Raw genomic sequence first — 144179 nt, 5'->3', positions numbered from 1 at the left:
TGGATCAAATAATCGATGTGCATGCAGAAACATAGATATTAAAACAAACTGTTCTAAAAATCAACCTGCAACAAAGCATGCTGGGAAATATAATAATGAGGACCCTCCCACGGAAATAAACTCAACACAGTTGAGTAACAACACAGGCAAGCGGTGCTGATTCCCCTGTGATTCAAATGACTCTTCATCTACTCACTGCAGGCGGCGTCAATTTCAATCCCACTGGTGTTGACCCCACTGGAATCAACACTCAGGTATAACACTCAACACTTTTCACCTCAACACCGAGGTGCTGAGGTTGCTTCGTAGGTGGCCTCATACATGCCTGCGGAAGTGTGTGTATATCTATGCATGCGCCTGTGTGTGTGTCAACACAACCTCAGCTTCAGCCTATAACTCCCATAATATCTGTTATCGTTCTCGTCATCAACCACAGTAAGTGATGGGCGCCGCAGCAAATTCATTAATTCATTAACAGTAGAGACCGCTGAGGGGAGTCTATTTGAGGGGAAGCAGTCTTGTCCTTTCCACAGTGTTAGCCCGAGTCCCAAGTGGCCCCCTATTCCCTTCATAGTATAATCTCTGGTCAAAAGTAGTGAATAGGGGGCCATTTGGAACGCAGCCTTAGACTGGGCCCCTCAAAGACACTGTGTTATCTTCACATAGCAGCACTGCCTTGGTCCAGGGAGGGCGGCGGGCAAATCCCTGTCCGTGTGTGTTCAAATCCCCCCTCTGTTCACCTCCACCACAACATTAGCTACAGCTCACGTCACTGTTGTTGTGAGGATCAAGGAGGTGACATTTCGCTTCACTCACACCTATTTCAATAAAGCCAGTCAGTAGAGCAGCGAGTGAAAGGCGGAAAACGGAATCAACAGACAAAACCTGTTCCACCATGTCCATCTGTCTGCAATTCTAGTTGTCCTGTGTGTGCGCTTGTGTGTGTGTCTTTTTTACTTTAGACAGACAGTGAAGGGATCTAGAGAGTATCTTTAGCCTGTCCCATGTGTATACAGTGAATAAGCAGAGTAGGGATTTCAGGCTCACTCTTATCATTTTCAGTGTGCGGTGTGTGGCTGCCTGGGCTAGTCTCTCTATCCCTCCTACCCTCGTTGCCTCTCTCTCTCAGAATCACGCCGGATGGAGAGAGAGAGAGAGGACAGAGAGAGAGAGGACAAAGAGAGAGAGAGAGGACAGAGAGAGAGAGAGGACAGAGAGAGAGAGAGGACAGAGAGAGAGAGGACAGAGAGAGAAAGGACAGAGAGAGAGACGACAGAGAGAGAGGATAGAGAAAGAGACGACAGAGAGAGAGAGAGAGAGAGAGAGAGAGAGAGGACAGGGCGAAAGAGGACAGAGTGAGAGAGAGGACCGAGCGAGAGAGAGAGAGGACAGAGCAAGAGAACAGAGAGAGGAGAGGGAGAAGAAAAAGAGAAAGAACGAGAGAAAGAATCGATACTGACCTTTCGCTGAGGCTAGAAGACTAGTTGATGAGCCTGAGATGAGGAGTTCTGCCGACAAGGTCTGACACTGTTCATTCATATACACACACACACACACACACACACACACACACACACACACCAGGGTGAAAGGGCAGATGGGTAGAAAGCGTACACCACCATAAAAGCACTCTGTAATGGCTGCTAACTCAATTGAATATGTCCTGATTAGCTGTAATGTAGCTCTAACCATGTTAACCATGCTGGTTAGGAGGAGTAGAGTACAGGAGAAGGGGTCAGCAAGCACTGCCAGGAGACAGCTAACATGTGTCCAGTCATCACAATGTCAATAACAAGGGGCAGTGGTATAGGGACAGGATTTCTTCCTGATCACGACTAGGGCTAGTTATACCCAATTAGCCAGAGATATTTCCTGTTCAGGTTTATAGTCAAGAAAAAGCTAACAGAAAAACTGTCTCCAGGCATTACGACAATTGAGTACTTTTCCACCACGAAAGGAAAACTCCACTCAGTGGTCATCTTTCTGGTACTTGTTTCATTAGTCCATTGTTGATATAGTCCCAAAATGTATTGCATGTCAGAAATCAAGTTTTGCATCATCCGATGCTGCGTTTTGCATCAAATGATGCAAAAATGCATCATACAGGCCAGATTTCTGTATTTTGAAAGTTACATATCTTGAAAACTTGATTGCTGACATGGCAAAATAAACTGGGGCTATATCAACAATGGACTAATGAAACAAATACCAAAAGATCGTTTTTGGATGGAGTTTCCCTTGAAGTGCAGGTCGACAGATTTTTCACCTAGTCAGCTTGGGATTTGAACTTGCGACCCTTTGGTTACTGGACCAACGCTCTTAACTGCTAGGCTACCTGCCGCTTGTTGTCTAGTGCACCACAGGCTGATAAAGACACCATTCGCACTGTCCATAAAGAAAACACACGGTCACACTGTCTCTTAGCGAGGGAGGGAGGACAGACAGACAGACACATGCAAAGAAAAGCTAAATATTGATGTATCATTAGTTGAGTCACTACAGTATGTTGCCTTATCTCCTAGTGCTGTGCTGTGTTTCTGTTGCTCAGTAATTAGTGTCATAGTGTAATTGTGTATACAGCCAGAACGGAAGCAGGTGAGCTGGGTCGCATTAGGAGCTGTGTCTGTGTGTTTTGATGCCAGGTGTGTCTCAGCCTTCCGCTCTGCCTCTGTGCTCTGTGACATTTCCATCGCTGCAGGCATCTCTCTCCCTCGACTCCCACCTGTCTGCTTTGTGTTCTCTCTCCCCCTCTTCTTTTCTCTGCATATCCCACCACATCGACTCCCCGTCTCTTCCCCCGCTCTCCCTCCCTCTCTGTATCCCACCAGCCACCACATTGTCTCCCCATCTCCAGCCCACGCACTTTCCACTCTCTCTCTCCTCTGTTTTGTCAGGCCCTGAGCGGATCACTTCCTAATAACCCAGTCCACACTGCTAAAAGGTTACTGGGTAATGGAGTTTCCGTTCTTTAGTTCCTCTCCTCCACCCTCCTCTCCCACTCCTTGCCCCACCCCAGCCATGGCTGAGTTAATTAACACAGTGACTCCTCTCCCCGTCTTCCCCTCCTCACCCCCACCGCCTGTAAACCCACCCCCAGCCCTGTAGTTAACACTCCTCCCCCTGTCTCCCCTCTCCATAACCCCGGCAGCCCTGTAGCCTGGGGGTCACCCGGTTACTTAACTCTGTAATTACCTCATTAGGCTCGTTAGTATTGGCCGGGGCCTCTGTCTATTCTCTCCTCCTCTGATGGCTTTGTCTACCCCTCCTCTCCCTCATCATCTCCCATCTGCTCCCGAATTTTAGTCTCATTGGCTTCCTCTCCCCTGCCCTCCTCTACTGTCCTCTCCTCTGAAATGAAAACGTTCCCAGACCCCCTACAGTTTCCCCAGTTCCCTGTATCCATGCCTTTCAATGTCTTCCTACAGTTCTTGTTCCCTCCATCTCCTCTCCATCTCCTCTCCTCCCTCTTCTTGCTTTCCTCTCCTCCGCCTTCTTCTCCTCTCCTCTGCCATCTTCTCCTCTCCTCTCCTCTCCTCACACTGCATTCCCTCCAGTATACAGTTACCTTTTCACCTTGCTACAGTTCAGGAGTGAGTGAGTGGACTACAAATCTAGACTGTCTCTCCACTTAAGTGAGACGGCATCATCCAGGCATTACCCCAGCTCCTTGCTTCCTCGTAACGTTTGTCAAACAAGAGTTACTTCTTAGCCAAAAGTTTGCACACAAATATGAAGTCCAGTTATCGTTCCTTCCCGCTGCATGATGAAGTTTGATGTTGATATAAACAGACAGTTTAATAGGTGACTACACACACAGCAGTGGTGGCAAGGGTACGGGACACACACACCCACAGCTTCATAGGAGGATACACACTGCCTCATTATTTCAGCTTCAGCACTGTTTCTTACTTCTACACGCCCAATTGAACTCGCTCTCATCCTTCAGTCTGAAGGCTCTGCAATGCACACACACACACACACACACACACACACACACACACACACACACACACACACACACACACACACACACACAACCCCGCTGACCCCAGGTAGCAGTGCAGCCTGAGGTACTGTATGGTAGCTATCTGACCTCATTCACTCTGGCATTTACTGTACAGTAAATGAAGCAGGAGAAGACGAGAGAGAAGCAATATAAACGATCCCTGTTAGGAGTGCATTACATAAATTCAAATGCAGTGCACTTGCCTGGCATGTTATAGACGTAATGCACAGTGCTCAAAGTGCTCAGTTGGCATGCTATAATTAACTGGATAATGTATGTCTATATTGCGGTGAACATGGCATGTTGGAGTGTATTACATAAACTGCACTTGGGATGCTCTAGACCTAGGATGGAGTTACACACACACACACACACACACACACACACACACACACACACACACACACACACTTTTCCAGTGGTTGTAAAGGGAAGTGGAGGTAGGATAGGATAGTTGTCCATAGTTAAGGTGGGTGGTCCGATACGGCCCAGTGTACACCAGCAGCCACTACCTATAGCATTAGAAATGAACCACCGTAGTTCCACGCATGTCAAACTATAGTGGACGCAAAATATATTCAACCGTCTCTGTCTCCGTCTCCAGAATGACAGCTGAAGAGGCTGACTGACTAACTTACTGCAAGCTTTCCATCTCCACCTCTCCTCCACCCTCGCTCTCCATCTCCTCTCCTCTCTCTCTCAACTCAAAAGACAGCGGGACAAGCACCAGAATGCACGAGCAGCCTTTCAGTCGCAAAACAAAGACAAACTGTACGACCTGTTGTATCAACAGGAAACGTTTCAACGTCAAATAGAACAGACATGACTGTTGTCATTCTCTCCCCCTCTGCTCCCCTCTCTTTCGTCTCGTCGTGCGCTACCCCCCCGTGCGCTACCCCCCGTGCGGTATTCGGGGGTGGGTGGGATAGATGTAAGAGCGTTTTATCAACATGGAATTTTTAACAGTACTGTCAAATGGAATAGATGCCGAGGTTGCCGTTCTCTGTCTCGCTCTCTCTCTCTTTCATCATTATCTCATATATGTATATATATATATTTATCTCCCCCCCGGTCCTGTGTCACCCCCGTCCCCCTCTGTCTCCTCCTGGGTGGCTGGTATAATGGGACTGGCACAGTAGGTGAGATTAAATTAGCACCCGCGTATAGGGATTATGCACACTATACAACTGATCCCCTCCTCCGCCACCTAATCCAAGCCTAATGAATATATCATGGCTGACATGCACACAGACAGACACTTGGAAGGAACATATTATGGCTCTCACACACACACACTGACAGGAGCAAAGTGGCCCTCTTACCCTCCTCCTGTAGTCATAGGATACAGACAGAGACGCTAGGGTGTACTGTGCGTACTACATTCACAAGACTGGACGTTACGCGCTTATTTATGGAGTTACATTTTCTAATTCAATGAGAATGTGAGCTATATCCATTTCACTTGTTCCTACTTTTAGGTTCAATGGAATGTGAGACGAGAAAGTCTGGCAACGTGAGACTCCAGTAGGTTCAATAAAACAAGAGACGACAAGCTACTTAACTTCAATTGAAATTCATGATGATTCGACACCGTGGCATTCAATGATCCTTTGAACGAGAATCATTTGTGTCAGTCACTTGACAGGTCAGTCATTCAATGATTCTTTTGAACGAGAATCATTTGTGCTAGTCATTTCATAGGTCAGTCATTCAATGCCAAGCAGTCATGTTCCATAAATTCCACTGTTCCAATCTCCCAGTGAGCTCCAGACAGCCAAGTCCCCTAACTCGTCTCCCAGAGCCTCAGCACGACCCACAGATCTGGGATCAGTATTGTATTTTAGATTAGAATGAATACGAGGGGGTACCTGATCCTAGAACAGCTCTGCCACTGAAACTTTTACAACCCACTACTGTACAATCAAACACATTCATTGATAAAGCCCTATTTTACATCAGCAGAAGCGTCAGCGAAATGCTTATACACTTCCCTTCTTCACATCACTTGAATCATCGACATGACAATAGGAACATCCTTCATCTCTGCCTGCCAGCAGCAGTAGTAATATATTCTGGTAGTCAGTATTATGCATAGTACAGTATACTTGTATAGAGTACAAGATGTGTTGGCGTCAGACAGACACAGTGGAGGATTGAGGAGTTGTGTAAATACCAATAGGACGGAAGTCATTTATTACGTACTGGCATGTAGTCATGAGACCCATACACTCACACACACACACACACTTCTAAAACTTCTTTACTTTGACAATGTGACACACACACACACACACACTCTCTCTCACACGCTTACACACGCATGCACAAACACAGACACACACTTCCGCAACAGTTAACAGACCTCTTCATCCACCCACAGTGCAGACTGTCCAGGACAGAGGGGCGATTTAGGCTAATTTTAGTCAGAGATGTGCCCATAAAGCCTCTTTGATTGGAGTGGCATGTGGTGAAAGGGATGGGAGGATGAGGGTAGGAAGAGGGGAATTCTTACGATGACTCATAGACAAAGACATAATTTTCTCGGAGTGACAGAGCAAGAGAGAGAGGGATGAAGGGTCAGGGTCTCAGAAAGACAGAGAGAAGGGCAGACGGGGGAAGACAGTTTCTCTTCACTTCTCCCCTCTTTTTATCTTTCTCGTCTCTACTTCTCTTCTGCCATCTCCTCTCTTATCTCTGTGGTTTTCTCTCTCCGTTACGCATTCTGTCTGTTTCTTGTTTTCCTCTTTTTGTTCTGAAACCATTTCCTTTTCTAAGGTTACAGGAACTCTATGTTTATGGGAGATTCCAATTCTAATCTTGTTATGGGTTGGTTTGAGCTTGTGCCTTCCGAAAGCCTTGATTTTTTCCACAATTTGCTGTGTTTCAACATGAATTTAAAACGGATTAAATTGAGATTGTGTCACTGGCCTACACACACACACACACACACACACACACACAATAATGTCATAGTGGAATTATGCTTCATCTCTGTGCCTCACACATACAATGATCTGTAGGATCCCTCACTCGAGCAGTGAATTTCAAGCACAGAACTGAGGATGGATCAACAACATTGTAGTTACTCCACAATACTAACCTAATTGACAGAGTGAAAAGAAGAAAGCCTGTACAGAATACAAATATTCAAACACATGCATCCTGTTTGCAATAAGGCACTAAAGTAAAACTTCAAAAAATGTGTTAAAGAAGTGAACTTTATGTCCTGAATATAGTGTTAAGTGTTGTGTTTGGGGCAAATCCAACACAACACATCACTGAGTACCACTCTTCATATTTTCAAGCATTTTGGTGGCTGCATCATGTTCTGGGTATGCTTGTCATCGGCAAGGACTGGGGAGTTTTTTAGATTAAAAATAAATGGAATAGAGCTAAGCACAGGCAAAATCATAGAGGAAAATCTGGTTCAGTCTGCTTTCCAACAGACACTGGGTGTCACGTCCTGACCATAGAGAGCCCTTGGTTCTCTATGGTGTAGTAGGTCAGGGGGTGACTAGGGGGTGATCTAGTATGTTTATTTCTATGTTGGTGCTAATATGGTTCCCAATTAGAGGCAGCTGTTTATCGTTGCCTCTGATTGGGGATCATATTAAGGTAGTTATTTCCCCACCTGTGTTTTGTGGGATACTGATTGATTGTTAGTGTGTTTGGGCACTACGTCCTCTGTAAGTTTTGTTATTTTGTTTTGTTAGTTTCACTTAAATAAATATGTGGAACTATACTCACGCCTTGGTCTGATCATTTTCAAGAACGTGACACTGGGAGATAAATTCTCCTTTCAGCAAGACAATAACCTAAAACACAAGTCCAAATATACACTGGGGATGCTTACCAAGATGACATTGAAATGTTCCCGAGTGGCCTAGTTACAGATTTGAATAAAATAGGATTTAAAATTTATGCAAAGACATGAAAATGTCTGTCTAGCAATGAGCAATAACCAACTTACCCTGATTAAGACAGCTTGTTTGTCGAAACGTTGGTTATTAGGTTAAATTATTGCATCTGAGCTCCTAGAGTGTGCAGCTCTCCATTCATTTTTCAAGTGTTCTACTCCGCTAGCCAGCACCTCTCCTAAACAGGTGTTCTACTCCGCTAGCCAGCACCTCTCCTAAACAGGTGTTCTACTCCGCTAGCCAGCACCTCTCCTAAACAGGTGTTCTACTCCGCTAGCCAGCACCTCGCCTAAACAGGTGTTCTACTCCGCTAGCCAGCACCTCTCCTAAACAGGTGTTCTACTCCGCTAGCCAGCACCTCTCCTAAACAGGTGTTCTACTCCGCTAGCCAGCACCTCGCCTAAACAGGTGTTCTACTCCGCTAGCCAGCACCTCTCCTAAACAGGTGTTCTACTCCGCTAGCCAGCACCTCGCCTAAACAGGTGTTCTACTCCGCTAGCCAGCACCTCTCCTAAACAGGTGTTCTACTCCGCTAGCCAGCACCTCTCCTAAACAGGTGTTCTACTCCGCTAGCCAGCACCTCGCCTGAACAGGTGTTCTACTCCTCTAGCCAGCACCTCGCCTGAACAGGTGTTCTACTCCGCTAGCCAGCACCTCGCCTAAACAGGTGTTCTACTCCGCTAGCCAGCACCTCGCCTAAACAGGTGTTCTACTCCGCTAGCCAGCACCTCTCCTAAACAGGTGTTCTACTCCGCTAGCCAGCACCTCTCCTAAACAGGTGTTCTACTCCGCTAGCCAGCACCTCTCCTAAACAGGTGTTCTACTCCGCTAGCCAGCACCTCGCCTAAACAGGTGTTCTACTCCGCTAGCCAGCACCTCGCCTAAACAGGTGTTCTACTCCGCTAGCCAGCACCTCGCCTAACAGGTGTTCTACTCCGCTAGCCAGCACCTCGCCTGAACAGGTGTTCTACTCCGCTAGCCAGCACCTCGCCTGAACAGGTGTTCTACTCCGCTAGCCAGCACCTCGCCTAAACAGGTGTTCTACTCCGCTAGCCAGCACCTCGCCTAAACAGGTGTTCTACTCCGCTAGCCAGCACCTCTCCTAAACAGGTATTCTACTCCGCTAGCCAGCACCTCGCCTAAACAGGTGTTCTACTCCGCTAGCCAGCACCTCGCCTAAACAGGTGTTCTACTCCGCTAGCCAGCACCTCGCCTAAACAGGTGTTCTACTCCGCTAGCCAGCACCTCGCCTAAACAGGTGTTCTACTCCGCTAGCCAGCACCTCGCCTAAACAGGTGTTCTACTCCGCTAGCCAGCACCTCTCCTAAACAGGTGTTCTACTCCGCTAGCCAGCACCTCGCCTAAACAGGTGTTCTACTCCGCTAGCCAGCACCTCTCCTAAACAGGTGTTCTACTCCGCTAGCCAGCACCTCTCCTAAACAGGTGTTCTACTCCGCTAGCCAGCACCTCGCCTAAACAGGTGTTCTACTCCGCTAGCCAGCACCTCGCCTAAACAGGTGTTCTACTCCGCTAGCCAGCACCTCGCCTAAACAGGTGTTCTACTCCGCTAGCCAGCACCTCACCTAAACAGGTGTTCTACTCCGCTAGCCAGCACCTCGCCTAAACAGGTGTTCTACTCCGCTAGCCAGCACCTCGCCTGAACAGGTGTTCTACTCCGCTAGCCAGCACCTCGCCTAAACAGGTGTTCTACTCCGCTAGCCAGCACCTCTCCTAAACAGGTGTTCTACTCCGCTAGCCAGCACCTCTCCTAAACAGGTGTTCTACTCCGCTAGCCAGCACCTCTCCTAAACAGGTGTTCTACTCCGCTAGCCAGCACCTCTCCTAAACAGGTGTTCTACTCCGCTAGCCAGCACCTCTCCTAAACAGGTGTTATCCTAGCCAGCACCTCTCCCAAACAGGTGTTCTACTCCGCTAGCCAGCACCTCTTCCAAACAGGTGTTCTACTCCGCTAGCCAGCACCTCTCCTAAACAGGTGTTCTACTCCGCTAGCCAGCACCTCGCCTAAACAGGTGTTCTACTCCGCTAGCCAGCACCTCGCCTAAACAGGTGTTCTACTCCGCTAGCCAGCACCTCGCCTGAACAGGTGTTCTACTCCGCTAGCCAGCACCTCGCCTGAACAGGTGTTCTACTCCGCTAGCCAGCACCTCGCCTAAACAGGTGTTCTACTCCGCTAGCCAGCACCTCTCCTAAACAGGTGTTCTACTCCGCTAGCCAGCACCTCTCCTAAACAGGTGTTCTACTCCGCTAGCCAGCACCTCTCCTAAACAGGTGTTCTACTCTGCTAGCCAGCACCTCTCCTAAACAGGTGTTCTTCTCCGCTAGCCAGCACCTCTCCTAAACAGGTGTTCTACTCAGCTAGCCAGCACCTCGCCTAAACAGGTGTTCTACTCTGCTAGCCAGCACCTCTCCTAAACAGGTTTTCTACTCCGCTAGCCAGCACCTCGCCTAAACAGGTGTTCTACTCCGCTAGCCAGCACCTCTCCTAAACAGGTGTTCTACTCCGCTAGCCAGCACCTCTCCTAAACAGGTGTTCTACTCCGCTAGCCAGCACCTCTCCTAAACAGGTGTTCTACTCCGCTAGCCAGCACCTCGCCTAAACAGGTGTTCTACTCCGCTAGCCAGCACCTCGCCTAAACAGGTGTTCTACTCCGCTAGCCAGCACCTCTCCTAAACAGGTGTTCTACTCCGCTAGCCAGCACCTCTCCTAAACAGGTGTTCTACTCCGCTAGCCAGCACCTCTCCTAAACAGGTGTTCTACTCCGCTAGCCAGCACCTCTCCTAAACAGGTGTTCTACTCCGCAAGCCAGCACCTCTCCTAAACAGGTGTTCTACTCCGCTAGCCAGCACCTCGCATAAACAGGTGTTCTACTCCGCTAGCCAGCACCTCTCCTAAACAGGTGTTCTACTCCGCTAGCCAGCACCTCGCCTAAACAGGTGTTCTACTCCGCTAGCCAGCACCTCGCCTAAACAGGTGTTCTACTCCGCTAGCCAGCACCTCTCCTGAACAGGTGTTCTACTCCGCTAGCCAGCACCTCTCCTAAACAGGTGTTCTACTCTGCTAGCCAGCACCTCTCCTGAACAGGTGTTCTACTCTGCTAGCCAGCACCTCTCCTGAACAGGTGTTCTACTCCGCTAGCCAGCACCTCACCTAAACAGGTGTTCTACTCCGCTAGCCAGCACCTCTCCTAAACAGGTGTTCTACTCCGCTAGCCAGCACCTCTCCTAAACAAATGTTCTACTCCGCTAGCCAGCACCTCGCCTAAACAGGTGTTCTACTCCGCTAGCCAGCACCTCGCCTAAACAGGTGTTCTACTCTGCTAGCCAGCACCTCGCCTAAACAGGTGTTCTACTCCGCTAGCCAGCACCTCTCCTAAACAGGTGTTCTACTCCGCTAGCCAGCACCTCGCCTAAACAGGTGTTCTACTTTGCTAGCCAGCACCTCTCCTAAACAGGTGTTCTACTCCGCTAGCCAGCACCTCTCCTAAACAGGTGTTCTACTCTGCTAGCCAACACCTCTCCTAAACAGGTGTTCTACTCTGCTAGCCAGCACCTCTCCTAAACAGGTGTTCTACTCCGCTAGCCAGCACCTCTCCTAAACAGGTGTTCTACTCCGCTAGCCAGCACCTCGCCTAAACAGGTGTTCAACTCCGCTAGCCAGCACCTCACCTAAACAGGTGTTCTGCTCCGCTAGCCAGCACCTCGCCTAAACAGGTGTTCTACTCCGCTAGCCAGCACCTCTCCTAAACAGGTGTTCTACTCCACTAGCCAGCACCTCTCCTAAACAGGTGTTCTACTCCGCTAACCAGCACCTCTCCTAAACAGGTGTTCTACTCCGCTAGCCAGCACCTCTCCTAAACAGGTGTTCTACTCCGCTAACCAGCACCTCTCCTAAACAGGTGTTCTACTCTGCTAGCCAGCACCTCTCCTAAACAGGTGTTCTACTCTGCTAGCCAGCACCTCACCTAAACAGGTGTTCTACTCCGCTAGCCAGCACCTCTCCTAAACAGGTGTTCTACTCCGCTAGCCAGCACCTCTCCTAAACAGGTGTTCTACTCCGCTAGCCAGCACTTCTCCTAAACAGGTGTTCTACTCCGCTAGCCAGCACCTCGCCTAAACAGTTGTTCTACTCCGCTAGCCAGCACCTCTCCTAAACAGGTGTTCTACTCCGCTAGCCAGCACCTCTCCTAAACAGGTGTTCTACTCCGCTAGCCAGCACCTCTCCTAAACAGGTGTTCTACTCCGCTAGCCAGCACTTCTCCTAAACAGGTGTTCTACTCCGCTAGCCAGCACCTCGCCTAAACAGGTGTTCTACTCCGCTAGCCAGCACCTCGCCTAAACAGGTGTTCTACTCCGCTAGCCAGCACCTCGCCTAAACAGGTGTTCTACTCCGCTAGCCATCACCTCTCCTAAACAGGTGTTCTACTCCGCTAGCCAGCACCTCTCCTAAACAGGTGTTCTACTCCGCTAGCCAGCACCTCTCCTAAACAGGTGTTCTACTCCGCTAGCCAGCACCTCGCCTAAACAGGTGTTCTACTCCGCTAGCCAGCACCTCGCCTGAACAGGTGTTCTACTCCGCTAGCCAGCACCTCTCCTAAACAGGTGTTCTACTCCGCTAGCCAGCACCTCTCCTAAACAGGTGTTCTACTCCGCTAGCCAGCACCTCTCCTAAACAGGTGTTCTACTCCGCTAGCCAGCACCTCGCCTAAACAGGTGTTCTACTCCGCTAGCCAGCACCTCGCCTAAACAGGTGTTCTACTCCGCTAGCCAGCACCTCTCCTAAACAGGTGTTCTACTCCGCTAGCCAGCACCTCTCCTAAACAGGTGTTCTACTCCGCTAGCCAGCACCTCTCCTAAACAGGTGTTCTACTCTGCTAGCCAGCACCTCTCCTAAACAGGTGTTCTACTCCGCTAGCCAGCACCTCTCCTAAACAGGTGTTCTACTCCGCTAGCCAGCACCTCGCCTAAACAGGTGTTCTACTCCGCTAGCCAGCACCTCTCCTAAACAGGTGTTCTACTCCGCTAGCCAGCACCTCGCCTGAACAGGTGTTCTACTCCGCTAGCCAGCACCTCAGCTAAACAGGTGTTCTACTCTGCTAGCCAGCACCTCTCCTAAACAGGTGTTCTACTCCGCTAGCCAGCACCTCGCCTAAACAGGTGTTCTACTCCGCTAGCCAGCACCTCTCCTAAACAGGTGTTCTACTCCGCTAGCCAGCACCTCTCCTAAACAGGTGTTCTACTCCGCTAGCCAGCACCTCGCCTAAACAGGTGTTCTACTCCGCTAGCCAGCACCTCTCCTAAACAGGTGTTCTACTCCGCTAGCCAGCACCTCTCCTAAACAGGTGTTCTACTCCGCTAGCCAGCACCTCTCCTAAACAGGTGTTCTACTCCGCTAGCCAGCACCTCTCCTAAACAGGTGTTCTACTCCGCTTGCCAGTACCTCTCCTAAACAGGTATTCTACTCCACTAGCCAGCACCTCGCCTAAACAGGTGTTCTACTCCGCTTGCCAGTACCTCTCCTAAACAGGTGTTCTACTACACTAGCCAGCACCTCTCCTAAACAGGTGTTCTACTCTGCTAGCCAGCACCTCTCCTAAACAGGTGTTCTACTCCGCTAGCCAGCACCTCGCCTAAACAGTTGTTCTACTCCGCTAGCCAGCACCTCTCCTAAACAGGTGTTCTACTCCGCTAGCCAGCACCTCTCCTAAACAGGTGTTCTACTCCGCTAGCCAGCACCTCTCCTAAACAGGTGTTCTACTCCGCTAGCCAGCACTTCTCCTAAACAGGTGTTCTACTCCGCTAGCCAGCACCTCGCCTAAACAGGTGTTCTACTCCGCTAGCCAGCACCTCGCCTAAACAGGTGTTCTACTCCGCTAGCCAGCACCTCTCCTAAACAGGTGTTCTCCTCCGCTAGCCAGCACCTCTCCTAAACAGGTGTTCTACTCCGCTAGCCAGCACCTCTCCTAAACAGGTGTTCTACTCCGCTAGCCAGCACCTCGCCTAAACAGGTGTTCTACTCCGCTAGCCATCACCTCGCTAAACAGGTGTTCTACTCCGCTAGCCAGCACCTCTCCTAAACAGGTGTTCTACTCCGCTAGCCAGCACCTCTCCTAAACAGGTGTTCTACTCCGCTAGCCAGCACCTCTCCTAAACAGGTGTTCTACTCCGCTAGCCAGCACCTCGCCTGAAACAGGTGTTCTACTCCGCTAGCCAGCACCTCGCCTAAACAGGTGTTCTACTCCGCTAGCCAGCACCTCTCCTAAACAGGTGTTCTACTCCGCTAGCCAGCCCTCTCCTAAACAGGTGTTCTACTCCGCTAGCCAGCACCTCGCCTAAACAGGTGTTCTACTCCGCTAGCCAGCACCTCGCCTAACAGTGTTCTACTCCGCTAGCCAGCACCCTCTCCTAAACAGGGTTCTACTCCGCTAGCCAGCACCTCGCCTAAAACAGGTGTTCTACTCTGCTAGCCAGCACCTCTCCTAAACAGGTGTTCTACTCCGCTAGCCAGCACCTCTCCTAAACAGGTGTTCTACTCCGCTAGCCAGCACCTCTCCTAAACAGGTGTTCTACCTCCGCTAGCCAGCACCTCTCCTAAACAGGTGTTCTACTCCGCTAGCCAGCACCTCGCCTAAACAGGTGTTCTACTCCGCTAGCCAGCACCTCTCCTAAACAGGTGTTCTACTCCGCTAGCCAGCACCTCTCCTAAACAGGTGTTCTACTCCACTAGCCAGCACCTCTCCTAAACAGGTGTTCTACTCTGCTAGCCAGCACCTCTCCTAAACAGGTGTTCTACTCCGCTTGCCAGTACCTCTCCTAAACAGGTGTTCTACTCCACTAGCCAGCACCTCGCCTAAACAGGTGTTCTACTCCGCTTGCCAGTACCTCTCCTAAACAGGTGTTCTACTCCACTAGCCAGCACCTCTCCTAAACAGGTGTTCTACTCTGCTAGCCAGCACCTCTCCTAAACAGGTGTTCTACTCCGCTAGCCAGCACCTCTCCTAAACAGGTGTTCTACTCCGCTTGCCAGTACCTCTCCTAAACAGGTGTTCTACTCCACTAGCCAGCACCTCGCCTAAACAGGTGTTCTACTCCGCTTGCCAGTACCTCTCCTAAACAGGTGTTCTACTCCACTAGCCAGCACCTCTCCTAAACAGGTGTTCTACTCTGCTAGCCAGCACCTCTCCTAAACAGGTGTTCTACTCCGCTAGCCAGCACCTCTCCTAAACAGGTGTTCTACTCCGCTAGCCAGCACCTCGCCTAAACAGGTGTTCTACTCCGCTAGCCAGCACCTCGCCTAAACAGGTGTTCTACTCCGCTAGCCAGCACCTCGCCTGAACAGGTGTTCTACTCCGCTAGCCAGCACCTCGCCTAAACAGGTGTTCTACTCCGCTAGCCAGCACCTCTCCTAAACAGGTGTTCTACTCCGCTAGCCAGCACCTCTCCTAAACAGGTGTTCTACTCCGCTAGCCAGCACCTCTCCTAAACAGGTGTTCTACTCTGCTAGCCAGCACCTCTCCTAAACAGGTGTTCTTCTCCGCTAGCCAGCACCTCTCCTAAACAGGTGTTCTACTCAGCTAGCCAGCACCTCGCCTAAACAGGTGTTCTACTCTGCTAGCCAGCACCTCTCCTAAACAGGTTTTCTACTCCGCTAGCCAGCACCTCGCCTAAACAGGTGTTCTACTCCGCTAGCCAGCACCTCTCCTAAACAGGTGTTCTACTCCGCTAGCCAGCACCTCTCCTAAACAGGTGTTCTACTCCGCTAGCCAGCACCTCTCCCTAAACAGGTGTTCTACTCCGCTAGCCAGCACCTCTCCTAAACAGGTGTTCTACTCCGCTAGCCAGCACCTCGCCTAAACAGGTGTTCTACTCCGCTAGCCAGCACCTCTCCTAAACAGGTGTTCTACTCCGCTAGCCAGCACCTCTCCTAAACAGGTGTTCTACTCCGCTAGCCAGCACCTCTCCTGAACAGGTGTTCTACTCCGCTAGCCAGCACCTCTCCTAAACAGGTGTTCTACTCCGCTAGCCAGCACCTCTCCTAAACAGGTGTTCTACTCCGCAAGCCAGCACCTCTCCTAAACAGGTGTTCTACTCCGCTAGCCAGCACCTCGCATAAACAGGTGTTCTACTCCGCTAGCCAGCACCTCTCCTAAACAGGTGTTCTACTCCGCTAGCCAGCACCTCGCCTAAACAGGTGTTCTACTCCGCTAGCCAGCACCTCGCCTAAACAGGTGTTCTACTCCGCTAGCCAGCACCTCTCCTGAACAGGTGTTCTACTCCGCTAGCCAGCACCTCTCCTAAACAGGTGTTCTACTCTGCTAGCCAGCACCTCTCCTGAACAGGTGTTCTACTCTGCTAGCCAGCACCTCTCCTAAACAGGTGTTCTACTCCGCTAGCCAGCACCTCTCCTAAACAGGTGTTCTACTCCGCTAGCCAGCACCTCTCCTAAACAGGTGTTCTACTCTGCTAGCCAGCACCTCTCCTAAACAGGTGTTCTACTCCGCTAGCCAGCACCTCTCCTAAACAGGTGTTCTACTCCGCTAGCCAGCATCTCTCCTAAACAGGTGTTCTACTCCGCCAGCCAGCACCTCGCCTAAACAGGTGTTCTACTCCGCTAGCCAGCACCTCTCCTAAACAGGTGTTCTACTCCGCTAGCCAGCACCTCTCCTAAACAGGTGTTCTACTCCGCTAGCCAGCACCTCTCCTAAACAGGTGTTCTACTCCGCTAGCCAGCACCTCTCCTAAACAGGTGTTCTACTCCGCTAGCCAGCACCTCTCCTAAACAGGTGTTCTACTCCGCTAGCCAGCACCTCTCCTAAACAGGTGTTCTACTCCGCTAGCCAGCACCTCTCCTAAACAGGTGTTCTACTCTGCTAGCCAGCACCTCTCCTAAACAGGTGTTCTACTCCGCTAGCCAGCACCTCTCCTAAACAGGTGTTCTACTCCGCTAGCCAGCACCTCTCCTAAACAGGTGTTCTACTCTGCTAGCCAGCACCTCTCCTAAACAGGTGTTCTACTCCGCTAGCCAGCACCTCTCCTAAACAGGTGTTCTACTCCGCTAGCCAGCACCTCTCCTAAACAGGTGTTCTACTCCGCTAGCCAGCACCTCGCCTAAACAGGTGTTCTACTCCGCTAGCCAGCACCTCGCCTAAACAGGTGTTCTACTCCGCTAGCCAGCACCTCTCCTAAACAGGTGTTCTACTCCGCTAGCCAGCACCTCTCCTAAACAGGTGTTCTACTCCGCTAGCCAGCACCTCTCCTAAACAGGTGTTCTACTCCGCTAGCCAGCACCTCGCCTAAACAGGTGTGTGTTTCTTTCGCCTCTAGATCAATAACCAACTCGACATGGCTTGAAGAATTTAAAAAAGAATGTGCAAATATTGTGCAATCCAGTTGTGCAAAGCCCTTAGAGACTTACCCAGAAAGGTTCACAGCTGTAATCACTGCCCTTAGAGACTTACCCAGAAAGGTTCACAGCTGTAATCACTGCCCTTAGAGACTTACCCAGAAAGGTTCACAGCTGTAATCACTGCCCTTAGAGACTTACCCAGAAAGGTTCACAGCTGTAATCACTGCCCTTAGAGACTTACCCAGAAAGGTTCACAGCTGTAATCACTGCCCTTAGAGACTTACCCAGAAAGGTTCACAGCTGTAAACACTGCCAAAAGGTCATTCTAACAATGAGATGTTTCTGTATAACGTTTTCAATACATTTGCAAAAATGTCTAAAAACATGTTTTGACTTTGTCATTATGGGGTATTGTGTGGAGATGGGTCAGGAAAACAATCAATGTAATCCATTTTGAATTCGGGCTGTAACACAACAAAACGTGGAATAAGTCGAGGGTATTGAATACTTTCTGAAGGTGCTGTATATGCAATTGTCAATTACAGAAGGAGACTCTGACTTCTAGTATGATCCTAGAAGGGTTGGATAGGAGCCATCTGTCTGGAGTTGGAACGGGTTCTGCAGAATAGGATAGAATCTCTCTGGGTCATGGTTTAGGTACCGTCCAACAGTCTCGTTTCTGTGGGAACCGAGGAGGTTGTCTTCAATGTCAAAGTTGGGGAGCGGCGTGAGAATAACAGAATGCAGTAGGAAGAACAGAGCCAGACAGTCATCCGGCCCCTCATTTGGTCCATACGCTGTATTTAAAGAAGTGTGTGAGTTTTCACTATGCTATTCAGCTGAAGCATCCAGTTGGGTGAATACATCTGGTTTGTGCTTTCTCTGTCTCCGTCTGGGTCTGTAGCTGAGAAGAACCTAACGATATCATTTGGTAGAATAAATACAGGATTCGTGCATTTCCCAGCTTTAATCGAACACAAGGCTCTCTCATTGACACCCACTGTGCTCTGTAAATTACTTGATTGTTTGAGGTAAGGCATACTAGGCATTCATTTCTCTTATGACTTCAATTTAGTAGTCATAACACTTGATGAGGTTCCTGTTGAATGATTAAACAGGTCCATTTCCTGTGTTTTTCAAGGGTTATTACCCTCTTTCACACACACACACACACACACACACACACACACGGACACATGCGAGCGAAAGGTCTGCCACTGACAGAGATTTAATAAAGTAATCCACTCAAATGAATTCCATAAAATCTCCATATTTGCCAGCAGTGTTAATCTTGAACCCCATCTCTAAATCAGTTTTCCAGATGGCACCCTTCCCAATTTAGTGCACTACTTTTGAGCAAGGTCCTACCCTATGGGCTCTGGTCAAAAGTAGTGCACTAAACAGGGAATAAGGTGCCATTTGGGACCTTGCCTATGGTTCAATTGTATAATTGGGTTCATTTTATTGGCCTTTGTGTCAGCGTTTCTGTAATGTCCAATAATAATCTCAAGTAGACATTATTCTGATTAAGGCCTGGAGTGGAAGGCTTTGGTTTGGTTGCTACCCGACTATGCATGAATCCAGACATGACATATGAAACCACACTTTGCGCAGAAACGAAGGGAGAAAGATATGGAAGGAGGGAGGTGAGAAAACCCGGTAAAAAGGGGAATGGATTCCAAATTTGGCAGGTCTCCTCTAGATGTGTAAGGATAGAGAACAGGGTTGGTAAGTGATGACTGGCGTTTGGTGGTGGTGTTGAAGTAGAGGTAGTAGTGGCAGTAGAGGTAGTAGTAGTAGTGGCAGTAGAGGTAGTAGTAGAGGTGATAGAGGTAGTAGTCTTGGCAGTAGAGGTAGTAGTGGTAGTAGTGGCAGTAGTGGTAGTAATAGTTGAGGCAGTAGTGGTAGTAGTAGTAGTGGCAGTAGTAGTGGTAATAGTAGTAGTGGCAGTAGCAGTAGTAGTGGCAGTAGTAATAGTAGTGGTAGTAATAGTAGTAGTAGTAGCAGAGGTAGTAATAGTAGAGGTAGTAGTAGTGGCAGTAGTGGTAGTAGTAGAGGCAGTAGTGGTAGTAGTAGAGGCAGTAGTGGTAGTAGTAGAGGCAGTAGTGGTAGTAGTAGTAGAGGTAGTAGTGGTAGTAGTAGTAGTAGTAGAGGCAGTAGTGGTAGTAGTAGTAGAGGTAGTAGTGGTAGTAGTAGTAGTAGTAGAGGCAGTAGTGGTAGTAGTAGAGGCAGTAGTGGTAGTAGTAGAGGCAGTAGTGGTAGTGGTAGTAGTGGTAGTGGTAGAGGTGGTAGTGGTAGAGGTAGTAGTGGTAGTAGTAGAGGCAGTAGTGGTAGTGGTAGTAGTGGTAGTGGTAGAGGTGGTAGTGGTAGAGGTAGTAGTGGTAGTGGTAGAGGTAGTAGTAGTGCTTCATAGAGTACTTGTCTAAACCCAGACCTACAATCTACACTGTCTTGTTTCATCACTGGGAACTGAACTGATGTTGACAACAGGCCCAGATCTCTCCCCTTCTTAAAACCACCCATTATCTTTCAAATAACGCTAATCTTTCCTCTCTCTTTTTTGTCCATTATTATATATTCATGCATTATTATTTCCATTTCTCAATAAAGTATCTATAGTGTGCTATTCTATTTCATTGTAAAATGCCCCACTTCTCTCTCTCTCTATAGATTCAGGCGCCCTTTTCCCTCCCTTCTCCTCTTCTCTCTCTCCCTCCCTTCCACCTTCCCCTTCCCTCCCAGCAGGTTTCGTAATCATGTCCCCTGCCTTTCAATCACTCCTTGCCTGACCCTTCACTCCTTAAATCATAGTAACATATTCTAGACTCCACCCCGACACGTCTGCCTGATCCCCCACTTGACACACACCCTGTCAGTTAGTCTAGCTCCATCTGCAGAATCTAAATCAAACAGGCTTCCTTCATCACACAGACACACACACCACAGGGCAACCAGGGAGAAACCATCACGTCAACCATCAACCCTTACAGCAGCCTCTCTTTAGCTCAGCAGTGTGCTAAAACGACAAACACAGAGGACCAGACTCACTAAGAGTGAACCTGTCTGTGCATAGTTTACACCTGTAAGTCCCAGTGGGGAATACACTAAAAGACTAAGAAAAAAGCTGTACAATTAACAGAGAAGCTAAAATATGAAACAGAAATGACTTCGCCACAAATGGCCCACTTTTCCTCATGGGCCCTGGTCAAAAGTGTTGCACTAAATAGGAATAGGGTAGCATTTGGGATGCAGACTTTATTTACACCTTACCTTGAGATCTCTTTTCATCTCTTAACCCGTGTTGTATCTTTAATGTTGTATTCCTTTGGAAAACAGCGGGTAAAGACTTTGAGCAGTGGCGAACCTTTATTCAAGGCAGGTGGAGCTGATGTGTCTAGTCGTGTATTTGGGGCAGCTGATGTGTGTAGTCGTGTATTTGGGGCAGCTCATGTGTCTAGTCATGTATTTGGGGCAGCTGATGTGTGTAGTCGTGTATTTGGGGCAGCTGATGTGTGTAGTTGTGTATTTGGGGCAGCTGATGTGTGTAGTCGTGTATTTGGGGCAGCTGATGTGTGTAGTCGTGTATTTGGGGCAGCTCATGTGTGTAGTCGTGTATTTGGGGCAGCTCATGTGTGTAGTCGTGTGTTTGGGGCAGCTGATGTGTGTAGTCGTGTATTTGGGGCAGCTGATGTGTGTAGTCGTGTATTTGGGGCAGCTGATGTGTGTAGCCGTGTATTTGGGGCAGCTGATGTGTGTAGTCGTGTATTTGGGGCAGCTGATGTGTGTAGTCGTGTATTTGGGTGGCTGCAGTGACTGGCAGTAGGGCCTGAGGCAAAATAACAGGTGCCTTTGGAGCATCTAGCTAGCGCAAAACTGTAGAGCATTTAGCTAGCGTAAAAACACCAGTGTGGAGAATCTAAATTAGCTAGGATAACACTAACGCTGCACAACACTGCACTTCAATAGCTAGCATAAATAACACTGCTCTCCCCAGTGAGCTCTCCTGCTTGGCAGATTGCGAGCACACAGCCCACCTTCCCTAACACAATGACATCTCTCCGGTTTAACGAGAGAAGAGCATGGTTCAGTATCATGAATATGGCCAACACCATTGTCATTACAAAAAAACAGAATAGTGCACAGAAATACATGTAAACAAGGCAATAACGTGAACAAACGATGCTCCCCGGGACTCGCCTCTCTAGTTCTCTAACATATTGATCTATACGTCATTGTGCATATCATCTGTTTTTCTATCCCTCTCTCTATCCCTTTTTTCCCTATTTTTTCCTTGCTGCCATCTTTACAACCAATCCTCCCTGTGACCTTGTCCCCTTTCTCTCTCCTCCTGTTGATCCCTCCTTCTCGCTCTCTTTTCCCTCTCGTCAGACAATCCCCCCTTCCCTCCCTCCCTCGCTTCATCCATCACCACCTCTCTCTTACCTCTCTCGTTCTCTCGCTCTCCCCCGTTCCTCCCTCCTCCCCCCCACCTCTATGTCTCCCTGCCCTCTCTTAAATCACTCTATCCATCCATCCCTCTGTTAGAACAGCTCAATTAAATCCTGGCTGGCATCAGAGAGAAGGAGATTACATTCTGCTCCGGTATAGCTAGCCCAGGTTAATCATACACTGTACTATACAGCAGTCTGTGTGTGTGTGTGTGTGTGTGTGTGTGTGTGTGTGTGTGTGTGTGTGTGTGTGTGTGTGTGTGTGTGTGTGTGTGTGTGTGTGTGTGTGTGTGTGTGTGTGTGTGTGTGTGTGTGTGTGTGTGTGTGTGTGTGTGTGTGTGTGTGTGTGTGTGTGTGTGTGTGTGTGTGTGTGGTTGTTACAGCAGCTAGGTCTAGGAGTGCCAAACTGCCAGCAGTAGCAATACACTGACTATTGCATTAAACAGTTTGATAATACAACCAGTGGCTGCAGGAGCATGGAGCAGTCTCCTGGGCATTTCGCCTCAGAGCACACACACACACACACACACACACACACACACACCTGCCTATATCTTGATCCATATTGTGTGCTGTCCCGATGGTAACAAGTCATTGTCAGCCGCCGAGCAGTGTCCCCAGTACTGTACTGTCCTCATCTCATCTGGGACAAGCTGGAGGTTACTGAGGCATGGCGCGAGGGAGGAGATTGAGGAGGGTGGAGAGAGAGAGAGAGGGGAGAACGAAAGAGGGGGAAGAAGGGGAGAGAGAGAGGCGAGATGGAGGGGGAGAGAGGAGGAGAGGGGGAAGAGAGTGAAGGCAGAGAGAGGGAGTGTTTTCTCTCACACGACATGACAGCGCTCACACCCCAGGAGACTAAAGAAGACACAGCATTTAGTATAGACTGCCTGTTATGTGTTCTATGCCCTCTCATCTGCCTAATGGAGATGTGAGAGCTGGTTGCCATATTTGGCACATCGCCAGATGTTTGCATCCGTTCACGGGCACACCTGGACAGACTGTTGTATGGGGAGAGATGCCCGACTGCCACACCCATATTTTCCTTTTCAATGTCTCTCTCTCTCTCTCCTTCCCCTCCCTCCATCTCTGTCCCATCAGACAGTACTGTAGTTAGTTGAAGGTAGCAAAAGGGAAGGATACAGGAGCTCCCCAGAGGAGCTCCACCCCAGATAACATCCTCTTCCCAGAGAAAGAGAGCGAGGGAGAGGAGAGAGAGAGAGAGAGGAGAGAGAGTCTCTGCAGTAAGACAGCCAGGACAGGAGAGCCTGTATTCACAAAGTAGGAGTGCTGATTGATCAGGTCCTTCCTGTCAATATGATATTATTTATGGAAGTGAAAAACGGATCCTAGATCAGGAGAGCTACCCGCCACGGATTAGACCTCCATCCGACCACTAGCCCGGTCCCAGATCTATTTGTTCTGTGTAGCCAACTCTTATGGTCATTGTCATGCCATGAACTAGACTGGTCCCAGATGTGTTAGTGCTGTATAACTCCCATATGAACACACACAGATCTGGGACCAGCATGCTACCAGACGAGTGAAAATACCATTACAGCACAACGCAATCACAGCCATGCTTAACACCATCAAACCAGTGAGATATAGGAGAGGCTGGGGGAGGGGAGGACAACAGTGGGGGGGATAGTGGGAAAATATGGCCAAAGTAGCAAGGTAGAGAATGATCGAAGCCAAAAACAGCAGGGTTGACTGGAAAATTGCTAAAAATACTAATTAATTCGAATAAATGTGTAGAGATATGCACTGTCAAAAGTGCAGGACACAAGTGAAAATAACTGCTAAAATGCCTCACATAGCAAATACTGAAAAATAGAATTGTGAAGAAATCAAATGTTTACGTTACATATTTTTGAAAATTGCTAAGTGAGCAAAAATAACCCACACTCATTTTCAATGTAACATTTTTAAAAAACGTGCAATCACTTATTTTGAATTTGTATCGTTTCACACAATCATCCAAATGTAAAATAAAATCTAGATTTACGCAGATTATGGAAGCATCCGACGATAATATGATTTCCTCCAACGAGGCTCCCCAACAGCATTGCATTCCATTTTAATACCTGAGCCAGACCCTGTTGCATGCTACATGCTATCTGAGTGTGTACCCAGCAAAAGGTACTAATGACATGCAATAATACTCTTTCCCTATAACATCCATTCAAACTATTCAACGAGATGTCTTCTTCTCTACACTTGCATTTTCTCAATTACCCATCATCATTTTCCAATCCATTAAAAGTCAACTATAAAAGGAGATACTACAGTACAAAACCTACAACCACTTCTACTTCAGCATTGAGAGAAATTATGATAAGCACATTTGCCCATTTTAACAATAATCTCAACAGAAATCTTGAAATATGAATACTTTGATAGTTTTATCCAATGACATCACCACTAATATTGCCCTCCAGACACTACTAATATAGTCACAACAACACATGACATTACTCTTCCAGAAATCTGACTCAAATTCATCTCTCCACAGCCACCTCAGACAGGCTAGTAAGGCTACCATCTTGTAAAGCTGTGATTGTAATTGCAGATGTGACCAAGGTGTGATGAAGATATCATCCGGCCACCTCTCCTCCACCCAGCCAGTGTTCTAATTAACCCCTCTCTCATCTTGTATTGTTAACGGCTGTGTTCTTCTCTTACCTCCACAGGTTTAAACGATGGCCTCGGGGATGTTGATCCTTCTTTTCCTCTGGCAACTCCTTGTCCTCCCTTTTTTCTTCCTAGTTCTTCCTTTTCTTCTTCTCTATCAAATTGATTGTGCCCTCTCCTCTCTCTGTTCTGATGCTGCAGTGATTCAAAAACACACCCTCTCTCCCTCTCGCTCAGCCGCTCTCCCTGCCTCCCTCGCGCTCATTGGCTGCCTGCTAGAGGTGAGGTGACATCACCCTTCTTCTGCTCTGCCTCTCCCCTCATCCCTCCCTCTTCTTCTCCTGCCTCGCTCTATTCGCTCACTCTTGTTGGATTCTGACCATTCCTTTATTGTCTTCTTCCCCCCATCGTTCCCTCCCTTCCTCTTTCCATTCCCTCGGTGTACCCCTCCTCCTCCCTACATCCATCCTCTCCTCCCTTCTCTTCTCCGCTGCTGGCCTTATGCATGCAGTCTTTCCAGCTGGATTAGTCTTGCCAGGTTCCAGCAGCCTGCCAATCTGCTCTGCTGCCAGATAGCAGCTCTCTCTCCTTTTCCTATATGCAGCCATGCAGATCAGCTCTAGCAGGCATAACAATACACTTATTAGCATAGTGGTTATAGCCTATGGCCCTACCCACTCTGCTCTACATCTCATTCCCTGTTCACGTCTAAAATGGTACACTATTTCCTACATAGTGCCCTACTTTTGGCCATAACCCATACAGAATAGGGTACCATTTGAGACGCATTCTGTGTCTGTAGGATACGCTCCCTAATTGCAGACTGACACACCCATATGGCCCTGGTCAAAAGTAGTGCACTACATAGGGAATTGTGTGCCATTTTGGACTCATCCAGCATCTCTCTCTCTCTCTCTGTCTCGCTTCTTCACCATGCTCTGTCTAATAGCCCTATACAGGTGCTTTAAAGGGACAGCCAAATTACCCTTTATATTAATAACGTCTAATGGATTCTGGTTTCTGTCGCTACTAAAAATGAATCTATTGCAAACTCCTGGTTCAGGAGAATCATTCTACAGCGTGTAGGAAGTCTAGCTCAGACAGATCAATATGGATAATGTCTCTCTTATCTCTGCTCATTTCACTGATAAACAGAGTACTTCTCTTCTTCCTACTGGACGTATGGCTCTAGATGTAATCAGGAAAGACCCCTCTCTGTCTCTCTTCCTCACCATGCTCTGTCTAATAGCCCTATGCAGGTGCTTTAATGGGACAGCCAAATTACCCTCTTCTGTTGATAAAGCAATCAAAAGGAAACGTAGTCAGTGTCAGACAACGTTGTTGTGTTATGTAACGTAATTCTATATGTGGAGAAAAATGTGTTGTCTGTGATCTGTGACTGGGAAGTGTGGCTGAGGGGCGGAGCTGGGAAATGCCATAATTAAAAAAATTTTTTATTATCAATTATTTATTTATTACCTTTATTTAACTAGGCAAGTCAGTTAAGAACATATTCTTATTTTCAATGACGGCCTAGGAGCAGAATGTTGATTGGAGGATAATAACTCTGAGAACTGCTGATTGGTGGATAATGAGGAAGTGGCTCAGGAAACCTATCTGTGTTGTGACGTGATAACAGACAGGCAGATGGGTGATAACAGTAATACAACCCCGGTGGAATATGGTACTCAATGTCTTAGGGTGGTCTAGAAGGACTGTACATAACTCATCCTCATTTTCACTGATCCTGAAAACTGTGAAGGGAGAGAGCGAGTTGGCTGTATTCTCTGATAAGGGTCTTTGTGACCAAAATCTAAGTTGATCTAAGTGGGCAAAGACGCATTTCTATAGTTTCTTTCTGCAGCCGTCAGGAGATACCAGTGATACAACACCAGGGGACTAAAGAGTCTGACTCTGATACTCGCTGTGATCTGGAGTCTGGGCTGATCAGGACTGGGCAGAACAAACTGGCTTTCACTGATCCTCGCACTTATCTTTTCTGATGGTCTCGTGAATTGTGTCTGCACCTGAACTTTCTCTGAAGGACTGTCTACTCCCCTCCTTCATTGGTCCTGAAAACTGTGAAGAGAGAGGTGGAGACAGAGAGCAAGAGAGAGAGAGAGACAGAAAGAGACAATGCCATCCGAGTGCAATATTCACGTAACCACACAGAGATTTGAGGATGCCGATATTGTCCAGTCCCATTGAGCTCCATGTTATTCCACTGTGGCACTGATGCCAGTCCAGCCTGAGTGCCAGGCTTCCCATCTGCCAATAGACCCAGTCCCATAGGAAGTGGCAGACAAAGGAGGAAGCAGACAACGGACACAGCGGCGGAGCATGGCAGAGGTGATTGATTACAGTGAGAACACAGATCATGTACGACAGAATCCCAGAGGTTACACAGCCATATTTAGAGACCTGAGGGGAGGCTGGGATTACGATAGCCTGGAGATACAGTAGGCCTGAGGCAAGACATGAGGATGGGACAAAGGCTAAGGCTGAAACCTTACAGAATAGAATTGTAGAATTACGGGATACAAATGTATTATACGTCGAAATGGTTTCTGTTTTTTATTTCTAAAACCCTGGCAGACACCTAGCTGCAGAGCAGGGGTGGAATTAAGTTTGTGATAGATTAGGCACTAAGGATATTGAGGGAAATGACCTAGCACTATTTGCTGGCACAAATGTGAAACTTCCGTCAGCAGCGAGAGTTGAGATAAGAGTTTTTTGTTGTTGTACAGTTCATTTACACAGACGTTTAATCTGAACATTCTCTGTTAAGACCCTGTTGTAAAAATACACAAATATTTAATAATGGACCGTTAGTAACGTTTAGAGAGGCAACCCAGCGGTTCATTCAGAGTGGTTCAAGGAGAATCATTCTACAGCGTGTAGGAAGTCTAGCTCAGACAGATCAATATGGATAATGTCTCTCTTGTCTCTCTGCTCATTTCACTGATAAACAGAATACTTCTCTTCTTCCTACTGGACGTATGGCTCTAGATTTAATCAGGAAAGACCTTTGAGGTCCATTTCCAGCACAACTCAACCGATAGAGGAGTGAGAAAGCTAATCGAGAAAACACCAAGAGTAATACCTTTTCGTTATCAGATTTTTACTTTGCCTATTATCAAGCTGTGGCCTACTTTCACGGTTCTTATCTACACTGAACAAAAATATTGTAAAGTGTTGATCCCATGTTTCATGAGCTGAAATAAATGTTCCATACGCACAAAAACGTATCTCTCAAATGTTGTGCACAAATTTGTTTACATCCCTGTTAGTGAGCATTTGTCCTTTACCAAGATAATTCATCATCCTGACATCCTGATCAAGTAGCCGATTAAACAGCATGATCATTACACATGTGCACCTTGTGCTGGGGAAAATAAAATGCCACTAAAATGTGCAGACTGACACAAGACAATGCCATAGATGTCTCAAGTTTTGAGGGAACGTGCAATTGGCGTGCTGACTGCTGGAATGTCCACCAGAGCTGTTGCCAGAGAATTTAATGCTCAGTTCTCTACCATAAGCCACCTCCAACGTCGTTTTAGAGAATTTGGCAGTACATCCAACCAGCCTCACAACCGAAGACCACGTGTAACAATGCCAGCCCAGGACCTTCAAATCTGTTTTTTTCACCTGCAGGATCGTCTGAGACCAGCCACTGCAACTGTGGATTTGCACAACCGAAGGATTCCTGCTCAAACTGTCAGAAACCGTCTCATCTGCACGCTCGTCATCCTCACCAGGGTCTTGACCTGACTGCAGTTCGGCGTCGTAACCGACTTCAGTAGGCAATACTCACCTTCAATGGCCACTGCCACGCTGGAGAAATGTGCTCTTCACGGATGAATGCCGGTTTCAACTGTACCGGGCATACGGCAGACAGTGTGTATGGCGTCGTGGGGTCGAGCGGTTTGCTGATGTAAATGTTGTGAACAGAGTGCCCCATGGTGGCGGTGGCGTTATGGTATGGGCAGACAAGCTACGGACAATGAATACAATTGCATTTTATCAATGGCAATTTGAATGCACAGCAATACTGTGACAAGATCCTGAGGCCCATTGTCGTGCCATTCATCCGCCGCCATCACCTCATGTTTCAGCGTGATCATGCACGGTCCCATGTCGCAAGGATCCGTAGACAATTCCTGGAAGCTGAAAATGTCCCAGTTCTTCCGTGACCTACATACTCATGTCCCCAATTGAGCATGTTTGGGAAGCTCTGGATCGACGTGTACGATAGCATGTTCCAGTTCCCGCCAATATCCAGCAACTTTGCACAGCCATTGAAGTGGAATAGGAAAACATTCCACAGGCCACAATCAACAGCCTGATCAACTCTATGTACAGGAGATATGTCGCTCTGCATGAGGCAAATGGTGGTCACACCAGATACTGACTGGTTTTCTGATCCACGCCCATAGCTTTTTTTTTTAAAAGGTATCTGTGACCAACAGATACACATCTCTATTTCCAGTCATGTGAAATCCTTAGATTAGGGCCTAATTAATTTATTTCAATTGACTGATTTCCTTATATGAATTGTAACCCAGTAAAAAATGTGAAATTGTTGCATGTTGTGTTTGTATTTGTGTTCAGTGTACATAGTGCCCGTTACTCCACTTGGCTGTCACACAATGCCTCTCATACTATTTTGGCGAGCTAATTTTCTTCTGTTTTAATCCATATATCTGATTATCTTCACCTGACCTCATATACCCCTTCTTTCCTACTCTCTTTCTTACCCTCCGTCTCTCTTCCTCCTGTACAGTCAGGATGAGTCAGCTAGCAGAAGAAGGGAAATGTTGATGAAAGAAAGATGAGAAGGGAGGAACGTAGGGAGAGAAGGAAAGAGGGAGTGGGGAAGCAGTATGAATGAACAACTTTCAGTCGAGGGTTGCATGAAAAAGGGACACGCTGTCAGCAGAAAAGAGAGCGAATTCCATCAGCTTAAAGAGCAAATGAGACCAACAAAGGTATTGACTAAAACAGAAAGGATACGTGGGCATTGAGAGACAGGAAGAGACAGTAAGAGATAGAGAGGAAGTTTGATCGACAAAGTGATTGAGAAAAGGAGTAGAGGGAGAGAGTATTATGGAAAGTGTGATGGAGGGAGTGTGTGTGTGTGTGTGTGTGTGTGTGTGTGTGTGTGTGTGTGTGTGTGTGTGTGTGTGTGTGTGTGTGTGTGTGTGTGTGTGTGTGTGTGTGTGTGTGTGTGTGTGTGTGTGTGTGTGTGTGTGTGTGTGTGTGTGTGTGTGTGGTTTTAGAGAGAGAGCAAGACAAGCCAAAATCATAACTTTAGATGTTTGTACTTAACTCAATTCTAACTTGAGATGTTGGTGCTTAACTCATGACATCCGTCGATCATGCACTGAGATCAATCAGAGATTTGTATGAAAAGCAGTTCATCAAGTTAGGATTCCAGCCAGAGAAAAATAGAAAGAGTGTAAGAGTGCCATGAGGGAGAAAAGGAGAGAGAGGCAGAGAGAGGGGGAGAGAGAGAGTGTTATACTGCTTTCACATAGGATTTACAGTATTTTGCCTGCAATGTTTTTTTAAATATATGACACCTTTACAAACAGGCTGGTGGTACTAGTGGTGTTCATATGTGGGTGGGCGTCTATTTTAATACATCCATTGAAAATATACTCCATAAAAAATAAAACCATTGTTCATTCATTTAGGCAGGTCCTAAGAAACATTATAAGACTAATAAAATGTATTGTCAAAAGAATAGAATAGCACATTTTGAGTTTAGTTAGGCCTATGTTAAGGTCTGTGCAGCCATGGCTGCGCCATCCAAATGAAATCAATAGTTTGTTATTGATTTAAACAGACGACACCTATCCAGTATCAGTCAACACACATATATATTCTATTGGCTAGTAGGAATACAATGTAATATTACAGAATAAAATAAAACAAATATTTCCCCCACGCAACTTTTTTTCCCCACATGGCAATGTGTTGAACAGCTGTCATTTTAAATAAAGTTATATTTTGAAACAGGCCCATGTTTTTTTATCCACGTTTCATCTCTTTCCAACCCTCACTCTGCTTAGTTAGGGAACAGGTGTGGGGTCTTACCTTCATATTTCACAACCTCTGCAGGCATTTGGAGTTGCCTATCGGCGATTGAGCAAAATAAATAGCCTCACACTTGATTTAGGCTACATTACTGCATGCAAAAATGTTTCTGATCACAAATAGATGAGCTATAGCCTACAGACGGTGATTCAGTGAAACAAAATCACATTGATTGATTAGGCAATTTCACAGGCTTTTTTGTCAGGAGTAGGCCTAGGCTACTAAGTGAGTGCAAGTGAAGAGCAAAATAGCCTAATCCACTTGTTAAACTACATAACATGGCAAAATGTTCTAATGGCCTACATGAGCCAACTTGGTAAGATGATTATGGGCAGCACTGACCTCAATTTCCCAGCCTATTTGTAGCCTAACCAATATGGTATCCAAATGGAGATTTGGTGAAAACAAACATCTGACATATATTGATTTATCAAGACCCCATACTTGTTAGGGAGGTGACCAAGAACCCAATGGTCACTCTGACAGAGCTCCAAAGTTCTTCTGTGGAGATGGGAGAACCTTCCAGAAGGACAACCGTCTCTGCAGCGCTCCACCAATCAGGCCTTTATGGTAGAGTGGCCAGACGGAAGCCACTCCTCAGTAAAAGGCACATGACAGCCCGCTTGGCGTTTACCAAAAGGCACCTAAAGACTCTCAGACCAGGAGAAACAAGATTCTCTGGTCTGATGAAATCAAGATTGAACACTTTGGCCTGAATGCCAAGCTTCATGTCTGGAGGAAACCTGGCACCATCCCTACGGTGAAGCATGGTGGAGGCAGCATCGTGCTGTGGGAATCTTTTTCAGTGGCAGGGACTGGGAGACTAGTCAGGATCGAGGGAAAGATGAACGGAGCAAAGTACAGAGAGATCCTTGATGAAAATCTGCTCCAGAGCGCTCAGGACCTCAGACTGGGGCGAAGGTTCACCTTCTAACAGGACAACGACCCTAAGTACACAGCCAAGACAACGCAGGAGTGGCTTGGGGACAAGTCTCTGAATGTCCTTGAGTGGCCCAGCCAGAGCCCGGACTTCAACCCGATCAAACATCTCGAGAGACCTGAAAATAGCTGTGCAGCTATCCAACCTGACAGAGCTTTAGAGGATCCATAGAGAAGAATGGGAGAAACTCCCCAAATACATGTGTGCTAAGCTTGTAGCGACATACCCAAGAAGACTCAAGGCTGTAACTGTTGCCAAAGGTCCTTCAACAAAGTACTGAGTAAAGGGTCTGAATACTTATGTAAATGTGATCATTTTATTTTTTTATACATTTGCAAGCATTTCTTAAAACCTGTTTTTGCTTTGTCATTATGGGGTATTGTTTGTAGATTGATGAGGGAAAAAACTATTTTAATCGATTTTAGAACAAGGCTGTAACGTAACAAAATGTGTTAAAGGTCAAGGGGTCTGAATAGTTTCCGAATGCACTGCATGCGTCTAATAAATTGGTCTGCACCGCACCACTCCTAGTGATTCAGGGCTAATCTCTATCGCCATCCAGCTAATTACAAGTGACTGGCTAAACGAAAAGACAAAACCTTTTACCACTGAGATGTTAGAGTCCATTTCCCGGTGCTTGACATAAGAGCTCAGCCAAGATAGCATGAAGTAAAAAGACAGCACCGTTTTCCCACCCGAATCTCCTCATTGCCCCCAGCAAAATTAGCCTACATTTAGGCTATTGTTTATATATTTGTATTACACACTATGTTGAGGTAAAAATCGGAGTATAATGCTGTATGGATGTCAACCCCAATACATGTCCATGCCATAATTACCAATCAGCTGCATTACAGTTAAAAACTCCTTTCCCTACCACCGTCAATTTCTGTATGCTAGCTATGCAACCAGCTTAAAAAAGACTCAATCTGACATCTGCAGTGACCCTACAGCAATCACTGTAATCCGGCCTCTGTAGAACTCAGGACGTGAATTCTTCTTGCACTTCGTGGAGCAGAGCAGAGCTGTTGTGAAGGAAGTTGTGAAGGAAGTGAGTTTGTGTTTATACAGGACCTCCCGTCCCCACCTATCGTCAACCAATCATGTCAATGCAGAGCATTACAGAGCCATCCGCATTGTTACACAATTTGGGAGGCACACGGCTATCTGGGATGGTTGGGCATGGAGCTCCATTTGGCCTCTGCAAACCTCCGGAGGCTCCGTAATTGCGTCACACCCTCCATATGGAGCCTCCGGACAGCACTGATATCTCTACTCAAGGTATCATAAAGATGTATTTTATTTGGGAACTTGCTCTGATTGATGAAAGTCTAAGTTCCCCATGTTTGTTGTCAAGGAAGTGAGTTTGTGTCTATACAGGATGTACCGCGCCAATTTAGCCCTCCGCATTGTTACAAAATTTGGGAGGCACACGGCGATGTGGTACAGAGCTTGATTTGGCCTTCGCAAGCCTCCGCAATTGCATCACATCCTCTGTATGGAGCCTCCGGATCGCATTACCAGATCAAGCATAAATTGCCTTTAACAATGCAGAGGGCTCTGCATAGACATGATTGGTTGTCCGGTGCAGACAAATGTCTTGGATGCGTATGACAGCTCCCTGAAGCACCAGATGTATGAATGCTCTGACTTCTGCCGAAGCCACATCACAGTAAATTCTGTGCAGCCACTGCAGACATCGGATTGACAATGCAGAGCCTTTTAAAGCCATTGATTGCCATGAGGAAGAAAATGTCTTTTGGCAGAAATAAAAGTTTAGGCTTTGATACCGCCAATACCTTCTAGATATAAAGAAAAGGCTGAAAAAGGTTGGCAGTATGATAAAGTTGGCGGATAAACTTCTTAGTATGAAAGGGATTAAAGAAAGAAAGAAGTCGAGAGAAATAGAGTGTTCGAGAGAGAAACTGAAAGAGACAGTGCTACAGATGTAACACTCTTTCGAGAGTCAGTCAGTTCCAAGAGAGGGTGTCTGAACTTAGCTGAGCTGTTTTAGCTGTTGTGTTTCTGCTGCTGTGGCTCAGTGCTCTCTCCATTGATTGGGTTAAGGTCATTATGTGGCTGTAAGGTCGCCCAGCTGTCTCGACCCGGCGTTAATCACTCACTAATCGAAGGGAAATGACTGATTTAGTTCTCTCTTACGACCTGGAGTGCTACCCTGTCTGTCTGTCAGATATGATGTCTACATTCCAAATGGCACCCTAACCCCTACATAGTGCACTACTCTAGGGTAGTGCATAGGGCCAGTTTTTTTTTTAAATATTGAACTCTGAATTCCATCAGCTAAATCATATAGCTATCTTTTGGTATACACACTGTCAATCAATTTCGCCAATGCCATGGTTGCCACTGCTAGACTGATAGCTGCCTTCAGCAGAGTAAACATGTTTGTTTGCTCGTTCTATCTTTGACTGACGTTAGCTAACCTTACCAAATAAAGAGTGTCTCAATTTGGTAGCCATCTATTCCCGCCCTTGTCTGGAAAACACTCCGTAACTAAAAATAGAATTGTCAATATACAGTAGGTAACTCACTCTGTCGGTCCCATTCGGTTGATACCTTTACCAACAAAGGCATGTTGCCCTACATCCCTTCCAGAAAAAGTAGAAAACCACAACTCTGTCTTTCCAGGAGATGTGCAGTACCAGCAAATCTTCTGCAAGAGGACCAAACAGTTGGTGGTTAAGAAGCCCTACAGCACTTTTGACAGAGTCTTATACAGCTGGCCGTTCACCGCAGACAGGACAAGCCCATCGGCGTAAGCACAACGAGTCTCAGCTTCCCCAGCCCATCATTGCCAGTGTACTGAAGCCGGATAAAGGAATATGGCTGGGTTTACGCAGGCAGCCCAATTCAGACCCGATTGGTCTTTTGACCAATCAGATCAGTTCTGAAAAAGAGCTGATGTGATTAAGACGAATTAGTGGAAAAAAGATCAGAATTGGGTTGTCTGTGTAAACACAGCTAGTTATTAGAATCCGGATGTGCTACATTATGGTTGGAGGGAAAACCTACAGGGCGGTAGCTCTCCAGGTACAGGGTTGGAGAGCCCTGATGTAGAACCAGCATAAAATAAATGTGGATCTTTTCTATCAATCTTCTAAATGTTTCTGCCCTCATGGATTCACAATATGTATTTATAAAAGCTGTACATGGCTCTGTGGCATAAAAAAGATGCTAGACATTCAGATAAAATAACGTTTATTTGTCAACATCTAAAATACAGGAGAATGTACACTATGTAATGCTAACTCAAGAGAACTGGGTATTCAACAATGTTATATGGTAAAAGTAACATTCAAAAAAAATATATATATAGTATGAACAGCATAGTACAGTTCAGTGAATCCGAGTGTGTCTCAGGTGTAGAGACACACAAGTGCTGAGAACTGTAGTTACATACTGCTACACCAGATAATGAGAGTTATCCAAATATTTTAGCAGACATCTCAACTATTTCAAGTCTTATCCCATTGATTGAGACAAGTGGGTGTCCACCCCAAAGTTCTGCGTGTCATGATGACAGAGACCTGTCTCTATCAATGAGAGAGAAGACTTGAAAGACACAATGGTGGCACACCATCTTTATGGAGCAAAAAAAGTATTTATTTTAATAACGGAGCATTTTCTGACATTTTATGAGACTCCAGTTTCCCCTGAATCGAAGACATTGCTAAGGTAGGTCAAAAATTCTCTGTGCTACACCAACCATCCTGTAATTCCCAGTAATGGATACCAGAAAATCTTTAGTTAATTCACATTATCTGGTGTAACAATCTGTAGCTAAGAGAAATGGTGATCAGCAGATGGGAGAGGTGGTCATGATAAAATTGCAATTCCAAAAGAAACATACAGAAAGTTCAGGGAATACTTGTAAAGCTGTGGGAGGAGTGTTGTCATGATCAAAATGTCATTCAGCTCCCCATCTGCTTGAAATCCATTATAATGTCTAATCCCTCAAGGGAGATACAGTTCACGGGATACAGTTCTGCTACAATGACACATGCAGACAACAGAATTCTGTTTCTGTATCTAGAATCCACTCCAGGAAGAAGCCCAGGCACTAAATGTTATTGTCTGGGAGACAAAGAAAAGCATATATACTCATTGTACAGTTTGAACAGTTGAACCGTGCCAGCATAACATCAACATTAGGGTAGACTAGTTGGACATGTGCACACGTACAGAGACTACATTTACAACAATATTTAGCCAAATAGAAAGAAATATGGCATAACCCTCAACCTTTGCACAGCGACCAGACCGTACAAATGAGCCTAGGTACAGTGGGGGGGAAAAGTATTTGATCCCCTGCTGATTTTGTATGTTTGCCCACTTACAAAGAAATGATCAGTCTATAATTTTAATGGTAGGTTTATATGAACAGTGAGAGACAGAATAACAACAACAAAAAATCCAGAAAAACACATGTCAAAAATGTTATAAAATGATTTCCATTTTAATGAGGGAAATAAGTATTTGACCACTCATTAAACATGACTTAGTACTTGGTGGCAAAACCCTTGTTGGCAATCACAGAGGTCAGAGGTTTCTTGTAGTTGGCCACCAGGTTTGCACACATCTCAGGAGGGATTTTGCCCCACTCCTCTTTGCAGATCTTCTCCAAGTCATTAAGGTTTCGAGGCTGACGTTTGGCAACTCGAACCTTCAGCTCCCTCCACAGATTTTCTATGGGATTAAGGTCTGGAGACTGGCTAGGCCACTCCAGGACCTTAATGTGCTTCTTCTTGAGCTACTCCTTTGTTGCCTTGTCTGTGTGTTTTGGGTCATTGTCATGCTGGAATACCCATCCATGACCCATTTCAATGCCCTGGCTGAGGGAAGGAGGTTCTCACCCAAGATTTGACAGTACATGGCCCCGTCAAATGATGCGGTGAAGTTGTCCTGTCCCCTTAGCAGAAAAACACCCCAAAGCATAATGTTTCCACCTCCATGTTTGACGGTGGAGATGGTGTTCTTGGGGTCATAGGCAGCATTCCTCCTCCTCCAAACATGGCGAGTTGAGTTGATGCCAAAGAGCTCCATTTTGGTCTCATCTAACCACAACACTTTCACCAGTTGTCCTCTGAATCATTCCGATGTTCATTGGCAAACTTCTGACGGGCATGTATATGTATTCTTGAGCAGGGGGACCTTGCGGGCGCTGCAGGATTTCAGTCCTTCACGGCGTAGTGTGTTACCAATTGTTTTCTTGGTGACAATGGTCCCAGATGCCTTGAGATCATTAACAAGATCCTCCCGTGTAGTTCTGGGCTGATTCCTCACCTTTCTCATGATCATTGCAACCCCACGAGGTGAGATCTTGCATGGAGCCCCAAGCCGAGGGAGATTGACAGTTCTTTTGTGTTTGTTCCATTTGCGAATAATCGCACCAAATGTTGTCCCCTTCTCACCAAGCTGCTTGGCGATGGTCTTGTAGCCCATTCCAGCCTTGTGTAGGTCTACAATCTTGTCCCTGACATCCTTGGAGAGCTCTTTGGTCTTGGCCATGGTGGAGAGTTTGGAATCTGATTGATTGATTGCTTCTGTGGACATGTGTCTTTTTTACAGGTAACAAGCTGCGGTTAGGAGCACTCCCTTTAAGAGTGTGCTCCTAATCTCAGCTCGTTACCTGTATAAAAGACACCTGGGAGCCAGAAATCTTTCTGATTGAGAGGGGGTCAAATACTTATTTCCCTCATTAAAATGCAAATCAATTTATAACATTTTTGACATGCGTTTTTCTGGATATTTTTGTTGTTATTCTGTCTCTCACTGTTCAAATAAACCTACCATTAAAATTATAGACTGATCACTTCTTTATCAGTGGGCAAACGTACAAAATCAGCAGGGGATCAAATTCTTTTTTCCCCCACTGTAGGTAGGCAGACAGCATCTATTTTTAGAGATGTACAATAGTAAATTGTTGTATTATTGTTTCTCCTCACTGTTCGGTAGTAAACTTACAGTGCATTCGGAAAGTATTCAGACCCCTCGACTTTTCCCCACTTTGTTACGTTACAGCCTTATTCTAAAATTGATTAATAAAAATCCCTAATCAATCTACACACCATAAAGCAAAAACAGGTTTTTAGAAATGTTTGCAAATTCATAAAAACATAAACAGGAATATCACATTTACATAAGTATTCAGACCCCTCGACTTTTCCCCACTTTGTTACGTTACAGCCTTATTCTAAAATTGATTAATAAAAATCCCTAATCAATCTACACACCATAAAGCAAAAACAGGTTTTTAGAAATGTTTGCAAATTCATAAAAACATAAACAGGAATATGACATTTACATAAGTATTCAGACCCTTTACTCAGCACTTGTTCTTCATTAAACATTTTTATTAACCTATCCACCACCTTCCCTCTTCAAAGGACACTTATTTTCTTTTACAGCTTTCCTGCTACACATACATACACATTTTAAATGCATGGTACTTTTATATACAGCAATCACATAACAATAAAACATTACTAAACAAACTCTTTAATCCCACCCCTCAGCCACTCTCAGCCCATCCCACCTAACACCATAGACCACCCTCGTTTGGTTTCCATGTGTCATATATTTTTCAGTTGTGCTGTGATGTTTTACATAGATTTTGAACCTTTTCTAATCATAATAGTATCCACAGATTGTGAGCTAAAGATGAAAACCTTTCCTACAATTATTATATTATTTATTGACTGACTATGGCATTCCAAATCACCCAACACTGCTATTTGTAAGGTTAATTTGAAGTGAATGTTGTAATTGTTTAACCATTCGTGAACCTGTGACCAGAAACAAGCTACATAGGGGCAATACCAGAATAAGTGATCTAGTGATTCGGTCTCTTCACAGAAAACTCTACAGAGCTGAGATTGTTGTATGCCCCATATATATAGCATTCTGATGGTGGCATGAATTTTGTATAATAATTGAAAATGAAAAATTTGAAGTGTTGAATCAAGTGTAGTTTATTGTACCAGTTCATAAACCATGTGCCATGGAATCGGTACATCGAAAATCTCTTTTCATTTATTTTGCAACCTGTATGGTGCAGCAGACAACATTTTTGTCCTCAAACGATACTGGTATATTTTTCTACTTATGCCAATTCCTTTCAGCCAATTTGTATCTTTAATATATGGCAGACAAACAAATTCCCTACCTTCTCCCTTTTCCACTTACCTCCTCCATTTTTGTGCTAACACTGCAATCAGTTGGTTTTAAGTTTGGATTGAGCAGACATTCCCATATATTTTCGATAGCTGTATATGTGACATAACTCCACCGTTTCTAATCATAATATCATTAATAAATATAATACAATAAAAAATATACATAATTGTTTTATTTGTATTAAATCAGTATATTTTAGTTTAACCATAATAGTAATATTTGTTCTATCTTTTCTGGAGGATAAAGATAAGCCTTTCTTAATAATCTACTGGAGACCATTTTGGGTTTAAGTATAATTTATGTATGAGTGAAGCTTTTCATGAGAGGTTTAAAGCTTTAATATTGAATAATTTTAGCCCCCCAAACTAATATTTATTATATAAATAGGCACGTTTAATTTTGTCTGGCTTAGCATTCCAAATAAAATGAATTTTTTTTCTCATATGATTTTTAAAAAACGAGTCGTCTGGAGTAGGCAGCGCCATTAGTAAGTAAGTAAACTGTGATAGGACCAAAGAGTTAATCAATGTTTTTTTTCCATGAATAGACAAGTATTTACCTCTCTGTCGTTGCAGAATCCTACCTATTTTTGCAAACTTTGTATTGAAATTGATTGTAGCAAGATCATTTATATTTTTGGAGATGTGAATACCAAGTATGTCTACTTCACCATCTGTCCATTTTATTGGTAAACTACAAGGTAGTGTAAACACTGTCTTTTAACGATCCAATACGTAATATGGTACACTTGCCATAATTCGTTTATAGTCAAGATGCTAGAAAAGTGATCAAGATCTTCAATGAGACTGTGCAGGGATCCAGATTGCGGACTTAAGAAAAAAAGTCATCAGCATACCTTGACATTTGTTTTTAACCCTGGACTTCTAACCCCTTTATGTTCTTGTTGGATCTAATTTTAATAGCTAGCATTTCAAATGGCCATAATAAATAGATATGGAGTTAACGAACAGCCTTGTTTCACTCCTCTTAAAAGCTCAATACTTTCTGAGAAGTAACAATTATTTACTATTTTACATCTGGGGCTGCTGTACATAAGAGATTCAATGAAATGAAAGTAATCCAGGCATTTATATATACATTCTAGTCGTACTTTATCAAAAGCCTTTTCAAAATCTGCTATGAAGACCAGGCCTGGTATCTGTGATGTTTCATAATGTTCAGTACTTTGTTGAAGCACCTTTGGCATCCTCAAGTCTTCTTGGGTATGACTTGGCACAACTGTATCTGGGGAGTTTCTCTCGTTCTTCTCTGCAGATCCTCTCAAGCGCTGTCAGGTTGGATGGGGAGCGTCACTGCACAGCTATTTTCAGGTTTCACCAGAGATGTTCGACGGGTTCAAGTCTGGGATCTTGCTGGGCCAATCGAGGACATTCAGAGACTTGTCCCCAAGCCACTCCTGCGTTGTCTTGACTGTGTGCTTGGGGTCGTTGTCCTGATGGAAGGTGAACCTTCACCCCAGTCTGAGGTACTGAGCGCTCTGGAGCAGGTTTTCATCAAGGATCTTTCTGTACTTTGCTCCATTCATCTTTCCCTCAATCCTGACTAGTCTCCCAGTCCCTGTCACTGAAAACCATCCCCAAAGCATGATGCTGCCACCACCATGCTACACCGTAGGGATGGTGCCAGATTTCCTCCAGATGTGACGCTTGGCATTCAGGCCAAAGTGTTCAATGTTGGTTTCATCAGACCAGAGAATCTTGTTTCTCATGGTCTGAAAGTCCTTTAAGTGCCTTTTGGCAAACTCAGCCCTACAATGCCCAACAAGTTCTAGTCTTTCACACTGGAAAAAATGGGTCTGCTTGTATATTTGATACTGAATCCACCTATAGGAACATTGCTGAAAGATGTCCAATGGCTCTATCGAACAAGGACAACCATATTTACACCCAAAAAACGCAATGTGCGATCAGTATAACATTGAGCCTTCGAAATGCCACAAAGCAAGAATAGGTGTATTTTTTGATCTTCTGGGCAATTATGTGTGAAACACACCTCACTGTCCTAGAAATGCCTCAGACATTATGAAAACAAGCCCAGATTCCCCCAGGGTGAAAATCCCCTTTAACATGACAGGAGACATTAGCTGAATCTTTTTTTAATTCCACAATGAACAAAATGAGATGCTACTCTGACAAACTGAGATCAATTTGGTCCTGAATTCAAACAAACAATAGCCCAGGCCAATGAAGCGACACAGATCGTACAATATTAGGAAGAAATATATTCAGTATTCACTACTGTTCAAAGGTTTGGGGTCACTTAGAAATGTCCTTGTTTTTGAAAGAAAAGCACATTTTTGTCCATTAAAATAACATCAAATTGTTAGTTGTGTTAGTTAATCCAAGTTTATCATTTTAAAAAGGCTAATTGATCATTAGAAAACCTTTTGCAATTATATTAGCACAGCTGATGTTGTTCTGATTAAAGAAGCAATAAAACTGCCCTTCTTAAGACTAGTTGAGTATCTGGAGCATCAGCATTTGTGGGTTCGATTACAGGCTCAAAATGGCCAGAAACAAAGAACTTTCTTCTGAAACTCATCAATCTATTCTTGTTCTGAGAAATGAAGGCTAATTAATGCGAGAAATTGCCAAGAAACTGAAGATCTCGGACAACGCTGTATACTACACCCTTCACAGAACAGCGTAAACTGGCTCTAACCAGAACAGAAAGAGGAGTGGGAGGCCCCAGTGCACAACTGAGCAAGAGGACAAGCACATTAGAGTGTCTAGTTTGACAAACAGACGCCTCACAAGTCCTCAAATGGCACCTTCATTAAATAGTACCTGCAAAACAGTCTCAACGTCAATAGTGAAGAAGCGACTCCGGGATGCTGGCCTTCTAGGCAGAGTTCCCCTGTCCAGTGTCTGTTCTTTTGCCCATCTTAATCTTTTCTTTTTATTGGCCAATCTCAGAAATGGCTTTTTCTTTGCAACTCTGCCTAGAAGGCCAGCATCCCGGAGCTTGGCACACCTGTATTTGGGGAGTTTTTCCTATTCTTCTCTGCAGATCCTCTCAAGCTTTGTCAGGTTGGAGGATGGGGAGCGTCGCTAGACAGCTATTTTCAGGTCTCAAGAGTTCGAAGTTTGGGCTCTGTCTGGGCCACTCAAGGACATTCAGAGACTTGTCCCGAAGCCACTCCTGCTTTGTCTTGGCTGTGTGCTTAGGTTCGTTGTCCTGTTGGAAGGTGAACCTTAGCCCCAGTCTGAGGTCCTGAGCACTCTGGAGCAGGTTTTCATCAAGGATTTCTCTGTACTTTGCTCCGTTCATCTTTGCCTCGATCCTGACTAGTCTCCCAGTCCCTGCCGCTGAAAAATATCCCCACAGCATGATGCCGCCCTCACCATGCTACACCGTAGGGATGGTGCCAGGTTTCCTCCAGAAACGCTTGGCATTCAGGCCAAAGATTTCAATGTTGGTTTCATCAGACAAGAGAATCTTGTTTCTCATGGTCTGAGTCCTTTAGGTGCCTTTTGGCAAACTCCTTGCGGCTGTCATGTGCCTTTTACTGAGGAGTAACTTCCGTCTGGCCACTCTACCATGAAGGCCTGATTGGTGGAGTGCTGTAGAGATGGTTGTCCATCTGGAAGTTTCGCCCATCTCCACAGAGGAGCACTGGAGTTCTGTCAGAGTGACCATCGGGTTCTTGGTCACCTCCCTGCTTCCTCTTGAGCCCCCCACAGGCCAGGGCCCAGGGGCTTCAGCCCCCGCATTAATCGGGCCCGGTAGTGCACTATATTGATATGCAAAGCAGGGAGGTTTTGCATAGAATTTGTCATTGAACTTGGGCCAATAGGGCAAACTTGGCTTCACAAAAGAGCCGGTTCACAACCCACTGGGCAAAAACTGGTTGAATCAATGTTGTTTCCACGTCATTTCAACAACAAAATTGAATGTGATGACGTTGAATCAATGTGAAAAACTCATTGGATTTGCAAAAAGTAATCAACGTAAAGCAATTTCCTTTTTTTAACCTAACTTTTAACCTAAATCCAATGGCAGGGTGATATTTTGTTGTTGATTTCACATTGAATTCACGTTGACAACTCAACCAAAACTAGCCATTAAACTGATGTCTATGCCCATTAGGAAGGCCTTTAAAAACACAGGAATTAACTTTTTACAAATGATCTGATGACTAAGAAATTATCTAACCAGTGATTTAGGCAATTTCTTGTCAGAACATATTGGCTTCAAGGGTCTCACTTACTAAGGGTTTGCTGTTGCACCTTTGAACATCTTGCATATGTTCTTTTGAGACATAAAACAAAGTATCTAAAACATGAAACTGTCTTTATTCAGGCACATCTTTCAATATCTCATCTTTCTCTTAATCTATCTCTACTTTTATGTTGAATTCCCTCTGGGAAAATAACAGGTTGGAAAACATATCTTTCAAAGGTTTACCATAGCCATTCAACAACCTTTCATAGCTTTCTGAAGAGCAGAGAGAATACCTCTAGGGTATAAATGTTCCAAATTCACTGCATAGCATGTGGAATAATGACGGTCCAAAAGTATGAGGGCTGAAATGTGGTGGTTGCCACCTCACTCACCTTCACTAGCTCCTTGGAGAGTGGATATTAGGCTCTCCGTGCCATCCAGTTCCCGGGCCAGGTCCCAGGCTGATGTGGTGTTGAGTCCCAGGATGTGTAGGTTGTCTTCCAGCTGGTCGGACCATCTGGCTCTAGGCCTTCCTTCCTCTTGGGCGTGGTAAGTTAGGGGATGCCTTGAGAGGATGAGGACAGGCTCCAGATGTGGGTTCAATCTGGCCAGGTGACCAAACAGTCAGAGTCAGGTAGCCACCTGACTTCTCTGAAATGCCACAGAGTGCTGGGCCAGGTAGGTGCCAGATGGAAGGAAGGGGAGAGACAGATAGAAAGAGGCTGGGTTGAGAGGGCTAGGTGAATGAGGGAGGGTTAGGGGGTCTAGGGGACTATGGGTACAGTAAAGAGGTGGACAGCAGGGATGATGTCACAGTGAGAAGGCACGGAGACTCAGGGTGCATCCCAAATGGCACCCTATTCCCAATATAGTGTACTACTTTGACCGTGGCCCATAGAGAATAGGGTGTCATTTGGGATGCACTTTCAAACCTGAAAGGTGAAAGACTATTCAGCTTCAGACACATCCTGACCTTTATAGTAGACAGAGTGTCACTACCCTTCTTTGTCAGAAAAGTATGGTCCAACTGTGTTAGCGTGTATTTGTGTGTGTGTGTGTACTGTAACCAAAGGTCATCTCATGAAGATCAGCTGAGCCCAGTGAGTCCAGCGATCAAGACATCTACATCTATCTCCTGAGAAGAAAACCCCCCAACAGCATCCCAGTTCATATTGAATCACCGGAGAAGGAATATTTCAAGAACTGAATGTGGAGAGAGACTGGCTCCATCCTGGGTTGTGTTCAGTAGGGCACACAGGATTATTTTATTTTCAAAAACAAACATTTCTTATTGGACATACTGTATATGGATTGCATTCTACCTGGCAGGCTGCTCCTACCAGGTGACGTGGAGAGGATCTGTGTCCACACCACATACTCTCACTACTGGTGTCCCCCAGGGCTTGGTCCTAGGCCCTCTCCTCTTCTTTCTATACACCAAGTCACTTGGCTCTGTCATATCCTCACATGGTCTCTCCTATCATTGCTATGTGGATGACACTCTACTTTTCGCCTTTCCCCTTCTGACACCCAGGTGGCGACACGCATCTCTGCGTGCCTGGCAGATATCACAACTTGGATGTCAGCCCACCACCTCAAGCTCAACAAGCTGGAGCTGCTCTTCCTCCCGGGGAAGGCCAGCCCTTGTCACGCCCTGATGGGTTTCACCTGTCTTTGTGATTGTCTCCACACACCTCCAGGTGTCACCTGTTTTCCTCATTAGTCCCCAGGTTCCTGTGTTCCCTGCTTGTCTGTTGCCAGTTCGTCTTGTTTGTCAAGTCAACTAGCGTGTTTTTTCCCCGTTCTCCTGCTTTTTCCTTCTCTCTGTTTTGCTAGTCCTTCCGGTTGTGACCCTTGCCTGTCTGGATTCTGAACCCGCCTGCCTGACCATTCTGCCTGCCCTCGAGCCTGCCTGCCACTCTGTACCTCCTGGACTCTGACCTGGTTTTGATCTTTGCCTGTCCACGACCATTCTCTTGCCTACCCCTTGGATTATAATAAATATCAGAGACTCAAACCATCTGCCTCCCGTGTCTGCATCTGGGTCTCGCCTTGTGCCCTTATAGCCCTCTCAAAGACCTCGCCATCACAGTGTCACGTCCTGACCATAGTAAGATGTTATTTTCTATGGTAGAGTTGGTCAGTGCATGACAGGGGGTGTTTTGTGTTTTTCTATGTTTTGTATATCTATGTTTAGGTTCTAGTTGTTCTATTTCAATGTTGTTTTTTGGGATGATCTCCAATTAGAGGCAACTGGTCCTCGCTGTCTCTAATTGGAGATCATACTTAAGTAGGGTTTTTTTTTCCACCTGTGTTTGTGGGTAGTTGTCTTCTGTTTAGTTTATGTACCTGACAGAATTGTGCGCTTTCGTTTTAAAAAAAAATATTCATCATGAGCAATCGACACGCTGCGCTTTGGTCCCCTCTCTACGACAGCCTCTCTACGACAGCCGTTACCCACCACCAAAAGACCAAGCAGAGTGATCAGGAATGGACCTGGGAAGAAATTCTGGACGGGAAAGGACCCAGGAGTCAGGCTGGGGAGTATTGCCGCCCGAGGGAGGAGATTGAGGCAGCAAAAGCAGAGTGGCGTTATTATGAGGCGCTATACCAACCACGAGGCAAGTGCGAGAGACAGCCCCCCCCCCCCAAAAAAATGGGGGGGGGGGGGGCACATGGGGAAATTGGCAGAGTCAGGTTGGAGACCTGAGCCAACTCCCCGTGCTTACCGTGGGGGGCGAGTGATCGAGCAAGCACCGTGTTATGCGGGGATGCGCACTGTGTCGCCAGTGCGCAGCTACAGCCCAGTGCGCTCGGTGCAAGCTTCCCACAGTTGCTGTGCTAGAGTTGGCATTCATCCAGGAAGGATTGTGCCTGCTCAGCGTTCCTGGTCTCCAGTGCGTCTCTTCGGCCCAGGTTATCCTGCGCCAGCTCTACGCACGGTACCCCCAGTTCGCCAGCACAAACCTGTGCAACCTGTTACAACGCCCCGCGCTTGCCGGGCTATGGGGGTTATCCATCCAGGACGGGTTGTGCCAGCCATAAGCTTCAGACCTCCAGTGCACCTCCATGGCCCAGTATACCCTGTGCCTGCTCTGCGCACCCGGCCTCCAGCGGTGTTCCCTAGTCCAGAACTCTCAGCGACATTTCCCAGTTCGGAGCCTCCAGCGACGTTCCCTAGTCCGGTGAGACCTATTCCAGCTCCACGAAAGAAGCCTCCAGTGACGATCCATGGTGCGGAGCCTCTAGTGACGATCCATGGCGCGGAGCCTGAAGCGACGATCCATGGTGCGGAACCTGAAGCGACGATCCATGGCGCGGAACCTGAAGCGACGCTCCCCGGTCCGGAGCCTCCAGCGACGCTCCCCGGCCCGGAACCTCCTGAGGCGGCGGCCCGCGGCCCAGTCTTCAGCGGCGGCCCGCGGCCCGGAGTCTTCAGCGGCGGCCTGCGGCCCAGAACCTCCAGCGGCGGCCTGCAGCCCAGAACCTCCAGCGATGATCTACAGTCCGGTTCCTTCGACGACGATCCACGGTCCGATGGTCCTAAAGCAGAGGGATCAGCGGGTGGAGCGGGGGTTACGCCCTGAACCGGAGCCGCCTCCTCTGCTAGAGGATAAGGTTATGTGGACCGCACTAGAGCCGCCATAGACAGGAGTTACCCACCCTACCCTCCCTTTTTAGTTTTTTTAGTGACATTCAGGCTCTGCACCTTTTGGGGGGGGGGAGTACTGTCACGTCCTGACCATAGTAAGATGTTATTTTCTATGGTAGAGTAGGTCAGGGCGTGACAGGGGGTGTTTTGTGTTTTCTATGTTTTGTATATCTATGTTTAGGTTCTAGTTTTTCTATTTCTGTTGTTGTTTTTTGGGATGATCTCCAATTAGAGGCAGCTGGTCCTTGTTGTCTCTAATTGGAGATCATACTTAAGTAGGGTTTTTTTCCACCTGTGTTTGTGGGTAGTTTTCTCTTTGTTATTTTTTCTTTAGTGTTCTGAGTTAAAAATAAATATTCATCATGAGCAATCAACACGCTGCGCTTTGGTCCCCTCTCTACGACAGCCGTTACACACAGTTGACAACTCCAGTGTCGCCCTCCCAGAGTGCAAAGAACATTGGTGTGACACTGGACAACACCCTGTCGTTTTCTGCAAACATCAAAGCTGTGACTCGCTGCTGCAGGTTCATGCTCTACAACATCCATAGAATACGACCCTACCTCATACAGGAAGCAGCACAGTTTCCAAAACGCATCAGCCCGCACGGTTTTCAACCTTCCCAAGTTCTCTCATGTCACCCCCTCCTCTGCACTCTCCACTGGCTTCCAGCCGAAGCTCGCATCCACTACAACACCATGCTGCTTACCTACGGAGACAGCAAGAGGAACTGCCCCTCCCTACCTTCAGGCTATGTGAAACAGTGTTGTTTGATGAAGGCATTGTCTGTATAGTTTGTTTGGCCTTTTCCCCCAGCATCGTCCCAGCCATATCCGCGGCAGCAGGAAGAATTAAGTCCTCCACAATAGTATGGGGCTTGCCTGTCCTAGCCACTCGGTAGCTCACCATAAGACGCTTCTATCCCTTCTTATGAATGGTATCTGTTGCTTTTATACATGTCTTAATTCTCACTCAAACTCCCGTCGATTATTTTTCAAATTGGCATGTTTTGTTTCTAAATGTCTGCGCAAGAGTGAAGGTTTCATTGAGTTGTGAGAGTACTTTTGCACATATAACACACTGTGGCTGAGGAAAGGCACTACTCCCAATATAAATGAACCCAAAAATCTATGTAGTTCTCATCATACTTGCGCCTCTTCGTTGGTCCAACGTCCCTGTCTGTTGTTCGGTGCTTTCCCGGGTAAGGGGGCAGTAGCTCTTCGGCTGCATCAGATTCACAACTCTCAGTGTCCATGCTAGTTGGGCTAACAACAAATGTAGAATTACTGATGCTAGCATTGGATGTGCTCGTGGAAGCAGAACAACTTGTGTTGTCGCCAGGTGCAGTGCCGCTGGTCGTAGCAGTACTACCAATAGAGCTGGTATGTGTGTCTCTATGGACACAGGCCTTTTTTTAAAACATTTATCCATTTTTGAGCAAACGGAATGAGCAGCAGCTACGTTTGGCTACATACGGACCGTTAGTGGAATTCCCGCAAGAGAGTAATGGTCAATGTGATTGGATGTTAATTATTAGACTAGGCTACTTGTATTTGACATTGTGTTGTATTTCGCTGAACACTAGATGGTTTAATTGTATTTATGGCAGTGAAACGAAGCTACTCAGGTGAGAAAAGAAACCATATAAATGGACTGTTTGAAAATGTGAAGATTTTTTTATTTTTTATAAACACTTTAAAAATATATATTTTTAATGTGAATCACATTTTTATTTGGCATACCCCCGACCCCAGTTTTGGAATACCAGTTCTAGAGGATACAGAAAATGTGTACAAAACCTGTTTAAACTGTATGATTATGACAATATTATATAGTTTGACAGTAATTCTAAAACAACTTGATACATTACATGCCTTAATTTATTCTTTTTATATTCATTCCAATTAGACTGATTTGGATTTCTCCCTGACCAATATGGTTTCACCCCATTCTGGAACTAGAGTTCATGACATAGCCCCTATACTAAATTAAAATCTCTATGGTCCCCCCCCCCCCCCCCCACCCCCACCCCACCCCAGATGGTTTATGTCATGTTCAGTGCGGTACGCCACTGGCAACACACCAGCATATTGCAATTTTCAGACTGTACCGCTCTTCTCATCCAGAGTGGTATATTCCTCACAAACAGAAAACAAATAGCATCCTAATCATACCAGCCAGACAGAAACAAACACAGACTTCGTCCAAAATGCCCTATATAGTGCAATACTTTTGACAAGAGCCCAATGTGACTCTGGTCAAAAGTAGTACACTATGGAATAGGTTGCTAATTGGTGATACAGTAACATAACACCCCTCCAAACATTTGATGTACCGTCAGTGCTGGTGGGGGCCTTTCTCTGAACAGACTCTCTCTACCATGGAGACATAGGATACAATACATGATGAAACTGTATTTTACTGTAAGCCTAAAATGTATTTCATAAAGGAATTATTCTTTTACTGTCAATGTACACCGAGGGCTTTTCGCTGTTCATCATCATCTATTCTCTGAACCATATACAGTGTATGTACGCACGCACGCACGCACGCACGCACGCACGCACGCACGCACGCGTTCAAAAGTTTCAGGTCACTTGGAAAACAAGGACATTTCCAAGGAAACATACATGAAATGAGTTGCAAAATGAATAGGAAATATAGTCAAGACGTTGACAACTTTATACATAATGATTTTTAATTGAAATAATAATTATGTCCTTCAAAAACTTTGCTTTCGTCAAAGAATCCTCCATTTGCAGGAATTACAGCCTTGCAGACATTTGGCAATCTAGTTGTCAATTTGTTGAGGTAATCTGAAGAGATTTCATCCCATGCTTCCTGAAGCACCTCCCACAAGTTGGATTGGATTGATGGGCACTTCTTACGTACCATACGGTCAAGCTGCTCCCACAACAGCTCAATACGGTTGAGATCCAGTGACTGTGCTGGCCATTCCATTATAGACAGAATACCAGCTGACTGCTTCTTCCCTAAATAGTTATTGCATAGTTTGGAGCTGTGCTTTGGGTCATTGTCTTGTTGTAGGAGGAAATTAGCTCCAATTAAGCGCCATCCACAGGGTATGGAATGGCATTGCAAAATGGAGTGAGCCTTCCTTCTTCAAGATCCCTTTTACCCTGTACATATCTCCCACTTCACCACTACCAAACCACCCCCAGACCATCACATTGCCTCCACCATGCATGACAGATGGTGTCAAGCACTCCTCCAGCATCTTTTCATTTTTTCTACGTCTCACGAATGTTCTTCTTTGTGATCCGAACACTTCAAAAATGTAGATTCGTCTGTCCATAACACTTTTTCCAATCTTTCTCTGTCCAGTGTCTGTGTTCTTTAGCCCATATTAATCTTTTCTTTCTATTGGCCAGTCTGAGATATGGTTCTTTGCAACTCTGCCTAGAAGGCCAGCATCCTAGAGTCGCCTCTTCACTGTTGATGTTGAGACTGATGTTTTGCGGATACTATATAATGAAGCTGCCAGTTGAGGACTTGTGAGGCGTCTGTTTCTCAAACTAGACACTAATGTACTTGTCCTCTTGCTCAGTTGTGCACCGGGGCCTCCCACTCTTTCTATTCCGGATAGAGCCAGTTTGCGCTGTTCTGTGAAGGGAGTAGGACACAGCGTTGTGAGAAATTGCCAAGAATCTCGTACATGGAACAAGAATAGACTGACGAGTTTCAGAAGAAACGAAGGCCAGAAGAAAAGAAGGCCAGAAGCAAAGACCAGTTTTATTGCTTCAATATATACTGTACCAGTCAAAAGTTTGGACACACATACTCATTCCAAGGTTTTTATTTGTACTATTTTCTACATTGTAGTATTATAGTGAAGACATCAAAAATATGAAATAACACATATGGAATCATGTAGTAACCAAAAAAAAGTGTTAAACAAATCAAAATATATTTTAGATTTTAGATTCTTCAAAGTAGCCACCCTTTGATATGATGACAGCTTTGCACACTCTTGGCATTCTCTCAACCAGCTTCATGAGGAATGCTTTTCCAACAGTCTTGAAGTAGTTCCCACATATTCTGAGTACTTGTTGGCTGCTTTTCCTTCACTCTGCAGTCCAACTCATCTCAATTGGGTTGAGGTTGGGTGATTGTGGATGCCTGGTCATCTGATGCAGCACTCCACCACTCTCCTTGGTAAAATAGCCCTTACACAGCCTGGAGGTGTGTTGGGTCATTGTCCTGTTGAAAAATGAATTATAGTCCCACTAAGCACAAACCAGATGGGATATCGATGCAGAATGCTGTGGTAGCCAAGCTGGTTAAGTGTGCCTTGAATTCTAAACAAATCACTGACAGTGTCACCAACAAAGCACCCCCACACCATCACCCCTCTTCCTCCATGCATGCATGCGGAGATCATCCGTTCACCTGCTCTGCGTCTCACAAAGACACGGCAATCGGAACCAAAAATCTCAAATTTGGACTCATCAGACCAAAGGACAGATTTCCACCGGTCTAATGTCCATTGCTCGTGTTTCTTGGCCCAAGCAAGTCTCTTCTTATTGGTGTCCTTTAGTAGTGGTTTCTTTGCAGAAAGTCGACCATGAAGGCCTGATTCACACAGTCTCCTCTGAACAGTTGATGTTGAGATGTGTCTGTTACTTGAACTCTGTGAAGCATTTATTTGGGCTGCAGTTTGAGGCTGGTAACTCTAATGAACTTATCCTCTGCAGCAGAGGTAACTCTGGGTCTTCCTTTCCTGTGGTGGTCCTCATGAGAGCCAGTTTCATCATAGCGCTTGATGGTTTGTGTGACTGCACTTGAAGAAACTTCATGTTCTTGAAATGTTCCGGATTGACTGACCTTCATGTCTTAAAGTAATGATGGTCTGTTGTTTCCCTTTGCTTATTTGAGCTGTTCTTACCATAATATGGACTTAGTCTTTTACCAAATAGGGCTATCTTCTGTATACCAACCTTACCACAACACAACTGATTGGCTCAAACGCATTAAGCTGGTTGAGAGAATGCCAAGAGTGTGCAAAGCTATCATCAAGGCAAAGGGTGGCTACTTTGAAGAACTTCAAATATATTTTGATTTGTTTAACACTTTTTTGGTTAATACATGATTCCATATGTGTTATTTCATAATTGTGATGTCTTCACTATTATTCTACAATGTAGAAAATAGTAAAAACAAAAACCCTGGAATGAGTATGTGTGTCCAACATTTTGACTGGTACAGTATATATTGAAGCAATAAGGCACAAGGAGGTGTGGTATATGGCCAATATACCACGGCTAAGGGATGTTCTTAGGCACGAAGCATTGCGTGTTATATTGGCCATATATAACAAACCCCCGAGGTGCCTTATTGCTATTATAAACTGGTTACCAATGTAATTAGAGCAGTAAAATCGATGTTTTGTCATACCCGTGGTATACGGTCTGATATACCACGGCTGTCAGCCAATATATATATATATATATATATATATATATATTGGCTGATATATATATACACATACAGTATCTCACAAAAGTGAGTACACCCCTCACATTTTTGTAAATATTTGAGTATACCTTTTCATGTGACAACACTGAAGAAATGACACTTTGCTACAATGTAAAGTAGTGAGTGTACAGCTTGTATAAAACAGTGTAAATTTGCTGTCCCCTCATTAATGTCTAAACCGCTGGCAACAAAAGTGAGTACACCCCTAAGTGAAAATGTCCAAAATGGGCCCAATTAGCCATTTTCCCTCCCCGGTGTCATGTGACTCGTTAGTGTTACAAGGTCTCAGGTGTGAATGGGGAGCAGGTGTGTTAAATTTGGTGTCATCGCTCTCACACTCCCTCATACTGACTGGTCACTGGAAGTTCAACATGGCACCTCATGGCAAAGAACTCTCTGAGGATCTGAAAAAAAGAATTGTTGCTCTACATAAAGATGGCCTGGGCTATAAGAAGATTGCCAAGACCCTGAAACTGAGCTGCAGCACGGTGGCTAAGACCATACAACGGTTTAACAGGACAGGTTCCACTCAGAACAGGCCTCGCCATGGTCGAGTGCACGTGCTCAGCGTCATATCCAGAGGTTGTCTTTGGGAAATAGACGTACGAGTGCTGCCAGCATAGCTGCAGAGGTTGAAGGGGTGGGGGGTCAGCCTGTCAGTGCCCAGACCAATTTGATGCACACTGCATCAAATTGGTCTGCATGGCTGTTGTCCCAGAAGGAAGCCTCTTCTAAAGATGATGCACAAGAAAGCACGCAAACAGTTTGCTGAAGACAAGCAGACTAAGGACATGGATTACTGGAACCATGTCCTGTGGTCTGATGAGACCAAGATAAACTTATTTGGTTCAGATGGTGTCAAGCGTGTGTGGCGGCAACCAGGTGAGGAGTACAAAGACAAGTGTGTCTTGCCTACAGTCAAGCATGGTGGTGAGAGTGTCATGGTCTGGGGCTGCATGAGTGCTGCCGGCACTGGGGAGCTACAGTTCATTGAGGGAACCATGAATGCCAACATGTACTGTGACATACTGAAGCAGAGCATGATCCCCTCCCTTCGGAGACTGGGCCGTAGGGCAGTATTCCAACATGATCACGACCCCAAACACACCTCCAAGACGACCACTGCCTTGCTAAAGAAGCTGAGGGTAAAGGTGATGGACTGGCCAAGCATGTCTCCAGACCTAAACCATATTGAGCATCTGTGGGGCATCCTCAAACGGAAGGTGGAGGAGTGCAAGGTCTCTAACATCCACCAGCTCCATGATGTCGTCATGGAGGAGTGGAAGAGGACTCCAGTGGCAACCTGTGAAGCTCTGGTGAACTCCATGCCCAAGAGGGTTAAGGCAGTGCTGGAAAATGGTGGCCACCCAAAATATTGACACTGGGCCCAATTTGGATATTTTCACTTAGGGGTGTACTCACTTTTGTTGCCAGCGGTTTAGACATTAATGGCTGTGTGTTGTGTTATTTTGAGGGGACAGCAAATTTACACTGTTATACAAGCTGTACACTCACTACTTTACATTGTAGCAAAGTGTCATTTATTCAGTGTTGTCACATGAAAAGATATACTCAAATACTTACAAAAATGTGAGGAGTGTACTCACTTTTGTGAAATACTGTGTGTATATGTATATATATATATATATATATATATATAAACCCTTAGATAAGGGCTTGTTTTCCCAGACCTAGATTAAGCCTAGTCTAAAAACTGCAATCAATGGAAAATCTGTCTGGGCCCCTAAATGTTGTATTAATAATTTCATGAGCTGTATTGTCTACTAATCTATAAAAAACTGTCAGAATAGTTTCTCAACTCAGAGCTCCACAGGGATGACGCCGTTAACAAATAAGTCTGGAACGTAACCATGAAATCCAAGATCAAGACAATTAATTAGGCAAAAATATGATTAATTAAAGGAGAAAAAGTATACAACTGTCATGACTAGACTCAAGGGTAGTAAATAACGTCCATGTTAACTGGTCTCTGATGTACACAGATCAAATGTTTGAGATAATGACTGAATAATCTATGGTTTTCCTCCTAATACCCACGTACTTACTAAATAGTGTCTCGAGTGTTCCCCTCCCTTGAGTAGACCCTGTTCCCTACACATGGTTCTAATGACAGGGGGGCCTGGGTAACCCCATAACCAATCAGGGCCCCCATTAGACATATCAAAGGGACCCCCCTTCAACAACAAAAAATATTGACATCAGTACGCCTAAGAGACGTTGGCACCACCAGAATACATGTGGAGTTCAGGCAGCGTGAATGAATAGAAGTCCCAGGCCAATCTGTACCACTCGGTGCCAAAGGAAATGGTTAATCACCGTCATCAATTCCCCAGCAGAAAAATACACTATAGCCCAATCTGCCATTAAGAAAAATATAGCCCAATCTGTCAATTAGGAACATTATACAAATTACAGTAATGAACTCACTCTGTGGCCCCCTTTCATTTAATTCTCAGCTTCCCTGCTTCCCCTGCTTTTATCATTTCTGTGGGGGGGCAGTAATATTGTGATTTATGTGGGAGGACAGCAGCAGAACTGTATTAGTCTGAGAGCTGAGAGCATTTTGGCTCGAAACACACAGTTGTCTCTTTATTAATGAGCTGCTCTATAGCAGTCATTTCCTCCCCCTTCATCTGTATTGTTCTAAAACCACCGAGAGAGAGAAGACAGTTGAAGGCGGCTTTACACTCTGTAGTAGCCCATTATTGAACGAGATATTAAAATGCTTTCGGATTTGTCTACTTTCAGCAATTACTGGATACTGGGCTGTCAATACTTATAAGACGATAATATATTCCAATTCCTCAACCCTTGTTGAAACATGGAAGAACACAGAACACACAATTGTTCGGAATACACAGGACGACTGAGTGACTTGGTTAGAAACCAGGGTTGGGTCAACTATTTCTATTCCGGTCCATTCAGAAAGTAAACTACATTCCAATTTGAAAATCATTTGAGGAATTTAACTGAAATTGACCACAACACTGCTAGAAACCAACCACACTGAAATAGTGAAATCCAATCCTTCCCTCAGTTCAACATCATGATCTACAGTAGTTCAGGGGTTCCAAAACATTTTCACTCAGGTCAGCCCCAATCCAATGATCACCACCTACTGGAAACATTAATATAGTGCAGCTCATGTCAATAGGCAGCCTCCCATTTACCCCATATCTACGGAAGAGTATTAGGGCCAAGTGAAGAGTAAAAATAACTAAAGAGTGATGGGTGGTGGTACTTGGATAATTTGGGATGGGGGATGTGACAATATTTCTTGAATAAAGTGACAATATTTCTTGAATAACCTCCAAATGTTATTTCGAGAATAAAAGTAGGAAAAAACAAACAAATGGCCGTCAATCGAATTGTCTAATAACTCAACAGGCGTCACTGCACAGGCAAACACACGCGACATTTCTACCTGGGAACTTCAGACTATACGGAGGCATATACACGCTAACGGCCACGGTGAGTTATGAGCACAAACAAACCACTCTCTTGGCACTGTCACCAGCCTCAGCCACTGACTGCGAAGAGATCTGGGGTTGAGTCCCTGCCAGTCTGCCCTCCGTATTCGCTACAACGTTCTGCCGCATAATTGCAACTATTAGCGACCTTATCCATGGTGCTTTACGAACAGTAGTATGTCCCCCTTATAGCAACTATCCTAACGACTGCAGGCTAGGTGAGCACACCCAATGAAACGAATCATATTGGGATCCTGGAGACCGGAGGCTACGTCTGTGTATCTGTCCCATGTAAAGATGCTCTCTAAAATTTGCTATAACACCGCTATTTTGCAGGGCATTATATATAGCAACCCACTATATTGAGCAACCTAGGCCAGCCTTTCTTAAAGTATGGGTCGCGACGTGTCAGAGTAAATGTATAATTATTTCATTCATTTCTGGAATTGCACTCTGTTCCGCCGTGACTCTGCTCAGTTTGGCAGCTGCGCGAGCGTGTGGAAGATGCCGGTGTGCTTCACGGTTTACCGAAACTTATTTTCGGCAGTTTTCTCGATGATCCCTCCACGACCCACACGCTGCAGTGCTGTCGTTCAGACACTGGATTGTCATCCCTACTTTTTTTATTTCACCTTTCTTTAACCAGGTAGTCAAGTTGAGAACAAGTTCTCATTTACAATTGCGACCTGGCCAAGAATAAAGCAAAGCAGTTCGACACATACAACAACACAGAGTTACACATGGAGTAAAACAAACAGTCAATAATACAGTAGAAAAATAAGTCTATATACAATGTGAGCAAATGAGGTGAGATAAGGGAGGTAAAGGCAAAAAAAGGCCATGGTGGCGAAGTAAATACAATATAGCAAGTAAAACACCGGAATGGTAGATTTGTAGTGGAAGAAAGTGCAAAGTAGAAATAGAAATAACGGGTGCAAAGGAGCAAAATAAATAAATAAATACAGCAGGGGAAGAGGTAGTTGTTTGGGCTAAATTATAGATGGGCTATGTACAGGTGCAGTAATCTGTGAGATGCTCTGATAGCTGGTGCTTAAAGCTAGTGAGGGAGATAAGTGTTTCCAGTTTTAGAGATTTTTGTAGTTCGTTCCAGTCATTGGCAGCAGAGAACTGGAAGGAGAGACGACCAAAGGAGGAATTGGCTTTGGGGGTGACCAGAGAGATATACCTGCTGGAGTGCGTGCTACAGGTGGGTGCTGCTATGGTGACCAGTGAGCTGAGATAAGGCGGGGCTTTACCTAGCAGGGTCTTGTAGATGACCTGGAGCCAGTGGGTTTGGCGATGAGTATGAAGTGAGGGCCAGCCAATGAGAGCGTACAGGTCGCAGTGGTGGATAGTATATGGGGCTTTGGTGACAAAACGGATGGCACTGTGATAGACTGCATCCAATTTATTGAGTAGGGTATTGGAGGCTATTTTGTAAATTACGTCGCCAAAGTCGAGGATCGGTAGGATGGTCAGTTTTACGAGGGTATGTTTGGCAGCATGAGTGAAGGATGCTTTGTTGCGAAATAGGAAGCCAATTCTAGATTTAACTTTGGATTGGAGATGTTTGATGTGAGTCTGGAAGGAGAGTTTACAGTCTAACCAGACACCTAGGTATTTGTAGTGTCCACATATTCTAAGTCAGAACCGTCCAGAGTAGTGATGCAGGACAGGCGGGCAGGTGCAGGCAGCGATCGGTTGAAGAGCATGCATTTAGTTTTACTTGTATTTAAGAGCAGTTGGAGGCCACGGAAGGAGAGTTGTATGGCATTGAAGCTCGTCTGGAGGGTTGTTAACACAGTGTCCAAAGAAGGGCCAGAAGTATACAGAATGGTGTCGTCTGCGTAGAGGTGGATCAGAGACTACTTGCCATCGAACGGACTCAAGTTCTGACTGAGCTCAATTGTCACGAAACACAAATACAGCAATGAGTTTCTCTCCATTGGTTGAATAAACTTTGAGAAATAACGAGGAGTGCCCAAAATCGGTTTTGTGCAGGGAAGTGCTTAGTAGTGAGTCTCTCAAAATGAACAAATTAAAACGACAGGTCCTGACCAAACATCCACGGCATTATGGTAAACCTAGGGAGTTCTTTCAGAACAGGGCAGAATGCTTCAAGAAACAGTGCTTCGACAGTAGAAAAGTCAGTCAGCAAGGCATTTTATAAACAGGTGATGATAAGCAGAAATAAGGGAGTACTCTCAGTAGGCGTTGTGAGTTTCTCATTCAAACAATCCCCTTGTACACAGCTAATAGCTAGCTAACGTTAGCCAAAGCAAGCTATCTAGCTACTAAAAGTACAGATGAAGATGGGGCGGGGGAACTGTTGCTGTTAAAATACAAGTAATCATTTTTATTCTGAACTGGGATACACTGATTGACGCAAGCTGCTTTTTTTTTTTAGGCAAACACATTCACACAGTTTTGGGTTGCTCATCTATAGCAGGAAGCGGTCTCCTGCCTGGCTGAGAAAGCAGTAAGGGGGGTCTGAGCTGGTGTAACAGGGTTGGTTATGTTTCCACTTGCCTCTAAAGAAAGGTGTATTTAATGTTCAAGCATTCTTATTGGTTGGTTTAATTCCGATGACAATAAGGCATGTTGTTATTAGCCCCGCTTGCAAATAGGGGGAGATCGCGAACGTCAGGTCTCCCCAGTATGAAAATGTGATGCAAAGGTTAGGTCACGTCCTGAATACTGTTTTCTATTTTACAATGGGTACAAGTTTGCTGTACATTGCTGATTTATACATGTGTGGGTATATGGTACCTGTTAGTGATTGAGGGGCTTTCTGGGATGTGCTTTGGTATATGATTGCTGTATATACGTGTTAGCTAGCATGCACCGATGTAATGGTCACATAAGCCCCCTGCTAACACAGTTGTTTTCATGCTACAGATTTTACCATCGACAGCCATCAACATCATTAAGCCCTGCACAACTAACGTGCTGTTTCCTAGTAAATAATGCTCAACTGGGACCACAGGCTGGGGTGATTTATTTGAACAAAACACAATGCAAGGAGAGTACGATTAACATCTGTTACACTGGCAACCCTGAAGTAGCAAAATTACAATCTGATGCCGGTTCAAGACAACTGGGAACTAGGGAAAAAAGCTCTGAAAGAAAAAAATTCGTTTTGAACTGTCATCCAACTCGGAATTCCAACTCAGGCCTCTTTCTAGAGCGCCGACTTTCCGACCTGAAGATCATTGAAGTCATGATGTTACCTAATATTTTTCTGAGTTCACAGTTGTCTTGAAAGCACCCTAAAATCAGTCGAGTTAACTATCCCTTGCTATAACATATTGTAATGAAACAGGCAGGGAGCAGGTCTCGAACCCTCAACCTTCTAGCCCGAAGTCCAGCGCGCTATCGACTGTGCCCCAAAAGCATGCTTGAGTGGCAGTGTCGATATTTGCACTTATAAACCCAGGGTCGTTACACTACACCCTCCTTTCAAAGAGCGCGTCCTCGCGCTAGCTTGTGACTCAACGTCTTATAGGAACGCGCTCACTAGCCAAGCACACGCACGTTCATGGATGCAAGGTCCGATCACTTCTGACACCAATGCAATGAAACAAGCAGGGAGCAGGTCTCGAACCCTCAACCTTCTAGCCCGAAGTCCAGCGTGCTATTGACTGCATGTTTGAGCGGCAGAGTCGATATCCGCGCTTATAAACCCAGGGTTGTTACAATATTTTGTCTGACAGACGCTTACATGACAACCAAAATGCATTGTATGATGTCAACATACATGGTGCCACACAAATAGCTTAGCATTAGCTCATCATAATCAGTTCAACATTCAAAAAAACATTTTACACACGTGTCCATTGTATCCATTACAATCTATGCAAAAATCTGAATGCATGATTTGTCACCAGTACTTGAAAACATGAATAAAACAGTAAATACATTATAAACCATACATACGGTGTGCTACAGCTGAAAGGGCAGCACGATATACAGGAAATATCCACATATTTTGATAGGAATGCACACATTGTCAAAGTCCAATTTGTACGGAAAACAACCATGAAGGCAATGCGGGTGTGTCGTGAAAATGTTTGTGCAAGGCCTGTTCTGACTAGAGATGTGCAATGTCCTCATACTTGATCTGGGGAAACACGAAGGAAAGTGCTTGGGCTCTCGTTGATGAGAGAAGTTTGTCCCGATCAATAAAACTTCATAAATAAATTGTCTGCAACCAGTAAAGCCTCATACATAAATTGTCCGCAAAAGTGAAATGGGCTACTTCTTATGTGAATTAACGAGGAGGCGGAACAGGCCTCAATTCAAACTGTTGTTAGAAAATACAACTTGTTAGAAAATAATTTGAAATTGACAAGTTGAAACATAGCCTATAGATAATTTGCAGGCAGCGCGCCTTGGTTTGAGGTCTGCGCGGGTAACTGTCCTGTTGCTGAACAAATCACATTTTGGAACAGTGAGAGAATTCTGACATCAAGCTCATGAAAGAAAACTCACGCAGGGGTGAAGGTTACATGCTGACCGCTGACCAGACCGCACGCATGTTGATTTTGTCCACCCACACCAGACGCAATCAGGACATGCAGGTTGAAACATCAAAATGAACTCTGAACCAACTATATTAGTATGGGACAGGTCAAACAGCATTAAACATTTATGGCAATTTAGCTAGCTTGCTGTTGCTAGCTAATTTGTCCTGGGATATAAACATTGGGTTGTTATTTTACCTGAAATGCACAAGGTCCTCTACTCTGACAATTAATCCACAGATAAAAGGGTAAACCGAGTTTGTTTCTAGTAATCTCTCCTCCTTCAGGCTTCTTCTTTGGACTTTATATGGCGCTTGGCAACCAATTTTAAGGTGCACTACCAACTGGACTGGAGTGTGGACCTCAGTTCATCTTTCAATCACCCACGTGGGTATATGCTCCTGAAAACCAACGAGGAGATGGCACATGGGTGTATGCTCCTAAAAACCAATGAGGAGATGAGAGAGGCGGGACTTGCAGCAGGTCAAGCTCGTTGACGGGCGCGAGCACTGTGGGTGCAATGACTGAATAACATGTATGTGTACACTTATTGTGCAACGCTTGTGATGCAAGCGGTGTGGTCAGCATGTTTTAACCTCAGTCATTGCATCACTTCAAATCCAAAGTACTGTAGTACAGAGCTAAAACAACAACAAATGGTCAATGTCCAAATACCTTTAACATGTATTCACTCAGGGATGTGAATACTCCCATCCTTGAAGACATCACTGGTAGATGGATAGTAAAACGAGATTCTACGCAAGGCTACCAACCTGTCAGATCAGTGATAGGTTATATAGGCTAAAGAAACAATCATCATTGATCTAATAGGCCTATGTTTACATTGCCTTCAGAAATTATTCACACCCTTTGACTTATTTCACATTTTGTTCTGTTACAGCCTGAATTCAAAATGAATTAAATAGATTTTTTAACACAATACATAGACAAACATGAAAATTAAAAGCTTTAATATCTTGAGTCAATAAGTATTCAACCTCTTTATGACAAGCGTAAATAAGTTCAGCTCCCCCATGTATATAATTGACTTTATTCTAAACAGACTATTCTCAATTTTGGTTGTTTATTCTCTAAATATTGCCACTTTAATAAGTACTATACATGAAAAACAAATAATCCAAGTACCACAACTATTTATTCTGTTAACTTTGCCCTAATACTCTTCCAGACATACTGTATCTGTATTGTAAATAATAAGAATGTGAAGAAACAAGAAATAACCTACCACAAAACAGTAGACTGTCAGTACTATGTGACAAAAAAAAGGCACATTCACTCATCTGCCATAGCGGCAATAACATTTAGGCATAAGAAATGTACAGGTAACTGCCAGAATAAAGGAAACACCAACATAAACTGTCTTAATAGGGAAGCACTGATAAGGTACACAATGGTAGGTTTTGGTAGACAGAAGGTGCTCTTTGGTAAAAGGGGTAAATTCATCATCAAAAAAAAAAGGAGGGCCAAGGCACTCTTCATATAATTCATTAATGCCTATATTTGTATGTTACGTTTAATGGAAACAAAGTTTTAAAAATCTGCCGCATTTCGGCTGCATGGCCTGCTGACACCACCGCAAGACGTCAGACGTCATAGATTCTACAAGTGTCTTGAAAATGCTGTCTCAGGCGCCACTCCAGAATCTCCCATAAATTGGGTTGAGATCTGGTGGCTGAGACACCCCCAATCCCCCACCCCCCCTTTAAATCCCCTATGCTCCTTTGAGATCCCTCTTTAAAAGTCACGGCACTCTCTGCTTCTAGCCATGTTAGCCAAAGTAATAGGCAACTGGACATTTTTAAGCATGCTGGGATGTTAATTGTTTAATTAACTCAGGAACCACACCTGTGTGGAAGTACCTGCTTTCAATATACTTTGTATCCCTTTACTCAAGTGTTTCCTTTAGTTTGGCAGTTACCTCTATAACCGCAATTGTTATCAACATGACACAAAATACATTCTGAAACTGGCAGCACAGTGCAATGGAAAAGGTATGTTCCCTCATCTTCCAGCTCGATCCCAGTATGAAGAGACTAAATGATTTTCTACTTTAATTGGTGAAACTAAATCCCCAAGCACACCGTAGCCGATGCCTTGACTTAGACTAAATCATATGTGGTCCAATACCCTGTGTGTGTGTTTGTGTGTGGCCAGTACCCCAGTACTAAATTGTGGCTGGCCCAGGAGGATACCAGAACACGGTTGGTGGGTGACTGTAACTAATCTAAAACCCAAGCTTAGTGTGGGGATCAAATCACTGCATGATTGAGTGCCTAATTTCATTCACCATGCATGACAGAGCAAGCTTAGAGCACACAGGCAGACATGTGGACACACACACACACACAGGGCCGACTCCAACAAGCCAGCAGAGGATAATTGGCTGTATGGGGGGGGGGGTTGGGATTCCCTAGAAGCGTACAGAGTACTATGGTAAATTTGCCACGCTAGGCCAGGTAACGGGAGAGAGGAAGAGGAGAAATGTGACAACACGACAGTGCCTTGGTGTAGGAAGAGGATGGGGAGGATGGGAGAGGGAGGTGGGGTGAGAGGAATGCCAATAATTAGCCCAATTCCAATGTTCCCCCTTCTCCCCAGTGTGCACTCATACACTCAAGGATTTAGGGGGGAGTGCATTCATTGGATTGGTAAAGACTGAGTATCTGCAATATGTCTCACACCAGTCCAACGCTTTCAATTCCTTGAAGGGGAGTGCTTGAGTGAACAAGTGCACACTTCAGAAAGATGGGGGTGGATGGTGTAATTAGGCTATTCAAGAGATAACTGCTTCAATTTAGCAGGCGGACCATCCGTCCCTGTCCTGGCTTGATGTAGTTATTCCTGACAGCCTTGCCACCTGTAGCTAGGTTCACCTCCAGGTCCAGATGGCTAGCGTCTTATTCTGTCGGTCTAGTCTCACACGCCAGACACTTATGTGCTGTGTGTTATTTGCCTGTGGACCAGGTTACATTCTGTTGGACCATCAGACCACATGGCCAGTCTCTCTCCTCCTCAGTTGTCCTTCTGACCAAGGGCTGACGTCACAATCTCATCACTGAGTCGATGGGAAAATCATTAGGAACCAGCTCAAACTGTCACCACACTGGAGATTGCATTTGTGGTTGTCCCTGTCAACTCCAAAGGACCGCATGATGAATCCTAGTCATGCTGCCAATCAATACCTTCATGGGTGAATGAATTAGAACGATATTACAAAATGCCCCAATTGAAATTCCACTCACTGTCACCTGGTCTGTCAAAGTGAATGGGCTAGACTCTTGGTCCTGTCAGTTCTCTCAGTAGTGAGTGTGGCGCTGAGATGAGGCCCAGACTGCAGATCAGTAGTACTGCAGGCATATAGTCACCGTCTGTGTGACATGACCAAGGGTAAAGACAACACAGCTGTGGCTGTAGGACTCTGTCATATCTAGTTGCACCAGCCCGTCTGAACAGGACAGAGCTAGCCTGGTCCCAGACCGGTTTGTGCTTTCTGGGCATCGTCACGGCGTGACAATGCCCAAAGGAGTTGGGAAGACGGCACAAACATATCTAGAACCAGGCCAGGAAAGGGCTGATGTGAGATGGTGACAGCTCCAGATGAAGTCAGCCCACTGCTGTTCTTCCGCTGCCTGGTCTGTGCTGCTCCACTCTTTCCTTTCCACAGCCAACCTTCCTGCTCCACTAACACACAGCAAAGGCCAGACAGGACTGAGGAGCATGATAAAGATACAACACAAAATAACAGTTTTTCCTCTTATGCCAAAGAACCAGTTACAAAATGTGTAGATTGCGATTTTCTCTGCTTGTGGAGTGTTGACTTCCGTGGCCTTGTGAGGATGGATTCCAACTGGTCCCACACTTCGACACATTCATGATCGTTGGAAAGGTTCACCATCACTGGTTCAATTTGATCTGCCAGGGAAATCTCAAAACACAACTCAAAGGATGGCCAATCTTCAGAGATACTCTACATAATGAAACAATCGTCTCCAATGACACACTAATAGAAGAGTAACTACCTTTATAATGATGGTATAATTTGTTTTAGATGAAGGCTGAGATTGTTTTACCAATTCTTATATGTAACCTATGTTAAAAGAGACAAATGGGACTCAATTTTATGCATTTATTCATGTAGTTATTTCACTGAATCAAAGGCTCAAGGCTGGGTCAGCGATTTAATAGCCAAAAATACTCTAGATTTTGTGGTTAATTTCTTTATCATCTGCTTTCTTCACTTGTTCTCTTCATTTTTTTTTTTTGGACCATCCTTCCATAAAAATGCCACAACTTTGAAAAGTGCATTTCTTCAAAACTTCTCTTTTCCCCCCCCCTCCTCCTTTCCCCATAAAAACATTCCCCCCATCTTCAAGGCTTATGAGGTCACAAATTCGCAAACAAGAAACAACCAACATTTTCCCCCAAAGGTTTTATAACCATCCTGTTCAGACACACAAACAACCTTCTCCTTTTTACACAGCCAGAGAAGAACAAAAAAGATTAAACATAAACTCCCAAACCTTTTGTACAGAGAAATCAAACTAAACAGAGAAAATGTATTTTATATTAGTCCATGTTTTTATCCTCTGAATTCACTCCCTCGCAGGTTTCTGCCATTTTAATGTGGGAGGGGAGGGAGATTCACACATACCAGGTACAGGTCTGTGTCTATTGACATGAGGCTCTGTGTGTAGTAGGTAATATCAGTCAGTCCATCATACCACGCTTCTGGTCGGTCTGTTTTTTTTTATATGGATTAGGAACCAGTTGTATGTCTAGAGGCCATTTTTCCAACAAGTCACCCAGTAATGTCAATGATGGTGCGTCTGTGTGTCATTAGTTTCAATCTTTCAGAGTAGGCAAGATAAATCGTGTGTATATGTTAAGAGTCTCAGTGTGGGTAGGTCTAAGCCAGTCCGAATCCCTCTGAGCATTCCTGAATGGCCAGCAGCAGCATGTGTCTCAATTTCTCGTAGCTCTCGTAGGCTGGGAGGTCCAGCTGGTTAAAGCTATATAGGAGAGAAGGAGAGATATAGGAGAGAAGGAGAGGTTAGGAAGGAATCAACATCAACCAACAATAGATTGGATATTTTCATTCAATACATGGATGCATGGGGTGAATCTCCAGTGTCTCTCCTCACCTCAAAACATCAGGGGGAAGATAACGTAAGAGCACTTCCTTACTTCCTATTTTGAGGAGGACATGAAGCCTAGACTAAGGACTTTTTGATATTGTGTGTGCACTTGTGTTATTTACCAGGTGTAAGCTGTGTGGGTGTACATTTCTTTACCAGGTGTGAGCTGACGGTAGGCGGTCGGTGGAGCGGTCGTCGCGGTGGATCTGGAACTTCTGTATTCCGTTCATGCCCTCCAGCGCTGCGAAGCCCTGCAGAGGAACCTTGGACGTGCCCGTCACGAACTGCAGGAACTTGGCTCTGTCCGCCTGGTCGAAGGAACGCAGGGCCCGCCAGAACCACTGGATCTGAGGTGAGAAACAGTCAGGGTCACACCTACACTACACAGACCAGTAGCACATAATCAATATTAATGCATAGTATATAATACAACCAATAGACCCATCTGGTATGTGTGACATCATTGGTGCTGGGTTGTACTCACCAGGCACTAAACTACAGAAAACAGACTGCAAAAGGGAGGGACTACCTGGAACTTGTCGAATAAGATTGGGACCCGTGTCTATATGTCTCTGTATGCACTTGTATGGAGCTGGACTGATACTCTGTGTGTGAGAGAGTGTCTGTCTCTACCTGTATGGAGCTGGACTGGTACTTGTGGTACTCGGTGTGTGAGAGAGAGTGTGTCTCTACCTGTATGGAGCTGGACTGGTACTTGTGGTACTCGGTGTGTGAGAGAGAGTGTGTCTCTACCTGTATGGAGCTGGACTGGTACTTGTGGTACTCGGTGTGTGAGAGAGAGTGTGTCTCTACCTGTATGGAGCTGGACTGGTACTTGTAGTACTCGGTGTGTGAGAGAGAGTGTGTCTCTACCTGTATGGAGCTGGACTGGTACTTGTGGTACTCGGTGTGTGAGAGAGAGAGTGTGTCTCTACCTGTATGGAGCTGGACTGGTACTTGTGGTACTCGGTGTGTGAGAGAGAGAGTGTGCCTCTACCTGTATGGAGCTGGACTGGTACTTGTAGTACTCGGTGTGTGAGAGAGAGTGTGTCTCTACCTGTATGGAGCTGGACTGGTACTTGTAGTACTCGGTGTGTGAGAGAGAGTGTCTGTCTACCTGTATGGAGCTGGACTGGTACTTGTGGTACTCGGTGTGTGAGAGAGAGTGTGTCTCTACCTGTATGGAGCTGGACTGGTACTTGTGGTACTCGGTGTGTGAGAGAGAGTGTCTCTACCTGTATGGAGCTGGACTGGTACTTGTGGTACTCGGTGTGTGAGAGAGAGTGTGTCTCTACCTGTATGGAGCTGGACTGGTACTTGTGGTACTCGGTGTTGGCCTTGAGGTCGTCTATATCTATAGTGGGCAGGCCAGATATGAGCAGCTCCAGCTCCTGCTCTGTGAAGATGGAGATCAGCCTCTTGGGGATGATCTCGTAGAAACCCTCCAGATAGGCTGACAGCTGCTTACGGATGGCACCTACAGGAGGAAGAGGAGAGGGAGTGACCGTGTAGACTAACACACAAAGCTACCATTTCACACAAGTAGTACTTCACTACAAGACTTTCAGCTGTGCAACATTTGACAGCGTATGCGCCTATTTTATAAGGCTAACTAATAAATGTATAAAATATGTATATTACTAATTTGGGTGCTTGACTGGATGTTCACAAATGTACTTTTAAATGCTGGGTATCAGTAAAGCACTTTGTGACGACTGCTGATGTAAAAAAAAAGGGCTTTCTAAAGTACATTAGATTGATAAATGTGTCAGGTGTCTATGTGTTGGTGTTGTCTCGGTTCTCACCAGTCATCTTCATCTGACAGACTAGGTGGACGTACTCCTTCTTGTTCTCCTCGGTGACAATGATGTTGCCTCCGTTCGGCTTCAGGTCCCGCACCTCACACACACCAAACTCCTGGACCTGGAGGGAGAGAGGGGGGGGAGGAAGAGAGGAGAAAGAGGGAGGGAAAGAGAGAGCGAGAGAGGATGGAGAGAGTTCAGCAGAGCCGCCACAGAATTAAATAGAATCTGAGGGGTTCACTGGCGAGAGCGAAAAGATAAATATAACTATTTACCGTCATTTTTAGTCATGGCTGGCATCTGTTAGTTATTAAAAATCTGACTTGCCTATCTTGAGGCACTCAGTCGCATAATTAGCAGTTTTCTGAGTTGGGTTAAAGGGACATGTGATTTCAACCAATTACGAGTAGGCATTGCCAACTAATTGGTTGAAATCACATGATGCACACCAGATGATGCCATTGGGAAAACCTTTCAATACAAAACATAGAAACGGCCAATTTTCACATACGTTGGGTTGGGGTAGTGCCGGACATGATGAATGTGAAGTTGAACTTTTTGGAAATGTCCCTTTAGTATACGAGCGCGCACACACACACGACGTACCTCAGTGCTGAACGTCAGCTCATAGCCCAGAGTGGAGACATCATTCTCCAGCAGGTAGACAAGGCCCTGGAAGAATGGGTAGTCCTCACTCTCCATGTCTGTGTACCTGAGGAAAACATAACACCAGCAGCTAAATCAACTACTGAAATACTCCACAAAACATCTCTTGCTATGTACAAGTACATCTCAATGATCTGAACACCGTTTCCCTTAGTGGGACAAAAAAAAAAAAAGTGGTATTGAATTGAACAATAGTTCACAGATGAAGGGTTATACTGAGTACATGTCATTGTGTCTGCAGCCGAGAGGTAAGGCGCAGTACCCGTCGTCCTTGCCCAGGAACCGCTTGTAGAAGCTGCTTGTGAAGTAGTGTGCGTGTGTCCACAGCCCCCCTACCTGACACTCTTGCCCAGGATGTGCTTGTAGAAGCTGCGTGTGAAGTAGCACTCCAGCAGTCGGTTGTCGTAGACGGCCTTGGCCACCACGCGACCTACGAACTTGAAGTAGCTGAGGTGGTTTGGGTTGCAGTGGGACGAGGGGTTAATGGTGTAGGTGACCCTGTCGCCGGGCGAGGTGCGGAACAGGGCGTACATGGCGTTAAACATCTCCCTGGAGATGATCATGTACCACTCTCTCAGCAGACCTCCGGCATCCTGACCCTCCTCCCCTTCAAACACTATGTACCTGGGAGGTGGGGGAGGGGATGAAAGGAGAGAGGAGAGAGAAGGGGGGAAGGAAATGTAGGTCAGTACACTTGACTGTCATTCTGTCATGTGGAGAAACAGGCAGAGAACAGAGAGAGAAAGAGGGACATGAAAAAAAAAATGGAGAAAGCCAGAAACAGAAACCACAAGAGACAGAGGAAATAAGAGTCCCCGTTCCTTACAGTCTGTTCTTCATGTCCTCGGGGCTCTTGCGGTGCAGCTCTCTGTAAGAGTCTTCAAACACGTGGTCCCTCCTGACGTGGACAGCCATGTCCTCCTTCCTCAGACCCTCGTCCAGACGCTCCAGCTCCTGACGGAAGTATCTGGAGGGAGGGAGTCAACTTAGTAAAGAAAGAACCTACAATGTTATCATGAGAGACACACGTTCCACCTAAAGGACCAGTGTTTGACCTGGAGCGATCAGGGTTGTGTTCATTAGGGCAAGCAACCATATTAAAAAGTTTTGCAACAGAAGACAAAATTAGAGTTTTTGGATATCCTTCCCGGTTTCATTCTATTGTCTTGCAGTAGGTGCCTAATGAACACTAAAGAAGCCTTCCTTACTTTCGCTTGACGTCAAAGTCGAGGATACGGATGTAGTCGACCAGCACAGCGAAGGGTCCGTCGGCCAGGTGGGTGGTGGACTGACGCAGAATCTGGTTAAGCACAGTGCGGTGAGTCTCTGTAGAGGGAATGAAGGAGGGAGGGAGACAAAGGGAGAGAGAAAGAAAGGAAACATGTCAGTCGCATTTTAGGTCTTGAATGATCCAGGCTGAATCTCAACATTATGTTCCTTGACTCCTCACGTCCCCTCTCCTCGTCTCCAAGGGGGAAGCTAGGAAATCACTGGAGGAAAATATCAGCTTTCCTTTGACGTTTTGAGAGTCCGGGAAGGAGAGCGGATGCAAGGGAAATACATGAGTCACCCCCTGCTATACCCTCCCATCGCTGCTCTCCAGTCCCAAAACTCACCGGCAAAGCGGAGGAACTTCTGTGTGTCGGGAGGCAGGTTGGAGGAAATGTGCATGGAGGAGGGTTCCCTGGAGAAAAAGGGGTCCAGAGAAGAGGGAGTGGCGGGGGTGAGGGGCGCGGGGGACAGGGGGGGAGGCTCATCTTTGATGTGGGACAATTGGCTCTCCCTGGTGTCCCTGACAGGGGGCTTGCTCTCCCTCTCTGTGGCGTGGACCAGGAAGAAGGCCTCCACCGCCGGCTGAAGAACTGAGGGAGAGAGAGAGGGTGAGTAGACCCAAACTCGTCCAATAACACTCATTTTCATTTTAAAAGTCTTATTTTTACCATTTTGTGGCTATTAACAAAACCCTGTTCCAATGTTTCATTGCCTGAGTGTACAATCAATACCACAACTTCTTATACTTTCAGCACATTGGTTCAGGGGGAGGAACATATAGCACCCAGTAAGGTGTAGTAAAACGTAGTGCCACAGTTTGAGGTTTACTACGGTTAACACATACCCAGAACGGCGTGCTGATCATGTGACTCCTCCAGTTCCTTCAGGCACTCCCCGAGCATGTCCCACAGCTCGTCTAACAGAAGCTGCTCGCTTAGCAGGGGGAGGTCTGGGAGACGCTCCTCTGTCTCGGATTGGCCGTTGCCTTCTTCATCTGCATGAGAAGGAAATACAAAGCACACGTTAGACAAACTGAACCATGTCAAATTATACCCATACCATGGTATTTACCTTATAGTTCGATTGGCTCTGGCTGCATTCCAGGTCCTATTTTTTTAGCAGTTGTGTCGCACATCTCTGACGATGTATGGTTTATCATATGAACATGGGTCCTGAGACTTTAACATCTTTAGGTGTTATGAGATGTGATAATCTGTGCAGTGTGACTGCAACGAAGACGTCCTGGAACGCACCCACTGTGTGTTGTGGTTAATGGCTCAATGCAGCCATTTTATATCGACATTAAGTACCTTACTGTAATACATTTCCATTCAAATGGGCAAAATTAGCTTTTTAGCATAAAAACTTTCTCAAGCAAGAATTTCGCTAGGACTGTCTGGGAATGGTCTGAGCGGGAGGGGAAAACTAGCTGTTATTGGCAGAAAGGTCGAGAACTTTTTGTTGTTGGCCAATGAACCAATTTACCGCATGGTGACATCACCATAGAAAGACGAAAGCACCGCCCATGCAAACCTGCCGATCAGAAGATCCGGTGTCAACCAGCAACTATCAGGAAATAACACTGATCAAATGTTTTCACACTTTTACAGTGTTTGTTTCTTCAGCTGTTGTACAATATGATACAAAACACAAGAAAAACTATTTTGACTGCACTGAGTCTTTACGTGATTAGTGTTGCGGTAGTTTAACGGCAGTCTTACCCAGGGGTGCAAGGTCCTGCTCCAGAGGGGATGGCTGGTCTACATCCATGGGAGACTCATCCCTCTGGGCTGCCTGGGGCTCCGACACTGACCCTACCTCCGACTGGAGAAGGAATGGTAGGGGGAGGGTAGGATGACAAAAGTAGGTGCAGAGGGGGAATATTTGGGCAGATGGGAAGAGCGAAAGAGAGAGACAGAAATGTGATCAATATAAAAAGGCAGACAGTTTACTGGAAAAATGAGTGTACCATGCTGATTCATGATGACATTCTCATAAACCTGCAGACAGAGAGGGGGTGACTGGGAGGTGAGGTGACTGGGAGGGGGGCTAAAAGCATGAAGCCATGACAGCTAGCCAATACAGACCTCATCACATCATACAGTAGAGAAAGCAGGCAGCACCTCCATTCCAGAGCTGGGTTCAAACACTATTTGAAACCTTCCAAATAATTTCAGCGTCTGCTCTAGCCTGCCTGGTCATTCCAATACAGAATGCAGTGGATCATTGGCAGCACATATCTCCCATCTCAGTCTGTTTTCAGCTTTCATCATGTCAGAGGTATGGAGGTTGTCGGTGTGAGATTGCAGGCGGTACGGTAGGCTGATTTCAAATGCACCGATGGTGTCAGTAGCAGTGTGTCGGTATCCGTGTTTGGAATAAGATCAATATGGAACTGTAATCGATAGTGTGAGCATATGGTGAGTATGAATGTAAATCAGACCTTGGTTAAAACAGTATTTGCTTTCTTTTAAATACTTTAGCTACACTTGAATGAGCGTGCCTGATAGAACGGAACCAATGCTAAAAGTGCAAAAAACACCCATCTGGTACTATTTGAACCCAGGTCTAATGAATAAGCATGTAGTCAGTATGCATCATTTAGTCAATAGTGTTGATCAATAGGCATGTAGTCATGTTTGCTCAGAAGCAGCAGTAGTCGGTCAGTGCGTGCGTTGCGGCCCATCATGCTAACCGTTGCAGCGCTCGCCGTGCCGGGGGCAGGGGGGGCAGCGGCGGGGGCATGGGAGGCAGCCACGGAGGATCCGGCGACAGAGGCGGAAGGCGGGGGTGCCTGCTGGAGGCGGCGTGCCCGCTGCCCCTCTCTCACCATCTGGATGATGGCATCAGCCTCGGCTTCAAGCTGACGTACCGCCGCCTGGATACTGCTGGCAGAGCCCAGACTGGTGGAGCCTGGACACACAGGAGAGACCAGTTACATAACACTGACCCAGAGCAGAGAAAATCTAGACTAGAGAAGCTGACATTCTTGATTAAATCAGGAAAATAACAACCTTGCCAGAGAAAGCTGTCAACCAGCCACGTCTTTTGCTAGTTTTTTTTACTTGCTCCTAATTTTTGAAAATGTTCAGTTCATTTCTAAAATGAACAGACTGATGACTCAGCCATTCCTATGAATGATTTTGCCGTGTGTATGTGGGAGCGTGTGTAGTAGTGTACGGTTGTCCTACCTAGTCGTCCGGTCTGCTTGGCCTTCTTGTTGGCGCGGCGAGTGTCCTCTCGGAGTTGGATGATGACCTGCAGGACCCGCAGGAAGAACTTCTGGGTGGATGTCTTCGAGGTCAGGGAGGACATGCAGGGCAGCTGCAGCTCCCGTCCACCCAGCGTCCGCTTCTGGGCTGCCACGATCACCACGCTCTCCGAGCCGTCGAACCTGCGCCCCCGCCAGCACGCGAGGACGGGCGACAAGGCGAAGTACAGTCATTATACAGAAACGGACCAGTGGTAGAGTACTAGGCAGGCAGGCAACAAGGCAAAAGTTGTGGCTTAAATGATCAGACAGACGAATTGTCGAGTAAACGAAACGTTACAATTGCTGCCTTTGCATTTCTTAACCTTTTGAGCATCATGACCATGTAAAACTAAAGATATTCTTTCCATTTCAAGCCTTGCTTTGTGGTTTTCCTATTTCTCAACACCGTGGGGGTCTCTATTCTCCCACCTGAAAGTGTGTGTCGTATTTAACTGAACCTGAATAGGTCAAGTTGACACTAGGAGAGAACCAGTGATGACTATCCATTAATATGACACTGTAATCTCCAGAGAGCCGTGTCTTTATGAGAGCTAAATGTCAACCTAATCACAAAGCCACCTTCTAAAAAGCTGCTCCAACAGGATACTGTCATTAATACTGTGCATTTAGCCTCAAGATACTGAAATCCTCTACAAGTAATCCCTTCACAGTCTTCCTTGTCCTACTATGTAGCTACTTGAGTTAATAGACACGTAGCTTAATCTGTGTCTAGCAAACTGGGCCTAACTGAAAAGCCTACCTCTGGACTAAAATTTAAAGTGATTCTTAGTCTAGGAATTAGGACCAGGACAATACCAGTATAGCAATATTTTTTCCAGGGCAAAAATTAAAACACAAAGCAGACCAAACTCTTAGATCCTTTAAAAACCTTCTGTATGTAAAATATTGTGTGCTATAGCTTGGAAAATAAATTAATGTGAATCTGGAAGACAATGTTTGTTTCGAACTTTCAAGGCTGTTTACCTTAAGAAGTTCTGTTCCCTTTACACGATACTAACGAGTATCACGATACTGGTATTACCCCGGCCCTACTAGGAAGGGGCTTAATCTGGGTCCAGAATAACAGCTGGAACTATTTTCCTCCCCAGACACCTGTCTGTCCCTAAACCCCCTCTCTCTTCACCTGCTAGAGAGCTTTCCCCTAACCCCTAGCTATCCCAGAACTTCTCTCTTCACCTGCTAGAGAGCTTTCCCCTAACCCCTAGCTATCCCAGAACTTCTCTCTTCACCTGCTAGAGAGCCTTCCCCTAACCCCTAGCTATCCCAGAACTTCTCTCTTCACCTGCTAGAGAGCTTTCCCCTAACCCCTAGCTATCCCAGAACTTCTCTCTTCACCTGCTAGAGAGCTTTCCCCTAACCCCTAGCTATCCCAGAACTTCTCTCTTCACCTGCTAGAGAGCTTTCCCCTAACCCCTAGCTATCCCAGAACTTCTCTCTTCACCTGCTAGAGAGCCTTCCCCTAACCCCTAGCTATCCCAGAACTTCTCTCTTCACCTGCTAGAGAGCTTTCCCCTAACCCCTAGCTATCCCAGAACTTCTCTCTTCACCTGCTAGAGAGCTTTCCCCTAACCCCTAGCTATCCCAGAACTTCTCTCTTCACCTGCTAGAGAGCCTTCCCCTAACCCCTAGCTATCCCAGAACTTCTCTCTTCACCTGCTAGAGAGCTTTCCCCTAACCCCTAGCTATCCCAGAACTTCTCTCTTCACCTGCTAGAGAGCCTTCCCCTAACCCCTAGCTATCCCAGAACTTCTCTCTTCACCTGCTAGAGAGCTTTCCCCTAACCCCTAGCTATCCCAGAACTTCTCTCTTCACCTGCTAGAGAGCTTACCCCTAACCCCTGACCCCTAGCTATCCCAGAACTTCTCTCTTCACCTGCTAGAGAGCTTTCCCCTAACCCCTAGCTATCCCAGAACTTCTCTCTTCACCTGCTAGAGAGCTTTCCCCTAACCCCTGACCCCTAGCTATCCCAGAACTTCTCTCTTCACCTGCTAGAGAGCTTACCCCTAACCCCTGACCCCTAGCTATCCCAGAACTTATCTCTTCACCTGCTAGAGAGCTTAACCCTAACCCCTGACCCCTAGCTATCCCAGAACTTCTCTCTTCACCTGCTAGAGAGCTTAACCCTAACCCCTAGCTATCCCAGAACTTCTCTCTTCACCTGCTAGAGAGCTTTCCCCTAACCCCTAGCTATCCCAGAACTTCTCTCTTCACCTGCTAGAGAGCTTACCCCTGACTATCCCAGAACTTCTCTCTTCACCTGCTAGAGAGCTTACCCCTGACTATCCCAGAACTTCTTCAACTGCTAGAGAGCTTGCCCCTGACCCCTAGCTATCCGAGAATTTCTCTCTTCACCTGCTAGAGAGCTTGCCGGCCTTCAACCTGGCAGAGAGGGAGGTGTCCTCAGCCGGGGCATCAGGTGACTGGGCGTCGGCCCGGGCTCTCCTCTGCTGCTCCAGGTTGTACTCACGCAGCTCAGCCAATAATGTGCCTAGAGAGAGGGGAAGACCACCAGTGGTCACCAACCGGTCGACGACAAAGCCTTGCGTTCCAATTTATTTATTATATTCGTGCTGTTGACTGTAAGTGCACCTAATTCAGCAGCGCTGGGAAGGCAAAGTATTCCAATTTTGAACCATTTCCTCGACCCCCCTCCCCCCAAAAAAGCTCATTATTATGCTCACTCAGCTGTGCCTCACAAGTAATACAACAAATGATCTATTACCAGTGGGCTCATATACCTACAATTTTGAAATATAAATTTCAAAATGATCTGGGAATAACAACGTTGGCAGGGAAACTCAAGCATAGCCAATATGCAGTGATAATGTATTGGGCCGATAGCCCACTGCACAAACCTCCTTGCTACAGAACTGTTTTTAATTGGTTAATGCTGCATAGGCATAAAACTAATCAAATTTGTTCACACTTTTACAGTGTTAGTTTCATCAGCTGTTATACAACATGATATAAAACGGATTTTTCACTCTACTGTGCATTTAAGTAAAATCTTAAAGTGACAATGAAACAAACGCACCCATTGGTAGTGTCAGCTATCTTAGGCTTTGAATAAAAACACCTTGAACGTGTATTGTGTAGTCTACTGACGCATCTGTTTGCAGAGTGTGTATCCCAGGTGTCAAGCCCATGAGGCTAGTAGACAGCATGGTATGTGTGTGTTTGTACCAATCTGTTTGCAGAGTGTGTATCCCAGGTGTCTAGCCCCACTCAGCAGCAGACGGAGCACAGTGTCTCTGGTGGTTCCATCTCCTCTGGACAGCTGGAGCAGGATGTTGGCTGCATCCTCCAGACCCTCCTCTGAACACGAGTGACTGGTCAGCACCTGGAAAAGGGAAGGGGAAGTGTGTTATTTATTAGGTTCCAAACGGAAGAAAACTGACTGAAACCGGGAGGAACTTCCTAGGCTCTGGTCAAAAGGAGTGCACTGTAGGGGGAACACGGTGCCATTTCAGACGCAGCAATGAATTGACCTTTGGGCCCGGGCACCTGAAAGTGACTTGGTGTAAGTTTCCCTAACTGTTACACCAACACATGCATCTAGCCACACAGAGAGCGATTAGCTTCCCCAGTTAGGGAACCAGTGTTTGTTTTAGTGGTCATTCAGTACCTCGACAGAGAGCTGTAGTTGTTTCTCAGTGAGTCCAGTGGAGGCCAGCTTGGTGTCACTTTCAACACAGAGAACGGTCGCTCTATGCTTCCCTGTCGGGACAAAACACACGCATCAATATTCTCTTCCGCTATGGTGCGTTACCTTGTAGGGCGCACGTAGATAAACATTACCACACCCCTTAGTATTGCTCGATGGGTATTATTTGCTGTGTATTATGTGGAAGCAGCAGCGCTTGTAAGACTAAATTCCCATCTGGGACAATACAGTTGATGTTTTCTCATCCCACTCAAATAGAAAGTGATGTCAGTGTATTGCTTGTGAAGATGCGAGTTGTTCTCACCTGTGGCGCTGGCTCCAGTAGTGGTGGGTATAGACACTATAGCTGTAGAGGTCTGGCCTGTCCCTGAGGACGAGCCCTGCGCTGCAGCCACTACCGAGGCCCCCGACACCACCCCGACGCCTGAGACCACCCCTACAGTGGTCCCCTGAGCAGAGGCGGAGACAGAGCCTGGAGCGGCGACGGCTGCACCGGCAGTGGTCTGCGATGTCGGGTGTCCGGCAGGGACTTCAGTAGCCTTATTATCGGGCAGGGCGATGGAGATGAGGGAGAGGAGACGCAGGAGCTTCTCGGTTAGCAGGGAGGAGCGTCGTATCACTGGGTGGGACAGCATATTCATCAGCTGGCCCAGAGGAGAAGCCTCCAGGCTGAACTGAGCCCCGTCTGCCTCCCCTCCCACCCCCAGGGGAAGAGTCTTCATGGAGGCCTTGCCTTTCCTCGACACATTCATGTTGTCCAGCTTCACCAGCAGGTCCCAGAAGTCGGTAGAGATGCCAAGGGACTGGGGGGTGATGGCCACGCCACAGGCGCCCCCGCCCAGGGAGTTCTGGGCTGAGGAGGGGGTGTTGGAGGAGGTCTGGGTGGATCTAGAGCCTCCTCCTGCTGTTCCGGTGACAATAGAGGCAGCAGCACACAGACGGGAATCTAGTTCAGATGTGGAGGAGGAGAGCAGGTCCTTACAGCGCTGCTGGGTGAAGTGACTGGGGAACACCTGGAGATAGGAGAGCCACACATTACATTGACAATTCACAATTTCCCTGACATTTTCAAACAAAAGCTCTGGTCAACTGGCAGTTATCCATCAAACACACCATTCATAAATCAGCAAAGTTTTTCGACCCCCGAGATGAATGACTGACAGACGTGAGCAGTAACGTGTTCACCACCCATCCAGAGTACCAAAGTCTCCTACCTTGGCCAGTTGGATAAGAGTATCCAGTACGTGTCGACAGACCACAGGGGCGGCCTGGGGGTGGATGTGTACGGTCGACCCTCCTCCCCCTGCACAAGTCATCCCTGCCGCACCCCCCTGTACCCCTCCTCCCAGGGTTCCCCCGGGCCCTCCTGACGTCCCCCCCGCAGAGTGCCGGTCGGCATGCTTCCGTCCCGACGCCCGCTGGATCTGGAAAATGTTTGTACGGCATCCTAGCGCAGCGTCCATGGAAACGGACAGCCAAGAGAGCTGGGAGGAGCTACGAGACTCCACCCGGTTGAGAAGCTCCAGAGAGGAGGAAGAGGAGGAGGAAGAGAGGGAGGCTGAAGCGGTTGCTGCGGTCGTAGACCCTTTACTCCCTCCGTAACCTCCCTGACCGGCAGCAGTCCTCTTGCCTCTGGCGTCTTCCAGGCGGGTGGTCTCGACACAAACCTCACTCTCGCTGCTGCGCTGCAGGATGGAGAGGAGACTGCGGATGACCCAGCCACGCGTCTGGGAGTGGTAGCACAGGTTGCGGAGCACGCGGTGCAGACGGCTGGTGTTGAGTTTGGGTTCGTCTACGAAGAGGAGGACCAGGAGACAGGACAATGCCTCGTGGTCCAGGAGCAGACGACCACGCAGACGCAGCAGAGAGTCCACACTGGAACTGGACGGTCTGGGGTGAGGACAGAGGAAAGGTTAGATGGGAACTTGTCATACACTTTAAACAGACTCATCTCTTACAGACTATCCCCACACCAACCCTCGCCCTCTCACCTGCTCTGGTTGGTCCCTCCTCCCATTTGGAAGGTCCCGCCTCTCTGCACAGCAAGGCGGGTGTACTGTACCCCTCGGTTACCCCCCAGGCGGCTGGTAAACGCAGGCGACCTCAAAATGGCCGACAGGGCCGAGCTGGAACTATGGCCGAACAGCCTCTCGTGCATCAGCTGTCTCTGACGAGCCTGGTGATGTCAAATTGACAAAACATGCAATCATGTAATGACTCCATAATATCCCAGTATATTATGTAGCTGGAACAGAACTTGATAATTTTTCTAATTGTATTTTCTGAAGTTATTCTATGCAAGTTGACTTTTGTTACATGGTGCTAGTGTGTAGTAAAACGTTTGAATCTTACACTCACCTCCTGCTCCCGGCGCAGCGCGGCTGCCTCGGCGGCGATGTCCGGGGGCATGACGGCCAGCACGCTGTCCTCCATGTCTTCTAGGACGGAGCGCCGCAGCTCCGAGGGGAGGGTCTGGATGAAGGTGACGGGGTCCAGGGGAGTGTCGCCCTGCGTGGGCTGCTGGGACAGCTCTCTACGCTGCTGTTCAGCACGTTGTTGGGCCAGGACCTGGGGAGAGGAGACAGTTCTTTAACTAATGATCCCAATTTTGAAAAAACGTATTAAGGCTTTAAAGCATTCATTAAGTCTTCCTAAGGCCACAGAGGCTTCGACAGCTTGAGTATAATGGAAATGTTAGGTGTTAGAACAAGATCACTAAATCTTCCCCTCTCTACACTACTCATAAGCATGTACACTACATGGCTAAAAGTATGTGGACATCTCATTCTAAAACCATGGGCATTAATATGGAGTTGGTCCCCCCCTTTGCTGCTATAACAGCCTCCACTCTTCTGGGAAGGCTTTCCACTAATGTTGGAACATTGCTGCGGGGACTTACTTCCATTCAGCCACAATAGCATTAGTGAGGTCGGGCACTGATGTTGGGAGATAAGGCCTGGCTTGCGGTCAGCGTTCCAATTCATCCCAAAGGTGTATGTGGTTGAGGTCAGGGCTCTGTGCAGGCCAGGCAAGTTCTTCCACACCGAACTTGACAAACCATTTCTGTATGGACCTTGCTTTGTGCATGGGGGCATTGATTGTATGTTGTTTTACTCCATGTGTAACTCTGTGTTGTTGTATGTTGTCGAACTGCTTTGCTTTATCTTGGCCAGGTCGCAATTGTAAATGAGAACTTGTTCTCAACTTGCCTACCTGGTTAAATAAAGGTGAAATAAATAAATAAAAAATTGTCACGCTGAAACAGGAAAGGGCCTTCCCCTAAACGGTTGCCACAAAGTTAGAAGCACAGAATCGTCTAGAATGTCATTATATGCTGTATCATTAAGATTTCCCTTCACTGGAACTAAGAGCCCGAACCATGAAAAACAGCCGCAGACCATTATTCCTCCTCCACCAAACTTTACAGTTGGCACTATGCATTGGGGCAGGCAGTGGGTCTCCTGGCATACCCAAACCCAGATTAGTCCGTCGGACTGCCAGATGAAGCGTGATTCATCACTCCAGAGAACGTGTTTCCACTGCTCCAGAGTCCAATAGCGGGGAGCTTTACACCACTCCAGCCGTAGCTTGGCATTGCGCATGGTGATCTTAGGCTTATGTGCTCCCGACGAACAGTTCTTGTGCTGACGTTGCTTCCAGAGGCAGTTTTGAACTCGGTAGGGAGTGTTGCAACTGAGGACAGACAATCTTTACACGTTACACGCTTCAGCACTCGGCGGTCCCATTCTGTGAGCTTGTGTGGCCTACCACTTCAGAGCTGAGCCGTTGTTGCTCCTAGACGTTTCCACTTCACAATAACAGCACTTACAGTTGACCGGGACAGCTCTAGCAGGGCAGACATTAGACAAACTGACTGGTTGGATATGACGGTGCCACGTTGAAAGTCACTGAGCTCTTCAGTACAGGCCATTCTACTGCCAATGTTTGTCTATGGAGATTCCATAGCTGTGTGCTCGATTTTATACACCTGTCAGCAACGGATGTGGCTGAAATAGACGAATCCACAAATTTGAAGGGTGTCCACATACTTTTGACCATGGAGTGTATTTAAGCTCAATTTTAAGCCCCACATAGATAATTTACAAGACAAGTCATAATACATAAAAGGATGATTATAAGGGTGATGTATTTTCGTTCCTCACCTCCTCCTGTATGGCGGGTGGCAGGGCAGCCAGGAACTCAGGGCTGACCTCTGTGACCCCGGGTCCTCCTCCCAGTACGGGGACAGTGGTGGAGGGGAGGGTGGCGGTGGCAGGGGGGCGTGCTGGGGGTCGGATACCCAGCTGGTTCTGGAGCACCTCACGACGGATGTCCTCTGGAAGAGCTGCCAGGAAGGATGGGTCTACACCCTCTGGTAGACTGATGCCTGGAGAGGGGGGGGGGGAGTGAGTGTAGGGCTCTACGTTGCATGACGTAACACAAGGGTGGCCAACTCTCCCTCTGGAGATCTACGGTGTATGCCTGCTTTTGCTCTAACAATCGAGGTCCAATTAAGGTCCTGATGAGCAACAGGTGATTAGAAGAACCATGTGTTAGCATCGGGTTGGAAAAAATGTGCCTTCTCCAGGAGGAATGCCCACCACTGAGGTAGAGGGGCCAGAGAAACCAGCCAATGAGACTCTTCTTACCTGCCAGTGGGTCCTCATCCTCATTGCTGGTGGATGGGAAGGGCTCTTCCTGGATGGCCTGGGATTGGCTGTCTGCGCTGTCACTCCGGGGCATGGTCTCTCCAGGGGAGGAGACAGAAGTGGAGCTACAGAGGGGCAAAGCATGAGCGAGGGGGGCAAAGCATGAGCGAGGGAGACAGAGAGAGCTCATCTTCCCCTCAGAGTCCCTGCCTAGATCACATTAGATCTGAACAGATCACATTGGTATAAGTAATATGTTACAGTAGTAGCTCCCTCTGATAGGTATAATTTTGTTCATGTTTGATATACACCCATCCAAATCTTTTACATCTAGAGAAGTGCCTATGGGGTAGGGGCTAGGGTTTGAATTTGGAACGTATCGTTAGTATTGCCCGCCAAGACCCTCACCCTGACTCTGCGTCAGTCTGCCTGGCCGTCAGTCCACCGTCTCCACTCCCTGACAGCTCCTGTGGCAGATGGACAGCCTGGGTGGGGTTGGGGACGGGCTCTTCCTGCGTGGCAGAGGCGGGGCTACTGGTATCCATGGGAGACCCTTCCAGTAGTGACAAGCCCACCGCTGCAGGCTCAGCGGTCTCCACGATGTCTGGACTCAGGGAGGCTGGGCGGAGGGGAGAAGAACGGGGAGAGGAGAAGAATGAGTGAAAGGAGTGGGGAGGAAAATATGGGAGAAGAGGGGAGGAGAGAGAAGAAAAATTGTCAGTTAATACACTAAACAACTATGCATAGTCTGACGGGAACCACGTGGTTGCATGAACACATATGCTCCGTTGCAAAATCTACACTAGCACGACACTTTGAAGCAACGATTAGGGCTGTGGCAGTCATGACATTTTGTCAGCCGGTGATTGTCAAGCAAATAACTGCCGGTCTCACAGTAATTGACCGTTAATTAACAAACCCATTTACCAATTCCTTGCTTCCACGCATAGCCTACAAGTCACAAATGCAGACCTTTGGAACATCTACATTTTATAAAGTCTAATAAATCCATGTAATAAATCCATGATCTATTTTAGACGGGTCTAAAGAAGCATGATATGAAGAAAATGTAGTCTATTTCAGAAGAACAGAATAGCATACTCTGAGTTGTCCTTATGTTAGGTCCTGATATGGATATGCCATATGGCTGTGGGCTACACTAGTTCACTTAGCAGACAAGATTTGCTTCGAATTCTGTGGCATTATTTTATAGTATGAAGAACACAACTGAATACAATAGAAAGTATATTTTCTCCAAACGATGAGGAAGTGTGAACATTCAGCAATTCTGTGTTGAGCTGTTAACAAAGAAACAGCTTCTCCTATATGCTTAATTTAGAGTTAATTATGCAACTTTGGTTGTGATACAAACGTTGGGCTATATGTTTTGATTTTTAATACATTGTAAGGCTTCATGATCCGACTATTATTTTTTGAAGAAATGAAAGGCATGAGCTCTGCTTAGTTTTTGGCTAAGGCTGCACACACTTCACCGGTCTCATTCACAATTTGACAAGCACTTCAGATAATGCCTCAAATTTCCCAGTGGCATCCCCTTTGTGCGGCCGTAATGCCCCCTAAAAAAAATCCATGCCTTTTGCGGCCAGTGGCCATTGGGCTGAATATAATAATTATAATTCCCTTCTCCCGGCTGCGTGCCCTGAAGCACTGCTCACTCACATGGCTCAATTATCATTAGCCAATGCCCCTCACATGATCCGGTCTTTCTCACAGGCTACAAGTGAAGACAGACATCGTCGACACAACGGCGTGTGTCCTTATTTAATTCCGAGGTGCATATTGAAGATACTGAAAGAACTCTCCACATTTACTTTGTCAGCCAACAAGATGAATACGCCTAACAAACAGCAAAAGCACTAGCCTATGTCAATCTACTATCCCCCATCGTACAAAAGTTGACCTATTCTATTCTGTGAGAAAAACATACCAAAAAGTTATACGCTAATATTGTCACCCACCAGACTATTCTTGATTAACCTTGTCTTTACATATAAATAATATAAGTGTGAAATTTGAATGGACCATTATTATGCACCCGTCTTGAAACTGGCAGAGGGAAAAAAATACATATGCACTTAAAGGGATGGAGGACGCTTTTCCCATGGTTCATTTTAATGCCAGCCAGGTAGGCTATACTCCTGTTGTAAAGAGAAGCAATGTGCTTAATATTAGGAAAGTTGTGAAATAAATATAGTATGGCTAGCCTATAGAAAGCTGATGGGATCCTCTTTTTAAAAAGAGGCCATCACTCTGTTTTCTCACACAATTGCATAGCCTATAGAAATGTTGCACAACATGAGCTTGTGGGCTCTCATAAAGTGTTTGATTAGATTTTCGAAAACATTTGCATTGATGTCAGAGTGATTAGAGGGACAATAGAGTGCTGAGAACCAGTCAGTTAACAAGTTTGGTAGGCTACTAATGACCATCAGCAGCATCAGAGCTTGGAGAAACCTAATTACCATGACTAAACTGGTCACTTGGAATTTGACTGCCGTCATAACTCGTGACCGCCATTGTGGCGGTAATACGGTCACCGTAACAACGCTAGCCATTATGGCTATATTCAAAAGGAGATTGCTTAGTCAACAGCATCACTGCAGATACAGATGTGTGCCCTTACTGCTCATCAGTCACTCTGTGAAAGAGGGTGCATTCGTTTTGCTACCCTGGTGCCCTGGGTGGATGAGACCAACGGAATGGTCTCAAATGTGCAAACTCCACCAACCGGTGCGCTGGGAAAGCTAAAACAAACACAATTCTTACAGTTTCAAAGTTAGTCTACCTTCCCTGCCTCCATCCATCGCTCCTCCTCTCTCACCAATAGTAGGCACCGGGGACATTTCCATCTGTGACGCCTCCACTTCGCAGGTCGGCCTATCGGATGCCGCCGCAAGGGCTGGAAGACCGGCCCCTGCCAGGGCGGCCAGCGAATTGGCATGCGACTCGGCCAGGAGCAGGTCTGCGATTGGCTGGTGGACCTGCTGGCTGATGGCAGTCTCCAGGGAAACCAGGGCCTGTTCATGGGGGGCGGGGGTTGTGGGGGTGACCTCTCCTGAGGGGGGAGCGGTGAGGAAACCATCCGAGACCCGAGGGGGGTCCAGACACGACACACCACTGCCCTGGGCCTCACCTTCTGAGCCAGGGGAGACAGAGAGAAGTTAGACAGAGTTCGGGAGTCCTAGGTTCACTTGACCTCCTTCGTATGGAACAACACACAGAACACGAGGGATGAGTCAAACTAACTCAATAGTGATATGTAGGTTCACCACTTCAGTTACATATAAAGTACAGAGACAGGACCTACAGGTGTGCTAGAATTGGAATAGATTAAATAAGGGAAACTGGCTGAGGGAACCAAGGAGAGGTTTGGGGAGCACCGAGTTAGAGGGGTACAATGATATGAATGAGCCAAAGCTGATTTTTTTCCTGAGTGAGATTGCTGTGAGTTGGGCAGGACTGAGGAAGGCAGTAAGTTGTATAGTTATCTCCCGTACGGGGCGCACTATCCTGATCCCCAACAACAACACAACTTACTACCTCACCACAGCACAGCCACAGAAGGGTATGGGTTCCACATCCGTATAACACACGCACAGAAGCACACACAAGCACATTAGGTTACATAGCAACATCACCGTGTAGCTCACTTGGTAGAGTAAGGCACTTGCAACACCAGTGTTGTGGGTTCGATTCCTACGGGGGGACCAGTATGAAAATGTATGCACTCACTACTGTAAGTATCTCTGGATAAGAGCGTCTGCTAAATTACTAAAATGGAAACGTAACTACAGTGTCAGTAACATTTTCTCCCCCCAAAATATTAGTTGCAGAGTAAACGTCCAAGCCAAGATGTCAGTCCCATAGTTTCCATGGTAATAGGGTCCTCTGGGTCGTCTTGGCGTTGCCGTGGGAAAGACAGTAGACTGTATAGTTATCTCCCAGATCTGGTGTGATCCTAAAACTATACAAACTACTACCTCACCCCACAGCACGCTACTCTGTGTCCGTCCGTCTGCTGGCTCCAAGAGGGTCCAGACAGAGGACACTTACTGGGCCAGAGTCCATTCAAACACGCACAGAAAAAAGACAGAAAATGTGAACAGAAAGTTATCTGGAAAGAAAGGATTCACTTTTGCAAAAGGGTTAAAAGTTAGCCTCAATCCGGTAAAAGCACTTGCACTCTTACAAAAAAATGATACTTAGTATAGTGTTGGCATTTAAAAACACAGTGCCAGTACCAGCAGTGGTCTCTCCAGCCACACCGTTGACTGTCCCCAGTCCCGAACCCTGTAGACTCTGCTCCCTGGCCTCCTCTCCTCCTGTCCTTCTGTCGTTCTGCTTGGCCTCCTCCTCCTCCGCCAGCTGGCGTCTTTTCTTCTCCCTCCTCTCCTCCAGCTCCTCGTCTCTCAGGGTCTCCAAGTGTTGCAGGATAGGAACCTTCACCACTGGGAAGAAGAGAGATGGGGTTAGAGGGATGGGCTGGGGTGTACAGTGTGTGTGTGTGTGCAGCTATAAGTCTTCATGAGTAACTGTATGAATCAGCAACTGTGAGAATCACGGAAAATCATATTTTCTCAGTAGTCCAACAGTAGACTAGTAGAAGACTGTCGTACCTGCTACACAGTCGTGCATGCTCTCAGCGTCCAGTACTTTACACTCATCAGTCCATCGGGTTAAGGCAGTGGGGATACTGGACAGAGTGCCTGGAAAGATGCATATTTGAGATGAATTCAACGTAATTCAATGAAAGCTTGGGCTCCCGGCACAGACTAAGCACCTAGGGACAGTTTCCAATAGATTCAGCCTAGTTCTGGACTCTTTCTCCAATGACAGCATTTCTTAGTCCAGAACTAGAGCTAAATTGGGTCTGGTAAAGCAGCCCATATAGTAGACTGGACTGGTGGACAGCGAGTGTCATACCTGCTTGTCCTCCAGTGCTGCTCTGCTCGTGGAAGAAGTCGTCGAGCAGCTCGTCGTCGGAGCGGGCGATGATGTGCACGTCCTCGTTGCCCACCAGGAGACGTGCGCGGCCGCGGGACTGCAGGGGCAGAGAGCTGGACAGCTGCAGGATGTCTGCTGCAGCACTGGGACCTAGCAGTCTGGAGGGGAGGAGAGAGAAGGCACATACATATTTAATAAACAGCAGTTGATCGTCTTACAACACTGATACATACACATTCACACACTTAATCATATTCTCTTCTAACGCACCGACATGAACAAACACTTTCAGAACCTATGACCTTAGAAATGGATACGAGTACAGCAATTATAATCAATACTTTGTTTTTTAGGTGCGATTGACTTAGCATTTGGGGGACTATTCCATTGGTTCCTTCGTACGTACAAAATCAAAAGCTGCTTAAAATGTTTGACAGAATCTGACCCATGACCTAGGAAAAGTCCCATTCATTCATTGTAGCATCTCCGTCTCACCTCTGCAGGATGAGTGGGGGGTTGGGCTGTCTGTTCCCGGGGTAGTGGACGTGTATCGTGTGGCCCGTGTTGGCGGTGAGCTGGCGTAGCGTTCTCTGGCTACGACCCATGCCCTGCGCCAGGCGGTTGTTGGTGCCCGCCCCGCCCAGCGTTAGGGAGCCGTGGTCGGCGTGACGCACCATCAGGGGGTGAGAGCTGGGGATGTTGCCTGGGGAGGGAGGGATGTCAGCTGATGGGAACACGATAAACAGAGAGAACAGTTGCAGACATTAGGGGGACACGTAGTGACACAACCCCGTCATTCTACATACTGCTATATGGCTATTATAATATAGGCTATGGCTATGTAGCTATTCGTAAGTCTATGTCTTTAGTGTTAGTTGTTCATTAGGATTTAAAAAAAGAGAAACTACTTTGAGAAATCAGGGCCCGTATTCATAAAGCGTCTTAGAGTAGGGGTGCCAATCCAGGATCAGTTCGGTCTTTTAGATTATGAATATATGGACAGGGGGGGAGCTGATCCTAAATCAGCACTCCTGCCCTTGAGACGCTTTATAAATATACGGGCCCAGTTCAATAACATAGAAGCTGCCTTCTAAATCTATCCATACATTCAAAACAAAGACTATGAAAAACAAAGAGGAATAAAAACACCAATATGACTCACCGGTGGTGGAGAACATGTTGTCAAACTCTATGATGAGGTCATCGTCGCGGTCAAACCTCTCGAAGCGGATGTGTGGCGCAGCGTTGATGTCTGGGAAATCTTCATCCAGCTCCATCTCCGAACCTTCATCGTCGTCATCCTCATCTCCTTCTTCATCATCCTGAGAAACAGAACATGGCCTATTCAGACTCTTTTCTTTCTTTACACTTTATTATTTTCTCCTTTACAAAACTCATTCTAAAGTAAGTAAATGGATACCATTCGAATGTGACCAAGCCGGTTCGAACCCAGGTCTCCTGTATAATAGCCCGCCAAGCCGGAGCCAATGCAAATCCTCACGACTCAGACAAGGTAACTGAACACACACACACAAAAAAAACACTCCTTCCAGAGTCTTCAAACTCTTCCTCACCTGATCCTCCTCCTCTTCCTCTTCTTCCTCCTCCTCTTCGTCCTGGCTGTCTTCTTCATCGTTGCTGCCACTGGAGTCTTCCTCCTGCGTGTGCTCCTCATCCTCAGGCTCCAGGATGTTCATAGAGTCTACGGTAGGAGAAGACGGAGAGAGGACAGTGAGCGAGACCAAACCACCCAACACACTTGAACCCTTTTCGCCCTAATAACCCCATTTAACTAAATAAAACTAATTAAATAGATATTTCATGTATTTTTGGAGAGGATGTTGTGAAAACAAAATATCAGAACCAGCACTTACCTTCTCGGTTGGCCTGTAGAGTAGAAGCCTGACTGATATTGGAGGGTGCCTCATCCATCAACACGTCCTCTTGTGATTCGTCCTCACCACTGCCACGCCCCACTGAGTTAGAGCAAACAACCAATCAGAAACAAGATGATGTATTGCATGTGCCCGCCCCTTTCTTCTACACCATCCCATTTCACTCTGATGAGTCCAGTGGTGTATTCAGACAGGTGAAACCTTAAAGTAACATTTGTTTTCAAGAGTTTATATTCTGTTAGCTCGTACCCAAAAATTGTTATTGACTCCTATACTCATGTGGCCAAAGCGTAAATCCAAGAAAAAATACTAACAAAACCCAACTCAAACTTCTCTCAAATGATTGCCATTTCCCCCTAGAGGATGAGATCATCCTCCTGAGGATGATGAGCTGGGCGATCAGTGGTCTATACACATTCATAAAAATTTAAATAAAAAAAATAAATCGGTCATATTTAATAGAAATTTGGAAAGACGTTTACTTTTAGAATGTTGCAGATAGAGATTTAATTGAGGTGAAATGAGACCTCAATTGTGTTCTAGAAAATGCTTTTCTAATTGAACGGTTTGTAACGTTTCACCCTTTTCAACAGTCTCCTGGATTCCAGACTCCCTGCTTACCGATAATGGAGCTGTTGACGGCGCCGGTGTCTCTCTCCAACAGCTCGTCTATCAGATCCACCAGCTCGTTCTCCACCTGCATGGCCGTGGTGCTGAGCACCTCCGGCTGTCCAGCGATGACCGCCGTGTCTCCCTCCGTCTCTCCGTCCATCAGGTCACTGTCTGTCCCCTGGGCCCTGTGACTGCCCTCCACCAGAGTCCCCTCAGCCTCACCAGAGTCACCTGCAAAGAAAATGGATTCAGTGAGATGAACAGTAAGCCAAGAACAGTCTAAAATGTGAGTTTCCCATTTCCCTGTGGTTCTGGGGAGCATGTGGGTGTCTGTGTGTAGTAACATATTTGTTACTACATGTGTGTATGTCTACTATGTGTATGTGTTTATGAGTGCAAACGTGTGTGTGTGTGTGCGTGCGCATCACCTGTGGTACCTTGTGTGTTGCTATTGGAGTCCCTGGCGGCTCCCACAGTGTCGTGCTCAGCCTTGTTCTTGCTGGATCCCCCCTTCCCTCCAAACAGGCTGCTGGGCTGGTTGACGATGCGGGACAGAGTCTCTAAGGGCTTCAGAGCTGCATTCACTGTGTTTGCCATGTTGGGACTGAGATAACAAGTCAATGGTGAGAAAAACATTTTTTACTTATTTATTTTACCCCTTTTTTCTTCCCAATTTCGTGGTTTCCAATTGGTAGTAGTTACAGTCTTGTCTCATCGCTGCAACTCCCACACGGACTCGGGAGAGGCGAAGGTCGAGAGCCACGCGTCCTCCGAAACACAACCCAACCAAGCCGCACGGCTTCTTGACACAATGCACATCCAACCCGGAAGCCAGCCGCACCAATGTGTCAGAGGAAACACCGTACACCTGGCGACCTGGTCAGCGTGCACTGCGCCCGGCCCGCCACAGGCGTCGCTAGTGCGCGATGAGACAAGGATATCCCTGCCGGCCAAACCCTCCCTAACCCGGACGACGCTGGGCCAATTGTGCGCCGCCCCATGGGCCTTCCGGACGCAGCCAGCTGTGACTAAGCCTGGGCTCAAACCCAGAATCTCTGGTGGCACAGCTAGCGCTGCAATGCAGTGCCTTAGACCACTGCGCCACCCGGGAGGCCGAGAAAAACATTCTCAATGGAAGGAAGAGATAAGGAGACATTCAGCGATTTGACCACAAGAGTTGAGAAAATATGAAATCTACGCAAATTTAAGCAATGCGACGCCACAACCAATTTAGGGGGAGAACCTCTTAAGCCAGCTTTGGCACCGTGCAAGTCAAGCTACCAGTGAACGTGCTGTTTTGCATGCTGTTTAGAAGAAACACCCACAGGGGGAGATTTCCCTGATGCCTTACTATAAAGTAGTAAGCAATGTGAATACTCTAAGAGGGTGAGTAAGGGGTTTGAGAGGATCAGTGGTGTGTGTGTGTACCTGGACAGGTCGAGGCTGTGCGGTACTCTAGCCAGGTCGTTGACCAGTCCTTTCTTGAGGAAGAGGCGTATGATGTTGTTCATGCCATTGTGCTGCGTCTTGGCTGCTGACGTGCTGTAGAAGCTAGAGGTGGACGGACACGACTCCATGATGGTGCTGATGATGCACATCACCGCCTGGAGCCTGGGGGGGAGAGAGAAAAATCGGGAGTTTTCAGTGAAGCCTCAACACACAGGGACAGATAAAAATGCAGAACGAATGCACTATGAATCAGTCCATTAGTCAAATATATAACCAATTTCAACTTTTGACACACATCACAATGACAATTAACGGATGGTAAATAATAAACTCAGCAAAAAAAGAAACGTCCCCTTTTCAGGACCCTGTCTTTTAAGGATAATTTGTAAAAATCCAAATAACTTCACAGATCTTCATTGTAAAGGGTTTAAACACTGTTTCCCATGCTTGTTCAATGAACCATAAACAATTAATGAACATGCACCTGCGGAACGGTCGTTAAGACACTAACAGATTACAGACGGTAGGCAATTAAGGTCACAGTTATGAAAACTTTGGACACTAAAGAGGCCTTTCTACTGACTCTGAAATACACCGAAAGAAAGATGCCCAGGGTCCCTGCTCATCTGTGTGAACGTGCCTTGGGCATGCTGCAAGGAGGGATGAGGACTGCAGATGTGGCAAGGGCCTAAGATGCCTAAGACAGCACTACAAGGAGACATGACGGACAGATGATTGTCCTTGCAATGGCAGACCACGTGTAACAACACCTGCACAGGATCGGTACATCTGAACATCACACCTGCGGGACAGGTACAGGATGGCAACAACAACTGACCGAGTTACACCAGGAACGCACAACCCCTACATCAGTGCTCAGACTGTCCGCAATAGGCTGAGAGAGGCTGGACTGAGGGCTTGTAGGCTTGTAGGCTTGTTGTAAGGCAGGTCCTCACCAGACATCACCGGCAACAACATCGCCTATGGGCACAAACCCACCGTCACTGGACCAGACAAGACTGGCAAAAATTGCTTTTCACTGACGAGTCGCTGTTTTGTCTCACCAGGGGTGATGGTCGGATTCACATTTATCGTTGAAGGAATGAGCATTACACTGTACTGTACTCTGGAGCTGGATCGATTTGGAGGTGGAGGGTCCGTCGTGGTCTGTCATGGTCTGGGGCGGTGTGTCATGGTCCGTCATGGTTTGGGGCGGTGTGTCACAGCATCATCGGACTGAGCTTGTTGTCATTGCAGGCAATCTCAACACTAAGCGTTACAGGGAAGACATTCTCCTCCCTCATGTGGTACCCTTCCTGCAGGCTCATCCTGACATGACCCTCCAGCATGACAATGCCACCAGCCATACTGCTCGTTCTGTGCGTGATTTCCTGCACGACAGGAATGTCAGTGTTCTGCCATGGCCAGCGAAGAGCCCGGATCTCAAACCCATTGAGCACGTCTGGGACCTGTTGGATTGGAGGGTGAGGGCCATTCGCCACAGAAATATCCGGGAACTTGTATGTGCCTTGGTGGAAGAGTGGGGTAACATCTCACAGCAAGAACTGGCAAATCTGGTGCAGTCCATGAGGAGATACACCGCAGTACTTAATGCAGCTGGTGGCCACACCAGATACTGACTGTTACTTGTGATATTGACCCCCCCTTTGTTCATCGACACCTTATTCCATTTCTGTTAGTCACATGTCTGTGGAACTTGTTCAGTTTATGTCTCAGTTGTTGAATCTTGTGTTCATACAAATATTTATACATGCTGAAAATAAACGCAGTTGACAGTGAGAGGACGTTTCTTTTTTGGCAGAGTTTATGAGCCCCATGGAAAAACCATCGGCTTAATTGTTTTTAGACAATTATGAAATCTCTGCCCTGCCCAGCCCACTCCCTCACCTGGCGTGTTTCTCCGTGCCCTCTGCCATGGCCAGCGCCCGGCTGAGTGCGGCCTTCACCTCATTGACCAGGGCCACCTGTGCATCGGTGCCTGTGCCAGCAGCTGCCAGGCTGGCCAGGAAGAGGCGTGCCAGGGCAGGGGTGTCCTTGTCCTCGGAGCTCTGGGTGTGGGGCAACAGGTGGTCCAGCACAAAGGCTAATACACTGCAGTCCTGCAGGGGGAGAGAGACAGAGAGCGCAAGAAGGGAGTCAGGACGACAAGTCTTATACTCAACATATTACAAACAGAGCGCAGTACAGTCGTGTAGCAGAGGAAGAGATGGACCCCTGGGTGAGGAGAGGACTGGCGCAATGTATTGTACATACCTCTACAGAAATTAAATACATATACATCTATACAGCACACAGAGAGAGGACTAGAGTCAGGTCAAATAGAAACGCAGGATATATTCCACATCTTCTCTAATGAGGTTGGAGTAGTGGCTATGGCAATACAGGGAGGGGAAGAGAAAAAGAGGAGTTTGTCAACATCGTGTTTAAACTCCTCAAATCCTTCGAGCCCTTGAGGCAATTTATGCCAAATTTATTACAGTAGTAAAACTACATAGATTGTGAAAGCTGGACGTTTTGCCCAGTCCAGGTAGAACCCACCCACCTCCTTGATGAGCTCAGACTGTCCGGCCGTGTAGCAGTAGGATGCTATGAGGGTGGCGATGCCCACGTATGACCTGACCAGCTCTGCCAGGAGACGTAAGATGGTGGAAGTGGGCATCAGGGGCTTGGAGGCCTTAGCCTTGGCCCCCTTACCCTCCTCTGAGCTGGCTCCCTTCTCCCCCTCCACCTCCTTCTTCTCCTCACGCATCTCCTCTGGAGTAGAGGCTGAGGTGGGGAGAGAGGGTGGGAGATGGGAGGGGAAATGGACGGGGGGAAGAGAGAGAAGAGAGTTAGGATCGTGAAGGGGCAGAGAGGTGTCTAGGAATGTTACAACACTGGTGGGGCAATCGTGATAAATCTCGATTTTTGTTCATTCATTTGGTTTAAATACACTATATTGTATATTAGCATCATACAAATTGACCAAACTAAGGAAAGAAGTGTATTGTAAAAGTACCAGTGGAGGCTGGAGGTGAGGAGGAGGGAGGTAGGGTCTCACCTTCTCCCTGGGGTGTTCCAGACTGAGAGGAGTCAGCTACCGCTCCATCTGCAGAAAACACCTGGGGCTGAGAGACAGAAGAGGGGGAGAAAATATATCTAGACCGATACAGCAGCTTTCAAAACATACATATCAATGTTTTAATTCAAGTCACTCGCACTCCTGGGTCCGATTCAAGAAGATAAACATTTTGAGAAAGAGAGATTTCACCGAGTCCTGCGTCGGACCGGACACCCACCCGTGATTGACCCACCCCCCAAAAAACAATCAGCTGGCGGGTGGAATGAAAACATTTCTCGCAGTTCAAAACAATTATAAAACAATCAAAAATAATATAACAAGGAGTGTGTTGAATTGTGTTGAGTGGAGCAGGGAATTGTCCATTAGTAGGCCCATTTGTGTGGTGCTGAAACACTCCTAATTTGTCAGAGTGCAGAGCTTATGTTGTTATCTTCCACCACATGACAATACGTTGCCAAATTCATTTTCCCTGACTCCATAGCGAATGCGAAATGGCTTCCGTTCCTATTTCTGGGCGTGGGAGATGCACTTGATTCAGCAGCCCTAGTGCTGGGAAGGCCAAGTGTTTGCATTTTGAACCATTTCATGTGTCTGAAGGCAGAACTCCTCCTACCCGGCCTATCAGAAAGCTCAGATCACCGTGTCTGCACAGTTCCCAGAACCATAGACTAAAAACAAGCCTCGAACACACAGCAAAGTTTATATTGAGAGATTTCAAAACTTTTAAAACCATGACTAGACTCAACGAATACAGCAAAGAGCTGTTGTTTTGATGTGGAGCCTAAGTTTGTGTTTACATTGTTATTCAGCACTGTCAACACTTTGTTCAACAGTTCTATAAGACATGAAATGCACGTTCGCTCCTTCCAGTCACACTACAACCACCACTGCAGCTGCAATCAATGAGTACAGCAAAGTGTTTCAATAAACTTGTGTTGTTATTATTAGCGGCTTGTGTCTTTTTTAATATTGAGGAATATTTCACTTGCTCTGGTCATAGGAGTAACAACATGAATTGGTGCATGAGGCTGAAATAATGCTGCGCGACTTAAGTTTCATTATTACCTGGAAGACTGTGTCCCCTTTTCTCAGCGGAGAGAAGGGGATGGTGAGTCTGGGGAGATGCAGCCTCACCACTGCTCCCTCCCTCCCCTCAGGCTGACCATCAGATGCAGGCAATCACTCCAGTAAAAAAAATATTTTAAAAATCATATATATATAAAAATATATTCTAACTTAGCTGTGCCTCACTATTAACAATGTGATCATATATATTTTATAGAATTTCTAAATGTCTGAGAAGAACAACGTTCAACTCAAGCATAGCCAATATGCAGTGATAATGTATTGGGCCTATAGCCTACTGTACAAACCTCCTTGCTACAGAACTGTTTTTATTTAGTTAATGTTGCATAGGCATATGTTTTTGAAATCATGTTTAAAAAAATTAATCTGAGCAGATCTCGGCTTGCATTTTGACTCAAAGTGATCTGCACTCAATCAGTTGTGATCACTGATTCAGACCATACACAGGCCATATAAAACTAACCTGTCCAGTTAGTCAAAGTTTCCTACTAAATAAATGTAGGCTCCCGAGTGGCGCAGCGGTCTAAGGCACTGCATCTCAGTGCTAGAGGAGTCACGAAAGATCCTGGTTCGATTCCAGGCTGCATCACAACCGGCCGTGATTGGGAGTCCCATAGGGCGGCACACAATTGGCCCAGCGTAAATAAGAATTTGTTCTAAACTGACTAAGCCGCGAGGTTCAAAGCGTGGGAAAAAAGTTGCGGCTTATAGTCCGGAAATTACGATAGGTCTAAATAAATTACTTGGCAGGTCATGGATCAGCTCTCGGGAACAATTTTATGCAGGTGGGTCGGGGTGCGGAGAAAAATCTGTCCTGATGTCAGACGGTGCGGCTGAAAACCTACCCATATCTTTTGTTTTCCCGATGCAAAACGTTTTTGCTACCTTGTGCCCTACTGAAACAGGACCATGGCCAGAATGACTCTTACAAACAGCCAGCCAGACATGACACTTACGTTGATATGGAAAGCGGACTGCGAGTCGAAGTCACTTCCCTGTCTGGTGAGTCTGTACTGCTGGTAAACGTCGTCGCCTACATCCTGGAGGATCTGACACAGGTCCTGCCCCCCGGGCACCGCCACCGCACGCTCCTCTGGACGCTCCGCTACAGGGGAGATTTCACACAGTAAGTTAGACTTCACACAGGTGTAGCTACAAGGCAACATTGACGTCAGAGCTTCGTTAACAAATATTCTGTTAAGATCATGTGGCTCCATGACTCAAGAGAAGACAGGATGCGAGGACTCGCGGGAAAGACTAATCGGGATAGAGTGTTTGTGTGAGGGTCTTACCCTCTTCAGGGGCATGGTATGCGGCCAGGGCATTTAGCATGTCATAGATGACCTCTTTGATGGTGTCAGGGATGGGGGGCAGCGGAGACATTTTGAGGGGGGTGGTCTTCACCAGCTGCACCGCGTTGGGCCCCTTGATACGCAGATTCTCAAACTCATCATCTGAGGCTGAGCAGAGGAAGGAAGGGAGAGAAACACTTCGAGCAACCATGTACACGTTTAATCAGTCACATTGTTACGTTACACTGTAAAATAGGGAACTAGCCGAGAGCTATAGGTGCAAGCGGATAGTTGAATGGCCACAGGTCAGTCCGCGATGTCCAAGATGTATAAAGAAGTGGTTTATTAAAGATTTGGTCACCACACCACGCTGCTTTGCATGGTCCTTCCAGCTAGATAGACCCGTGGCCATTCAACTATCCACTCGTATAAAATATGTTTTTTTCCGTTGAGAGTATTTTAACGTACCCGTACCAGCTCCGCGAGGTGCGGGCAGGGCGATGCGGACGCAGCTGTTGGCTGTGTCAGCGAAGCAGTCCGGGTTCCGGCAGGCGGCAGGGCCCAGAACACGCAGAATGTAGTTGATCTCTCTGGAGCCAAGGGAGCCTGATACCACACCTGATGTGGTGCTGCCCGCCCCGCTGGTCACTGCTGACCGTACCACCTAGAGAGGGTAGACAGGTGGCATTGTCACAGTGCAAAACCCTAATGGCTATATTGCACTACATTTTAACACTCGGAGTGTCTCAACAGTCTAACATGGGTTCCAATCCATTTCCCTTTAGCTCCACTGCTCAGAAAATACAGGAAATAATAAAAATAGATGTGCAATGTGTTGGAGCTTTCGCCTGTGCATTTCTAGGAGAGGACTGTTGAGATGCATGCTGGGTAGGTCTCAGCGAGGGAGGGCTTTAATATCCAGTACCTTCTCCATGGTGTGTCGTAGCGTGGCGGGGTCCTCGATGATGTGTCTGAACAGCAGGGTGACGAGGGGCGTGAAGCCGTTGAACCCTGACCCCTGCGTCAGCCCCAGGATCATCCTGGTACTCTTCAGCTCAGCAAACATCATGGCGTAATGGTGGGTCCTCGTCAGGCGCAGGCATAGCCTGAAAGAGAAGAAGACACTTTAGTTGTAGAGGGCTTTTCGTCACACTAACAAAATATTCCAGAAGTACATTTTAGTCATGTAGCAGACGCCCTTATCCAGACAGAGCGGCTCAGTCAGTGTATCCAACTGAGGTTAGGCAGGCAAAAACAAGCACATAAGAGTCATTGCAAGTAAACCTTCATACAAGGTAGCCACTGTCAGCTAAACTGTCTAGAGCTTTTCATAACACTCAGACACTTTTAATAACAAAAAAAAGATTCAAGAAGTAAACAAGAACCATATATAAGTAAAACAGGAACCTTAGTGTGGCGTGGAGGGTGTCTGGGTCCACAGGGACACTGATCATGGAGACACAGGCTCTGATGAGCACTGTGGTCATATCCTCCGTCAGGCCCTGCACCACGATGGCTCCTCCTGTCCCGGTGCGTTCCGATATGGGGTCCAGGGGGGCTGTGGGAGGGGGGGCGGGGGGAGCAGAGGGACCGGAGGAGGACTCTTTTAGTGGGGGGGTAGCGTTGTCCTCTTTTGGAGCACTCATCTCCACAGCTACTGGGGCAGAGTCTGAAAGAATCAGAGAGGGGTATGTTACTATGGTACACAACTACAGAAACGGTATAACTGGTCTAATGGCATACATACACACACTACCGTTCAAAAGTTTGGGGTCACTTAGAAATTCTTGTTTTTGAAAGAACGGCAATTTTTTGGTCCATTAAAAAAACATCAAATTGATCAGAAACACAGTGTAGACATTGTTATAAATGACTATTGTATTGTAGGAAACAGCAGATTTTTTATGGTTATCTACATAGGCGTACAGAGGCCATTATCAGCAACCATCACTCCTGTGTTCCAATGGCACGTTGTGTTAGCTAATCCAAGTTTATCATTTTAAAAGGCTAATTGATCATTAGAAAACCCTTTGACAATTGTTAGCACAGCTGAAAACTGTTGTTCTGATTAAAGCAATAAAACTGGCCTTCTTTAGACTAGTTGATTATCTGGAGCATCAGCATTTGTGGGTTCGATTACAGGCTCAAATTGGCCAGAAACAAAGAACTTCCTTCTGAAACTCGTCAGTCTATTCTTGTTCTGAGAAATGAAGGCTATTCAATGTGAGAAATTGCCAAGAAACTGAAGATCTCGTACAACGCTGTGTACTACTCCCTTCACAGAACAGCGCAAACTGGCTCTAACCAGAATAGAAAGAGTGGGAGGCCCCGGTGCACAACTGAGCAAGAGGACAAATACATTAGTGTCTAGTTTGAGAAACAGACTTCTCACAAGTCCTCAACTGGCAGCTTCATTAAATAGTACCCGCGAAACACCAGTCTCAACGCCAACAGTGAAGAGGCGACTCCGGGATGCTGGCCAGAAGGCAGAGTTGTAAAGAAAAAGCCATATCTCAGACTGGCCAATAAACAGAGTGAGTGCAGTTTGTGGCTATAGCAATGGCTAACAAAAGGGAAAGAACACCTGCACACGTCACCTTTAGCTGAAAATGTGCTTTAATCTACCGTATCTGCTTATAACACACTGGGGTTGTGCATATCACTAAAACAGTGTCTCCCATCTAGAAGGCCATTACATGAGTGTCTGTGTGTCTCCTCTGCCTTTCCCCCATCTCCCTCCTCCCTCTCATAAACCAGTTTGAGGCTATACTAGAACGATAGCTCCTCCCATCTAGTAGGAAATGGTCCAGTCATCACCTGGGTCTATCTGGGTCTCCTCTGCCTTGCCCCTGTCTCCCTCCTCTCTCTCAGAGTCCGTCATGCTGCCCGTCTTAGCCGGTTTAGGAGCGCGAGGCACTCTCTGGACCGTGAGGGTCACCGGACGACGGTTACCCGTCTCCTCATTCACCTGGAATAGAAACATTAGCAGAAATCTGAGAAAGGAAATGGTATACCAGACCCAAATTAAACCCATTACTGAACTGAAAAGCACGTTCAATGAATACCCTCCTTTGGGCATGCTTTTAAAGACCAGGATTTCACAAAGTCTGATGATTAAAAAAAGATATGTTACACTGTCGTCTCAGTTATTTTGTTTGAGTTGGAGTGGCATGTAAAGAAGAGGCTATGAGGAAGAGTTCCTACCTGGACCATGGTGTTGAACTGTACGGTGTATCGCCTGCGTCCCGCGGTGAATCGGACGCTGCTTTCTCCGGCCCTCCAGGCTGAGTCTATAGTGCTGTTGTTAGAGGCAGAGTAGCTGCACCAGCGGCCGGACCGGTCATCAAACCAACGCCAGTTATTACCATTGGGCTGCAGATACTGGAGAGGGGAGGGAAGGAAGAGAGAGGGGAAATTATTTTATTGTCCATGGGAAACAAGAAAATGTGTATTTTCAGTGACAGAAGGGTCAGGAAAAGACCAGATATGGCAACAAGATGGTAATCATATGCATATTCTATAGTGTAGGTTAATCTTTATGTGGCACCCGGAGGACATTATTCTTACCTTGTTCATCTGTGCTCTGCGTTTGGATGAGACAGCCATTTTCTCGTAGAAGTCAATGATCAGCAACACTGGAGTGATCCACCTATAGAGAGTCACAGACAACGTTCAGCCGTATTGCACATTGCAATTTGTCTGGGAGGAGCCAGGCTTATACATTTACTTCACCTAAAGTAATTCTCTCTAGTAAGGCATTGTAAAACGAAAGAAATTGTTTATGCTGTTATTTCTAGCAGGACAGTATTTTTGAAGGGCAATCCTGCAGGTGTGCCAGCTAGCTAATCTCGAGCGGTCCTCTCGTCAGTTTTCTGTGACAGAGCCAGGGGAGGGGGTGGTACTGACTTGGGTGTCTGGATGTCCTTCTGCTCCTTGGCAGCCTGCAGACAGGGCTGCACCACCTCCAGCAGCTTGATGAGCACGTTGAGGATCCCACTGTTCTCCACCACCCTGGCACACGACAGCTTCAACTCCTTAAGGAAAACAGGACAGCATGGATCAGCATACAGGGCCAGGGAGTGAGTGTGAGTGAAAGGAATTGCTGTGCTTCTCTTTCTCTGCCACTACCTCAAACAAATATTTTGAGCAGTAGGATGTTTTTCTGTGTGTCTGTCTGCTTGTCCGTACCTCAAAGAGCAGTGTGAGCAGCAGGATGCGTGTTGCCAGGTTGGAGGCTTGGGGCAGGGTTGCCATCTGTCTGGTCCACTCGGACACCGTTTTGGTGTCGCTGGTGGTCAGGGGTACTGCTGCCTTGATGAGCACGTCTGCTGCCTCCCACACCTACACATCAGAAACATGACAGAGAGAGGCTGGTATACTGATACTAAGTGCATAATAACGAAGAAGTCTCTGAACACATTTGACTGCACCTATCCGGTGTATGTGAAAACATTTATTTAAAAAACGTACTCTGGCATATCACATTTAACTACACACACACACCATGTTACTCACCTGGTTGACGACCTGTCGTAAGATGAGGTCCCTGTACTCGGGGCCGCTCCTCTTGATGGCTGTCATGAGCAAGTCACAGAGGCGGTAGACTGTGTCTGGCAGCTCGTCCAGCAGGTGGAAGCAGCCGGGGAGCATGGAGTCAGTGAAGGCGTGGAGCTCCGTAATGTCCAGGGGCTCGGCCTCCAGGAACCTCTCCAGGCAGCGAGCTTCCTCCTCCTCCGTACGCTCCCTGGCTCTCCTGTCGTCCTCCTCACGACGACGCGCCGCCTCCTGAGAGTGGGAAAGATGGAGGTGGGGAACGTGAGCGGATGTGGTGGTGGTCCAGAAACAACCCCTAGGCACAGAACAAATCTGAGAGCACTGTATAGACAGAAGCAATGTGGCTATTATTCCACTGAGCCCATCAACTGAAAAGACAGTGCAAACATAGAAATAGAACTCTAGATCTGTGGCTACAACAATATTGCTTACATCTATCCAATACTTCCAGATGTACACATACCTAGGGTGTAGACTCTATAGCTTGTTTCTGGGCAGGGCCCTGGTTACTCATTTATGAGCCTTCATCTATTCACGTTTGAATTCATTCACCAGTGTGTTCCTTCTGTATGCCTGTGTGCGGGGGTATGTCTAAGTGTGCGTGTGTGAGCGTGTGGCGGCAAACCTCGGGCGAATCAGAGCGCTGCTCCATGCTGACCTCTTGTCCCAGAGACATGGCGATGGCTCTCATCATCTGGTCTTCTTCTGACATGGTCATGTCCTACAGACAGAGGGACATACAAGTACACTTAATATACACTATGAGAGGGGGGACTGTAATCTGTAATATGAGCATCGCTCCCTCTCTCTGTGTGTGCGGTCGTACCCTGACGGCTCCGCTGAGTAGAGGAGGAGGGTGTGTGAGCAGGTACTCTGTGGCCTGCTCCATGGTGCTGGTGTTCACCAGGGCCTCCATGGCATGCTCTCTGGAGAAACCCATGTCCATCAGCTTGATAGAGGAGAGAACAAGCGTTACATAAGGTTAGAGGAGAGAGAGAAAGAGGGGCGAGGGCGAGAGAGGAGAGAGAGAAAGAGGGGCGAGGGCGAGAGAGGGAGCGAGAGGAGTCACAGGACAGGGTTAGAGCAGAGTTCCTTCTAGGACGTCTTTCCTAGCCACTGTGCTTCTGCCTCTGCATTGCTTGTTCTTGGGGTTTTAGGTAGGGTTTCTGTAGAGCACTTTGTGGCAACTGCTGATGTAAAAATGGTATAAAATACATTTGATTGATAGATGAAGGGAGGAAGAGAGGACAGAGGCACAGAGAGATCAGAGTGACCGGTGAGAATGAAAAAGAGAGCACAGAACAGAGAGCAAGCCAGAGAGCACATAAAATAGATTGGGACAGAGAGAAAGAGAAAAGGAGCAGACAGTGGCAGTGTGATCAGAAATCCTCCCTTATTTTCTTTAATTGTTCCAGAATGACCTCCTATCCATCCTCCCTAACCTCTACATAGCATGATATCCTACCCTCTACCGAGTTCTTATGCCTCAATGTTTTGAAATTCCATCCATTTGATTTAAAGCAGGGCTCTTCTCACATTTATCCTCCAAAATATGCCTCTGTCCTCACATCTCTCTCTCCCAAGTGGTGCAGCGGTCTAAGACACTGCATCTCAGTGCATAAGGCGTCACTAGTCCCTGATTCGATTCCAGGCTGTATTACATCCGGCCATGATTGGGAATCCCATAGGGCGGAGCACACTTGGCCCAGCGTCGTCCGGGTTCAGCTGTCATTGTAAATAAGAATTTGTTCTTAAGAGACTTGCCTAGTTAAGTAAAATAAATGTAAAATCCCTCCTTAACCGTGACCCCAATTTCAAGCACAAGAGAGCAGTATAAATACTATAAAATGTGCCCTCGCGCCAGTTCGCATCAAAAAGAATGTGTAAGTTCAGCACAGTGTAGGAGAAAGCATGCACAGCTCAGGTCAAGTATAAATGGACTTTCAGATTCACACTGGCTGTGGAACCAGCTAGCTGTATACCTGCTGTAGCTGCTGCTGGTTGACGTTTGGCTGCCTCTCCCTGCCTCCTCCCTGACCCTGTCATAATAAGACAAAGTGGAGCAGGCCACGCCAGGGTGAGGGTTCAAGGGGACAATAGGTTGACAACAAAACAGTCCAATTTCATCTTATTACAGCATGACCACCTTATTAGTTAACCAGACAGTGAATGTGCAACAGAGGCTATCAAATTGAGGCTTTCAAATCGTATCTTGCAATGCAAGCAATTAAATCTACCAAAGCTGTCGAATGTCTAATGCCAATGTGTCTGAGAAAAGCAATCCGCCAAAAATACATTTCTATGAAGAAACAGTCCCAAAGTTAATGGAATCCAAAAACGCAAACTGATCAACAGCCACACTCCCCTTGACACCCCCACAACTCCCCTTGGCACCCCCACTTCCCTCCTGTCCCCTTACCTGCTGTAGCGGAACCTGGTTAACCTGTGGTTCTCTCCTGGGAGTAGAGTTACTAGATTCCTCTGCTGCTTCACCTGGTGCAGGTGGTGCTGCACTGCCTCCGGTAGCCGGTCCTGACCCGGAACCTGCTGGCACCTCTGCTGCAGTCACTGCTGCTCCAGGGGCTGGGGCCCCTACAGCTCCACCTCCACCTATTTTAAATGATAGTGTCCTTGGATGTTAATCCTTAATGTGCAACAAACATTGTAAATTGTGTCACATAATTCAGCTTTTGCTGCTATTAATGTCATTAAAACACCCAAAAAATGTAAGTGATAAGTAGGCATTGGTCTGAAACCAAAAAAAGAAATGAAATTCCAATGAGCACCACAACTTATTCAACAATACAAGGTTTTCCAGCACACAGTAGCTCTACAGTAGCTCTTCCAGCACACATTCATGCTCTACAGTAGCAAGTGGGTTTAGGGTCATGAAACAATGTGTGGATGAAGGGTGAGTGGGTGGCAGGCAGGTTGAATAAATAAAATTGAAATCATAAATGTATCATTCTTACGCAATTTATATCTCTAGGATACATTGAGGTTTGTTTTTCATTATTTTTAAGGCATCAGCATGCTTCCCAGCTGAAACAGTTCTTGAGAGTTTGTGCATATATTATGACGACATTCTGACGTTTGTGTTGGACTACGGTAAAGGTTTTTTTCGGCTGTTCGGGCACACTATTTTCTTGAGGCCAGCCGAAGTTTGGAGCTGAAGTTGAAGACCCTTTGTCCGTGATTGGTCAACTGTAGGGATTCTTCAATAAAGTCTTTGTAGTCATTCAACGAGAACAAATTTTCATGAAATTGTTTTCAATGAGAAATACTGCACCAAGTATCTTAGATAAAAAGTGAGTGACTAAGATCACCGCGGGAAAACAAAACAAAATTAATGACAGATTTCTTGAGTCATCTTAGATCAATTCTGACTATTTTGAGGAAGTGTATATTGGCTTACGGTATCTCAAAATGGACAAAGGTTTTCTTATTTTTCAAGCGGGTGATCTTTTAAGGGAGTATGCTAGCTCACTCGTTTGGTTTGCCTAGCCGCCAGCCGAACTGAAGCATGCTGACGCCTTTAGGCATTAGTGCGTAAGCCTAAACTTTAGGGTGTGAATTTAGGACTGTAGTCAAGATACATTATAAAACATTTAATCATGAGCCATTTCAAAATGATTTGGCTGCGCTACCCAGGGAGCTGATTTATCTAGAGGATGATTTAAATCACGCTAGAGAATGTTTTACTGATTTGCTCACTGAGGTAATGGACCATCATGCCCCAGTAAGAAAGAGTATAGTTGGGGCTCATCCATCTCCATGGATTGATGAACTGGGTGAGGCATTTTCTCAAAGAAATATGGCAAAAGTCTTAGCAGACAAATCTAAACTAGAAATTGATTAAAATAATTATAGAACACCATGTAATTAGGCAGGTAAATTAAATCATAAGAAAAAAACATTTACAAAAATGCTTTTATTAATTGTAAAAATGATTCTAAAAAAGGTATGGAATACAGTTAAGGGCTTACTTGGTACATCTATTTCATCATGCCCGTCAAGTGTGGAGGTTGACGGGAGAACATTAACAAAACCAGCTGATATTGCCAATCATTTCGCAGATATTTTTTTTTTTACTAAGAAAATGTATTTACTGAGCGATAATGTAAACACCCATTCTTCCAAACAAGCTATTGTCCAATGGATTGATGAACATAATATGAGCAAAAAAAAACTGCTCTTTTATTCTACAAACGGTGTCAGTGGAGGAGGTGTTAGACCTATTGAAGTCATTACCTGATGGTAAATCTACAGGTTATGATCTTATGGAAAAAATTTCGCTTCACTATGCTGCTCCCCAGACTGCAGCTCCACTGAAACACATATTTAATTGGTCACTGGAAAAAGGGACATTTGCAAATGTATGTAAGCATGCTAAAATGTGCCCAATAACGAAAGACCGCAAAGAACCCACGCATTACTCCTGCCAATAGTCAACCAATTAATCTACTTCACTCAGGAGGATTATTGCTTGGCTAGAGCTTCCCCGGTCAAGTGTAAGTGCTGTTATTGTGAAGAGGAAACGCCTAGGCGCAACAATGGCTCAGCCACGAAATGGCAGGCCACACAAGCTCACAGAACTGCACCGCCGAGTGCTAAAGCGCATAAAAATAGTCTGTCCTCGGTTGCAATTACAGAGTTCCAAACTGCCTCTGGAAGCAACGTCAGCACAATAACCTTTAGAGCTTTATAAAATGGGTTTCCATGGCTGAGCAGCCAAAGTGCATAATAACAATTCACCATGCGCAATGCCGAGCGTCGGCTGGAGTGGTGTAAAGCTCGCCGTCATTGGACTCTGGAGCTGTGGAAACGCGTTGTCTGGAGTGATGAATCACGCTTCACCATCTGGCAGTCCAACAGACAAATCTGGTGTGGCAGATGCCAGGAAAACACTACCTGCCCCAATGCATAGTGCCAACTGTAAAGTTTGGTGGATGAGGAATAATGGTCTGGGGCTTTTTTTCATGGTTCGGTCTAGGGCCCTTAGTTCCAGTGAAGGGAAATCTTAAAGCACCAGCATACAATTCAATTCTAGACGATGCTGTGCTTCCAACTTTGTGGCAACAGTTTGAGGGAAGGCCCTTTCCTGTTTCAGCATGACAATGCCTCCGTGCACAAGGCGATGTCCATACAGAAATGGTTTGTTGAAATCAGTATGGAAGAACTTGATTGGCCTGCACAGAGCCCTGACCTCAACCCCATCGAACACCTTTGGGATTAATTGGAACGTCCACTGCAGCCCAACACCTCACTAATGCTCTTGCGGTTGAATGGAAGCAAGTCCCCGCAGCAATGTTTCAACATCTAGAGGAAAGCCTTCCCAGAAGAGTGGAGGCTGTTATAGCAGCAAAGGGGGTACCAACTCCATATTAATGACCATGATTTTGGAATGAGATGTTCGACAAGCATGTGTCCACATACACTACATGACCAAAAGTATCTTGGTCATGTAGTCTAAATAAAAACTAGTAAATCAAATCTGAAAACTAACAAACTAAACAAAAAATTTAAAAAACATGAATAGAAATAACGACATCTAGAACTTAAGCTAGGTGGGGGCATGTTTTTTTATTATTGAAACCCAGATGCTAATGACCCTGTCAAATATCCGGTATGTGGTTCTCGCTAACGGCTGACCGAATCACGACAAGGGGCGGGGAGTGTGTTGAGTACCTCCAGTGAAGTTGATTTGCAATGTTTCATCGACAGAAGATTTGAATTGAACATTTGAGCATCAACAAATCCCTAATAATGTTGCCTTACTGAAAATGAGAAAATTAAAAACGCACACTCACTTCCAGCTCCAGAGCTGGGGCCTACAGGCACCGTGGAGGCCCCTGGGCCCCCCTCCTCCTCTGGCCGGGCCGTGCCCTCCCTCTCCTTGGCCAGCCGCTCCTGGATGACTGGTTCACCACGAAGGATGTGACAGAGTATAGCCAACATGGACTCAGCCATGCGGCCCCCGTACACTTTGAGGGGTTTCCTGTTCCACAGGCTTCGGATGCAGTTGAATGCCGCCTGAACACAGTGAGAGAGTGGGTTAGTATTACATAGATTACCTCAAAACACACACTTTTTTGGTTACTACATGATCCCATATATGTTATTTCATAGTTTGTCTTCACTATTATTCTACAATGTAGAAAATTATTTAAAAAATAAAGACAAACCCTTGAATGAGTAGGTGTGTGCGTGCGTGCATATATATAAAACCTTGTTTTTGAAAGAAAAGCTACATTTTTGTCCATTAAAATATCAAATTTATCAGAAAGTGATTTTTAATTGAATATCTACATAGATGTACAGAGGCCCATTATCAGCAACCATCACTCCTGTGTTCCAATGGCACACTGTATTAGTTAATCCAAGTTTAAAAACGGTTGTGCTGGTTAAAGAAGCAATACAACTGGCCTTCTTTAGACTAGTCAAGTATCTGGAGCATCAGCATTTGTGGGTTTGATTACAGGCTCAAAATGGCCAGAAACAAAGAACTTTCTTCTGAAACAAGTCAAACTCGACTATTCTTGTTCTGAGAAATGAAGGCTATTCCATGCGAGAAATTGCCAAGAAACTCAAGATCTCGGACAACGCTGTGTACTACTCCCTTCAAAGAACAGCGCAAACTGGCTCAAACCAGAATGGAAAGAGTGGGAGGCCCCGGTGCACAACTGAGCAAGAGGACAAGTACATTAGTGTCTAGTTTGAGAAACAGACGCCTCACAAGTCCTCAACTGGCAGCGTCATTAAATAGTACCCGCAAAACACCAGTCTCAACGTCAACAGTGAAGAGGCGACTCCGGGATGCTGGCCTTTATGTGTATGTATTTATTTGATTTAACCTTTATTTAACTACGCAAGTCACTTAACACATTTTTATTTACAATGACGGCCCATACAAAATGACCTTGAGCGTAAACATCGCAGATGCCAATCAAACAACCAAGAAACCACATAACACACACACACTACCTTCTGAGTGACGATGAGGAATCGCAGGGCGCTGAATTGGGGGGTGGTGGGGGTAACCCCAGGGACCTTGACGGGCAGGCTGTGGGGTGAGTCCAGCACTGTACTGGGATTCACCATCTTCTCCACCAGCATCAGCCAGGCATCCAGGAACTCCCCTGTCCCGTCTGGAAGCTCAGTGTGCTCCAAGCCCTCAGAGACAGGCACCTTACCACCCATAGTAAGAGCCCAGTTAAATGTCCTGAGGAGAGAGAGGGGAAGGAGAAATGTGTCAGTGCTGCTGGGCAGAGAAACATCATTATTGCCCATAGCTGTCCTGGTCAACTCACATGATCAGGTAAAACAAGGCCATACTCATAATGATTGTATTGATAATGCTGACAAAAGTAGTGCCAAATGTCAATACGTATGTACAGTCAGGTAGTCAGCAACAGTAGTAGGGTTAGTTGTAGCTACAGGGCGTCGACAAATTCCATGTAAAGAAGTTCCAACAACGCAAGTCTGTCAGATATTAACAGAGCTAAGCAAGGGTGCTCCACTCACTCGAAGAGCGCGTCATGTCCTCCGGAGCAGAAGAACTTCTGCAGCATGAGGTGGTAGGGATACTTCCTCTCATCGAACAGCATGGGGGACGTGAAGCCCACCGAGCAGATGAAGAACGTCAGCCTGGAGAGACAAGTGATAGTGTTAAAATTGACACTGGGAGCATTAAATCAGCCAATCGATAGATGCAGATGGAATCGTCCTGACAAGTGTAAAGCCTTGTAACCAAACCAACCAATTGCCCCTCCTACATGTCCTACATGTTTTTTTTACCTTTATTTAACCTGTTGGGGATAGGGGGCAGTATTTGCACGGCCGGATAAAAAACGTACCCGATTTAATCTGGTTACTACTCCTGCCCAGTAACTAGAATATGCATATAATTGTTTGATTTGGATAGAAAACACCCTAAAGTTTCTAAAACTGTTTGAATGGTGTCTGTGAGTATAACAGAACTCATTTGGCAGGCCAAAACCTGAGAAGATTCCAAACAGGAAGCGCTCTCTCTGACCATTTCATGGCCTTCTTGATCATCTCTAACCAAAACAGGGGATCTCTGGCATGACGTGACATTTTCTAACGCTCCCATAGGCTCTCAGAAGGCGCCAGAAAGATGAATGGTGGCTTTGCAGGCCCTGGCTGAAAAACATTAGCGCATTTTGTAAGTGGTCGATCTGAGGACAATGAGACTGGAGGCGCATGCACGAGCCAACACCATGTTTACTTTCTCTCCCTTTGAACGAACACAACGACTCCCGGTCGGAATATTATCGCATTTTTACAAGAAAAATTGCATAAAAATTGATTTTAAACAACGGTTGACATGCTTTGAAGTACGGTAATGGAATATTTTGAATTTTTTGTCATGAAACGCGTCGGGCGCGTCACCCTTCTTTACCCATCGGATAGTGTCTTGAACGCACGAACAAAACGCCGCTATTTGGATATAACTATGGATTATTTGGAACCAAACCAACATTTATTATTGAAGTAGAAGTCCTGGGAGTGCATTCTGACGAAGACAGCAAAGGTAATCAAACTTTTCTAATAGTAAATCGGAGTTTGGTGAGTACCACACTTGGTGGGTGTCAAAATAGCTAGCCTGTGATGGCCGGGCTATCTACCCAGAATATTGCAAAATGTGCTTTCACCGAAAAGCTATTTTAAAATCGGACATAGCGAGTGCATAAAGGAGTTCTGTATCTATAATTCTTAAAATAATTATGTTTTTTGTGAACGTTTATCGTGAGTAATTTAGTAAATTCACCGGAAGTGTTCGGTGGGAATGCTAGTCACATGCTAATGTAAAAAGCTGGTATAAATATGATATAAATATGAACTTGATTGAACAAAACATGCATGTATTGTATAACAATGTCCTAGGATTGTCATCTGATGAAGATCATCAAAGGTTAGTGCTGCATTTAGCTGTGGTTTGGGTTTATGTGACATTATATGCTTGAAAAATGGGTGTCTGATTATTTCTGGCTGGGTACTCTGCTGACATAATCTAATGTTTTGATTTCGTTGTAAAGCCTTTTTTGAAATCGGACAGTGTGGTTAGATTAACGAGAGTCTTGTCTTTAAAATGGTGTAAAATAGTCATATGTTTGAGAAATTGAAGTAATAGCATTTCTAAGGTATTTGAATATCACGCCACGGGATTACACTGGCTGTTGAGTAGGTGGGATGCAAGTCAGTAAAGAACAAATTCTTATTTACAATGACGGCCTACCCCGGCCAAACCCTAACGACACTGGGACAATTGTGCACCGCGCTATGGGACTCCTAAGGACGGCCAATTGTGATACAGCCTGGAATCGAACCAGGGTCTGTAGTGACGCCTCTAGCACTGAGATGCAGTGCCTTAGACCGCTGCACCACTCGGGAGCCCCGAGTGATCTATGTACACAAGCAAACAACCCTCTGGGCTTATCAGAAGCAAGACAAAATTATTACCAAATCTTATCCACCCTCTGAGAACTATAGAAGAGGTTAGCTTGTATGGGCTGATGGGATGATTTTCTTGGAGATTGGGTGACAGGGTAGATCCTGACTGAGTAGCGTACCTGAAGCGAGGGGTGGGGGTGTAGGGTGGGGGCTGCCAGCTGAGGCCCTTGGTAAGCAGCTTGGTGAGGGAGGAGGCGGTCGCCCTGGCGGCGGGGGTGGGCGCAGTGCCAGTGCTGGTGGCGTGGTGAGAGCGGCGCTGGCGGACTGGAGAGCCCACACACAGCTTCACCAGCAAACCAAAGAGTTCAGCCAGAGCCCGGCCCAGGCGAGACGATGCTGGAGGTGAGAGGGGAGAGTTACAAACCTGTAGGAAAAATACAGCTAGCGCTCGCAAATATAGAATCAGGAGTCAAAGCGGACGTGTCCCGACCTTCATCAGACAGTTAGACACACTTCTCACTAACGCAGAGATTCTGACCGTACATCTCTCTATTTGGTGGGGATACCATTCTACACTTCAACTATGCCTACTACCCGAATACAAATAAACAAAAACAACTGGAAAATAAAGAGAAAGAACTAGGATTTCCTCACCGGAGAGCAGTGGTTTGATCTGCTTGATGCGTGTGGCCATGGCGGGGGTCAGTTTAGACTTGGTCTTGGGGTCAGCGGTGCCGGCGGTCGGCTCGTCGGTCTCCATGGGGGCTAGCGTGTCCCCGTCCAACCCCATCCCTTCCAGGAGACCCGTGGCAGAGGGGTCCAAAGCAACAGTGTCAGACTCAGCTAGGGAGAGAGAGAGAGGGGAGAGGCCTAGTGGTTAGAGCTAGTGGTGGCTGGGCTGGAAGAGAAAGTTTGGCTAAAAGATGCTTCAATTCTTTCTTTGCACGTTGCTCAAACGATGCCCGACCAACATTCCGGAGTTGGCAGTTTTTTTCAGAATGTAAAAAATAAATTAAAAAAATAACTGCCTAAAGCACACTGCCAAACATTGCCCAACAAAATGTCCTATTGCATTTTTCATGAATTAACGTTCATAAATATTTGATAATAACATTTTCTTTTGGTTGTTTTTCCAGTAGGAGGTCGTCTTCATTACCAGCTCTCCTGGATCCTGAGGCGGTGGCTGTGGTTGTGGTGCTGCCAGATGGCTTGTCCTCTTTGGGAACAAGCTTCTGCATGTCAGCCTGGCCAAACTCACAGCCTGGGGGGAGACTGGAGGAGGAGAGGAGAGAAAGAGGTTACTGTGTGCTGCTGGCTGACTGCTGAGGAAGAGAAAGTCAGAGAGAGAGAAAGAGAGAAAATGGGAGAAACAGAGAGAAACCCAAGGCCAAAACAGATGGATAAAGCAAGAGGGATAAAAGAGCCAGGAGGAGAGAAAGCGTCAGCTTAGTGTACCTGTTGGGTGTGCAGAGGGACAGCAGCACAGTGCTCTCCCAGACCAGAGAGCAGTAGAGCTGGCTCAGCTTATTGAGAACACTCAGACCTAGCTGGGAGCCCCATTGGTTCACACTGATGGCCCTGATCTCACTCTGTACAACAAACAGGGGAAGAGATGGGACTGTTAATGCACCCACCACTATTAAGCAACTCCATCCCAAAAATTACCTAAAAACCACAGACATGGTTATTTTGAAATCCACAGACAATAAAGATGCAATATGTGGACAGTTGGTTGGTTATATATGGCTGACATCTTCAAACCAATAGAATGAATATATATACACACACACACATACAGGTGAAGTCAGAAGTTTACATACACCTTAGCCAAATGCATTTAAACTCAGTTACACAATTCCTTACATTTAATCCTAGTAAAGATTCCCGGTCTTTGGTCAGTTAGGATCACCACTTTATTTTAAGAATGTGAAATGTCAGAAAAATAGTAGAGATAATTATTTATTTCAGCTTTAATTTCTTTCATCACATTCCCATTGGGTCAGAAGTTCACACTCAATTTGTATTTGGTAGCATAACCTTGTGAGGATGCTGGAGGAAACGGGTACAAAAGTATCTATATCCACAGTAAAACGAGTCCTATATCGACGTAACCTGAAAGGCCGCTCAGCAAGGAAGAATCCACTGCTCCAAAACCGCCATAAAAAAGCCAGACTACGGTTTGCAACTGCACATGGGGACAAAGACTGTACTTTTTGGAGAAATGTCCTCTGGTCTGATGAAACAAAAATAGCCATAATGACCATCGTTATGTTTGGAGGAAAAAGGGGGAAGCTTGCAAGCCGAAGAACACCATCCCAACCATGAAGCACGGGGGTGGCAGCATGATGTTGTGGGGGTGCTTTGCTGCAGGAGGGACTGGTGCACTTCACAAAATAGATGGCATCATGAGGAAAGGAAAATGATGTGGATATATTGAAGCAACATCTCAAGACATCAGTCAGAAGTTAAAGCTTGGTCGCAATTGGGTCTTCCAAATGACCCCAAGCATACTTCCAAAGTTGTGGCAAAATGGCTTAAGGACAACAAAGTCAAGGTATTGGAGTGGCAATCACAAAGCCCTGACCTCAATCCTATAGAAAATTTGTTAGCAGTACTGAAAAAGCGTGTGCCAGCAAGGAGGCCTACAAACCTGACTCAGTTACACCAGCTCTGTCAAGAGAAATGGGCCAAAATTCACCCAACTTACTGTGGGAAGCTTGTGGAAGGCTACTCGAAACGTTTGACCCAAGTTGAACAATTTAAAGGCAATGCTACCAAATACTAATTGAGTGTATGTAAATTTCTGACCCACTGGGAATGTAATGAAAGAAATAATAATATAATAAGAAATAATAATGCACATTCTTAAAATAAAGTGGTGATCCTAACTGACCTAAGACAGGGAATGTTTAGTAGGATTAAATGTCAGAGGTTGTGAAAAACGGAGTTTAAATGTATTTGGCCAAGGTGTATGTAAACTTCCGACTTCAGCTGTATGTATGTATGCATGTATGCATGCATGCATGCATGCATACACTTTTTTTGTTGTTGCAAAACATCAACACCTGATTAAAACTATTTGGGGGCTACTGGTGTGGTGTGACAATGAGAGAGCATTGCTGATTGGTTCCCAGGCTTCTTACCTGTCCAACCCTGCAGGTGTGCACAAACATCAGGATATAGGCGTGCGCAGCGGTGAGCGCGTGTAGCAGGGGCGTGGCGCGGGCTGACAGCGTGGCGTCAGTCACGTGACCGGCGGTGGCGAGCTCTCGGAGGAGCACCGAGCCACCAGGGACCTCGATGGGGCGGTGGAGCGGCTCGAGGGCCGACAGGATGCTGTCCAGCTGACACAGCCCTTCCTGGAGCACCTTGGGCTCATGGGAGAGGGTCTGGGGACCACGGGACAACACACGGCGCTTCAGTATCAATACAGCACAGTCACAGGGATCAGAGACTGAAGTTGGTTACATTTAATAGGTCTCCCTGGAGTTTAGACACAATACACCAGCACCACACACAGGGGTCAGAGATTAAAGACCAGCACAGGTCTGGGATGCCCCAAGGAGCCTGGAGTGTGTTCACAATATAGCAGTGTCAAAGGGAACCTAAGGAACATAGGACCTTAATCACAATGAAAGATCAATGTAACATGTAAGTTCATATTCTCTTCTCTTAGGTGTCTATAGTTGTTGAGCTCTGCTTGAGCTCAGTCATTAACCAATTTAATTAAATCATGTCCCCACATCTCCCCATGCTCCCAGTCTCACCAGTATGGACTCTCAGACCCTGGCTACAGCCTGGCAGACCTCCTACCCCCATATCTAGTGCCAATTGTTTTTGGTAGAATTTTTTTTTTTTTTTAAATACTGCCATTTCTAGCATTATCCACTATGTTTACTAGAGGTAAAGAAAATCCTTAGAAATGTTATTTAATTGACACAAGCTGTCTGCAATCGATCAATCAATGTCTGGTTGTTAATTGTACAAAGCCTATTTGGCAGGGAATACTATTTGTAGATCAGTGATTCGACACCTCACTTTGCTCAAGCTGATCCTCTCCAACGGACTCAGAAGTACATTACGGGCAGTTTAATCATTGACGGATGTTGTAGCAAAAGTCGGGGTGTAGCCCTGACCGGGACTCAAACCCGGGTCCAGCAACTACAGGTTAAATAAAAAAAATGTAAAAGACAAAAACCAACTAAAACAACAACCCATGTCATGTCCCCATAACCCGTGTCAGGTCTCACCAGTATGGACTTGCAGACCCCGGCTACAGCCTGACAGGCAGCTGATGTGGGGAAGTCAATGGGAAGGTTGGGCAGACCCAGGATGGAGACCAGTGGCAGGAGACCCTTCTGGTTGACAAACTCCTGACAGTGGTCGTCGGTCGTGTTGTTACTCAGGATGGACTCCACAAACTTCATCTGAGATGGGAAACAAGGGAAGACTCATGGTATGGTGCAGTATATGAACATCTCAAAAAGTGCTTGATTAGACAATAGTAGAAAACAATAGAGTCTATACACACACTGGTATATGCTCACAAAAGTGATTATTTTGTTTCAACCTTAGTACCAATGTGCAGATTTATTTTGAACACTCACAAGGGAAACAATCTCATAATAATATTTGAGAGACTAGAATTGCTTCATTGACAAGTTTTGTTTAGTGGAAAGGGACTTGATTTAAGTGTGCTTTTTAATTGCAGGTGAAAGAATGGGAAAGAACTTCGACACCACGTACCACATTGAGAATGTAATCCATCAGAGGAATGGGTATCCTCTCTTCAGTGCCAACAACCCTATAGGAAAAACACTATCAGCATTCCAACTCCCCACCGCAAAAACATGTAATAAAATGTGAAATGTAAAACATTTATGAATATAGAGGAAAAAATTAAATATCAGAGGAGCAATAAATCCTGAATTGATCAGGAAAAATCACATCTCTGATTTAGTATGTCATACAGTTCAACTGGCACTGACTGTCTGTTGCTCTCTGGCTCCCCCTGCTGCTGGGTGAAGGTATGGAGCGCCTCCTCCTCTTCCTCGTCTTCGCTGGAGGCCTCCTCGGCGGCGTGGGAAGAACGTGCCGGGGGCGCGGTCACGGTACCATCAGTCTTCTGGATAGAGGGCTTCTGACAGATGTACTCCGGGGCTCTGCCCAGGTTACAGATCTCCTCCAGTAACTGGGAGAAGAACAAGCATGTGTTCATTTACTATACCGTGTAAATCTCTAGGGCCTAATAATGAGTTGTTCCTGTTCAGATCACACTGATCCAGGTTAGTTTACTACGCAGTTAACATGGTCAATCTGAATGATCGGGGTCCTAGGTTTTTTCGTGACCTGAAACAGTTCAACTCTGGGCCCAAGTTAAAAGCTGCAACAAGAGTTAAGTTTTTCCTGATGAAGTCATATGGTGAGGTAAAACTAGTAGTCTAGACATGATCAATGGTAGGGTAGGGCATTTAAGAGTTTCTGTGTCCGAGTACACAAGAAAATCCTTTTGAGAACTCGAGTACCGTGAAATTGGGCTGAAGGCAAAAAAGTAAGCAGTATGCCAACAGTTGTTCCAATTACTGGTTGTTCTGGTCATGAACCCATTTTCACTGCACTTGACATACAATAAAAATCATAGAGTTTGAACGTTTGTCTAGTACTTAAGCTCAAATTGAGTACTCGCGCCCATCCCTGATCAATGCTGCTGATCATTTCAGATTGTGAACCCACCTTGATGATGGCAGTAGTGGCGTCAGTCTTCAGAGTGGGCTGGTGTCTCATCAGTTCATCCACAGCACTGCCCAGGTTGGATGCCGTGTCTCCTGTAGAAACACACACATTAGAAGGCTTACATACACAGACAATCTCATCTGAATCAACAGTGTAATGTGTCACCACACAACTTGAACACACACACACCTGTTTTTTCAACAGTGAATAGTGTTCTTCCTTTAAGTTCACAGAGTCCTCTCAAAAAGTCTCTCACCATACTAGATTCCTATAACACACCCACATCCCCTACACTCACCCAGAGGGTCAGAGCTGCGGCGCCGTCTCATGGCAGGCAGGTAGTCAGGTGACAGAAGCACCTTGAAGAGGCGCTCAAAAGGCTGGCATTGGACGAAGGAGTGCAGGCCTCGCGCGTTCAGGCACAGGGCACTGAACACGTTAGGGAGAGAACCAAGCACCTCCCGGGTGGCCGGGACCTGCAGAGAGAGAGACTGTGAGAGAGAGAAAAGGGAGAAAGAGAGAGAAAAAGGGGAGGGAGAGAGTGAGAGACAGAGTGGCGAGGGGTAGGGAACAACTAGGAGGAGAGGGACTGGGAAGGAGAGTAGGGGGAGGCGCAGGGAATCAAAACGTAAAAGGCAATCAGGAGCGGAGGGGGAGAACAGGAGGAAAGAGTGAGGGAGGAAAGGAGGAGGTGAAACCAATGAGGGAGAATGACCGTTTCATGTAATGCTGTGTGGCAGAGAGGAGGAGATGAGGGAAAGAGGAATGAGTGAAGTTAGAGAGGGAGGACTATGTGAAGAAAAGTATATCGCCTTATCCCTCTAGAATGAACGATATGCATCATCTAGTGATCTATTGATAGGACAGGTGCCTGTCAGTCACAAAGCGAGCGTCGACAGGGAAACACTGCTGGTTTGTCAGTCTGCTGTCTGTCCCGCCTCTCAATACATGTGTTATTTTTGTGCGCGGTGGTTGAATTTCTTTTCACGGAGGAGGGAGAGCATGATGAGTCTCCTGAGTGAATTTACACGCACCATGTAATGTACAGTGCCTTCAGAAACTATTCATAGCCCTTGACTTATTCTACATTTTGTTGTTTTACAGCCTGAATTCCAAATGGATAAAAAAAAATTAAAAATCCTCTCACCCATTTACACACAACACCACAAAAACAGGTATAGAAATTTTTGCAAATCTATTGATGAAGAAATATCTCATTTACATTAAGTATTCACAACCCTGAGTCAACGCGTTAGAATCTCCTTTGGCAGTGATTACAGATGTGAGTCTTTATGGGTAAGTCTATAAGAGCTCCGCTTTGCGTCGTGCCTAAGAACAGACCTTAGCCGTGGTATATTGGCTATATACCACACCCCCTTGTGCCTTATTGATTAATTAGGTTATCGTCCTGCTGAAAGGTGAATTTGTCTTCCAGTGACTGTTGGAAAGCAGACGACCAGGTTTTCCTCTAGGTTTTTGCCTGTGCTTAGCTCTATTCTGTTTCTTTTTATATATATATAAAAAAACCTAGTCCTTGCCGATGACAAGCATACCCATAACATGATGCAGCCACCACTATGCTTGAAAACATATATAGTGGTACTCAGTGACCTGTTGTTTGTGCCCCAAACATAACGCTTTGTATTCAGGACAAAGCACATTTCCCTGTCACATTTTTTGCTGTGCTTTGACGCAAACAGGATGTATGTTTTGGGGGAAAAAATTATTCTGTACAGGCCTCCTAGTTTTCATTGTTATTTAGGTTAGTATTGTGGAGTAACTACAATGTTGATCCATCCTCAATTCTCCCATAACAGCCATTAAACTAAATATTTTAAAGTGAACATTGGGCTCATTTCCTTCCACTTGAGCAACTGGAAGGACGTCTGTATCTTTGTAGTGAGAGTGTAATTAATAACTGCACCATGCTCAAGGGGATATTCAATGTCTGCTTTAAAAAATAAAATTAAAAAAAAATCGATCTGCCAATAGGTGTCCTTTGTAAGGCATTGGAAAACCTTCCTGGTCTTTGTGGTTGAAAAGTACTGCTCAACTGAGGGACCTTAAGGATCATTGTACGTGTGGGGTACAGAGGCAGTCATTCAGAAAACATGTTCAACACTATTATTGCACACAGAGTGAGTCCATGCAAGTTATTACGTGACTTAGGCACACTTTTACTACAGAACTGATTTAGGCTTAACAAAGGGGTCGAATACTTGACAAGACATTAGCCTTTCATTTTTTATTAATATGCATCTTTTTTTAACAATTCCATTTTCGACATTAAGGGGTATTGTGTGCAAGCCAGTATCACAAAATCTCAATGTAATCCATTTTAAATTCAGTCAAGGGGTGTGAATACTTTCTAAAAAAGGCACTAAGTGTTAACAACGAGGTGAAATCCACTTATGTCCAATTATTGTTTTGTTGCACGTTCTTCCTCCCCCTGAAGATGTTGGCATTTTAAAAACATTCTCCTGCAATTCTAGATTGTTTCTCAACAGGGAATCCATGTTAGTTGACATAACACAACTTTGAAAGAGTAGAATAGATATAGTTTGCCACAATACATTTAAAGGGTATAGTAGGCAAGTTTTTCTGACTAGATTACTAATCTACAGTCTTCCCTCAAGTCCCACCCAGTGTGATTGACAGATCTGAAACCCTACCAACTCTGACTCTCAAATATCCGTCCCCCTCCCCTGACAATCGCACCCACAACAACTGGTTGACAGTCCAAACTGTTAAAGGGAAAGTTCACCCAAATTACAAAATGACATTGGTTTCCTTATTTTATTAGGCAAGTCAGTTAAGAACAAATTCTTATTTACAATGACGGCCTAGGAACAGTGGGTTAACTGCCTTGTTCAGGGGCAGAACGACAGATTTTTACCTTGTCAGCTCGGGGATTCGATCCAGCAACCTTTACGGTTACCGGCCCAACGCTCTAACCACTAGGCTACCTGCCGCCCCTTACCTTAAGTGTCCACAGCAGCAGAGCCAATAAAATACATAATTTGAAGAACAAACAATTGTGGCAATTCATATCTTGCAGTAAAAATGTAAATATGATTTGAATCTCTTAAGACCGGTTTAATATTAAAAAAGGTGATCGTACTTAGAAAATAGTCCTGATCATATAGGCCTATGCCTACAATACACTGAATTCATACATTTTCAGTCATTTTAATTGCAAAGTCACATCTTCCTACTCAATATCCCAACTAATTTTACCAATCTGGGAGGTCAAGTCGTTAAGAGTATTCAATAATTTAGCTGTGTATTTTGGATGGAATCAAGACATTAGAATGTACCAGAGGCCACCAGAATAGAGCTCGTATATGAACCCCCCGAACCGGAATTCCCTGGCTGGCTACTCCATGTACTTACAGACAACACTGAAGACTAGCAAGTGTAGGCACACTGCTATTTATGCATGACCCTGCTCTAAATAAAATGTGACATTTAAACGTGTAGAAGAAGGGGGGGTGGACAGGAGGGAGCAGTGAGAGGAAGTGAGGGGGGGGCAGGATCCGGTGAGCAATCAAAGAGAGGGAGGAGAAAGAGTGACCCCGCATTCAGACACTAGTGGCAAAAATACGCTCTCCGCAATTATCAACGCGAACCTGCATTGAAGACCGTGGATTGGACGTTCCAATTCCGTTTTGCGTTCCTTTTCTGCACTGCTCTATTTTCTACACTCCTGTTGACATGTTCCGCTTTCGTCCAGCCAACCAGAAAAATGTTGGAGGGACAGTGATCTGTTTAGATTGGTTTAAATTCTTCCAAATACAGGAGGGGGAGAAACATTATATTGACACCTTCACTTGCAGAAAGAGTATTTGCCACTAGTGTCTGAAAGCGGGGTGAGCCGAGAGGGGAGGGAGTGCTGTGCGACTCACGTCTTTGATGAGCAGGGCATGCAGCATGACATCAGTCAGACCGTTATCCTGCAGGGAGGAGAGCAGAGACGGCTCCTGGAACACAAACACTGTCACCACCTCCGTTGCTGTGGAGGAGAGAGAGGAGACGAAGGGAGAACGTTTTTAAATCAGACCAAAAACTGACAGACAATTTACACCATTCCTTTTCGCTTAACAGCAAAATGGCATATGATTTGATGGACTTTGGAGAATTGTCTCTAGTGAAATTAGTAAGCATACTATGCAATCTAATACATCTAAACCAAAGTAGAGGTCGACCAATTATGATTATTGGAGGACCAAAAAAGCAGATACCGATTAATTGGACGATTTTTAAAAAATATATATATGTGTGTAATAATGATAATTACAACAATACTGAATGAACACTTATTTTAACTTAATACATCAATAAAATCTATTTAGTTTCAAATAAATAATGAAACATGTTCAATTTGGTTTAAATAATGCAAAAACAAAGTGTTGGAGAAGAAAGTACAAGTGCAATATGTGCAATGTAAAAAAGCTAACGTTTAAGTTCCTTGCTCAGAACATGAGAACATATAAAAGCTGGTGGTTCCTTTTAACATGAGTCTTCAATATTCCCAGGTAAGATGTTTTAGGTTGTAGTTAAAACCTGTTGGGGATAGGGGGCAGTATTTGCACGGCCGGATAAAAAAACGTCCCCGATTTAATCTGGTTACTACTCCTGCCCAGTAACTAGAATATGCATATAATTAGTAGATTTGGATAGAAAACACTAAAGTTTCTAAAACTGTTTGAATGGTGTCTGTGAGTATAACAGAACTCATATGGCAGTCAAAAACCTGAGACAAATCCTAACAGGAAGTGGAAATCACTTCAAGCCTTTGCCATTGAAACACACAGGGACTTAATCATTTAGCACTTCCTAAGGCTTCCACTAGATGTCAACAGTCTTTACAAAGTGGTTTGAGTCTTCTATGGTAGAAACTGACCCAAAGAGAGGCTTGGGAAGTTGGTAACAGGGGGAGGGCTATTACTACTATGACGCGGGCGCCCATGGGAACCCTTTTGTTCCAAAACGTTTAGTAAGACAATGCAATCGTCCGCCTTGAATATTATTGAAGGTCTGGTTGAAAAAGGCCCTAAAGATTTATGTTATACAACGTTTGACATGTTTGAACGAACGTAAATATATATTTTTTGCACATTCGTGACGACAAGTCCCGCGCGCTTCAGTACATTATGAGTAGCCTTCGGAACGCGCTAACAAGAAGCAACTATTGGGACATAAATTAACTTTTTCGAACAAAACTACATTTGTTGTGGACCTGGGATTCCTGGAAGTGCCTTCTGATGAAGATAATCAAAGGTAAGGGAATATTTACAATAGTATATTTGATTTTAGATGGTTCCAAGATGGCGCTAACATGTATCGCCTAGCCTATTTTTCTGAGCATACCACGTCGTTTTTTGCAAAGTGTGATTTCCCAGTAAAGTTATTTTTAAATCTGGCAATGCGGTTGCATTCACGAGATGTTAATCTAATATTCTTTGAATAACAATATTAAATTTTAACAATGTTTTCGAATAGTAATTTTGTAAATTGTAGCGCTGATTCACCGGAAGCATTTGAGGGAAAATATTTTCTTAACGTCACGCGCCGATGTAAAATGCTGTTTTTATATATAAATATGAACTTTATCGAACAGAAAAAGCATGTATTGTGTAACATGATGTCCAAGGAGTGTCATCTGATGAAGATTGTCAAAGGTTAGTGCTGCATTTAGCTGTGTTTTAGTTGCTTTGAAAATGGCAGTGTGATTTTTTTTGGCAGGGTACTCTAACATAATCTAATGTTTTGCTTTTGCTGTAAAGCCTTTTTGAAATCGGACAACGTGGTTCGATTCAGGAGAGGTGCATCTATAAAATGGTGTAAAATAGTCATATGTTTGAGAAATTTAAGTTATAGCATTTATGAGGATTTGTATTTCGCGCGACGCGATTCCACTGGCTGTTGACTAGGGTGGCCCACGTTCCCAGAAAGGTTAAAGGAATGATATGATCATTTCTCTTATACCATTTGTATTTCATATACCTTTGACTATTGGATGTTGTTATAGGCACTTTAGTATTGCCAGCCTAATATCGGGAGTTGATCGGCTTGAAGTCATAAAAAGCGCTGTGCGTAAAGCATTTCTAAGAGCTGCTCGCAAAACGCAGTAAAGTGCTGTTTGAATGAATGCTGCTGCCTACCACCACTCACTCAGTCAGACCGCTCTATCAAATCAGACTTAATAATAAACACACAGAAATACGAGCCTTGGGTCATTAATATGGTCAAATCCAGAAACAAAACGATTATTCTTTCAGTGAAATACGGAACCGTTCTGTATTTTATCGAACAGGTGGCAACCCTTAGTCTAAATATTGCTGTTACATTGCACAACCTTCAATGTTATGTGATAATTATGTAAAATTCTGGCAAATTAATTACGGTCTTTGTTAGGAAGAAATGGTCTTCACACAGTTTGCAACGAGCCAGGCGGCCCAAACTGCTGTTTATAGCCTGACTCTGCTTGCACAGAACGCAAGAGAAGTGACACAATTTCCCTGGTTAATATTGCCTGCTAACATGAATTTATTTTAACTTTAAGAAAAGGCATTGATGTTTATGGTTAGGTAAATTTGGGTAGATTTGTGCAACGATTGCGCTTTTTTCACGAATGCGCTTTTGTTAAATTGTCACCCGTTTGGCAAAGTAGGCTGGGATTCGATGATAAATAAACAGACACCACATTGATTATATATGAAACGCAGGACAAGCTAGTTAAACTAGTAATATAAACCATGTGTAGTTAACTAGTGATTATGTTAAGATTGATTGTTTTTTATAAGATAAGTTTAATGCTAGCTAGCAACTTACCTTGGCTCCTTGCTGCACTTGCGTAACAGGTGGTCAGCCTGCCATGCAGTCTCCTCGTGGATTGCAATGTAATCGGCCATAATCAGCGTCCAAAAATGCCGATTGTTATGACAACTTGAAATCGGCCCTAATTAAATCGGCCATCTAAACCGAATATCACTGAAGAATGTTGTGTGAACTGAGTACTCACCCAGTAGGAAGAGAGAAGGTCCATAGTACTCGGCATTACTGATGATGTGCTTGAGTGAGGTAGGCAAGGACCCGTCCATGACTGGGGAAGAGAGGCCATACAGAGACAGGACGGTTAGTCAGGCGGTATTCATACATCATGGAATTTAATACAGTGCCTTCAGAAAGTGTTCACACCAGTTGACTTTTTCCACATTTTGCTGTGTTACAGCCTGAATTTAAAATGAGATTGTGTCATTGACCTACACACAATACCCAATGTCAATGTGGAATTTGGTTTTTAGAAATGATTACAAATGATTTAAAAATGAAAGCTGAAATGTCTCGAGTCAATCCCTTTGTTATGACAAGCCTAATTAAGCTCAAGCGTAAAAAAAAAATCTCATAAGTTAAATGGACTCATTCTGTGTTCAATAACATGTGTTTTTTTTAAATTAACACCCCATCTCTGTACCCCACACACAAAATTATCTTTAAGGTCTCTTAATCGAATAGTGAACTTCAAGCACAGATTCAACCACAAAAACCAGGGAGGTTTTCCAATGCCTTCCAAAGGAGGACACCGTTGATAGATATGCAAAAAAACAAAAAAGCAGACACTGAAAATCCCTTTGAGTGTGGTGAAGTTATTAAATTAGGCTTCGGATGTTATATCAATACACGAGTCACGACAAAGATACAGGCATCCTTCCCAACTCGGTTGCTGGAGAGGAAGGAAACCGCTCAGGGATTCCACCATGACGCCAATGGTGATTTAAAAAAAACAACAACAAAAAACAGTTTAATAGCTGCGATAGTTTTCTCCTAAGGAAGGATCAACAACCCTGTAGTTACTCCACAATACTAACCTAAAAGATAGTAAAAAGGAGGAAACCTGTACAGAAAAAAATATTCCAAAACACGCATCCTGTTCGCAACAAGGCACTGCAAAAAATGTGGCGAAGAAATAAACATTTTGTCCTGAAAACAAAGCATTATGTTTGGGGCAAATCAAACAGCACATTACTGAGTACCACTTTATATTTTCAAGCACGGTGGCTGAATCATGTTATGCTTGTCAACGGCAAGGACGAGTTAACTTTTTTGTTTCCTCGTCCGTTTTGGGGTGCAGCCATGGGCAGGGGTGCATCCATGGGCAAGGCCCACCCAATGGGGAGCTAGGCCCAGCCAATCAGAATGAGTTTCTCCCCACAAAGGGGCTTTATTACAGGGAGAAATACTCATTGCTTTGGTGGACATTCCTGCAGTCAGCATGCCAAATGCAGGCTCCTTCAAAAGTTGAGACATCTGTGGCATGGTGTTATATGACAAAGGTGCACATTTTAGAGTGGCCTTTTGTCCCGAGCACAAGGTGCACCTGTGTACTAACACTGCTGTTTAATCAACTTGTTGATATGCCACACCTGTCAGGTTGATGGATTATATTCGCTAAGGAGTAATGCTCACTAACAGGGATGTAAACAAATTTGTACACAAAATTTCAGCAAAATTAGCTTTGAATGGATCATTTCAGCTCATGAAACCAAAACTTGACATGTTGCGTTTATATTCATTCAGTGTACATCACAACAACAAAAAAGAATAACAGTACATTGTACAACACATTATTACACCACTCTAATCTTCAATAAAATATTTGTAATACCACAATATTATAATATGTTTGTGTACGTGTCTCTTCACAGTCCATGTTGTTCCATAAGGTGTAGTTTCATCTGTTTTTACTGCTGGCATGAGTTACTTGTGGAATAGAGTTCTATGCAGTCCTGTGCGTTTCCCCAGAGTCTGTTCTGGACTGTTCTGGGAACGATGAAGAGACCCCCTGGTGGCATGCCTTGTGGGGCATGTATGGTTGTCTGAGCTGTGTGCAAGTCGTTTCAACAGACAGCTCAGTGCTTCAACACGTCAACACAGTAGTGACGCAGTCAATCTCTCCACTACTTTGAGCCAGGAGAAACTGACAAGCATGTTATTGATGTTAGCACTCAGTGTACAGTTAATGGCCAGCCGTCCTGCTCTGGGCCCACTGTAATTTACCCATGTCCCTCTCTGTGGCACTTGACCATAGGACTGGGCAGTCATCCAGGTGCGAGAAACAAGGGCCAATAGGACCATTTTTGCTTATAGCGATGTCAAGAAAGCAGAGCTTTATTACAGACAGACCTCTCCTTATCTTAGCTACCTTTGCATCAATATGTTTTACAATCCAGGGTTACAGCAAGCAGTTTAGGGACCTCAATTTCCACAGTATTCATTACAAGATTTACTTGAGGTTAAGGGTTTAGTGAATGAAGTCCCAAATAAAATGCTTTTCATTTTTGAAATATTTCAGACTAGCTTATTACTTGCAACCCATTCTAAAACTGACTGCAGCTCTTTTATTAAGCGTCACAGTGATTTCACTTGTTGTAGCTGATGCGTATAATGCTGAATCATTAGCAAACATAGACAAAGGCTTTACTCAGCGCCAGGTCATTAGGTGAAGATTGAAAAAGTAAGAGGCCTAGACAGCTGCCGTGGGGAATGCCTGACTACCTGGATTATGTTGGAGATACTTCCATTAAAGAACACCCACTGTTCTGCTAGACAGGCCATTCTCGATCCACGATATAGCAGAAGTCATTACATAAATTTTTTCAGCAGCAGATTATGATCAATAATCTCAAATTTAACTGAACAAAACCGCTCCCAATCTTAATTTATTTCAGCCAATTATCCGTCATTTGTGTATGTGACGCACATGTTTAGTGCCCTTCCCTATAAGCATACTGAAAGTAAGTTAATTTGTTTACTGTGAAATAGCCTTGTATCTGGTCAAAGTACATTTTTTCCAAAAGTTTATTAAGAGTTGGCTGAGCTCTTAGAGACTTAACCCAAAAGATTCATAGCTGTAATCATTGCCAAAGGTTTTCAAAAATGTTTTGACTCAGGGGGGGCGAATATTTATCTAATCAAAATAGTTTTATTTGTATAACTTTTTTTATAAACGTAATTATTTATTTCGCTAAAATAAATACATTTTAATCCCACTTTCTAAGAGCACTGCATACAGATATGGCCTTCATGGTTATGAATAGTCTTCCACTTCAATTTGTTGAAGCACCATTTCCTACTAATCAGCATTAGAACCCCTTAACCCTTAAGGGGGGCGGGTAGCCTAGCGTTTAAGAGCGTTGAGCCAGTAACTGGTCGCTGGTTCAAATCCCTGAGCTGAAAAATCTGTCAATGTGCCCTTGAGCATGGCACTGAACCCTAATTGCTCCTGTAAATTGCTCTGGATAAGAGTGAATGGTAAAAGACTTACAATGATCATATAGGGCCAGTTACCCCAGATAGCTTAAAGTAGCTGGCCACAGTTCCAGAAATATGACCTATAATTGACTACAATATGAATGAAATACATTTCCTTCCAAAAAAAATATATTTAAGAATGTTAAGGGGTTTCTGTTCCCCTGCTAGGCCTGTCAGGAAACATAATGGTGTGGGCGTATACCAGTCAACAGCTGATTTGCCAGCTCAGCCAATGGGATCTGCATACACTTGGATATTGAAATGACCTATTAACTCCACTTGGGGCTAGAAGGCCATCTTGGTTTTACCCATGTGGCAGCTTAACCAAGTTAAATAGTGTGGATGGATTAAGGATTTGGAAAAGCATTATGAAACTACTAGAGTACTATACTATAACAGCAATTAATGCAGACTGATTATTTCACAAACGTGAGTCGTTTGTCACTACTCCTGATATTTTCATTGTTTGTTAGCTTTTGTTGACTGATATAGTCTAGCTAACTAGGTTTCTCGACATAGAACTTTAAGATACAAACCACAGGACTTGAAAAAGAAGTGACTGGTGAGGTAGTTGTATAGGCTTTGTCCGCTTTGCTAACACCGGCTGCGGATTGATTAGCTTGTTAGGTAGATTCTGTGTAGTGTGCACTCCTGAGCCCATGGGAGATTCTCAACAGATTTTACCCACTCCTCCGTCCTCGCCACGCCTACTTTTGAAAAAGGTCAAAGGTAAATCGAGGAGAGGAGGCAAGGTGGAAATACGGAAACAAATGCGCTTGTATGAAAAGAGACTCCTTGTCCACGAGCGCGTCATCGGGCAAATGGCTTTTACAGAAGAGGAAACCCAAAATGTTTAACGTTTTTCACTTGTTGTGGCAGACATTTTATAGATAAGATGTTCTCTATTGAGTCTCAAGCAAGGGGGAGGCCGATGACGTCACTGATTTCCATCAGACCAACTCCTTGAAGTTTGCCGTTGTCAAAAGAACACACTATTTTGCTCAAAACATTCATTTTTTTTACCCTTTAGTGTGTGTACTTCACTGTATTTATACTTGGGATATCCCTTTTCAAAAGTTCAATAATAGCTGCAGGACGTCTAAGTCTAGAGAACCTCCATTGATCATGCTTTTTATAGAGTGTGGTTATTACAGCTCACTCACCGTGGCGGATGCCATCAGAGAAGGCAGGGTCCTGGATGGCTTTCTTTAAAAAGTTTAACATTGACTTCAACAGAGCGGCCCTCTGGGGAATACACTGGACGCCTGCAAGGAGAAAAGCAATGGGAGACGGTCAACATGGGAGACGGTCAACATGGAGTGTGTGCATGCGCGTGTACGTGCTTGAGTGTGCGTGCGATAGCCTAAGCTGAGAGAGTGTGTTTGTGCGAGTGTTGCATGCGTGTTCCTCTGCGTGTCTGTGTACCTGTACGGGGCGTGCTGGAAGTGCTGCTGAGTCCTCTGGGATCGGTCTCAGGTCTGGAGCCAGAGGAAGTTGAGGGACCAGGGCTGCTCTCCATCCTCTCTTCTGACACTGTTAGGAATACAGTGTTAGCAGCCACAACACAAAGCTAACAGCCATAACACCACAACACATGGCCAACTCTAGACCTATATTAGCAACCATAATGCAGACATGGAAAAAGTGGGTAAATTCAGGCCATTTAACTTTTAATTTAGGGAGCTCATTAAAATTTGTAGCAACCATAACACTACAACGCGTGCTAGTTACCAGGTAGTAGCATTGTAGTTTTTACATTTTTTGTAGGCTTTATGAATTGTTTTCAAATAGGGAAAAAAATGTCTATAAGCCAAACACTTCATAAAAGGCATCTGGCAGAAGTATTCATCCTAACATTTTTTATTTAACCTTTACTTTTAACAGGGAAGACATTGAGACCTAGGTCTCTTTTACAAAATGTGCCCTGTATACACACACACTGCATTAAATAAAGGTTAAATAAAAAATATATTTAAATAAACTCAGTATTCAGACCTCTTCCCCTTTTCCACATTGTTACGTTACAGCCTTATTCTAAAATGGATTAAATAATACATCGATCTACACACAATACCCCATAATGACAAAGCAATTTGTGTGCACGTTTCAAAAAAATAAATATAGAAATAGTTTATTTATATAAGCATTCAGACCCTTTGCTATGAGACTCAAAATTGAGCTCAGGTGCATCCTGTTTCCATTGATCATCCTTGAGTTGTTTCTACAACTTGGAATCCACCTGTGGTAAATTCAATTGATTGGACATGATTTGGAAAGGCAAACACCCGTCTATATAAAAAGGCCCCAGTTGACAGTGCATGTCAGAGAAAAAACCAAGCCGTGAGTTCGAAGGAATTGTCTGTAGAGCTCCGAGACAGGAATGTGTCGAGGCACAGGGTACCAAAAAATGTCTGCAGCATCAAATGGCCCCAAGAACACAGCGGCCTCCATCACTCTTAAATGGAAGATGTTTGGAACCACAAAGACTCTTCCTAGAGCTGGTCAGGGAGGTGACTAAGAACCCAATGGTCACTGACAGAGCTCCAAAGTTCCTCTGTGGAGATAGAACTTTCCAAAAGGACAACCATCTCTGCAGCACTCCACCAATCAGGCCTTTATGGTAGAGTGGCCAGACGGAAGCCACTCCTCAAAAGACACATGACAGCCCGCTTGGAGTTTGCCAAAAGGCACAGAAAGGAGTCTGACCATGAGAAACAAGCGTCACGTCTGGAGGAAACGGTGAAGAATGGTGGCGGCAGCATCATGCTGTGGGGATGTTTTTCAGCGTCAGGGACTGGGAGACTAGTCAGGATCAAGGGAAAGATGAACCGAGCAAAGTACAGAGAGATCCATGATGAAAACCTGCTCCAAAGCGCTCAGGACCTCAGACTGGGGCAGAGGTTCACCTCCCAACAGGACAACGACCCTAAGCACACAGTCAAGACAACACAGGAGTGGCTTGGGACAAGTCTCTGAATGTCCTTGAGTGGCCCAGCCAGAGCCCGGACTTGAAACCAATCGAACATCTCTGGAGAGACTTGAAAATAGCTGTTCAGCGATGCTCCCGATCCAACCTGACAGAGCATGAGCGGATGGGAGAAACTCCCCAAAGAGGTGTGCCAACTTTGCAGCATCATACCCAAGAAGACTTGAGGCTGTAATCATTGCCAAAGGTGCTTCAATAAAGTACTGAGTAAAGGGTCTGAATACTTATGTAAATGTGATCTGTTATTTTTTTTGCAAACATTTCTAAAATCCTGTTTTTGCTTTGTCTTAATGGGGTATTGTGTGTAGATTGATGGGGGGGACAATTGAATCCATTTTAGAATAAGGCTGTAAGTAACAAAATGTAGAAAAAGTCAAGGGGTCTGAATACTTTCCGAATGCACTATATTGTGTTGTGTGACAAAACTGCACATTTTAGAGTGGCCTTTTATTGTCCCCAGCACAAGGTGCACCAGAGTAATGATTATGCTGTTTAATCAGCTTCTTGATATGCCACACCTGTCAGGTGGATGGATTATATTGGCAAAGGAGAAATGTTCCCTAACTGGGGATGTAAACAAATTTGTGCACAATTTGAGAGAAATAAGCTTTTTGTGAGTATGGAACATTAATGGGATCTTTTATTTCAGCTCACGAAACATGGGACCAACACTTTACATGTTGCGTTTATATTTTTGTTCAGTGTAGTCAATGTGAAACATTCTTACGAGAGTTAAAACATGTAATTTTATATAAATCTTATATGGCCGCGTTTTCACAAATGTTATTATATAATCGTCAAGCCCATTCAAAAGATTAGGGGACAGGACCTTGATGTAAAGCGGAAGCAGCAGTTACTTTCACAGGGTTTCATAGCCATGTTGATCCCTTAATATCGTCTGAACAAATGTAGGCCTATGCCCAAAAATACGGAACAGTTTATTGACAACAATAGAAGGGAAAAAAAGAGCTTACTGCTTTCTGACTGGCCGTCCATATCCGTGTCCATGTCCTCAGATTCTACGGTGGAGTTGGGTCTCTGGATCTTTGGCTTGATGACAAAAGGACACTCTTTCCTAGACAGGTCCACTTCATGCTGCAGAGAGAGAGAGAGAAAATGAGGGCGAGAAAGAGGGTGAGAGGGAAGGAGAAAGAGGGGGAGAGAGCGCAAGGGAGTGAATGAGTACAGGAGTTTGGCACACGTTTGTTTTCAGCAGTGACTTTGAGCCGAGTAGCCAGAATGCCCATCCTTAGTGTGTGTGTGTGCAACCCTACCTCCAGCCTGCTGATGAAGATGGTAAGGCCAGTGTGTGACTGGAAGGCTGCCATGTCCAGATTGGTGATGAGGTCCACCACTCGGACCGCACGCGTCACAAACGTGATCTGGTCCTGCTCATCCCCCAGGAACTTGATCACCTAAGGAAGAAGTAGGCAGTAGATAAGACTGTGTGCATACAAACAGTACGGGCAGATTCCCAGACCTAGATTAAACCTATTCTGGTCTTAGAAAACAATTCAGCTCCTCTACTTCTGCACTAAAAGGCATGCTAAATGTGATCTTAATTGGGGTTCCTATGGGCACATAAGCAGGACGGATATATTTAGGGCTGCTCAGCCTTTTTGCAGAGCGAGCCATTCAGAATGCAGGACCAGACATAGATTATGTGCCGATCAACAGATCTTCAAAATGTTAGACACCTGCACAGAATGTGTGCCCATCAAACATACTTGGTGAAACCAGGCCAGCTCAGCAGAATGATATGTATAGTTTGCTTGGTGAGTAGATGCCAGACTATTTGCATTGCCCCCCTGCCCCCTCTTTTACACTGCTGCTACTCTGTTATTATCTATGCATAGTCACATTAATAACTCTACCTACATGTGCATATTACCTTGACTAACCGGTGCCCCCGCACATTGACTCTGTACCGGTACCCCCTGTATACAGCCTCGCTATTGTTATTTTACTGCTGCTGTTTAATTATTTCTTACTTTTTGGGGGGGGGGGCATTTCTCTTAAAATTGCATTGTTGGTTAAGGGCTTGTAAGTAAGCATTTCACTGTAAGGTCTACACCTGTTGTATTCGGCGCATGTGACAAATATATATGTTTTACCTTGAGCAGGGCTTCCATCATCCCACAGGAGACCAGGGCCTCCCCCCCAGCGTCGTAACTAGCCAGGTGGTAGAGGAAGGAGAACAGCGCCGTGGCAAACTGGTGCGGGTACGGCTCCATCAGAGGGTCTGAGGAGACAACCACAACAACAGGTCACAGAGGGGACTAGCTTCCATCTGAACAGCCAAGAGCAGGGTGAAACTCCCAAACACACATCGCCTAAATTGGCTAAGGATAGAATCCCACCCTACCTATGACCTTAATTCTACATCTCCTCTAGAACTGTATGGGCATCTCCCATCAGAACGGTCTAGAAAAAACACAAATAGACATTCCACAGTATGTCTGTGACTCACCGATCATGGCCTGTATGCAGTTGCGCACCAGTACAGGCAGGAAGCCGTGGTAGGAGGCCGTGCCGGTGCAGTCGATGATGTTGGACAGCTTGGGTGTCCTCTCAAGGTGCACAATGGACGTTAAGGTACGTAAAGACGCTGCCTTTATGTCCTGTTGAGAGAGACCGGAGGACTCATGAAAAAGACTACTACATATACCATTCAGGGTTCCCACTCAAATCACATTTACTCTGTTTTATGACTGGGGAAACTCTTTAGGGACGTATACAACGCCGAGACAATAGTGATCGTATTATAATTTCATTCAAAAATAATTTGCCAAAAATGTACTACAATGATCAACATCATATTGTTAATTGTCAACATTACAATCTTGTATAAATTACATAAATACTAAATCAACAACATCAACCATTCATGGTAACATCGTACACACGCGACATGATTGCAGTCACAATATCGGGCTCCAACTTCACACCTACTATGGTATTGTGACAGTAGTACAGCAGACACGAGGAGAGAGAGACAAAAAGGTGCATCTTACCACAAGCTGTTTGTCTGTAATCTGTAGCACGTCCACCAGCTCCTCTATCAAGCCGTTGTAGAGAATACTGTTGGCAGACTCCTGGAGTGCATTGGAGTACACTGGGGAAAACGAGACCGCCATAACACAATTAAGTTAGCGAAGGTATTTCAAAAGAATCATCGACATGAAATGCATGATGAAAAGTATTGGCTTCATTGATCCGCAGCTACAACACAGACACCAGCAAACATCGGAAAACTGAGACACGAGTACTGACGGGCCAACTTGGCACTGAACAAGGTGGTGGAAACTGTTGAATTATATTGAGCCGGTAACTCAATATCGGGACTGCAGATGAGAATTGGCCATGTAGCTCCAATCTGGTACATTGTACATGATCCGGGTGAAATAAACACACTTACCCAGGATAGAGATGGCGTGGAGCCTGGCCTGTACAGCTTGTAGTCTCTTCTTGTGGTTGGAGAAGCCATGGGCCAGTCTGATGTGCGTGAACAGCAGGGTCTGCTTGTCTTTAGGGATGTTGTACATCACCGTCAGAGACTCCATGATCTCACTGGGACTCTCAGAGATCTGGAAACACCACAGGAAGGTTGGGTGAGCAGGACAAGATAGAAAATCAGAAATCCGAATTTTGGCGGGGTAATAGGTCAGTTTCAATTATATGAATGTACGATAAATGTCAGAAAAGCAGGAACTCATGATCAGGAAGAAACACATTCCTGGTGGACTTAGTCCCAAAACAATTAAAAGGGTACAATAGACTAGTCCTCGCAATCTTTGGTTAAATTCATTAAATGCTCTGAGAAAATAGACAACATTTGTCCCTTACCTTGTCGAGCTGTTCGATGTGAATGTAGTGTAGTGTGTTACTACTGGTCTGTTGCGGGGAGAGAAAGTTCACAAATGGTCAATCAATCCACTCATAACAATACATAGCCTAACAAGACCAGGGACATACATTAGTTGAACACTAATATTTGTTTTCTGGTAAGGAAAGGTGTCCGTCTTTACCTTCCTCTCCACTTTGACCTCGGGGCCAGGTTCAGCATAGAACTCAAAGTGCAGTGTGGTGGCACTGGGAGGGTACTTCTGCTCAGAGTGATGCCAAGAGAGAGGAGAGAGGCGAGGTTGGGGGGTAGGGATCACAAGTCAAAGAAAAATGTAATCACTACAAAGCAAATTAGCCAATTGTGTGAAGACGGCAAGCTTTTATAGATTGTGACAATGACAAAGTGTGACGCTCACCGTCATAGCCAGGTCCCTGCAGCACTCTGCCAGGCCGAAGCCATTCTCCTTTCCTCCCCAGCTCTACACAGGGAACATCACAGACATCAGAACAGCAACTCATACAACTTTATAGTCTAAATATCAAGGCAGGGCACATACATTGGGGACACTTTCTTCCATATTGTTGGTAGTTGGTTTTTAAATACAACATAGGCTATGGCTTGCAACAGTAAAACTGAAAGTGAACTAGAAAAGGCTAAGACACTCCTTCAATCCAATTTAAAAAGCCTTAAAACACACATTGACAATGGCCTACCTACGACATCCATAGAGTACATCAGCCCGTTGGGCTAAAAGAGATCCTAATAAACATGTTTGTTTAATTGTGACACCCGTACCTCAGCCAGATGTTGTAGGCGTGCCAGCAGAGGGGTCCTCTTGTCAGAGCCCAGTCTGGTGATGTAGTTGGAGCGTTTACTGAACACGTAGAGGAGGTTCAGCACAGACAGAACAACCTGCATGTCACACGATGCTAACAGGGTGGTCAAGTGCTGAGAGGGAAAGCGAGATCAAGAGCGAAAGAAAGAGCGAGAAAGAGAAAAGGGGGGGGAGAGAAACAGAGGGTTAATAAAGTGAGAGTGATTGGCTCATTCCATCATGGTGTGTGACAGGTGCATCACCCAGAGGAGAATTTATTCACTTAACCTTTATTTACTTAGGATATGTTATTGCAATTAGTCTCCTAGATCATTTTCCAAAGGCACCCGAAGCAACATCTAGAGTAGACCCTCTGGCAACAAACCTGCCAACCTCTAAACCAATAACAGTCAAACTCTTAGGCAGGGAGGCCTACTTTACCCATACAATGGGAGGGGAAACAGTGCACAGTCAAGGGAGGTAGCCCTAAACTATCTGAACTTGTCAAATAAGAAGTTGTCTACAGTTTACATTCCAGTATGCCCTACTGAACATGACCCTGTCGCTGGTCGTGTTAACTGGAGAGTGGTCCTACCTCTATGGAGCTGTAGAGGTGCCTGGAGAAGCTGTACTCAATGAGCAGGGCTGTGAAGTTGAGCACGGCCAGCAGTAAGGCTTTGAGCTGCCCGTTGTCCGGCCGGTCACAGACCAGCAACCACGACATGTTCTCCACCGTCTGGCCCGCATCACACAGGATCCCATCGAAACGGTCCAGCAGGTCAACCCAGTGGTAAAGCTCACACTGAAGGGGTGGGAAGACGAGAGAGGCCGGTGAAGACGAGAGAGGCCGGTAAGGACTCTAGGGGTCACTTTAGATAGAGGCCACGTTCTGCTGATTGAGCGTTAAACACCAGAGCCACGTTCCGCAGACAAATGTTGTGGAACGCTGCTGATAGAATTGTTACGAATATAGCGGACATGATTCCTTATTTTACGTTAGAGGAAATGTTGTTCTACATCATATATTCACATCGGAAAAATCACACGATATTGTGCCCTGCTGAGCGCAGCCCAGGTGAATAAGGATATGTCCCAGGTGAACCCAAAATCTGGTTAATGTCAGTTAAATACAGAGATGGAAGGTTTCCCAGACCAGATTAAGCCTGCTCGAGGAATAAAAAACATTTACATTTATACATTTACCTGATCAGGTAAGGTACTGCCTCTATGATAATGTGATCTAATACAAAGATAATGAACGTCACCCAGAGGACATTAAATAATTGACTAAGTGTCTCTCCCTCCCACAGGTATTTCCCTCCTGCTCACCTTGCCAATATTCCAGGTCTTGATGTGCTGCAGCTCCAGCAGTAGTTGCTCGTCGCTGCATCCCTTGAGCTTCTCTATGAGTGTCCTGCAGTCCGCAGGCTGTGAGAAAGGGAGAGAGAAGGTTGGTAGAGAGAGTGCGAGAGAGAGGGTGGGGATTAGAGAGTGGAATAGGGAGGGGGGATAGGGAAGATTGGAGGGTGGTGGGGGAGAGAGAGGAAAAAGAAAGCGAGAAGGCTGTTCAGGACATGTACAGTGCGGGTTCAAAGAAGAACTACAGACAGTCAGAGCCAACATTATTATGCATACTCACAGCTTCTGTTGGGGTTTTCTTTAACTTGCTTCTGTCGACCTTCATTGTTGCTAGTTTCTATCTGATGCTCCTGTTGGGAACAGTAGGATAGGTTAGCATGCAGCCTGTAAGGAAACAATGAATGTGTATGTATGGAATCTGCTGTGCGACATGTAGCAAGCAGTTAGGCTACATCAAGTACAATAACAGCAAAATGAGCAGGGACATAGTTTGCATGCTGGATTTTAGACAGAAACAGAACATGTGAAATACAATCAAATATTTGCCATGTGTGTTCAAGAGAAATGTAAAAGTCACACTTACAGTAAGTAATTTGGCAATACCCACTTAACATCATGTTTCATTCACAACACCTGAAATGAGAAAATAGTCATTAACATTACGTAAACATGGCATCATGGACTCAAAACAATTCTCTCCTTTGTCTGGGAGAGAATAGTTTCAAACACTTGTCAAAATGTGTTAGTTATGGTTAGACAATAAGAAATCATTCCGCCGATGAAAAAAGGTCTCTCGTCCAACACAATGCCAAAAAAAAAAAAAAAAAAAAAAGAGACAGGAGGGCCTAGCTAGACAAAATCAATTTGCTCAGTGGTGCAGACTCCAATCGGGTAGCCTATACCCAATTAGGTAACAGTTCAAATACAGCGTTGACAAAGACAGCTAAATGTGGGTTCAAAAGTATAGGCCAAAAAGGTGAGGAGGTGACAGTTACCCAGGCAGATCCAATCAATACAATATTGAGGAAAATGGTACATGTCCACCAATACTTCACTGAGCAACATATCAAACAGGAGTCATTTTCAGACTCTCTCTAAGGGTGTTGGTCCCTTTCTGCAAATGTCTGTTAACTCAGTATGGTTCGCTTAAATTTTTTGTGCAGTGTGAACACTCCAAAAGGAACGCCGACCCCTCAAAAGAGCACCAGGAGCAAACCTAGACCATCTCGAGAGATGGTCATAGTTCGGTTCGCTTGAAGTCCAGGGTCCGGTTCCCTTTTTAGGGCAATGTGAAGACAAAGCTCCCCAGGTTTGCTTGTCATTATTCCCAGACCACATACTAGACTACTGCAACACTATTTCCCTTGCCACATCCCTTCATATTTGTGCCACAAAAGAGAGAAGATGATGTGCAGGTTCGCAGAAAAAAAAAAAACTTTTGGGATATTGATTAGCTATCGTCATGGATGCACAAAAATTACAAAATGTGTAGAGTTCTTAGTTCAGATTTAATTTATATATGTGATCTATAGGCTAAGAGCTTCAGTTTATTCCATTGTGGGGTTTGAATAGTGTGAGAAGACAACATATTTGGTGAGAATCATAACATAAGGTACAAAATCAATACTAGCTCTTAAAAGGGGCTGTAGCCTAAATTGGGTGTACAATTTTCAATTACAGCATTATTTAATCTGAAGTTACTCTGCCATTTATTATTTTACCAGTAATAATTACATGTTAATATTATATTCTGATTACAATTATTATGTTTCATTATTTAACTAAATGCAATCTATTAGCTTCCAAAATGTAAGTAGGTACATCTAGCTGTCTGAATGGCTTGTCCTGCACTTTCTAAAAATGCACTCTGGGTTGAGTTTGTTGGAAAAAGATCTTGGTTCCTTTCGAAACTTAGCAATGTGAATGCAAAGGACTTGGACCACAAAATAGGTTAAGTGTACTGGAAAAAGAGTTGAGACCCATTCAAAGACAAGGGCTGTAATTTAGTTCTTTTTTTTACCTCAAGAGTTCACCTTGAGGACTGAGATCGGCTATTTTAAAGAGGCCTGTGTGAAAACGTTAGTGAACCGTACCAAACCGTTTAGGGTGTTATCAGAGCACAACAAACCCCAGACAATCAGAAAGACCATGGCTGTCTGCAATTGACTGGATTTCAGGGGCCTTATTCTGACAACTTTACTGATAATGTAAAATGTAAATGTAATAATGCTGATACACTCTTGTTCATCAAAAGAATGTATTAGCTATATTAACATACATTAGAATACAACTACATAGTTGAAAGATTCCAACACAGAACGAGTCAAAAATATGTTCCAGTTTAATGTACTGAACCTGTCAGGGAAAGTGTTTCAAAAGCATGAAAATGTTTCATTAGCTACCATTTCAATGCAATGTCCACCAAGGGTCAGACTCAACGTAACAAAATTAGCTAGCAATCGAGAATCTAGCCTAACATCAGACAAACATGATTGCTATTCCAAACAAAATTGACGTTAGCAAATAAACATACAAAGTAAAACAGCATCAACCGAATGCTAGTGAGGCAACTGTTAGCTAGCTAACGTTACTGCGGTAAGGAAATAACGTTAACTACCAAGTGTATACTAACGTTAGCAATTTAGTTAGCTGACGTTTGTTGACTAGCGAAAAACCCGGGAGTTCCCTAGCTAACGCGGCTAATGAGAAGAACACAATTTCGCTGACAAGTTAGGTACTTAGCTAAACTTTAGTCACACATATGCATTTCATACCCCATCGAAAAAAACGAGTAAAATCGCGGTAAACCAAAATGTCCGGTTGGGAGGTTCGCTAGCAGCTAGTTAGCCACTTGGCCCAAGTACCTAATGTTAGCCACCTAGCTGTCCGACAGGGATAACTGGCTAACGTTAGCTAGCTCGTTCAATCAATATTGCTTTTTATGATGTCAAAACAAAAGTCAATGATTAGAGGCAATATAAAACAACAATAGACGTATCTTACGAAGTGCGTGGTAAACGAGCAAACTATACGTTGGCTAGCCTGGTAAAGACAAGTAAGAGATTCAACCACCACTACCGCGAGTATTTCCCCCATTCCTCAAACGGTTGAACACGCTGTTGTCAAATCTAGTGCTCGGCTGCAGGCCTCACCAGAAGCCCTTACTCTCCTCCCCTGCATCCTTACCAATTCGCAAATGTACACATTCCTTAAACACAACACGCTAGCTGGCAACAGTCAGACCCGACCAGCCGCGAATTAATCCGTTTTATTCATAGATTAATGCGAGCATTATATTCTACCATACCTCCTCCAATATGCGTGAGGGTATAAAATGATGCTCGCACTTTACCGCACACGCGCTGGCTAGCCTCTTGGTTAGCTAACCGAAACGTATATCTCGCTGAATCATTCCCCCATACGGGCCTAACGTGACAGAGCGAGTTAGTGGTGTATTTCAGAGTTGGGCAAATTTACGTAGCTACCTGTGATAGAATAGGGGCGTTCATTTCTCCCTCCCGCTGAAATATGTTCATATTTCTGTGTTAAACTCGGCTGTATTTTTATTAAATTGTATTGTCACTACAGAAACATTCAGGATTCGAATTCCTGTGTGTAACTCAGTATAAAAATATATTATGGGGTGGAGATATTTTTTTTTAACAGATCCATTTAGATTTTCCAGAGAAAGTTACTGTCATGCACCTTTTATCTAGCTCCTATCAGCAACTGTAAGATCTTAACAACCAAAATGTGAAATTATCTTTATCTAGATCCTCCCCCAAATTTTTTTACACAAGTCACCATTCATTCATCCACCCAATAACTACTGGTTCTAGGGTAATGTTATCTTCTGAATAAGCTGAAGCTACAAAACATCAGCAAGTGAGCAAACATACTTTTGGCATTTTGACAGGAAATACCGTCTGTATGTATACATCTACAATTTAGTCACATTTATTAGATTAATGCAATTAACGTTTTCCCCCTCTTCTATTTACCTATGCAATTGCATCATTAGAACCCATCTGAGAAACCCTGCAGCAAAAAGGATAACCATATTATTTGACAGGAGGATTTCAGAAGACAAACGTTGGTCTCTAGAACAGTGTTCCACATAGACATCAATCAGACAACATTGCTTTTCAATGTCTTTCTGACACCCAAACCAAAAGGATTTTAGTTACAATCCATAGTCAAATGAAACGTGTAAGAATATGAATGCTCTCAACCGACACACTAATTCTTAGTGTTAAATAAATATTCTAATAATACAATTAACAATTGTCAGAAGAGTTTAATAATAATTGTAAATGGTAGTAGTTCACAATACTACTACTAGTTTGTAAATACCAGAAACTGCTTCGGTTCACTAGCTCCATTTCCTCCTCCTCAGCATAGTTTTGTGTGGTCTCCTAAAACAATCTGAAAGCATAAAAACAAGCACATCTAAAATGGAGGATTGGACAGCTGGGGTCCTGGACATTCCAAACCTATAGATGAACAAAAAACTACTAAGATTGAATGGTAGACCTATTGATTACATGAGGATGAATGGTATGAGAGAACGGTCATAGGTAGCAAATGGAATATTTGTCAGAATGTGAAATTGAATTAATAGATATCTAAAGTCTCATGAGGAAAAAAAACGGGGCATATTAATAAAACATGGACAATTCAAATGTTACTGAATAGTCCCACAATGTCAACAATACATCATTTTACTTCAAATCCAATGGGCTGATAATTAACTCCTCGTAATAAATTCGCGTGGGCTCGCTGTTCGGCTCATGAAACAAACGACCTCTCGCGCACAGTCAAAGGACCTGCCAATCAAAGTACCGGCAAGTCATGTCCAGAACTAGCAGCTGGTCTCTTTTCACATGGGTGTGGGTTTCGTGGTAAACTTTCATCCGCAATCTCGAGTAACTCAATGTAATTTTCAAAGCAAAGGGAATCTGCCTCTTGCAAATGCCTTTACCCCATACAGCAGAAAAATCAGGAAACATGTAGCTAGCTTTTCACAGACCGCAGGGTGTGTGTGTGTGTGTGTGTGCCGGTATGTGTTTCGCGCGTGCACAGCGCACCACAATGCTCTTCCAGTCCGTGGTTAAATTAAAAATGGCGGTTCACACAGCAGAATGTCCGTACTTTATCCTAAAACGACGCGCAATTCAGACCCCTGCTTAGCACTATCAAACACACAACACTATCACTAAACTCCTAATTTAAACAATTCATCATGCTTTTGCTCAATGTTAACGCAGATGTGCATAGAGTTGCTTACCGAGATGCGTGTAAATTTCATTTCTCCATCTTGCACTAGCGTCCAGCGAGCTGGGTGGATTTCAATCTCGCGATAACGGCGCTTCCTATGTTAGCCTTCTGGCGAGTCACTCCCCGTGCCCGTCGAATGAAGCTGCTGGAAAATATTATTTGGATATTTTTTTTTTTATGGACATTTCAGTAGGCAAACGTTGAATGGGATCAAGCAAGCAGTGACAGAAAAACCTCATTTTCTTGGCTCTTCCTTCTTTCAATACAAACACGACAAAATTATCTATAGATGTTCAGTGCATTCCACATAATACTGTATGTGGGAGATTACTCTGATGGTCATAGCTGATGTAGTATATCAAACTATTGAATAATCTTGAATACCTCCTTGGAATAGAATACATACTTGAACAGTTCATTTATTACCCATCTTGACTCACACGTTGAGGCAGTCACAAAGCAGAACCTCTGGATGCAGAGCAGTTTAGGGATTAAGTGCCTTGCTCAAGGGCACAATGGCAGGGAAGTGTACCTTGGGAGCCTGATATGTGATCAGTTTTGCATTTTAGATAATGAATAAGATATAGACAGGGGGACCTAAATAAGCAAGCTTTGTGAATATGAGCCCAGCTGCCCTCTGGTTGCTAGCTTGAGACCTGTCTTTAGAAACAATTTCTCAATAATTATGACATGAGTCAGAGAATCATATTGAAACATACAAGACTGAGCTTATTCTTTAATTCAGCTTAATATGAAAATTCATTCAAGGCAAAGAATAAACACCTGACATTAAATTCAGTCCATGGAATACAAATGCTATTTAACTCAGGTTTAAAATGTGATTGAGATTTTTGTGATATTTTCCTACTGCTTGTGTAAATGTAAATATCACAATAATAATGAGCACAATATAGATACAAAATAAAACCCTGAGAGAAATTGTGTGACCCACACTATAAAACATTGCAATATAAACATTGAGTAAATAGCAATGGCTAGTAAGAGATATACTTATAGTTATATAAAAAAAATGTATTATCATCTAATGACAAAGAATGAAAGATGGTACAGGCCTATCCTCTGAAAGTCCTTGGTAAAAATGTTAGATAAGAAAGGAAACAAATGTACAGTGCATTCGGAAAGTATTCTGACCCCTTCCCTTTTTCCACATTTTGTTACGTTGCAGACTTATTCTAACATTGATTAAATGTTTCTCATCAATCTACACACAATACCTCCTAATGACAAAGCGAAAACAGGTTTTTAGAAAATGTGCAATGTATTAAAAATAAATAACAGAAATACCTTATTTACATAAGTATTCAGACCCTTTGCCACGAGAGTCGAAATTGAGCTCAGGTGCATCCTGTTTCCATTGAACATCCTTGAGATGTTTTTACAACACCGATATAATGGAGCCGGAGGGGATGGCTGCCATTTTTATGGGCTCCTAACCAACTGTGCTATTTTGTTTGTAAATTATTTTGTACATAATGTTGCTGTTACCATCGCTTATGAACGAAAATAGCTTCTGAACAGCGATTACTCACCTCAAACTGGACAAAGATTTTTCTTAAATGAGTCTAATGAAGGACACACTGCTTTCGAGTCCAGGCCCAAATCCCCATCATTAGCATGAACACAGAATTCGTTGGCAGGTAGGTAAACCACCACTACCCTCCATACTATTGGCCAACGTGCAATCATTGGAAAATAAACTGGACGATCTACAATAAAGACTATCCTACCAACGGGACATTAAAAACTGTAATATCTTATGTTTCACCGAGTCGTTGCTGAATGATGACACATAATATAGAGCTGGCTGGGTTTTCCGTGCATCAGCAGGACAGAGCAGCTACGTCTGGTAAGACGAGGGTGTGTGTCTATTTGTCAATAACTGCTGGTGCGCGATGTCTAATATTAAAGAAGTCTCAAGGTATTGCTCGCCTGAGGTAGAATACCTCATGATAAGCTGTTGACCACACTATTTAACAAAAAAGTTATCATCTATATTATTCATATCCGTCTATTTACCACCACAAACCGATGCTGGCACTAAGACCACATTCAACATCCTGTATAAGGCCATAAGCAAACAAGAAAATGCTCATCCAGAAGCGGAGCTCCTAGTGGCCGGGGACTTTAAGGCAGAGAAACGTAAATCCGTTTCAACTAATTTCTACCAGCATGTGCAATCAGAGGGGGAAAAAAAACTCTAAACCACCTTTCCTCCACACACATCTTCCTACACTGGCTCTAACGCTCATCGGATGTGGCAGGGCTTGCAAACTATTACGGACTACAAAGGGAAACCCAGCCGCGAGCTGCCCAGTGACGCGAGCCTACCAGACGAGCTAAATGCCTTTTATGTTCCCTTCGAGGCAAGCAACACTGAAGTATGCATGAGAGCACCAGCTGTTCCGGACAACTGTGTGATCACACTCTCCATAGCCGATGTGAGCAAGGCCTTTAAACAGGTCAATATTCACAAAGCCGCGGGGTCAGACAGATTACAAGGGTAGTGTACTCAAAGCATACACAGACCAACTGGCAAGTGTCTTCACTAACATTTTCAACCTCTCCCTGACTGAGTCTGTAAAACCTGTTTCAAACAGACCACCTTAGGTAACTTGCCTAAATGATTACCACCCCGTAGCACTCACGTCAGTAACCATGAAGTGCCTTGAAAGGCTGGTTATGGCTTACATCAAGACCATCATGCCTGAGCCCTAGACCCACTCCAATTTGCATAACGCCCCAACAGATCCACAGATAACCCAACGCAATCTCAAATCGCACTCCATACTGCCCTTTCCCAACCGGACAAAACTCACACCTATGTGAGAATGCTGTTCATTGACTACAGCTCAGCATTCAACACCATAGTGCCCACTAAGCTCATCACTAAACTAAGGACCCTGGGATTAGGAAAAGGAGGGCCGAACAGGCCCCCATTAACATTGACGGGGCTGCAGTGCATCGAGTCGAGAGCTGTCCACATCACCAAAGACCTATCATGGTCCAAACACACCAAGACAGTCATGAAGAGGGCACGACAACACCTTTTTCCCCTCAGGAGAAAATATTTGGCATATGGTCCCCAGATCCTCAAAGTTCTACAGCTGCACCATCGAGAGCATCCTGACCGGTTGCATCACCACCTGCTATGGCAACTGCTCGGAATCTGACCATAAGGTGCTACAGAGGGTAGTGTGTACGGCCCAGTACATCACTGGGGCCAAGCTTCCTGCCATCCAAAACCTATATACCAGGCGGTGTCAGAGGATAGGCCAAATTTTTTTGTCAAAGACTCCAATCAGGCCTCCCGAAGTGGCACAGTGGTCTAAGGCACTGCATCGCAGTGCTAGCTATGCCACCAGAGATTCTGGGTTCGAGTCCAGGCTTTGTCGCAGCCGGCCGCGATCGGGAGGCCCATGGGCGGCGCACAATTGGCCCAGCGTCGTCCGGGTTAGGGAGGGTTTGGCCGGCAGGGATATCCTTGTCTCATCGCGCACTAGCGACTCCTGTGGTGGGCCGGGCGCATGCACGCTGACACGGTCACCAGGTGTACGGTGTTTCCTCCGACACATTGGTGCGGCTGGCTTCTGGGTTGGATGGGCATTCTGTCAAAAAGCAGTGCAGCTTGGTTGGGTTGTGTTTTAGAGGACGCATGGCTCTCGACCTTCGCCTCTCGAGTCCGTACTGGAGTTGCAGCGATGAGACAAGACTGTAACTTCTATTTTCCAGTTACAACTTGCAGACTTGTTTACGTGCTGCTGTGCGTTTTGTTGCTAACCTTACTTTGCTACCTGACAACTTTACAGTTTTTACTTTTTAATTACGTTTATATTTTTAGTTTCTCCCCTCACTCAACTTTTTCACTCCGGACGCTTTATCTGGACATGGTTCGTCAGGACCTCCGACAGCCGAAGCTAAGTAGTAACATTAACATGATGCCTTCTAATTGCAGTCGCTGTACTCATAATATACAGGAGAACGATCGCCTTACGGCGAGGATAGCTGTGCTGCACGACCAGCTTCCGACGCAATCGTTAGGCAAGGGTAATTTCAGTGTAGGAAAGGATGAAACAGCGTCTGTGCCACCAGTAAGTACAGATAGTAGTATAAATCCCCTCGCACAGTCCCCGCAGCCGGACAACTTTCTCATGGCTTCTGGAGGGAAATGCTGTAGGAATGCTCAACCGGTGTCGCTCATTCAGCCGACAGAAACTTTCAACCGGTTCTCCCCATTAAGCAGCGAGTCGGAGTCAGAGGCCGAGCCTTCTCTGGTCTCTACACCTCCCGTTACGGGGTCTGAGACGCCGAAGCCTCCCACCATTAGCTCTGACAAATTGAAAACCCTAGTCATTGGTGACTCCATTACCCGCAGTATTAGACTTAAAACAAATCATCCAGCAATCATACACTGTTTACCAGGGGGCAGGGCTACCGATGTTAAGGCTAATCTGAAGATGGTGCTGGCTAAAGCTAAAACTGGCGAGTGTAGAGAGTATAGAGATATTGTTATCCACGTCGGCACCAACGATGTTAGGATGAAACAGTCAGAGCGATCACCAAGTGCAACATAGCTTCAGCGTGTAAATCAGCTAGAAAGATGTCGGCATCGAGTAATTGTCTCTGGCCCCCTCCCAGTTAGGGGGAGTGATGAGCTCTACAGCATAGTCTCAACTCAATCGCTGGTTGAAAACTGTTTTCTGCTCAATCACTTTTTATAGCTACTGTTTACAGGCCTCCTGGGCCATATACAGCGTTCCTCACCGAGTTCCCTGAATTCCTATCGGACCTTGTAGTCATAGCAGATATTCAAATTTTTGGTGACTTTAATATTCACATGGAAAAGTCCACAGACCCACTCCAAAAGGCTTTCGGAGCTATCATCAACTCAGTGGATTTTGTCCAACATATCTCCGGACCTACTCACTGCCACAGTCATACTCTGGACCTAGTTTTGTCCCATGGAATAAATGTTGTGGATCTTAATGTTTTTCCTCATAATCCTGGACTATCGGACCACCATTTTATTACGTTTGCAATCGCAACA

General features: G+C 45.3%; 1 protein-coding gene and 1 long non-coding RNA gene across 21 annotated transcripts; both read right to left on the bottom strand.

Annotated features, from left to right (window-relative positions):
• Window positions 1-1431: 1431 nt before the first annotated feature.
• Window positions 1432-60331, bottom strand: LOC115167823 (uncharacterized). Its single transcript, XR_003870576.1, has 3 exons — window positions 60151-60331; window positions 43183-43459; window positions 1432-1527 (listed from the first exon to the last, which is right to left on the bottom strand). It is a non-coding gene; the product is annotated as an uncharacterized LOC115167823 (long non-coding RNA).
• A 3754-nt stretch (window positions 60332-64085) lies between these two features.
• On the bottom strand, window positions 64086-139214 carry huwe1 (HECT, UBA and WWE domain containing E3 ubiquitin protein ligase 1). Of its 20 annotated transcripts, XM_029722462.1 has the most exons (86): window positions 139125-139214; window positions 138191-138262; window positions 137839-137875; window positions 134421-134470; window positions 134118-134187; window positions 133808-133906; window positions 133074-133280; window positions 132460-132612; window positions 132080-132142; window positions 131846-131923; window positions 131664-131711; window positions 131236-131404; window positions 130832-130932; window positions 130288-130438; window positions 129932-130059; window positions 129092-129232; window positions 128792-128912; window positions 126257-126364; window positions 125995-126096; window positions 121542-121622; window positions 118423-118529; window positions 114816-115008; window positions 114518-114609; window positions 113755-113975; window positions 113531-113588; window positions 113035-113211; window positions 111928-112173; window positions 110240-110373; window positions 109941-110056; window positions 109439-109627; window positions 108964-109180; window positions 106895-107017; window positions 106355-106592; window positions 105175-105403; window positions 101790-101980; window positions 101353-101409; window positions 100197-100319; window positions 99996-100091; window positions 99332-99601; window positions 99005-99157; window positions 98723-98850; window positions 98384-98465; window positions 98021-98197; window positions 97634-97784; window positions 96224-96485; window positions 95742-95922; window positions 95285-95480; window positions 94817-94984; window positions 94481-94629; window positions 92376-92484; window positions 91920-92143; window positions 91265-91476; window positions 89336-89518; window positions 88336-88511; window positions 87917-88138; window positions 87275-87376; window positions 86975-87102; window positions 86563-86722; window positions 85896-86124; window positions 85380-85558; window positions 85073-85162; window positions 84698-84904; window positions 83242-83592; window positions 80844-81054; window positions 80436-80560; window positions 79950-80173; window positions 78139-78354; window positions 77778-77962; window positions 77001-77676; window positions 76091-76799; window positions 75748-75839; window positions 75306-75462; window positions 74475-74610; window positions 72040-72254; window positions 71544-71761; window positions 70570-70672; window positions 69693-69842; window positions 69193-69438; window positions 68785-68902; window positions 68403-68543; window positions 67913-68200; window positions 67517-67622; window positions 66914-67031; window positions 66404-66585; window positions 65265-65455; window positions 64086-64982 (listed from the first exon to the last, which is right to left on the bottom strand). In XM_029722462.1, the coding sequence occupies exons 5-86, from the start codon at window positions 134160-134162 to the stop codon at window positions 64880-64882; spliced, it is 14001 nt and encodes a 4666-aa protein (XP_029578322.1). In that variant the 5' UTR covers window positions 134163-134187; window positions 134421-134470; window positions 137839-137875; window positions 138191-138262; window positions 139125-139214; the 3' UTR covers window positions 64086-64879. The 20 variants fall into 20 exon arrangements, with proteins under 20 accessions (XP_029578322.1, XP_029578321.1, XP_029578341.1 ...); XM_029722461.1 differs by lacking the exon at window positions 137839-137875; XM_029722481.1 differs by lacking the exon at window positions 137839-137875 and having other exon boundaries at window positions 71679-71761.
• Between the last annotated feature and the right edge of the window lie 4965 nt (window positions 139215-144179).

This window comes from Salmo trutta, chromosome 30 (assembly GCF_901001165.1).
Source record: "Salmo trutta chromosome 30, fSalTru1.1, whole genome shotgun sequence".
Taxonomy (NCBI): domain Eukaryota; kingdom Metazoa; phylum Chordata; class Actinopteri; order Salmoniformes; family Salmonidae; genus Salmo; species Salmo trutta.
This window is presented reverse-complemented; position numbering and strand designations above follow the sequence as displayed.

Excerpts from the sequence above, each read along its gene's own strand:
- huwe1 (XM_029722462.1), bottom strand. The coding sequence starts at position 134,162 with ATGAAGGTCGACAGAAGCAAGTTAAAGAAAACCCCAACAGAAGCT. Across the intron at positions 129,233-129,931 it reads TGATGGAAGCCCTGCTCAAG|GTGATCAAGTTCCTGGGGGA; the intron begins GTAAAACATATA and ends CTTCTTCCTTAG. Across the intron at positions 100,092-100,196 it reads TACTCAGCGGAGCCGTCAGG|GACATGACCATGTCAGAAGA; the intron begins GTACGACCGCAC and ends CTCTGTCTGTAG.